Source organism: Garra rufa, chromosome 10 (genome assembly GCF_049309525.1).
Source record: "Garra rufa chromosome 10, GarRuf1.0, whole genome shotgun sequence".
NCBI classification, from domain to species: Eukaryota; Metazoa; Chordata; class Actinopteri; order Cypriniformes; family Cyprinidae; genus Garra; species Garra rufa.
In genome coordinates this window covers 46840469-46967100 of record NC_133370.1, presented here as the reverse complement: position 1 = coordinate 46967100, position 126632 = coordinate 46840469, and the positions used below count along the sequence as shown (strand labels likewise).

The following is a 126632-nucleotide window of genomic DNA, read 5'->3' as shown; positions in this document are numbered from 1 at the left end:
TGATTTTTACTTGTTTTTTTCTGAAACCAAGATAATAGTTTATACTTGTCTTGAAAATCTTTCCGATTTAAGAATTTTTAGATAGGAAGAAAAAGTAAGAAAATGCAGTGAATATGTTCTCTTAATCTAGATGTAAACACATGATGAGTTGTACTAGCAGCATTTCAAAGTTTGAAAACACTGCAAAAAATGCTTTTCTTGTTTCCAGCCAAAACATCTAAAAAATCTTGAATCAGGAAGGATTTTCTAGACAAGTAAAAATATTATCTTGTTTTTAGCAAAAACAAGTCAAAATTAAGTGAGTTTTTGCTTAAAACAAGCAAAATAATCTGCCAATGGGGTAAGAAAAAAAATCTTATTTCAAGCAGACAACTAGATTATTTTTCTTACCCCATTGGCAGATTATTTTACTTGTTTTAAGCAAAAACTCACCTAATTTTGACTTGTTTTTACTAAAAACAAGACACAAATTTTCACTTGTCTAGAAAATCCTTCCTGATTCAAGAATTTTTAGATATTCTGGCTGGAAACAAGACAAAAAATCTAAGTAAGAAAAGCAGTTTTTGCAGTGAATACAACTTCCATTCCACTTTTCTCCATTACTTTTTAATTTTAGCCTAAAACAGGCTTGAACAAATATGCTCTGAAAAACTAGAACATGGGGGCAAAAAAAAAAAATAGAAGACCGATGTTCTTTGTTACTATTTTTGTCATGTTTTCCAGTGCAAATGTCTGAAGATTGTTAAATCAAGATATGTTTATGACATAATATAAATCTAATTTTCTGTGGAATTTTAATTATGATTAAAACAAGAGCAAATATCTGCCAATGTAATTAAACGGGTTAATTAAAACAAGGTTTCATACCGCCCTGCCGCAAACATTATTACCTTATTTTTATATATATATATTTTTAAGACTTAATTTGCTTTTGCATCTCAAGTAACAATGTCTAGATTTAAGCAAGTCTATTTTTATGTTGGAAAACAAATATACTGAGGTCGACGTTTATTTTTTGCAATGCATGCAACATATATGACGCCGCAACTTTATGAGTTTATGACCCTTTAAGGCTTTAATTTGTGGAATGGCGAATTGAGACCTTCAAAAACCCTTGCGTTTTCTAACACACATTTGCTTTAAAGGAAAAGTGCTCAAATGGGTGGGTGAAGTGGGAGTGTCGCAGAAACACCGGGTGTGTCGCCTACTATAGGTGTGGACGCCATACAACTCCACACTTGCACAAGTAATAACAAGTTGCTGTCTAATACAGGGAGTCTGATCCACTCCTATCTCTGTTTTTTTTTTTTTTTTTTTTTTGGAAATGCGTCAGGTCTCAGTGGGCCCGGATGTCAGATAAGCCTGAATCTTATTAGACTCATAGGCACTGAACCAGCCTGGACATGAGGAGGAGGCTGAGGTGTGAGAGTAAATTCCAGTGAGGTGCTGTCATTATGGGCTGTACGGTCTGTAAACCCTGCACATGTCTTTCAACAGAGTGAGAACTCACAATCTTCTCAACTCACTGCTATTTTCCAGACAAACTGGCCAACAAATCTGCTTTGGCAGTTCAGCTCTATGGGTTGAGCCAAAGATTGAACACAGGGAATGATTTCACACTTACATTAGAAGTTTATCAGGCAAATATAAAATAGATGATGACAGAAGAGCATAACTTGTATTTTCCTGGAATTTCCCTTTAGTCTAAATTAAGTCGTAGTTCACCCAAAAATAAACACTGCAAAAAACACTTTTCTTACTTAGATTTTTTGTCTTGTTTCCAGACAAAATATCTAAAAATTCTTAAATCAAGAAGGATTTTCTAGCCGAGTAAAAACTATTGTCATGTTTTCAGAAAAAAGAAGTTAAAATTAAGTGCGTTTTTGCTTGAAACAAGCAAAATAATCTGCCAATGGGGTAAAATAAATGATATAGTTTTCTGCTTGAAATAAGATTATTTTTCTTAGATTGGCAGATTATTTTGCTTAAGCAAAAACTCACTTAATTTGAATTTATTTTTTCTGAAAACAAGACAATTTTTAGTTGTCTAGAAAATCCTTCTTGATTCAAGAATTTTTTGATATTTTGGCTGGAAACAAGACAAAAAAAGTAAGAAAAGCATTTTTGCAGTGTAGCTTTTTTTGTTTGCCCCCATGTTCTAGTTTTTCGGAGCAAAGATGTTCAAGCCTTTTTTAGGCTAAAATCAAAAAGTAATGGAGAAAAGTTGGAAGTTGTATTTTCAAACTTTGAAAAGCTTCTAATATAACTCATTGTGTGTTTCCTGGACATTTACATTAAGAGAACATATTCACTGCAAAAAATGCTTTTCTTACTCTTTCTTCTTATCTAAAACTTCTTAAACCAAGAAGGATTATCTAGACGAGTAAAAGTCAAAATTAAGTGAGTTTTTGCTTAGAACATGCAAAAAAAACTTATTTCAAACAGAAAACAAGATTATTTTTCTTACCCCATTGGCAGATTATTTTACTTGTTTCAAGCAAAAACGCACTTAATTTTGACTTTTTTTTCTGAAAATAAGACAATAATTGTTACTCATCTAGAAAATCCTTCTTGATTTAAGACTTTTTTGATATTTTGGCTGGAAACAAGGCAAAAAATCTAAGTAAGAAAAGCATTTTTTGTAGTGAAAAGTCAGCATCATCGAAACATCCAAACATAAGTTGCTGTTTCCCACTCACATTCTTCAAAATATCTACTTTTGTGTTCAACAGAAAAGCGCAAATTCATCCTGGTTTGGAGTGTGAATAAATTAAACAATTAAGTTGACAGAATCTTCATTTTTGGGTGAACTATGCATTTCCAACTCCAAGAACTGATGGCAAAGTACGACACATATATACTAGTAACAAAAAATTTCAGTAGTCAAAAACTGCTAAATAATCAAGATTTTTAGTTTTTCAAAACATAGTACGGATAATATCTAAAAAAAAAGGCTGAGATTTAGATTATTGCCACAAAGATTACACTCATGTTTAAGTTGGTCATGCAAATCGCTGCATCACTTTCAGAAAAAAAGGTACAGTGAAACCAAAATTTATTCAGACACCTTTAACATTTCTCACATCATCAGTGTTTATTTGCTATAGTTTAGAAAATGGTAATAAAATATGACAAATAATCAAGAGTTAATTCATCTTGATAATGTCAGATAACTTTGATAGAAAGGTATGTAACAAAATATGGTCAGGTCAACGTGTCAAACCCAATTTTTGGTCCCAAATTCCCAAATCAGTTTCACTGGTAGTCCACTGCATAAACATTTTTTGGGTATAATATGTCAAAGTTTACTTCATTTTGCTATCATAAATGAACTACGGTGTCCTGCACCCACTATTAAAAAAATATCAAAAATTATATCTGGTGTCTGAATAATCTTTGGCTCGACTGTACCATTTAGATACTATTATGTGCACATCAGGTATTAATATGTTATATTTAATCACTTTAAGGTACTAAAACACACCTATATTGGTAAACAATGTACAAAAGTGTCCTCTTTAAAAAGTAACAGCCACAATGACAGCTTTTGTACCGTTTTTTTCTGAAAGTGCACTGACCAACAGATAGTTACTAGCTTTGAAAGTGACTTTTCTAGCTTCTAGCAATACAATTAGTCTCTTTGTGTCCTTTTTTGCACACAAAACCGTGCATTGTGACAATTATGTAGTCTTGACAACATTACGGGTTGTAGATCATTAGATAAACCTCATCTTGCTGTTGCTATGAAACTATACAACGGGTTGACAGCTCAATAAGTTACTCATTATTTCGATTGTTTTGTTTTCATTAGATAGCTGGATTGTTTTTTATATTCATTTATATTTGCAATGAATGACTCATACATAAGGTTAGCTTTGAATAGACTTCCGTGCAAGAGAAGAGCAGGTGTGCTGTTTTGTGGCACAGAGACAGACCTTTTTCTGGTTGATCCATGCGATTGCATCCTGGAAGCTCTTGTTAGGATCCTCCCATGAGGCAACGGCAACTTCTGACCCGACGAGCCGAGTTGCTCCACCTCCACCAACGCCGCCGACGGATCTCCGGAGAGTGGTGCCTGTGATGGAGCTTCGAATATCTGAGTAAAAGGCGTGGCATTCTTCCAGACTGAAAGACAGAACGAGGATTAGACACTTTGCTTTCGATCTTTTATTACTGGCGTGTTTGTTCAACAACTGCCCTTTTATGTCCCATTAGTTGATTTGTATTAAATCTCGAGATTTCAACTTTTATTATCATCGACAGTAGTTAAAGCAGAAGTGATTTTTTTAGACTAATTTCAATCCACCGAGATAAAGTTTTTTAAATATCGTGTACTTGATTTTCAAATAGACAATCGTGTCAGTGACCCGCATGCTTGAGATATATTATGAGACGTATAAAAAAGCATTTTTTTAAATTGTGCAATATTTCCAATTTGTATATATTTTTAAATTTGTGCAAAAAATTTACAAATATTAGCTGTGAAATTAGCTTTCCCTTGTGAAAAAAGTGCATTAATGTGCACTAGCACTAGTGTTGTTATTTTTTTCATTTTTATTAGTTTTTGTTTTTAATCTGAATTGTTTTTATACATTTTTATTTCAGTTTTAGTTTTACATTTTTACTCGATCAAGTTAAAAAAGTAAACAAAAATAAGAAATGCTGCCTTCTCAACTACCTGAAATAAAAATATATATTTTATTTTATTAAGTTAAATGCATTTTTACTTATTAATTCAATTTGTTTTAGTTAAATATAATAACTTTGATTTACTGTGTTTGTACCTGCTGACTTCTAAAAAGTGCTTTTTGTAATCACTTTTTACTTTAAAGTACATTTTAAATCATTACGTCATTGTTTGCTGTGCTTTAAAGTACACTTATTTTGATTTGTTGACTAACATACTAAAGCACATGTAACATAATTATAATTTTAACTGTTTTTTAATGTACTGAATTGCAGTGATGGACAGTATTTCAAATACAAAATACTATTTTAAATTGAAATACATTTTGCTTTTAAATACATTTAATATTAGTATTTTTGTATTTTCGAAATACAAAATACTAAGATTAAATGTATTTAAATACAAACTAATATTTTGTATTACTTTTCATACCCATCCCTGCTTAATTACAACTTTATCATTACAAATGTGTAATTACACATGAGAAAGTTGATTATCTAAAACTCCACAATGCAGTTGAAGAAACACCCATTGCTGCTGAACAAATTTCACAATACATTTCTAGTTATTGACATTTTACTCATAGTGGGCAGGGCTGCTAAAGCGTGCATTATGTGACGGCAGCTTCCACTTATTCATGTGAAAACACACATTCACACACTGCAGGTACCTTCGAAGGACCATTTCATTGGATTGACCGGCATTGCGTAAATCCATGCCATATTTACTCATCTGCTCCATTATAGCCATTGCCGCATTCATGTTTTTGTCCACTTCGGCTGCTGGTCCCATCTGCAAAAAGATGACAGAGAAAAAAGTTAGGATCATGTGGAAAGCGGTGCATAAATCTTTGTCAAAGTGTTTGTAAACAGCACTTACAGTCTCTAGGATGTTCTGTGCTCGATTCAGGTAACCCATACAGTCTTGGTAAAGCATCTGAGCTCTTTTTTGAACAGAAATGGATGACACGCTAAAAAAAAAAAAAAAAGGCAAAATAAATAAATTAAAATACAATAGAATTGTTCAATTTTAACAGAGCATTATTTAAGCAGAGCAAATAGTTTTTTAATGTTTTGCTAAATAGATTTAACTGTGATTCACTTAAAAGACAGATACAGATTCTCAAATGGGAATAGTAATTGGCGTGTTGTGTTTAAAAACAAACAAGCCAGGCTACTTTATGAATTGCACTGCAAAAAATGCTTTTCTTACTTACTTTACTTACTAAATTCTTAAATCAAGAAGGATTTTCTAGACGAGTAAAATTTGTCTTGTTTTACGAAAAAAACAAGCTAAATAATCTGCCAATGGTGTAAGAAAAAGAATCGTGTTTTCTGTTTGAAATAAGATTTTTTTTTGCCTACCCCATTGGCAGATTATTTTGCTTGTTCTAAGCAAAAACTTAATTTTGCTTTATTTTAATTCTTGTTTTTTACTCGTCTAGAAAATCCTTCTTGATTTAGAATTTTTTAGATATTTTGACTAAAAACAAGACAAAAAATTCTAAGTTAGAAAAGCTTTTTTGCAGTGTACATCATGTACCAAACCATTACAATGCATGCATTGACCTCCAAAGTTGCACAACATAATAGCATTTTCTGATGTGTGACCACGTAACAAAAATGCACAATACATTCAAAGTCCATATGCACAACTGTCACATTTGCCACTGGCAATATAAAACATAGATGTAGACTCTTTCATTTTAAGTATCGACTTTCTTTCAGATGTTTTACTAAATGTAACCAAAAATAACAATTGTTGACATACAGTAAGTACACTAAAAAAAAAATGCTTTTCTTACTTAGACTTTTTGTCTTGTTTCCAGCCAAAATATCTAAAAATTCTTAAATCAAGAAGGATTTTCAAGACAAGTAAAAATTATTATCTTGTTTTCAGAAAAAAATAAGTTAAAATTAAGTGAGTTTTTGCTTAAAACAAGCAAAATAATCTGCCAATGGGGTAAGAAAAATTATCTTATTTCAAGCAGAAAACTAGATTATTTTGCTTAGCCCATTGGCAGTTTATTTGCTTTTTTTAAGCAGAAACTCACTTAATTTTAACTTTAACAAGATAATTTTTACTTGTCTTGATTTAAGAATTTTTAGATGTTTTGGCTGGAAAAGTAAGAAAAGCATTTTTGTAGTGTAACCGTAGAGAGTTCAATGGACTGACATGCATAGCTCAGATAAGATAATTTCCCCTAATTTTATTGCAGACTTGCTGAATAAAAATAAAAACTTGATAATTTATTAATGGAAACTTACCTCTGTCCTCCTCCTCCTCCTCCTCCGCCTCCTCCAAGTGAGTTTCTGGAGAAAGTGTGTACGGTGGTCTGCGCATAGCCATCATTGAAGTCCGACTGGTATCCATTTCCACTCATGTAGAACCCTGCTCCGTCATTCCTGGGTAAACTGTAGCCCACGGTGGTCAGATCGGGCCGGGAGTTGGATCTGCGGCCGATCTGGTGGAGCCTGGTCTGAGATCCGGACAAACTCATCTCTGTAGCGGACCGCAGCACCAATTCAGTGACCAGTCTCAATCAAAGAACCCAAAGGAAAGTTATAAAAGTCCTCCTGTTCTCCTCTGCTCTTGTTGCGCGTCTTTGCTTGTCGGTAACTGCGCAGATACTGGTCACTGTGCTCTGGATAGTTCCGGTTTTGCAGTTAGACCACACCTGCACATTCTCACTGCCTCGTCCGTCCGCCTAAGGAGAGTGTTCCCATAAGGTGCGGCTCATGAGGCGCGATATCAGTCATCGACACTTTCCCACGGAATTCTTTCATACGGTCAAATAAGTTTTTTTTTTTTTTTCCCTTAAAACATTTTTTCACTACTTGAACTTCAGCCAACAAGCTGCATATGCATTCCATCAAAAGCTGAGGACTTCCTGTGATTTTTCCTATTGTTGTCACTAAATTAGAACTAGATACAAAATATTGTTACAAAATAATACGTTTTTGTTCCTACTTGAAGCAAGCACTAACAAGCATTCTCAGAAATTAAAACTTTTTTTTTTACATGGTTATGTTTATTAATTACAATTGAAGTCAAAAGTTGACATACACCTTGCTGAATCTGCAAAATGTTAATTATTTTACTAAAATAAGAGGGATCATAAAATATGCATGTTATTTTTTATTTAGTACTGACCTGAATAAGATATTTCACATAAAAGACGTTTACATATAGTTTACATTTATAAATAATTTATAAAAATGTGATAGTTGTTCATGAGATCCTTGTTTGTCCTGAACACTTAAATCCTTCAGGTCCCACAAATTCTTTGGTTTTCCAGCTTTTTTGTGTGTTTGAACCCTTTCCAACAATGACTGTTTAATTTTGAGATCTATCTTTTAACACTGAGGACAACTGAGGGACTCATATGCAACTGTTACAGAAGGTTCAAACGCTCACTGATGCTTCAGAAGGAAATATGATAAATTAAAAACTTTTGGAATTTAAAAATCAGGGTAAATGTAACTTATTTTGTCTTCTGGGAAACATCTTTTGTAGCTTCTGAAGGGCGGTGCTAAATGAAAAAATATAATACTTAGGCAAAATAAGAAAAATGTACACATCTTCATTCTGTTCAAAAGTTTTAACCCCTGTGTTTCCTTCTGGACCATCAGTGAGTGTTTGAACCTTCTGTAATAGTTGCATATGAGTCCCTCAGTTGTCCTCAGTGTCAAAAGATGGATCTCAAAATCATACAGTCATTGTTGGGAGGGGTTCAAATACACAAAAATGCTGGCAAACCAAAGAATTTGTGAGACCTGAAGGACTTTACTAAAAAGCAGTGGGCAGTTTAACTGTTCACGACAAACAAGGGACTTATGAACAACTATCACTAAACAAAAAACAAAAAAAAACACAGCTGTGGATCATTCCAGTAACACACGGTATTAAGAATCAAGTGTATGTAAACTTTTGAACAGGGTCATTTTTATAACTTCAATTATTATTTTCTCTTGTGGACTAAACGTAAACATCTTTTATGTGAAATATCTTATTCAGGTCAGTACTAAATAAAAAATAACTTGCATTTTGTATGATCCCTCTTATTTTGCTAAACTAATTAACATTTTGAACATTCTGCAAGGTGAATGTAAACTTTTGGCTTCAACTGTATATGTTTATTTTTAATTAATTGGTTTCAAAAGCTAAAGATTGCAAATATATTTTATTTACTTATACAATTTTATAGTAAAATTGTATCAATCAATTACACGTGATTGCAGGGAATCAGAAAAAAGATAAAGCGCACCCTGTCTGACTCAAATGCACAGAATCAATCTGCGGAGGACTTTCCTCTGTGTGCGTGCTGTCCACAGGAGAGTGACACACCCACCTCACCCAGCCTCACACACCCTTCACAGTGATTACAGGGAGGTTCTTGACAGGTCAACTTGGAAAAAAGTGTAGTATGGTGGTAGTACAAAAAGTTTGTAATTGTCCATTAGCCTGTTTGACAAGTCAAAAGCACTACGCATAATGCCATATCACATTAATTTACCATTTAGTGTGGGAAAGTTAGGAAGAGATTTTAAATCTAATAGATTCAAAATGAGTCATAAAATGATTCCATATCTCAGCGTTTAAAACTATAATTATTCAAACCAGATTTTATTGCAACATAGCATGTGCGCGATACTACGTGCCAACTTGCGCAGTTAGATTTTTTAGCATTCTAGCCATGATTTTGATTTTGCAACACAGCAAGGCTCTTGCACAAGCTTATCTCAACCAACCAGTTTAGTTTTATTTTTTCACACCTGCTCATCAGGTGCAAACTTAAAAAAGCTGGAGATCTGAAATTTAAAATCTTGTTTCAAATCCTCAACACTCAACTAATGTAAAGTTTACAGTTGAAACAGTTAAATCAATCCAACCTCTGAAGGTCTAGCCCTTATAATTTTGCTTATAACCGGTTAATCATTAGCAAAAAAAAAAAAAAAAGCCTCTAGTTTTTTTTTTGTTTGTTTTTTGTTTTTTTAATAGAAATGACCAACTTAGTCTTGCTCACACCTTAAAATAAAGTAATTTTGTAATATTGTGAGTTGTTTTCTTGTGAATGCATGTCATGCTTAAAGTTAATTTAATATAATTTTTGGCATGGCTTCTGCTCCAGGCAAGATTAGCGAAATATAAGAATGTTATCTGTCTTGTATTTCTCTGATTTAGGTCCTACTTAGGGGACAAGGACAACTATGTGACATTGTGTACACTCCTCAAGGCGTCATGTAAAATGATGGTGTCCCCCAGGGCTCACTACTGGGCCCATTATTATTTAACCCATTTCAGCTATCTTGTGCAGTTGATCAGTATGTTGGTGTGCACAGACAGCATGAATGTGTGCATTTAAGTGAACTTTCTGCAACTAAATAAAGATAAGACAGAGAGCCCAGAGAGATAAGTAATATTTCTTATTACTTTGCTTTCTGTGCAAACCACCTTGAAAAAGTGCTATGTAAATACGTCTCTTCCAAATTAGTTTTACATTTTCCGAGTGCATTTTAAATCCTTTTTGAGAGAACGACATTGTGCGCATATTTTTTTGTGGCTGATTGCCGTCTGTGGCTGGGAACACTGTGTCTCTCTTAATCTTGTTTAACCAGAGTGGCACACACCTACAGACACACCAGTCAAGCCCTTAATAATTTTCCGAATTCATTTCTTTCAGTACAGTTAATTGTTACACTTCTAGAAAGAGCCTATGCATGAACAAACTTGCCTAAGTTATAAAATGTAGCGACTGAAAGACTGCCACACTTGAAAAGCATGACTAAACAAGAAAAGAACATCGCCCAAGCCTAAGATACCACACTTTACCTGATCAGGATATGACAAACAGTCAATATTAATAAAATATCTAAACACAAGACTAAAACACTCTATCTGCATATGTATATTTGTATGTGTGGGACTGGAAACTGGAAAACATACATACTGTTTAACTCTCTTTAAAATAGGAAATATTTTTATTATTATTTTGATTTGTTTAGTTTTTTTTTTTTTTTTTTAAGGGGTACTAGTGACAGTTCTGACCCTGCTTTTTATGATTTTGACAGTCTGTTTTTATTTTTCATTTAGCAAAAAATAACAAACTGGTTAAATATAGGCCTATTGTAATCTCAGAGGTTGTATTATTGTGTCTATTTTGTTTCTCTTTCTCTTTCTCTCTGTCTCATATACTGCTCACATGTCCTACACTCTCAGAAATAAAGGTGCAAAAGCTTTTCAAAAGGTACATTTTGGACGTATTAGGTACACTGTAAACAAAATCTGTAGAAATTACAGTATTACTGGCAGCTGGTTGCCAGTAACTTACTGTAGATTTTAATTTATGCTATTTACTGGCAACAGTTTGTTCAAAGTTAATTGAACATTAAACATTAACAAGTCTTTATCTTTACAGAATAAAACTAAAATAACAGCCTCATGCAAAGCATTCTGGGAACCAAAATCTGAAGGAAAAAAACAGAAAAAGGTTGATGAAGGTTTCTGGTTCCCAGAATGCTTTGCAGTAGGTTGTTATTTTATAGTTTTATTCTGTAAAGAAAAAGACTTGTTAATGTTTAATGTTCATTTAACTTTGAACAAACTGTTGCCAGTAAATAACATGAATTAAAAATCTACAGTAAGTTACTGGCAACCAGCTGCAGAACTACAGCAAATTTTTTACAGTGTACTCTTTAGGACAAACATGTACCTTTTAAACAGGTACTGGCCCAGTGACAGCATTTGTACCTTTATTTCTGAGAGTGTACACTAATGTGTGCATTGGTTAGCTATCAAGAATCTCGTCTTTAATATGCTGAGGAGTTGGAAAGTGGTTGTTGTTGAAAGTTTTGTTGATAATGGTGAAATAATAAAGTTCATGCATTTGTAAACAGTTTTTTTGTGTGTGTGGCTGGGTGTTTGCCCATTGTTGTAATTATTGTAGTTAATGTAAATATACTGTGACTCACCACTGAAGCTAGTGCTTGGGTGACAATTATTTTTTATATCATTATTATTATTATTATTATTTTTTTGGTTTCCTTAATGCGTTGCTGTTAGAGAACACTCTTAAAAATAAAGGTGCTTCTTCACAGCGATGCCATCGAAGAACCATTTAGTCAAAAGTTCAGTAAAGAACCATCTCTTTCTTACTTTTTTATAATCTGAAGAACCTTTTTTCGCCACAAAGAACATTTTATGAAACAGTAAGGATCTTTAGATGTTAAAGGCTCTTTATGGAACCATTTAGACAAAAAAGGTTCTTCCATGGCATCGTAAAACACCTTTACTTTTAAAAGTGTAGTTAACTCATGTTGGCCCAGGTAAAAAAAAAAAGGCACTTTTTTAAGTATACTTAGTACACTTCCATGATTTACTTAAAGTGCTCTGTTTTTGTGCACTAATTTTGTACTTAATATTCTAAAATTGATCCATTATGTACTTCTTAAGATAATCTAGAACATTTTAGTGTACTCAGCTGTGCTATTAAATAAATGGTTATCACTTGTAATTGAAACCATCTTTCATACACTTTTAAATATACTCATGCATATTAAAATATACAAATAATATAATAAATACATACAAAATGTATTTATAATGTATTTCCCACATATTTTTATGGATTAATTCATTTCAAATGTTTTGTGATTATGTTAACATTCCTTTTATATGATATACTTCACTACATGTTTGTGGTGTCTTTAAAATATACAAAGTATAAAAATAAAATAATACAATCAAGTACATTGTTACAATGTCATTAGTAGTACTTTTTCCACATTAGAAATATGTGACCCTGGACCACAAAACCAGTTCAATTTTTTAAAATAAGCTTTCCATTTATGTATGGTTTGTTAATATTTGGGTCGAGATACAACTATTTGAAAATCTGGAATCTGAGGGTGCCAAAAAAAAAAAAAAAAAAATCAAATTATTGAGAAAAAAAGTCTAAATTAAGTTCTTAGCTGTGCATATTATTAATCAAAATTTAAGTTTTGAAATATAAATTTACAAAATATCGTCATGGAACATGAACTTTACTAAATATCCTAATGTTTTTTGGCATAAAAGAAGAATTTATTATTTTGACCCATACAATGTTTTTTTTTTTTTTTTGCAATTGCTACAAATATACCAGTGCTACTTAAGACTGGTTTTGTGGTCCAGGATCACATATAGTCCTTTAATTACATGCTAAAAGTATACTTACTGTTAAATTGTGACTTTTTGGTACACATCTAAACACGTTCCAGAATTACACCTATTGTGTAGTCATTCATGTTTTTCATCACTAATAAATTAACTACTTGACTGTTAGAAATGGTACATTTTATTAAAATGACTCTAAATGTCATTCATGTGAATGCAAACACCCAGATTGAAAGGATAATTACCCTATTACACATAGATATAACAATGCAGCACTGGTATGGTATGTAATGTACAAACAAACAAACCGTTGCTCTTTCGTCAAAAAACGTTACATTTTTTGTGAAGTACAAAAAAATCCCATCACACACCACACATATCCAAATGAAGCTTAAGTAAATTTCTGCTGTATTTCTTATGAAAATCTAAATAGAACTTACTGATAGTATAAAAAAAAACACTGACATTTTATGTAAAGTGATCATAGCGCACTTTTAAGCAATGCAGTTATAAATTGTCTGGCTAGACTAACTTGCAAAGAAACAGGAGGCCCGCTGGACGCCCCTCAGGTGCTTCGTTCCAAGTCAAGGCTTGTCAGATGTACATCTACATGCCCCAGGCCCTGCCACCATGCAGATTGAACTGCCGTGACTTTACCATTACTAAAGCTAACTGGTAAGACAGGTTGGAGCACAGTCTTTGGGAAAGAACCCAAATCCTGCCTCTAAAGACAAACTGAAGAGTATGGCTGGAATAATAAATGGGAAGTGGAAGAGAAACTTTGTGGAGGTCAACTCTATCAAAGACATTCCACCAGATGTGCTGAATGTGTACCTGGAGGTAATGAGAGAAAATCAAATCGTTATGTAGGTACACAAAGGCAAACTTGTTGATAATGTCTCTCACCACTTCATTGCAGAATACCTGGAAGAACATGCAGGGAAGTTCCCTTTGTAGTGCACAGCAGGCAGAAATCCCTTTTTCAAACAATGCTGTGGAAACATTTCATTTCATGAAGTTTCTGGACAACATAAATGGATGACTTGGTTTCAGATTAAATACTGTGGATTGATTTCAGAAACTTCACTTGCAAAGATCTTTCTGCCTGCTTCAGATTGCCAAGACTTTCTGCAACAACTTCAGAACCTTCACTTATCCACCTTTTACTTCAAGGCAGAAATAAGCCTTTGGGTGGGACTTCCGGTTTATTATCCGCTGTAGGGAAATAACGAGAAAAATAACAACGTGCAGTAAACAGTAAAACAGTTTGGACTACAAGCCAATGTGTTTCTAAATAAGATAATACACACCAACTTGGTAAGACTCACCAATTTGCAATATTAAGCAGCAAAGTGAGCTGTTTTGTACACCTAAAAAGAGCAGGACACGGATGAGACCGGAAGCAAGACCCAAAAAATTTAAAAATGGCCACACAAAAATGTGGATAAAAGTGCATTTTTCTGTGTGTTCCAGACTACAATGATATTCCTGGTTTCAGGAGTTCAAGTTCAAGGCTGTTGAAACAGCCAACTCTTTTCTTCATTCTGCAAAATGGCCCATCACAACTTGTGGAATATGTCACTGGCACTGGACTCATCACTCAACCATGCAGAATGTAATTAGCACTTAACCACATGGTAACAAAGTTGTGGGAAAAAGCAAGCAGGCTCTAAGATCTACTCCCCCTTGTGGATCTCACAAGACCACTTCACCCCTGCCATAAACCCCCACCCATCTACACTCCAGCTATTGGACAATCTCAAACTTAAAGGGCTGTGAAACAAGATACCAATGGGTGATCCACACTAGAGGTCGACCGATATTGGTTTTTACCGATACCGATAGCTAGATTGGACCACACTGGCCGATACCGATTAATTAACCGATAGTTTTTGAAAATAGATACTGAACTAAAATACTGCTCTGCTAGTTTTAAAAAAGTAATAAACCATACTTTGTAAATTAATAAAAATATTAATTTTAATTATATATTGATCATTAAAGTTATTTCATAGTTCATTAATGTTAACAAAATAACACCCTAACAAGGAACAACACTTCTATTCTACAGCTTTCATCAATCTTAGTTGATGTTACAAATGGGCTCATTGTAAAGTGTTATTTCATATTAACAGTAGGGGTGGAAATCTTTACGTTTCAACAATATATAAAATTGCAGTTTCTATGCTTTTTGTTTGTTTATATTTGGAATCTCTGTATGTTAGTACTGCCTTATTAAAATTAAGATTCAATTTAATTACGATTTTCAATAACAACTAAATATAACCATGCATCACATTCTCAGTTTTCAATATTACTGCACATGGCTACATTTTATATACATTTTATATAATTTATTTTTGAGCAAAATTTACTTTATTTTTTATTATATAAGCAGGCTACTTTTAAACCAATTACTTATTTAAAATAAGTGTTCTTTAAGTATCCAAAAGTTAACAGACAATAGTTATTTTTTCCTTTCGTTTGATTATTACTGATGAGATCATTGACAGTGGCTGCTTTAACAGGCTGCATTCAAACGAATGCACAGATCTATTTCGATATATCAGATGCCCTGCTCTGAAAACATAACTGACTGTTTGTACATCAGTTTCGTATAAAAGTATTCGAAATGGCAAGTGCATTTAACCGCATCTGCAATCGAGCTTTTTAGGACGAACAAACACAAATTGCAAGTGAAAGTCTGTCAGTGCGCGAGTTTTGTGCATCTAATATACTGCATTACAAACGGCAGAAATGAAGGCACATGTAAAGTAAAAAACTGCGGATGGAAGCACGCACTGTCAAGCAATGCTCACGAGTCTCACAGTGCAAATTCTGTGCAATGAAGCCAGCCGCGTTTCAGGCGCTCACGCGTGCCATATGCTGGGAAAAACACAAGCTCCTTGAAGAGAGGGTTGCGATGCATTGGATGCAGCGCTGCGTTGCGCGGACAACTCGCAGGTATCTAACACACACACACATGATGCGTCGTGTAGTTCAAGCAGAAATCTAAAACAGTTTATTTAATCACCAAATGGGCAAATGTTTACTTCAAGAATGATCAAAAAAGCGGCAAAGATTAGTTTAAACAACAGATCAAACGGAAAGAGAAAGTACGATTTATATTGTTGTAGCCATTTAAGAAAATGTGTTATCTGTTTTACATTTATGTTTAAATATTATTTGTTTGTGTTTTGTTTCAGTTTAATCTGTTAAGTACGAAAGAAGTTTGTGTAATTTGTAAATGTCATAAAGGACGTGGTATGAATTGGACGGCAATACGCCGGGAGAATTGGAGAGGGTCAGACACAATTGTTGACCACTTCCACTTCCACTTCCATTTGTGGAAAATCCCTTTTTAAACGAATTTCGTTTTGTATAATTTTTATCTTAATTTTGAATACATATTTTTGTTGATCAGTTATTAAAATCAAGTAAGAACAAAGAAAATTGCATTGTGAAATAAAGTGCGTAACAAGATGCAAACCTACCATGCTTCTGCGGCCTGAAGAAAAGGCTAAAACATAAATTATAGCTCTATATGAAGCATACAGACTTTATTAGAGCTACAGAAATACGAATTTATCACTTAAATGCACAATCTTCCAGCAGGGTCAAGCCTTTATAAACATTAACAACAATTTGGGACAGATATGTAATGTAAAACTGTGAATGGCGCGCTGTGGCGCAGCAGGATAGGCTGAATGAACACGGTTTGCTTTCTCACATCAAGTCTTTAAATCTGCAATTTTGCTGGCTACAAATATGACCAACTGGATATAAATCAATGCAAATATATGGTAACAATCCTGACATTTAACATTGGTGTCTGACTTAACCTCTCATACTCTATGAGCCACTTCAGCAAAGAACACAATCCGGAGAAACTATCGGCATGGATTTTTGCCGATAACCGATAGTTCAGCCAATCAACTATCGGTGCCGATTAATCGGCAAAACCGATACATCGGTCGACCTCTAATCCACACAATGGTATCCTCTATGCGGTGGAGCCACTGGAGTCGGGCTTGATTCAAAAAAAGCATAAAGGATTGTCCCGAGAGGTAGCAAAGGGTCACATACCCATGACCCAAGCTGAAGCCCAGAGACTACCGCCGTGAGTCCTGTTCCATGTAACGCTCTCTTGGTAGGCAACGGATGCATTAAGGTGGGAGGATTAAAGGGGTCATATGATACTGTTTCTGGTTTTTTCTTTGTCTTGGGAGTGTTACAAACTGTTTGTAAATAAGATCTGTAAAGTTGCAAAGCTTAATGTACTTTCAGTGCGAAAGCGAAAGTATTTGCCTTCCAAACAGGGGCGTCGTAAGACCCTTTTTACTGGGGCACATGCAACATAGTTTAACCAAAGACTATGCACGCAGATACATATGCCTGCGCACGTCTGTGTATTTAACTGCAATGTGCATGTCACGCAGCCTTTCACACAGAAGTGCATGCAGTTGAGGTGGGCTATGAAAAAATTACGAAACCAGTGGTCGAACACGGCCTGGTACGCACCTATTCGCTTCAGTTTTAGCAGCACTGTGCCCTGCATTAATTGCCTTAAAAATAGTGAAAATCCTTATGTGAAGTATGATGAAGATGCTTAAATAAATGTGTTCATAAAGCATTAATGTATACATTTACTTATAGTGCTTGTTGCAGTGTAGGAATAATTGGTTACACAAGTTTGTATAGTTAATTGTGTTGTAAATGCAACTGGCTTTCAAACAAGAAAAGTGATATAAGTAATGGGGGGGGGGGGGGGGGCTGTGCCCCAGTAGAGATTTAGTACTAGCAACAACCCTGCTTCCAAATGAGGACTCAACTAGAAATCAGTGGTTAAGTTTATTTATAACACTCTTCAACGCAAATATTCTATTGGTTGCTGCGCATTTAATGGAGGACTGTTTCCTGAACCTGGGAGAGCAGTTTACAATGCCAGCCACAAAGAGTTAAAGCTATAAAGCTATGTTGCAAGGACAGTCTGCGCTTTTGACTGATGATCTGTAAATATGTTTTCATATATAAAGAATTCAGTACTGACTATTCAAACGGGAGTTTTGAGCAGTGCAAAGTAGTGCTTGTTGTTTCTCATTGTTTCTCGCAAATGCAGACATGGTGTTATGTTTACATGGCACGATGCAACGCAAGGCGTAAAAACACAGTATGAGTCATTATAATCAGTAGTTATGTCCCCACAGGATGCAACAAAGAGCTTGTTTATAATGGGTTTTATTGTTTCTGTCTTGTTGCGCTGAGAAACGGCATGGTAAGGGGCGTAACATTTACATTTAACATTTTTACATTTAAGCAACAACAGGTTTTATCTAAATTTCTTAAAATAATTCAATTGCAACGACACTTCAAATACACTTTGAGTGAATTTAACCTGTGGCAATGATTTGGAAAGCAACACGTCTAAATAAAAGACTATCATGCATATCAGAGCAAAAACCAAGCCCTGGGGTTACAAAAAAATCCTGTAGGGCTCAGAGACAGGATTGCATCAAGCCACACATCTGGGGAAGAGTTCAGAAAAAAAAAACTGCTGCACTGAGGGTTCACAGAAGCATGTAGTCTTTTTTACCCTTAATGGAAGAAGTTTGAAAAAAATAGGAATCTTCCTAGAGCTGGCCTCCTGGTCAAACTGAGCAATTGATGGAGAAGGGCCTTGGTTAGAGAGGTGACCAAGAACCTGATGTTCACTCTTGTTGAGTTACATGGTTATGTATGCAGATGGGAGAAGCTTACAGAAGGAGAAACATCACTTCAACACTCCACCGATCTGGGCTTTATGGTGGCGTTGCAAATCTCAATCCTCTCCTCAGTGCAGAAACATAAAAACACACTTGGAATTTGCAAAAAAATCACTTAAAGGACCTTCAGACTCTTGAGAAACAAGATGTTTGAAGGAAACCAGCTCTGCTCATCACGTCCAGAGTACCATCCCAAAAGTAAAGTGTGCTGGTAGCTGGGACTGTTTTTCAGTGGCAGGATTTGAGGGACTTGTCAGAGTAGAAGAAAAGCTCAATGCACCAAAATATTGAGATGGCCTTCATAAAAACCCATTCCAGAGCATTCAGAACCTCAGACTTGGCAGAAGGTTCACATTCCAACAGGACAATGACCCTAAGCACAAAGCAAGAGTGGCTTATAGACAACTCTGTGAATGTCCTCGAGTAGCCCAGTCACAGCCTGGACTTGAACCCAATCAAACATTTCCGGAGAAACCCATCCAAACTGACAGGGCTTGAGAGGTCAAGAGAAAGAATGGCAGACAATTGCCAAATGTAGATGTGCAAGTCTTATTGCATCATACCGAAAGGCTGTAAAGGTGCTTCAGCTAAGTACTGAGTTTTTTTAATAAATGTATGAAGTTGTGACAATTGTGTTTTTGCATTGTCATCATAGTGTATGGAGAGTAGATTGATGTGGAAAAAAAGTAAAACAGTTTAACATGAGGCAGCAACATAAAACCTGAAAAAAAGCACTGTACATGGGGCCTCAAACTATCTAAAAGGAAAATAAAATTTGACCTGCATTTAACTCAAAACCTAGGCAGTGCATAAGCAATTTTAGATTCACTTCCAGGTCAAGCTCTGCCGTCTCTTTGATTGTTGTCGCCAACTCCACTTCCTTACTTACATGTTTTCAACAGAGAAAGATTTTCCAGTCCTACCACCTCCCCCACTTTCCGTGTGATCTCAAAGGACCCTTGCCACTTGCAAGTATTGCAAGTTTTGTATAACTATTGGGACAATACGTTCACTCAGTCAGAGCTAAATTAACACTGATTAATTTGCTGTGTGGAGAACACTGCAAAACATGCTTTTCTTACTTAGATTTTTTGTTTTGTTTCCAGCCAAAATGTCAAAAGAGTTTTTGCTTAGAACAAGCTACCTAATCTGCCAATGAGGTTAAGCAAAAAAATCTTATTTCAAACAGAAAACAAGATTATTTTTCTCACCCCATTGGTAGATTATTTTACTTGTTTCAAGCAAAAACGCACTTAATTTTGACTTGGTTTTTTTTTCTGGAAAACAAGACATTTTACTAATCTAAAATCCTTCTCGATTTAAGAATTTTTAGATATTTTGGCTGGAAACAAGACAAAAAATCTAAGTAAGAAAAGCATTTTTGCAGTGTAATTTAGAGGTCAACTTTGGTAGAAACAAGGTCAGTCTTTTGTAAGGCTGGCTTGGTTTTCTGGCGAGACTGACCTTATCAGGAACTTTCACTTCGGAACTTCTACAGAAACAATACACAGTGCAATAAAACAATAAAGCCACAAACTTGCCAATAATCTCTGCTGACCCCTCCTGACCCACTCTCTCAGGGTCTCTGGTAAGAATAATTCTTGCCTTAAAAAAAAAAAAAAAAGATATGCTTTTTAAAATGGTCATGAAGTGACATATGTCTTCTTTTGGTCATACATTTTTACATGATACGAATTCGCAGTGCAGAGTTTACCAGACTTGAACTTGTGATGCAATGAATTTCACATGAGCTTGCATTTTCAGTCTCATGCACTCACATGCATACTGTATGAATGGAAGTCAGTAGACAAAATATGCACAAAACCAATCACCATGAGATGCCTAAAGATGCGTCAATGTGTCAGAATGTCGTCAATTGTGCTCTGATGTCATGCTGAAGTATTGCAAAACAAAGATTGCATAGTTGCTCTCCGCAAAAATGCACTGACTAAAGGTATGTTAGAATATGACTTGCTGACACAGCTTAAAACTCATTGGTTTAAACAATTGTGATGTTTTGTTTTATTTTAATAATGTGATATCATGTTTTACATTTATAATAATATTGACAATTACACACAGTGCAACCTCCGTAAGATATATATATAGTAAGATTTTTAATGTTTCTTATGCTCATCAAGTGAATATATTTTAAAATGTAATTAATTCCTGTGATACATTACTCCAGTCTTAAGTGTCACACAATCCTTCAGAAGTCATCTTAACGTGCTGATTTATTATCAATGTTGAAAACAATTGTGCTGCTTAATATTTTTTGGAACCTTTGATACCTTTTTCAGCATTCTTTGGTCAATAAAAGGTTAAAAAGAACAGCATTTATTTAAAATAGAACAATTTACACTACTGTTCAAAACTTTGGGGTCAGTAATTTTATATTCTTTATATCTCTTTTTTTTGAAAGAAATTAATACTTTTATTCACCAAGGATGTGTTAAATTAATAAAAAGTGATAGCATAGATTTACATTGTTGAATACAATGTAAATCTATGCTATCTATTTTGAATAAATACTGTTCTTTTTAACTTGTTATTCATCAAAGAATCCTAAAAAAAAGAATCACAGGTTACAAAAAAAATTTTTCAACATTGATAATTCTAATAAAACATTAGCATATTAGAATGAATTCTGAAGGATCATGTGAGACTTAAGACTGGACTAACAGCTGAAGAAAATTCAGCTTTGCATCACAGGAATAAATTAGCCTATTTGAAAGTATATTAAAAAAAACAAAAACAAAAAAAACATCATTTTATTTAGCAATATTACAATGCAGCCTTGATGAGCATAAGATACTTCTTTAAGAAACATTACAAGTCTTTGGGGGGGTAAGTTAAATATTGGATAATATCCAGTGCATCAGGGAAAAAGCTCATGAGCATGAATCAGATGATATCTGCCTGTCTGATCCACTACAAGAAGAATGGTTCATCTTGACTTCACTTATTTCACTCCTCCCTGATTGTATCGGCCTACTCCCGTCTACTGTCAAGGCGAGTCATTTGACATATCAGATGAGCCTGAGGGAAGGAAAGTGTACTGCCCCTTTTCCGCCCCTTAAAGGAAGATTACCCAAAAATGAAATTCTGTCATCATGTACTCACCCTCCACTTGTTCCAAGCCTGTTTCTTTTTTTCTGTTGAACACAAAAGAAGATATTTTAAAGAACGTCTGTAACCAAGCAGTTCACGGTAGCCATTGACTTCCACTGTATGGAAAAAGTACAATGGAAGTCAATAGCTGTTTGAACTGTTTTGGTTACCAACTTTCTTAAAAATATCTTCTTTTGTGCTCAGTTGAAGAAGTAAGAAACTCATACAGGTTTAGAAACAACTGGAGGGTGAGCAAATGATGACAGAAATACATTTTAGGGAAATATTTCTTAAGGCGAGACACTGCAGGTGAATAGGATTTTTAAAAAAAACTAGTAGTTATGATCTTACATTTTTGTAAACATTTTTTGTTAACAAGTGTTCTAAAATGTTAGGTTTAAATATGCAAATGAGACATTATTAATTAGTTAATGAATTTCTAGCACAAAAATCTAAACACTGGGCAATTTCAAAATCCTTGATAAATTTTTTGTACAAATTAAAGTCAAATGTTTTTACAGAGGGAATTTTCTGAGGGAATTCAGAAAACACTGAATACATTTTTTTTTTACAATTTTGGGGAGAATAAAATGTTGTATAAAATCAAGCTAATTATATATGAACAAATCCTTCTGTAAAAAAAAAAACCTTCAGGATATAGACAAAAATAAAAAAATATATCAAGTTTGGTGTGTGTACAGTAAGTGCTACTGAAGTGGAGATTTATGGCTCAGTGTCAGAGAAAAAAACTCATTTTGAGAAAACCTTTTTAAAAATATGCACTGTAATTGAAATCTATTGACACAACTAGACAAAGTGCCAAAAAAGAAACACTTAACAGTGTCTTTTGGATGTTTTTTTTTTACCACTAGTCTAAAAAAACACTTTATGAAAAACCAAAAAGCCCAAAAAGGCTTAACATGATTTCAGTCACTCTATATCCATCTTAGACATATATTTCAGTAATATGTAAGTAATAAAGATATTTTATAGATGTTGCTTAGGCCACCTTTACGTTTGACTTTTCATGCATGGATAGTGCATTATCCAGACATATGTTTATACAGTAACTGTTCCACAGAATATCACTTCCAGGTATTGCTAGGGATGGGTCACAAGGTGAGCCAACACCTCTCTTCTTTTTTTTTCCCACTGCTTCGAGTCGGGTGTGGCTGCTCAAATACCCCCATGTCTACACCTGCTGTGTTACCACTTGTTGTGTTTATGCATAAGCCTTTTTCGTGACAACACATTACTCACACTTGATTCTGACACACCCATAGCAGCTAATTCTCCAGCTTGTCTAAACTCCCTGGCAAAAGAACACAGAATGCAAAATGACATTTTTGATAGGCTTTGATTTGATTGATTGATTTATTATTTTTCTGGAGAAGTATCTGACAATCATAGCAAATTTTATTGTAGATAATAATAAGCACTTTCTTTCCAAGCGAGAGCGAGTTAGTGAGGAACTTGAAAGGGTCAAAGTACAAAATACATCTAGACAGTGTGACAAGGAAACATCTTTCAGATAGACCATTCTGTGATTTGGTCTGTCGCTTAGTCATCAAAACTTCACACATTCACACACTAGAAACTAACTCATCAGATACTACAACAGATGACGCACACCTAATGATTTCATCAACCAACAAAGACTAACCCATTTTCACTCTTACGCAATCACAAAAGACTGTAAAATCTTTAAGTGAATGCTGCTGTACTGTCACTATAGGCTATACAAACGTCAAAGATCAGAAGAGTTATTAACCATGGCTTTATCCACCTTATGTAACATTATTCACTTCTTTTTTTTAACTACTGTTGGATTCCACAACTGGAGAGGAAAAGATCTACATATAGCCTAATCTACACAAAAAACCTGACCAGACACTTTTTTTTTTCAACTTTTCAACTTTGAATTGTTGACTTTTGGGGTAAGTGGTCTTAAAAGAAACCTTTTGTTTCCATATTATCCATATTATATTATCTATTCAACATTAATACTTATTAGTATGTTAGACCCTATTCCATCTAAGCTTCTAAAAGAGGTGCTTCCAGAGGTCATAGATACTCTTATGAATATTATTAATTCATCATTGTCATTAGGATATGTCCCCAAAACATATAAACTGGCTGTCATTAAGCCTCTTGATCTTAAATCTCCCTTTTCTGTCAAAGATACTAGAAAATGCAGTATCCTCACAAGTATGTCCCTTCTTACAGAAAATGGTATCTGTGAAGATTTCCAGTCAGTATTTGGACCGAATCATAGCACTGAGACTGCTCTTATTAGAGTTACAAATGACCTACTCTTATGAGCCGATCGGTGTTGTATCTCTCTATTACTGCTACTGGATCTTAGCACTGCATTTGACACTATTGACCACAACATTCTTCATAGACTTGAATATTATGTTGGCATTAGTGGAAGTGCATTGGCATGGTTCAAATCATACTTATCTGACTATCAGTTGGTGGCAGTGAATGATGAGGTATCAAATAAATCACAAGTGCAGTATGGAGCACCCCAAGGCTCAGTACTAGGGCCATCACTTTTTATGCTTTACATGTTACCCATGTGATATCAGTAAACACGGTCTTAGCTTTTACTGTTATGCTGATGATACTCAGCTCTATATTTTTTTGTGGCCCGGCAAAACATGCCAATTTGAAAAACGAATGAAATGCATATAGTTAATACAAAAAAACTAGAGGACGAGTAACTTCTTACTGCTAATTTCTGAAAAAACAGAGGTGTTAATTGTTGGACTTAAAACCTGCATGTAATAACCTAAAACACTGTCTAATACTCTGTAGCTGCTCTGTCAATTCTTCGTCATCAGGAACCTAGGTGTGCTATTCGATAGCAATCTTTTGTAGGCACATTTATAGCATTTGCAAAAACGATTTCTGTCATCTAAAAAATATATAGAAATTACGACATAGCTCTTGATGTCAAATGCAGAATTGTTAATTCATGCATTCATGACCTCAAGGATAGATTATTGTAATGCTTTATTGGGCGGTTGTTCTGCACGCTTAATAAACAAACTCCAGCTGGTCCAAAATGCAGCAGCTAGAGTTCTTTCTAGAACCAGAAAGTATGACCATATTCGCCCGGTTCTGTCAGCACTGCACTGGCTCCCTATTAATGGTTTAACTCCTCAGTACTTGGGCGAGCTCTTCTCACATTATAGTCCCTCACGTCTGCTGCATTCTCAAAACTTGAAAATGCCTAGAATATCAAAATCAACTGCGGGCAGCAGATCATTTTCTTATTTAGCACCTAAACTCTGGAACAATCTACCTAACACTGTTTGAGAGGCAGGCTCACTCTGTCAGTTTAAATCTAGATTAAAGACACTCTTTAACCTGGCCTACACTTAACACATGAACACACTTCTATAATCCAAATCCTTTAAAGCAGGGGTCCCCAAACTAAGGCCCGGGGGCCGAATGCGGCCCACCCCCACATTTGGACCGGCCCTCTGAACAATGCCAGAGATATACTTTCAAAATGTAATTTTAAATATGTTTTACTTATATCATGTCGGTATTTGATAATAAAGGTTGGCTTTCAACCTAAGATTTCCCTTAGTTATTAACATAGCCTAATTATTAGTTAAATTCACCAACAGAAGGGTACATTGCCATAATGTGTCATCGCGATCGTTCCTTGACACTTCTGTGTGTGGTGGCTCTTGATGCCTTGACCCCAGCCTCAGTCCATTGCTTTTGAAGTTCACAAATTCTTGAATCGATTTTGCTTGACAAGCCTCTCAAGGCTGCGGTTCTCTCGGTTGGTTGTGCATCTTTTTCTTCCACACTTTTTTCTTCAACTCAACTTTTTGTTAACATGCTTGGATGCAGCACTCTGTGAACAGCCAGCTTCTTTGGCAATCAATGTTTGTGGCTAACCCTTCTTGTGAAGGGTGTCAATGATTGTCTTCTGGACAACTGTCAGATCAGCAGTCTTCCCCATGATTGTGTAACCTAGTGAACCAAACTGAGAGACCATTTTGACGGCTCAGGAAACCTTTGCAGTTGTTTTGAGTTGATTGGCATATTCACCATATTCTAATTTGTTGAGATAGCGAATTGGTGGGTTTTTGTTAAATGTGAGCCAAATCATCACAATTAAGAGAACCAAAGACTTAAACTAGTTCACTCTGTGTGCATTAAATGTATTTAATAGACAAGTTTTACAATTTGAGTTGAATTACTGAAATAAATGAACTTTTCCATGACATTCTAATTTACTGAGAAGCACCTGTATATCTTTTGAAAAGAAATGATCATCATCTGGTGCATAAAAAAATAATAAATTATTCTAACATTAAAAGGTATAATAAATACAGGTAAAATCATAATAAAATAATAATAATAATAATAATAATAGTCCAGCCCCTGGAATTTTCTTTTATAAACCGACCCGGCCCCCCATTAAAGAAAAGAAAATTATGTGGCCCGCTCAGAAAAAAGTTTGGGGACCCCTGCTTTAAAGGATTGTTAGGCTGCATTATTTAGGTCAACCGGAACCGGGAACACTTCCCATAACACCTGATGCACTCGAAGAATGGCATCCACGCTAATATTAGTCTGTTTTGTTCTTATTCCAAGGTCACTGTAGCCACCAGACCCAGCCCGGATGGTGGATCAACACCTAGAGACAACATCTACAGCCTTGAATGTCAGCAGAGACCACATAATCTATATGAGGCCCAGAGACGGATCATCAGTAAAGAACTCCTCACCTAGACGGCCACTGGTGCAAGACTATGGGAACCAGAAGAGTCCAAATCTGCCTTTGCTACAACTCCTGACACTCTTGTCTTATGTAATACTGTAAATTTTCTTTGACACAACTGTCAAAGCATTGTTAAAAGTGCTGATTTTAAATAAAGGTTTGAATGAAACCATTACAGACTAAATAAACAGTTATGGAGCACAAAACAATTCATTAAACAGCATATGGTAAAGATTAACAGGTAGTGTCATTAATCAATTGTCTAAAAGTGCAATTGTGTATTTAACACCCAATCTGACAACAAAGATCAGTCTTAATCAGATCATAAATCTTCATAAGTCTTGATAGCATTGTCTTGGTGTCTAGTTGGTTTTATTGTGTTCACTGATTTACCCAAGAGCAATTTAAAAAATTATATTGGAATTTAAATGAGAGTCAGAACCCACAAAAATATTTGGAATTATTTGATGAATTCGACAAAACCACAGCATAAAACAAGCATTTAGACTTTTAAATCAAAACTTTATGATTACTTTTTACTTTTTTTTGTAAGAACGTCCCGTGTGACAAATAGCAGCTGTTTTCTCTATACCACATTTGTCTTTTAAAGATGATTAAGTTTTACTGAAATGCTATTTAAAACTACAGTTATTATTATTATGAGACTACAATTTCTGACTGCAACTCCTAACACCACAAACTCCAAACTCAGCCCAGATCTTCAGACTCGTCTGACTTGAGTTGCTGTATCTTTTCTAACTGATTGGACTTATGGTTTTCCTAAAAAGGATGATTAAAACTGGAAAAAAATCCCACAGATTTACATTGACATCCAAGCAACTAGAATGTTAACTTGCTAATAATGCTAGAAACATGCTAGCAACTTGCTAATCATACCAACATGCTGGCAATGCTAAAATCATGCTAGCAACATTCTAATGTTAGAAACTTGCTAGAAAGATAATCATGCTAGCAACAAGCTAATAATTTGCTAATCATGCTAGAAACATGCTATCAAAATGTTAATCGTGCTAACATCAGGCTAGTAACATGGTAGCATGCTAATAATGTTAGAAAATGTAATCATACTAAGCACATGCTAACAACATGCTAATCATGTTAGAAACATGCTAGCAACATGTTAATCATGCCAGAAGCGTGCTAGCAACTTGCTAGTAACATGCTAATCAAGTTAGAAACACTAGTAATATGTCAATCATGCAAGTAACATAAAACATGCTATCTATCCATTTATCCATCCATCTGACAAACTGTATTGCCTTCAAAGCATTCAAGCTTTGGACTGAAAAACTTCTACAACTTCTAAAAACTTTTTTTAAACTTTTAAAAACTTTCTGATCAGGCTTTCTCAAGCCAATTTAAAGTTTGTCTTGGCAAACTGTTTTTTTTTTAATCTAGTTTAGATTATACTGTGTATGGCAAGCCGTTTTAGCCTAAAATATACTAATAACTGTCACTCGTCGTAATTGCATTTTTACTAGTAACAATTCAATTAGAGAGCTCTATAATTTAATTCCTACTAGCGACAATACCAAAAAGAGAGCTCACGAATTAAATTCTTATTAGTAACAATTCCAATTAGAGAGCTCTACGAATTAATTTTTACTAGTCATATGTCTCCATTGACTTCCATTGATTTTATTTACAGAGCTCTACAACTGAATTCTTACTAGTAACAATTACAATTAGAGAGGTCTCTAATTCAGTTTTTACTTGTAACAATTCCAGTTAGAGAGCTCTCTAATTGAATTATTGCTAGTAAAATGCGATTACAGTGCTCTATAATTCAATGTTTTACTAGTAAAAAAAAAAACACATTAAAGATATTGCAGAGCTCTGTGATTGAATTAAAGAGCTCTCTAATTCAGTTCTTACTAGTAAACCTAGTGAATTAGAGAGCTCTTTAATTGGAATTATTACTAGTAAAAATTGATTTAGAGAGCTCTCTAATTGGAATTCTTAGTAGTAAAAATTAATTTGTAGAGCTCTTTAATTGGACTTGTTACAATTAAGAATTGAATTAGAGAGCTCTGATTGAAATTTGTACTAGTAATAATTGAATTACAGAGCTGTCTTAATTGTTATTGCAACTAGTAAAAATAGATTTAGAAAGCTCTCTAATTGTAATTCTTAGTGGTAAAAATTATGTTGTAGAGCTCTGTAATTTAAAATGAATGGAAGTCAATGGAGACATATGACTAGTAAAAATTCATTTGTAGAGCTCTCTAATTGGAATTGTTACAAGTAAAAATAGATTTAGAGAGCTCTCTAATTGGCATTGTTACTAGTAGGAATTGAATTATAGAGCTCTCTAATTGAAATTGTTACTAGTAAAAATGCAATTACGATCAGTAACTCATAGTATATTTTAGGCTAAAACGGCTTGCCATACAGTGTCTGTCTTGTATCACATGGCTGCGTTTATGACTCATGGCTGGAATCAAAGGTTGAAGACTTTAATAAAAGGGTGTGACCAGCATCTCTCATAACAGGTGAACGTTCACACGTTCAGTGTAAACATAACAAAAGCAGAGATCATGATGTCAAGGTTACGGACATAAAGTAGCAAAACTGAGTAATGCTAATGGATGAGTAACTCAGTCCATCCTTGTGATCTAAATAAAATGAACAAACCAGCAAGTAAATAATACACTTCCTAATTTGACATCGAATGAGATTCTACTGGAGTAGGAGTCCCTCTTTCTCTTTCACTTTATCTGGATCATACTTGATTCTGAAAGGATTCTTTCATCTTCACAATTCTTGGCTAAGGATTTAAAAAAGTATTGCTATTTTTGTTTTCATGTCACGTGACTTTCGATTAGTGAATAAAGGAGCATACTGAATGTGAATACAAGTAAAAACATGTTCTCCGAGCAAACCTTAAGCACGTGTGTTACTCTTGGGACAAAAGGAGTCCAGCTGTTCAACCACTGCCTTCAAATTCTCAAGTTCGTTTGCTTCAAAGGTTTTCTCTCTTCCGGAAACACAACTACAATAAAGACAATTCCTGTAACACTACTGTTCACCACTAGATGGCAGGGTTAATCAAATAATGCTTGTCCACAAATATTAGTAGAGTTTTTGCTTCTAATATTCAATTAATCATATAATTACAAACCTACATAAACACATAAAAGACCAGCTGTGTATAGCCTACACTCATTACATGTAATCTGGATTGGGTAATCAGATTTAAGTACTTGTAATTAGATTAAATTACATTTTATTATGGATTACATGATTATATATTATTTACACAATTTACAACAAATTATTATTATTATATTAGGAAATCCGTAATTTTGAATTCATATGTTAAAGGTGGTCTGAATTTGATTGATTTTTAGCTCTCTAAACAGTAATTTATATAATTTATATAAATAAATTGGCTAAGACAATATCTTCAAAGCGCTTCATCTGTTTGGAAAAAAAATCCTCGATTTATTTTCTCTCATTTGGTGGTTTAGAATGTCTTTTAATGTGTAATTATAACATAAAAAACTTTCAATTAAACTTTCTGAATTTTACCAACAAGTACTTGCTCCCCAGAGTCTTATAAACACAACTTTTCTCCTCTGATCTTTTTTCACTTTTTTCCTTTTTTTTATTATAAATTGTAAATTTAATTATTAATTGTAAATGCCCACAGTACTTTCATCTGTAAATATTTTCCATCGTTTTAGTATGCAAATATAGTATACATATATATTGCATATATATATATATATATTGCAATTAACTATATTGCAAACATATAAAACACGACCAGCTGTCCATACACTCTCAGAAAAAAAGGTACAAAAGGTGTCAATGGGGCGTACTTTTGTACCTTATTTACCCCTCAGGGTGCATATTAGTACCTAAAAGCTTAGTACCTTAGCACCTTAATTGTACAAAATAGTAGGCTGCCTTTTGAAATGTTATTCCGTTCTAGTGACAGCTTTTGTACCTTTTTTCTACCTTTTTTAACATATAATACATTTTTGGTTGATTTTTATCACTAGACTTGATAAAGTATTGTCATTTAAATTGTCTTTATCCCTCTATGGTATGGAGTTGCCATATGGCAACAATTAATTTCTACTGATTTTCTTGCTATTCCAAAAAAAAAAAAAATACAATATGGAATATGGTAATTAAAAGGACCAGCCCTAAGGTAGTCAATGATGTGCTGTTTTTAGGTCAAATGACATTTGAATGTTTCTCCAAAACACTTTTCCCACCGTCACCCTCACATGGAGGACACCTGTTGATGTGCTCCAGAAATGGCTGTGATAAACTCATTTCTGAACATTTCTTCTCAAGGGGGATTTTTTGCATCATCTTCGGTTAGTAAATTACATATTTTTATTTACAAATCAACATTATCTAACATAGTTTTACTGCAAAATGAGAAAATATCAATGTTGCCATATGGGAACACTGTGCCACTACAGAAAAATAGGTATGTTGCCATATGGCACAGTGGAACTGAAGTAATGCATTTCCCCATTGGGATTTTTTATAGATAGTAACATCAGTAATTTGATTGCAGTTATTTATTTATTTGAAGTGTTTATTGTAGTATAGTTGTATTTATGCATGAATAAGAAAATTATTTATTCTTTTCAATAAATAGATACAGCAATATTTCACAGAAAGGGCAATACGGAGAGTGCAGATTTGGCTCTTCCATGTGATGTCAATCAAGATGAGTGTTTGTGCATGTGTATATGTGTCTGCATGTGTGTGTGACAGATTTCGATGGAAATTAGGATTGAATGCATCAATTTCTAAAAGGAAATGTGCATACGGTAGTTTAATAGAAAAACTAATTTTTGGCCATTTTCCCTTGTGGTACACTGTTGCCATATGGCGACGTTTTTCCTAAATACCTTCTTCTTCTTTTTTTTCAAAAATGTGTTTTGATTTGTATAATTGAAGCTATTTTATGTAATAAAAACTTATTTGAAACATAATGCGTACCATAGAGGGATATGCCAGTTTGGGCCGGTAGATGGCAGCAGTTGCTGTCAAAATGAAAACAGGTCTATTATCCTCACAATTATTTGATTAACCGATTATGAAACGTAAATCTTTAAAATATGCTTATTTAGTCTAAAACAAATCGCTAATCGAGTCATAAACAGAACCTGGTGGGGTTCTGAAGCTGAGCGCACTGTGACTAGAATCAATGCCATCCAATGAGTGTGTTGAAGGGGGACGTTCGGTCGAAGTTCCGCCCTCAGGACTGCTTGTTCGGTCCAAATCATCACTGGAGAGCCCATTGAGTGAATGCGAATTGAAATAACTAGGTTATTTGTGTCAGACGGAGAGATTCCTCAGCTCTTGAGTGGATTATGACGCACGTCTGAGTGTAATGTCACGCGCGGCGGGTCTGTGGGGCTGCGTGTACCGGGACAGGTGTGTTACCTGTGGCTGCGAATGGTGGAAATGGGCACGGATCAGCAACTTGCCGCTGAAACGAATTGCTCTCATTGAACGTCGTTGGTGTTTTCCGAGCAGAAGCGTGTTTGGATAGTGTAGCGGTCGGGGCCAAGCCGGCGACTTTTGTCTATTGATTAATCGCGAACAGTTTGTGACGCCTTTTAAACGGGTGAAGACACGCAAACCACTCCCTGAGCACTGGACGTAAAGCTCTCTTTTTTGCTTGTGTATCCAGTGTAAACGGGGGTTGTGTGGTTCTGACGCATTCCCGAACCGGGCTGCAGTCTGTGCGAGACGGTGATGGCCGTATCTCAGCTGGACACGGAGCCTCATCCACCGGAGAACGGCTTCGTCACCCCCGAAACTAATAAATCGCCCGATTTACTTTCGCAGATCGACGGCCGCGTTTTGCCTAACGTGGGCGGATTTGGCAGATTTCAGAAACAGCTGATCGTTTTAACATGGATCCCGGCCATTTTCATTGGCTTCAGCCAATTTTCGGACAATTTTCTCCTGGCTGAGCCTCAGCAGTGCGCTCAAATGCAGCCGAATAACAGCGAGCATTCGCCCAATGTGTCGACCCCGGCGTTTAGCGCCGTCAATAATGGAAGCAACGCCACTAATGCGTCTAAACAATGCATGTGCATGCCGTCAGGATGTGAGCTGCAAATTGGACTAGAGAAAAATGTAGTCACCAAGGTAGGTCTCCCTATGCATCTTACACTGAGTTTATGCTAGACAAGCATGCATGCTATTAACGCAATTTTTTTCATGAGAGCACCCACATGAATGCATGTGGAAAGGTGAGCTTGTTTACAAAGCATCTACGGGCCTAAAGGGAACAACTCTCCATACGCATAGGGGAAAGAATGGCATTGCTGACTGAGACGAATATGAGTCATCTGCATCAACAGCTGACAAGGTGCCAGCCATCACGGGGTGTCATGTCACTGGGTTCCCTCATGCTGACCAGATGACATAACTGCTCTTTAAAAAAACAACAGCATCCTTTTAACCATCTGCGTCCTGCCCTTTGGCCTCTATTAGTCTGTGTGTGCATTGTGCAATAGTGAATATGGGTCAACAAACTCTGAGGACTACTCTGTAATTCTGAGCAGCCTACAGAGATAGCAGAGAGCCACCGCAGGCCTTTTGAGTTTATCATATTAGTGTCACATTATGTCCTTCCCTGCTAATCTGGTAACTGAAGGCAGATTCGCTATTAATAACAGTTACGGTCAAGAAGCCGGTGGGTAGGCTTCGTCAAATGTGCTGTGAGACTCAAATCTGCAAACATATTTTTTAGATGCTCATATTTTGTGCAAGCTGTGAGGCAGGTTAAGTGCTACTTTATTACATGTTTGCATAAAATGTTTTCTTGTAAAACATTTGTAAAAATAAAAAGACCCACACATCCATAAACGGTGCACATAGCCTGCAATGAGAGTGAATCAGCAAACGTTACGAAAGCATCAATTTACCCATGGCTTTGCTGTTCTCTCTGAAAGGAAATCCTATAACTGTGTTGGCATGCCTTTTCAGCAAAGTGAGCAATCTTATTTATTTACTTATTGAAACTATGGTTCATCCATTTGCTGGTGCAATTTATGCTTGCTGCGTAAAAAGAAAAATAAGCTGGTTTCTTTTATATCAACTCTTATATTGAGTAAATGTAATGTACATCCTGTCGTTTTTAGGGTTTGTGTTTTGTACACTTATCCTGTTTTTTTAAACATCTGCTTGCTACATAAGGAAATCACTGGACATGGGACATTATTTGGGGCTGATGTGTCCCTGGACCACAAAACCAGTCATAAGGGTCTTTTGGTTTTAATTGAGATTTATATATCATCTGAATCAATAAGCTTTTCATTGATGTATGGTTTGTTAGAACAGTATTTGTCTGAGATACAGCTATTTGAAAATCTGCAATGTGAGGGTGCTCAAAAATCAAAATGCTAAGAAAATCACCTTTAAAGCTGTGCAAATGAAATTCTTAGCAATGCATATTACTAATAAAAAAATAAGTTTTTATATATGATACATGATCTTTACTTAATATCTTAATGATTTTTGGCATAAATTAAGCATATATAATTTTGACCCATTCTAAGTATTGTTGGCTATTGCTATACTATTTTTTGGGTTTTGTGGTCCAGAGTCACATTTTATTAGATCACTTGTTATAAACTCAAAACTACAAAATGATCACTGTTGAGTGGCTCCAGGAACAGGGTTGAGAACCATTGTAGGTTATGCAGACGTCATTGCCTTTTATGTTCAAGTCTGAAGTCTTGAGTAAATAATGACTGTTTAATCCTTTAAGTCAAACTCATTCAGGTAGGGGCACAGCACTAAACGCTAACACAAGTTTGCAGCCATTCAAAAGTTTCTTATGCTCACCAAGGCTGCCTTTATTTGATTACAAAAATACAGTAAAATGATAATATTGTAAAATATTATTAGTTTAAAATATCTGTTTTCTATTTGACTATGTGTTAAAATGTAGAATTTTTAGCACCATTACTGATCAAATATGCTGATTTGATGGTAATAAAACATTTCTGATTATCAATGTTGAAAACAGTTGTGCTGCTTAACATTTTGGTGGAAACTGTGAAGGAGTTCTACAAAAGGCCTCAAAGTTCATTCATTTCGTACCAGTTTAATGTTGTTTTAATTTGGTTTCAAACCTGTGTTGATATTGCGAGAACATTTATTTTGGTAACATTAAAAATTGTTTCACTGTTGATCAGTTTATTGCATCCTTGGTAAATAAAAGTCTTAAAATAAAAATTTTTACTGACCCCAAACTTTTGATGGGTGGTGTAAAATACGCCAATAAACCTGAGATAATAAAGTTGCGTAATATTTTGTTTAAATAATAATAAAAAAAATTAGAATAAAATAATCTACGCATCAAATACATTAAGTTCTTTGGTAACATCATCTAGTTACAAATTCAGTTCAGTGCCAACTTCACAGCCAGTTTCTTTATGTTCAGTGGATAAAGAATTAATTTCAGGTAGGGAACACTGACATAGTCTTTGCTGGAAAGGTCATCTGTCAACTTATGAAGTGAACCAATACCTTATAGATTCATGAACATGTCTCGTGTTTTACGGTCAACTAAGAGAACCAGAGACAAAAACCAGTCCATCTTAACCTTCTCAGACTTAAGAAGCTGAAATTCCTTCTGAAATGTCTTCAGCTAACATCTTTTTCTTCCAACTGAGGTTCATCCTGCTAAACATTTATCTTTATGGCTCTCGTTGCATTTATAACTGCAAGTAATACATAATAGTCACTACTTTTGTTTCTCATTAGAGTTTTCATTGTAGCTAATATAAATCTTGTTCATTTTGCTCAAAGTGAGTCTTTACTGTATTTGAGCCATCGTCTGCTGTAAAAGACACTCGCTGCTCCTCACAAAGTAATTATTTCAAACCTTGAGACATGTTTTCTCCAATGTGATCTTTAGGAAGTGGAGCTGTTTTTTGGCATCTACTTATTTTATTTAATTAATGCTGCAACTCATCGGATCCGTTGTTCGCATTGACCACAAATGTGTGATTTTCGTAGTGTTTTGCCTGCTTTAGCTCTAATTCAACCCATGCTTTGCATTTCTCGTGCATTTCATGGATAGCAACTGGTGAAAGATTAATGTGTGATGGCTTTTTGTCAAGAATTTCTATCAGTTTTTGGAAGTTGACTTAACTGGCTGAGTCTGTGATGCTGGCAGCATGATTTTGCATAAATGATCGCGTCGGTTATTTCCTTGAGCCGTTTTGAGCTCCTCTCATATGGCGTGACACTTGCAAATGGCAGAATGATCAATATTTGTACAGTTAGGTTAGGTTAGCTTGGCTTTGAGGTGTGCTTTTGTTTATTTTTGTTTGAGTTGTCATACGCTGATCATACACATTTGTGACCCAGGACCACAAAACCAGTCATAAGGGTCAATTTTTTGACATTGAGATTTATACCTCATTTGAAAGCTGAATAAATGAACAATATTTGGCTGAGAATCTAAATATTGAGAAAATCGCCTTTTACAGTTGTCCAAATAAAGTTCTTAGTAAGGCATATTACTAATCAAAAATTAACTTCCGATATATTTACGATACAAAATATCTTCATTGAACATGATCTTTACGTAATATCCTAATGATTTTTGGCATTAAATCGATAATTTTGACCCTCACAATGTATTTTTTATTTATTGTGACAAATATACTCATGCTACTTAAGACTGGTTTTGTGGTCCAGGGTCACATTTGTGGTAAGGTCTTGCAAATAACCCATATCATACCCAAAATCGTAATGATCCTACACTTTTAAAAAATAAAGGTGCTTCAAAAGGTTCTTTACAGCGGTGCCATAGAAAAACCATTTTTGATTCCACAAAGAACCATTCAGTCAAAGGTTCTTAAAAGAACCATATCCTTCCTAACTTTTTATAATCTGAAGAACCTTCTTTTGCCACAAAGAACCTTTTGTGAAACAGAAAGGTTCTTCAGATTCTTTATCGAACCATTTTAAGCAAAAAAGGTTATTCTAATCTACGCCATTGTGAAGCACCTTTATTTTTAAAGGTGTATCCTCTTTTCTGTATCCCAAACTGCTGATGTACAATTGCTTTTGGTGCCCTGTATTCGTATTTTCTGTTCTAATGCTTGCACATGTTGTAATGATTTGTACAGCTTAAACAGAAAGGTCAAATCTTGTGTGGGGTTAGTGCAATTAGATTCAAATTGGTAGAAATTTGGCATCATTCGCTATGGTAAACTGGTTTGCTTTAGTTATAAGCGCCTAAAGTACCATAGTACCATCATACAAAGATCAAAAGGGCTGCCTGAACCTCAAGTGCTTATGAATTCAGGATATCCTACCAAATTCACCCCAAGAGCAGAGTGCAAGATGTATCATTGGGTCAATAATAAAATAACTCTAGAAGAGTTTTACCATGCTGACTTTCAATACACTAAAGCACAGCAAGCGATCAGCAAACTCAGCAACCTCGGTGTGCATTTGTATATAATTAAATGCAGAACATTAAACTCTCGGCCGACCTCACAGTCAATCCTGGCACGTCCCTAACAAGAGGCAGGACTTCTGGGACAGATTGCTCAACTCCAGTTTTGACTTGTTTGGTCACAGTTTCAAATGTCACACTAGGTGAAAAGAAGCTGATAGCAATTATAACGCTTTGTTATCATTCAAACAAGCAAGCAACTCTACAAAGGAACAGCCCAGAATAAAAAAGTGGTTGTTTGAATGGTTGACTCTGTAGGCTTCTGTAGAATCAGTTGAGGATGTAGGAGAAGCCCCTGAAAAATAATCCTTGTTCTTCTTCTACTGTATGATCTCCTCAGACAGCCTCTGAAAGTCATTTTCCGTCGGGAGAGCCCTTTCAGATTTTGAGGACTATTCTAATTGCATTGGAGGCCCCACAGGCTTTCATTTTAATAAGATGTGGTAAAATGAATAGGGTTATCATCATCACTGGGAGATGTAGAGCTGCAGAGTCGTTCACATTTGGCTCTAATGTTGTATTCTGATGACAAGGTCAGGATCAGGCCTGAAAGGTTCTGATTCAATAGCAAGACTGTAAATAGGAAATAGTTGGGCTCATGAACCAATCATCTTGATGAATGGCACTCTAGGCATTTTGATGAAGCTGATTCATCTTGTTATGAACCATTTACAATGTCTTTATCAGTGTAGGATACAAATACTATAGGTACTGCAGCTGACCTACTGTACCTGAAGCTTTTTGTAACTTACTGAAATTAATAATGAACTGAGTGTAACATTCAAGTCATCCATAACTCACAAATGCATGTTAATCATTGTGTAATGGATGTTATGTGGAATATAAGGGACGACATTGCAAGGCAAAAACACTTTTTTCATGCACCTATCAAGTTTGAGATCTTGGTCTTTTGGGTGTTTTTTCAGACTAGTGAAAAGAAAACACCCAAAAGACACTGTGACGTGTTTCTTTTATAGCACTTTATCTATTTTCGTCAATGTATTTTAATTACAGTACATATTTTTACGTATTGTAGAGTATGTTGAAATGACAAGGGTATGTCGAAAATATTTTTATTGGCTCAAAATGATTTTTTTCCTCCTACACTGATGCATAAATCTCCACTTTAGTAGCACTGACACGCATCAAACTTTACATTTTTACTGCTGTCTTTATTCTGAAGGTTTTTACAGAGGGATTTGTCCATATATAATTTGCTTGATTTTATACATTTTATTCCCCCCGAAATAGTAAAAACTACATTTCTGTCTGTTATAAGTTTTTTTTCTGAATTATGGAGTGACAAAATGAGATACCCAAAACCCCTCTGTAAAACATTTGACTCGAATCTGTCAAAAAAATTAAACAAGAAATTTGAAACTGACTTTATCCAAATGTTACATTTTTGTACTAGAAATGTATGCGAATTAGTGCATATTTCATTTATCGGTGCCTCATTTGCATATTTAAAACATTTTACAAAACTTGTAATACAAAAAAATGTTTGCAATTATCAATTTAATCAATCAACTGGGCATGTAAGGTGGCAACTATTAGTTAAGTTTTTTTTTACCCTATTCACCTGCAGGCTCTCACCTTAAAAGTTGGACAATAAGAGCACAGATGCTGTCAGTATTGCCAAAATCAATTTTCTTGCTAAATTAGCAGCAGATGAAATTACTTCTAGCATGTTTCTTTTTAATTTTACTTATGTGACAGTAAGCACTGTGTGTCAACGCATTGTTCTAGTCACTGCATCTTGACTAGGTGTGTGTTTGTGTGTAAATACTGTAAAAGATCAAAAGTTGAGAACTCAAAAACATGATGCAACCAGCTGTAGGACTTTTTGAGATTAAAGAAGTTCACTTCTAGAACAAAAAATTACAGTTAATGTACTCACCCCCTTGTCATCCAAGATGTTCATGTCTTTCTTTCTTCAGTCATAAAGAACTTATGTTTTTATGAGGAAAACATTTGAGGATTTCTCTCCATATAGTGGACTTCTATGGTGCCCGCGAATTTGAACTTCCAAAATGCCGTTTAAATGCAGATTCAAAGGGCTCTAAACGATCCCAGCCGAAGAAGAATGGCCTATTCAGGTTCATAGCAGTTAGAGTATGTCAAAAACTCCCATCTCAATTCCTTTTTCAACTTCAAAATCACCCTATGTCGCAGTTTTACCTTTTTTTTTCTCTTTTGTAAAAGGGTGTTTGATCTTCTTTCTTTTCACGTTAATTTAGTAAAGACCAGGTCTGTATTTCTGCAGTGATGTAGGATGATTTTGAAGTTGGATAAGATGGGAAAATTAGATGAATACACAACATAAGACTGATTACCTCTTTCGCTAACTGTTGGTTGGTCACACTAGTTCTTCAGACAGTCTTAACATAGAGGCTAAGTTTATGCAACTGGTCTCTGGTCTTCAAGATGTTTTTTCTAGCATGCACAGATTTAGGGTATGTTCCCACTTGTAGTTCAGTTTGGTTTATTGGGAACTCCAGCTCCCCAGTACCAGCAGCACTCATGCAGCCCCAGACCATGATGCTACCACCACCATGCTAGACTGTAGGCAACACACAATTTTCTTGGTACTCCTCACCAGGGCATCACCACACATGGTGGACACCATCCGAGCCAAACAAGTTTATCTTATAGTCTCATCAGACCACAGGACATGGTTCCAGAAATTCATGCTCTTGGACAGGTTGTCTTCAGCAAACTGTTTGCTTCAGATGAGGCTTCCTTCTGGGACGACGCCTATGAAAACCAACTTGTTGCAGTGTGCGGCGTACTGACAAGCTGACCTTCTGCAACCTTTAAAGCAATGCTGGCAGCACTCATGCATCTGTTTTTTTTTTTTTTTTTTTGAAGCCAGGTTCTGCACCTGAACGAACGAACCTGCACAGAACGAGTGCTCAACTCAACCTCTGTATGACCCTGAAAACTGTAGTGTAACTCGGTTTCAGGGTGTTACTGAACCTCTAATAGCCTTGGCCATCTTTGTGGAGAGCAAAAAATCTAATTCTTAAATCTTCAGAAAGTTCTTTGCCATGAGATGCCATGTTGAACATCCAGTGGTCAATATGAGAGAATTGTATGTAAAGCAACTAATTTTACCTGCTCTGATACACACCATTGTATGGTCCTGTCAAGCAGACAAAAACAAACATGATGAATAGGACATGTGGCATTGCATGGTTAAACAACATACTGCTGTTATTACTCAGGGTGTACTCACTTTTGTTGCCAGCTATTTTGACAATAATGGCTACATGTTGAGTTAATTGTTTTAGAGGACAGTATATCTGCTATACAAGCTGCACATTGACTACTATAAAATATATCCAAGTTTCATTTCTATAGTATTGTCCCTTGAGAAGATATACTAAAATGGTTGCAAAAATGTGAAGGGTGCACTTACTTTTGTGAGATACTGGATATATACATGTATAATTTAGATGTACGTATACAATTGTATAATCAGGCTTCACAAACTCTGTATTCCAGAATTATATTTCTATATTCAGACTTTGTATTGAAACGTCATTACTTATTTTTAATTATTGTTTAAAAAGCTATTTTTTTAACAAAGGTTTTGTAAACTGTTTTTTTTCTTCACTAGCTGAATGAATGGATGGATAGATATGATTTTACTTACCAATAGTACTTAAAAAGTCACATTTATTGCTCGATATGATGTATCATACTTCCCTATTCGTAGTTCATATAGTCTTTAGTATGTTAAGCCTAAAACCTAACTCCTGAACTTGCTGAAATATAGAAAATACTCGTTTAAAAAGTAAAATATTAAGTGCTTATCCCTGCAAAGCTACAGTGCTATTAGGTGGATGTGTTGTGGCATAATCACTGATCTATAATGAACTATTGAATTGCTGATAATGTCATACTGCACCAGCATACTGGTAATCTCACAAACATTACTGTCTTAGTAGGAAATCAGTTAACATTACCCATCCAAAATGATATAGCTGAAATCTGTTAGAATAGAATATAGTGAATAGAATGATTGTGGTCATTGCACATTTGAAACGACAATGAAATTTGTTGTGCAGCTACTTATAATTATACATTACACATTCCCATGTGCATGTGTAAACTTCTCCTTTTTAAGTCACCATGCTGTATGGTGATTGTGAAAGTAATGAGGGAATGGTAATAGTGGGGCAGTGTTTTATAGTTTTCAGTTCAGTGTTTTCAAAGACAAAAGATGATAGGGGTGAGTTGCATCCTTCAGAATGCTGCTGGTTCTACGGAACTTCATATGTACCGTATCAACTGATATCTTTGCGTATTGTTCATTATCATAGATTTTCTGATGTATTTTAAAACACATTAATTGCAAACTGAGCATTTAATAATGCAGCTGTCAATGACTGTAATATGAGACAGATAGAGTGGGGTTTTTATTTGTTTGAGCTAGTGATGGACGTGGAAATGTGAGCTTTAGTATTCTGCAGACGCATTTGCACACACATCCACCCACACACGTCGTATTTACTCAGCTGTCCGGCCTGAAGTTGTTCAGGTCAACTCACTGTTTCTTTATCAGCTGGCGTGACTTGATCTTTTAGACGGAAACACGAGACGCTTATTCAGCGTCAGATTTTCATTCAGACTTATGAACTGGACTCAAATGACCTTAAAGAAGTGTTTGACAGAATACATACAGTCAAGCTCGAAATTATTCATACCCCTGGCAAATTCTGACTTAAAGTTACTTTTATCCAACCAGCAAGTTTTTTTTTTTTTGATTAGAAATGACACAGACGTCTCCCAGAAGAACATAAGACGATGTACAAGAGGCATCATTTTGGAAAAAATTATTACTCATCTTTTTTTTTTTTTTTTTTTTGAACAAAAAGTGGCATGTCCAAAATGATTCACACCCTTCTCAATAATCAATAGAAAAGCCTTCATTGGCTGTTACAGCAATCATACACTTCCTATAATTGCTGACCAGCTTGTTGCATGTCTCCACTGGTATTTTTGCCCATTCATCTTTAGCGATGAGCTCCAAGTCTTTCAGGTTGGAGGGTCTCCTTGCCATCACCCTGATCTTTAGCTCCTCCACAGATTCTCAATTGGATTTAAGTCAGGACTCTGGCTGGGCCACTGCAAAACCTTAATGTTTTTGTCTGCTAACCATTTCTTCACCAATTTTGCTGTGTGTTTTGGGTCGTTGTCGTGCTGAAATGTCCACTGGTGCCCAAGGCCAAGTGGGCTTTTGTGTGCTTCATCTGGAGAAGTGGTGTCCTCCTTGGTCTGCGTCCGTGGAGCCCAGCGGTGTTGGGTGTCCGTTGGACTGTCTGCCTTGAGATGTTGCCACCAGCAGAGCCCAGATTCATCAGGATGGCCTTGGTGGTGATCCTTGGATTCTTTTTTTACCTCTCTCACTATCCTCCTGGCCAGCACAGGTGTCACTTCTGGCTTCCGACCACGTCCTCTGAGATTGTTCACAGTGCGGAACGTCTTGTATTTTTTAATAATACTTTGCACTGTAGCTACTGGAACTTCAAAACATTTAGATATGGTTTTATAGGCCTTTCCTGACTTGTGAACAGCCCCAATGCGCAGCCGCAGGTCCTCAGTGAGCTCCTTTGTCTTAGCCATGACTGTCCACAAACCAACAGCAGAGAGCTTCTGTTTTTCACCTGTTGAGTTGATTAAAACAGCCGTTCCCAATGAATCAGGGTAATTAGGATGCTTTAGAACAGCTTGGACTATTTGGAATGGTATAGAACTTTAGATTTTCCCATAGACTGTGACAGTTTGCAAAGGGTATGAATAATTTTGGACATGCCACTTTTTGTTCAAATGTAAATAAAAGCTGAGAATTTTTTTTTTTTCACAGTGATACCTCTTGTACATTGTCTTATTATCTTTTGGGAGAAGCCTGTGTCATTTCTGGTCAAAAAAAAAAAAAACTTGCTGGTTGAATAAAAGTAACTTTTAAGTCAGAATTTGCCTACACCCAAATTATTTTGAGATTTTACTTACTGACTGACAGTTTAGAGTTGTACAGGTGTGACATCAGAACCTGTAAGACTAATTCACCAATGGTTCCTTTGAGATTTTCTAATAGGATTTTTCAATTTATGAGTAAATTAAAGCAATGTTCCCTCAGGATATTCTCATACAGATATGCTTACAACTATTATAATAATTGCTTAAGCTGGTAATGATTTCTTTGATTTAATGCAATTTAGCTAATGTTGGCCATGAATATTTATTTGCACGTTTACAGTAATTCATCTCACTAAATGCACTGTATGGTTTCTCATTGCACTATTGTACTATGCGATGTACTGTGGTGTAGTAACACGTCGTTACAAGCAAAAGACAATGGGCCTTTTTTGCTTTCTTTCTTGTTTCACCAGCAAATACAATTCACCCTTCACACAGTCTCTCTCTCTCTCTCTCTCTCTTCCTTTCTCTCTTTTCCTCATTGCTCTTTCTTTCTCCCGCTCTCTTGAAGACAGAGTTATGCATAACAAGGGCACACATTCCCAATCCCACATGCAGTGCACTGTCCACGTGCCTCAATGATCCCCTTATCTTTGTCTTTAAATAATACAGCAAGTAAAACTTGATTTTATTGTTGTCTTTTTATGTTTTTTGAAGAAATTATAAGTAGCTTTGCAAACAGTGTGGTTGTCAGAACATTACTACTGTTTGCAGTTGTGTACAGTGAGCATGTTTACAGCTTCCACAAATCTGTTTATTAAAATTCTATTTTACTAGTTTACATGCGAACTAATAAATCAGCAATGTAAGAAAACCATGTTCACAAGACAAGTTAGGTAATCTCCCAGTGGTGATGTCGAAACATGAGCATCTGTGTATTCCATGCAAGTATTCTATTTATTAGGTGAATTGTGCGGTTATATAAAGCTTTAAATACTCAAGAGAAGATGTGTAATGCATTGTCGTCTTATTACATAACATCATCTGTTAAAGAACATGCTTAGAAATGCATTGATTGTCAGGGTGTTGCTAAGTGGTTGCAAAGCTATTCTGGGTGGCATCAGAGCCATGCTATTTAAAACATTTTCCCGTAACTCTCTTATACTCGCAGGTTGTGAGACTAGGAATTGATCATAAGTCTAATATATATATATATATATATATATATATATATATATATATATGACACAGGCTTCTCCCAAAAGATAGTAAGACAATGTACAAAAAAAATATATTTCTCAGCTTTTATTTACATTTGAACAAAAAGTGGCATGTCCAAAATTATTCATACCCTTTGCAAACTGTCACAGTCTATGGGAACATCCAAAGTTCTATACCATTCCAAATAGTCCACGCTGTTCTAAAGCATCCTAATTACCCTGATTCATTGAGAACAGCTCAACAGGTGAAAAACAGAAGCTCTCTGCTGTTGGTTTGTGGACAGTCATGGCTAAGACAAAGGATGTGCGGCTGCGCATTGTGGCTGCTCAGGAAAGGGCTATAAGACCATATCTAAATGTTTTGAAGTTCCAGTGGCTACAGTGCAAAGTATCATTAAAAAAATACAAGATGTTCCGCACTGTGAAAAATCTCAGAGGACATGGTTGGAGGCCAAAAGTGACACCTGTGCTGGCCAGGAGGATAGTGAGAGAGGTAAGAATCCAAGGATCACCACCAAGGCCATCCTGATGAATCTGGGCTCTGCTGGTGGCAACATCTCAAGGCAGACAGTCCAACGGACACTGCACACCGCTGGGTTCCACGGACGCAGACCAAGGAGGACACCACTTCTCCAGATAAGGCACATGCTCATCTGGACAAAGAAGAAGACTTCTGGTCTTCTGTTTTATGGTCAGATGAAACAAAAATGAAAAAGGAGCAATACATCAAAATTCTCAACAACAACATCAGGTAGTCTGCAGAGAAACTTGGCCTTGGGCACCAGTGGACATTTCAGCGCGTCAACAACCCAAAACACACAGCAAAAGTGGTGAAGAAATGGTTAGCATTTTTTTAACGTTTTGCAGTGGCCCATCCAGAGTCCTGACTTAAATCCAATTGAGAATCTGTGGAGAGAGCCAAAGATCAGGGTGATGGCAAGGAGACTCTCCAACCTGAAAGAGTTGGAGCTCATCGCTAAAGATGAATGGGCAAAAATACCAGTGGAGACATGCAAAAAGCTGGTTAGCAATTATAGGAAGCGTTTGATTGCTGTAATAGCCAATAAAGGCTTTTCTATTGATTATTGAGAAAGGTATTAATTTTGGACATGTCACTTTTTGTTTAAATGTAAATAAAAGATGAGAAATATTTTTTTACACAATAATGCCTCTTGTACATCATCTTATAATCTTCTGGGAGACGTCTGTGTCATTTCTAATAAAAAAAAAACTTGCTTGTTGAATAAAAGTAACTAAGTCAGAATTTGCCAGGGGTATGAATAATTTCGGGCTTGACTATATATATATATCTATATCTATGTCTATATCTATACACATATTTACAGTTGTCAAAAGTTTACATGGGTTGTTGCTGTGACATGGCATTTTCACTGTCCCACAAAATGAATAAAATCAATATTGTCGGATGTCGTTATATAAAATGCAGTAAATCGTTAAACATTTATTTGTCCTACATGGACCTGTTGTTATAAAATCTGCAGTGTTGTTCAATTTTTTTTTTTTGAGCCAAATGTCAAAATTGTCCTGTGGTGTGAATGTCACTACAAACTTGTTACATTTTGTTGTCCTTTGGTGTGACACCCTGGAATTATATTTCTTAATTAAAAAACTGTATGTTAAACTACATAATCATGGAAAATTATGCAAATGTCTCTTGCTAACCGCTAATGACAGGTTAGCTCAGAATAGCATTAGGATGTGTCATTAATTGACACAAAAAACAGAAAATGTCACACCAGAGGACAGTGTCCCTTTAAAAAGCATTTTAAATAATGAAATAAGATTTTATTTAACTACTTTTTATTCTTTTTTTGATCATTTTCACTGCTCTTAAATGCAAGAATTACATTATAATTAAACTATTTTCTGATATTTGTTGCAGTTAAATCCGATTTGTTATATTAACCATAGTTTAACCATGATAATTGTAGTAAAATTACCATTGTCAATAATACAGAAGTGTGTACTTGGGGTCACAAAAACACATTAAAAGCAACATGTAAATGTTAGAAACATGCTAGCAGCATGCTAACCCTACTGAAAAAACAATAGAAACCATTACATAATTTATAATGGCTTTACTGGTTAAAATGGGAATTGTATTGGTTTTAATAGAAACTGAAATGGACACTGTTGGTCTCTACTGGTAATTATTCACCTTCTATTGGTGGCTTGTTAAACCACTAAATCCGAATGGAACATGTCCCAAAACACACTAAAGGAAACCATTTTTAAATGGTTTTAATGGTTAAAAGTTGATGGTTTGTAATGGAGACCATTAGAATTTCTGTGATTGGCTTTCATTGTTTTTTTTTCAGCAGGTAAGTCGTGCTAGTAAGGTGTTAAAACATGTTAGAAACATGTTAGCAACATGCTAACTCATGCTGTCATAGTGTTAAGACATGCTAGCATAGTGGTTAACATGTTAAATCATTCTAACATGGTAAAAGATGCTAGCAATGTGTTAAACCATGCTAAAATGCTAGTAATGTGTTAAATCATGCAAGGAACATGTTAAACATGCTAACAACTTGCCAAAATATGTTAGCAATGTTCAAAATCATGCTAGCAACACAATGACTCATCTTAAGCAATGTGCTAAAACATGTTAGTAACATTTTATTGTCTTTCTCTTGACCTTCTCAGAGTAAAATCTTCAAACTTAAAGCTTTTTATTATTTTAAACTTTCAGACATGGCTTTGTCAAGCTAACATCAAAGTTTGTCATCAAACTTTAATCATCTAGTTTTTTTTTTTTTTAAAGCCTGTTACATTTAGTCTTAAATGCATAACTCGGGTCTTTTACTACCCTCTCCCTCCTTCATTTTTTTTTTTTTCAAGTTTGGCATCAGCTTCCTTAGTATTTTTCAATCTATTCATTATGAACAATAAAACAAGAAACATCATAATAATAATAATAATAATAATATGTAAAAGAATGTATGTTTTCTGATAAGTTTTTTTGGTAAAAAGTGTATAGGGTCACTAGTGTAAGTATATTATTCGTGCACAAAAATATGTAAATATCTGACTAAATACATGCAATTCACCTTTAGTCCTCAAGGTTTGATAGACAATAATGACGTGATGTTTCACTCGTAATTATTGCAGGCATAAAACAAAAATATAATCAGCAAAATTTGAATTGGTTTGAATGACTTTACTGCAGAGCAATTACTGTATGCAATAAAACATAAATCGCTAAAGACCCAAATATGTAATAGTGATCAGTGTTGGGCACGTACCTTTAAAAAAGTAGTTAGTTATAGTTACTAGTTACTTCTCACAAATGGTAACTGAGTTATTATAAAAGTAACTTATTACCAGGCAAACTATTGCGTTACTTAAAAAAATCTAATTTAATATAACTATAAAATAAATATAAAACACTGTACACTAATCTACACTATTTTAATGTTGTTGTGGGACAACGTGAGAGACAACTATCAAATTCAACATATTATTATAAATATTATCATTACTATAGTGGAACAATAAAGCACAATAGATGGTTTAGAACTTTAAATATTTATTGCACAGACCACAAATCGTCAACAAATAAGTCTAAATATAAATTATGCTTCTGAAGAAATGTACCAAAAATAAACAAACAAACAAACAAAAATAATAATAATAAAAATATATACTGTAGTGCAAAAAACAAAAAAAAACAAACAAACAGTAGATTAGAATTACTTGTCACCGACGCAGAGAGACTCTTTTCTTCCTGGGCATAAGTTGCACGTTCCATAAACATTTTTGCCTTTTTTTCACCTCAGCGAGGGAAAAGTAGTGCTTATACTTTCAGTTTGCAAAAGCTACATTTGAACTTGTTTGACTTGCCATCGTTGTGACTCCTGGATGCTTGTGTGTGAACACCCGCACTACTCTGCCTCTGATTGGCAAACAATGGAAATTTACTCAATCTAAGCCAATCATCGCATTCTCAGTTCTCAGCAGATCCATATCTCTATGATCAGATGCTTTCTGAGCTGCTTTTTTTCTCACCACAGTCGTTTTTATCATGTTAGGCAAGGCAAGTTTATTTATATAGCACATTTCTCACACAATGGCAATTCAAAGTGCTGTACATAAAAGGAATTAAAATAATAAGAGCATAAAAATCATAAAAAATTAAAATAATAATCACAACAATAAAAACAGAGAATTTAAGAACATTTAAAAAATTTATTTTAAAATTAATTAGCACAGTAAAATGATTATACATAAAATAATGCAGTCTGTTCGGACGTAGCACAGTGCTCATTCAATAAATGCACAACTAAACAGGTGAGTTTTGAGTCTGCATTTAAAAGTGGCTAATGTATTAGCACATCTGATCTCTTCTGGAAGCTGGTTCCAACTGCGGCCGGCATAATAGCTAAAAGCGGATTCCCCTTGTTTTGTGTGAACCCTTGATATTACTAACTGACTCGATCCTAGTGATCTGAGTTGTCTGTTAGGTTTATATTCAGTGAGCATATCTGCAATGTATGTAGGTCCTAGGCCATTGAGTGCTTTATAAACAAGTAAAAGTACTTTAAAATCTATCCTAAACATAACTGGAAGCCAGTGTAAGGACCTGAGGACTGGTGTGATATGCTCTGATTTGTTGGTTCTAGTCAGAATCCTGGCAGCAGCGTTCTGTATGAGCTGCAGCTGTCTAATGGTCTTCTTGGGAAGGCCGGTGAGGAGACCATTGCAATAGTCCACCCTGCTTGTGATAAAGGCATGAACAAGTTCCTCCAAGTCTTGACAGGAAACAAAACATCTAATTCTTGCAATGTTTTTGAGATGATAGTATGCTGATTTAGTTACCGCTTTGACATGGCTACTGAAACTGAGGTCTGACTCCAGAATCACACCCAGATTCTTGACTTGATTTTTTGTTTTTTGACCCCTAGAGTCAAGGTACGCATTTACCTTATGGACTTCATCTTTGTTTCCAAATGCAATGACTTCTGTTTTCTCCTTGTTTAATTGAAGAAAGCTTTGGCACATCCAGCTGTTAATTTCATCAATGCATTTGCAAAGGGAGTCAATGGGGCTGTAGTCATTTGGCGATAAGGCTAATTATTGAGAGATGCAGCACATTTTTACTGTAAATATTCATTTAAACACAGCTTTCAGTGGCGTGGGCAGTGTTGGGATGTTTGCTAACAGTAGTAAACCACAGCTCAGGTGTTTCAAACTTCATTTTCCCTCCAAACAAAGAATGAAAATCTGTGCCTTTATGGCTCTGCAGCCAGTCCTCAATTAACTCACAGTGTGCCTTTATGTGCTTCCTCTTGTTGGCCTCTTCAGTGTGTTCTTCCCAGGGCAGCATCAGGCCCAGCATGATCACATCACTGTTTAAAGACAGAGCCATTTGGTCTGTTTCATCTCCTAGATAAAATGGAAATGTTATGCAGTGAGTGAAGTTATTTGAAAGCTTGTACTTTTAATGTGGTCCTGTGTGGTAGGCTGAAGTAGGGTCATAATCCGGCAGGGGTTTCAGATTTCGGCACCACGCTGGTCCATTACTTCGGATGATCGCAGACAGTCTCAGCCACCGGCACCACAGACTTTAGAGGAATTGAAACTCTTTCTGAACAGCTAAATATTTCCTGTTCTGGAGCACGGCATCTGCAGTGTTTTAGTTCACGCCAAAGTCATGCAAAAGTTTGTAATCATGGATTAATCTATGTTATATATGCAATGTATGAATGCAAGTACGTAATTGTCGAAAAACATCCTGTTTTTACTTTGTAACATTCACATAATGCCAAACATTCTTGTTAGAGTTTCCCACACAGTTGACATTATTTTGACATTTGTCATTTTTGTCCAATTAAATAAATAAATGAGATGACATTTATTTTAATTAGCCAATTATTTTCTGGAGACAAAATGCTATATATATCTCTTCTGTTTAGCAGTTCTGTTGATCCAAAATACAGCAAAATCAGTAATATTGTGAACAATTTTGACTATTTAAAATAACTGCTTTCCATTTTATTTTGAAATGTAATTTATTTCTGTGATCAAAACAATTTTTTTAGCATCATTACTACAGTTTTCATTGTCAGATGATCCTTCAGAAATCATTGTAATATGCTAATTTGCTGCTCAAGAAACATTTCTTATTAATATTTAAAACAGTTAAGTACATTTTTTCAGGATTTGTAACATTATAATCTATATATAAATATACACACACACACTAGAAATAATTTGTAACATAATAAAATAATGTTTTTATCACCACTTTTGATCAATTTAAAGCATCCTTGCTAAATAAAATTAAAAATTGTAAAGTAAAATGTAAAAATATTATTTAAAAATAAAAATATAACCCCCCCCCCCCCCAAAAAAAAAAATTATATATTTATATATATATATATATATATATATATATATATATATATATATATGTATGTATATGTGTATGTGTAACTTTCTATTCATCAAAGAAACCTGAAAAAATTCTACTCGGCTGTTTTAAACATAATATTTTTTTTTTTTGTGCAGCAAATCTGAATATGTGACCATGGACCACAAAACCAGTCATAAGGTTAAATTTGACAAAACTGAGATTTATATATCATATGCAAGCTCAATAAATAAGCTTTCTATTGATGTATGGTTTGTTAGGGTAGGACAATATTTGACCGAGATACAACTATTTGAAAATCTGGAATCTGAGGGTGCAAACAAATGAAAATCCTGAGAAAATCACCTTTAAAGTTGTCCAAATTAGGTTCTTTACAATGCATATTACAAATCAAAAATTACATTTTGATATATTTACAGTAAGAATTTTACAAATAATCTTCATGGAACATGATCTTTACTTAATTTCCTAATGATTTTTGGCATAAAAGAAAAATCAAAAATTTTGACCCATGCAATGTATTTTTGACTATTGCTACAAACATACCCCAGCGACTTAAGACTGGTTTTGTGGTCCAGGGTCACATATTAGAATAATTTCTGAAGGTAGTAATAATGCTAAAAAATCAGCTTTCAAATCACAGAAATATATTGCATTTTAAAATATATTAAAATAGAAAAAAGTTATTGTAAATAGTAGAAATATTTCAAAATGTTACTGTACTTTGGATCAAATAAAGACAGGATTGGTGAGCAGAAGAAACTTCTTTAAAAAAATCGTACTGTCCGAAAACTTTTGCCTGTTAGTATATATGTGATTTCTCTGTGGTTGTTAAGTAGTCTATGATATTTTTGTAATGTTAATGTTCATTTATTATCACAATGGTTAATATGCATAGCCTTTAGCATTACAAATACTATATTTCTGTCTCATGCGTCATCAGAATCCACATTGGATTGCAAACGATGGCAGAAACATTTTCTCGTGTTTGAAAGTGTTTTGTGCTGACAAAATGGTTTTAAATGTCCTAATGTATTAAAACAGTGGAAATGAGAATTGGTTGAATTGACATTTCTACAGTCTTGAATGATGCATTTTGGTGTCTGCATCCTGATCTCACTCTCGTGATATAATCGCGAGTCGCTTTCTTTCATTACACACACATGCACGCACATGCTGTCTGTGTGTGTGTGTGTGTTTCACTTCCTCTGCTTTCATTCTCATTTTGTTCTTTCCTTTGAACTATAAAGTAATAAATAGTGTTGGAGCGAGGGCTGTGTCTCTCACTGCTGGTCTGTTGCTAGGCAGAAACTATGCGGCAGTCTCTGTCTCTCTGCCTTTAATTTTCTCTCTGGCACTGATTCTCTTCTGCATGCCTTCCCTTTCCTCATTCACATAGCTGTGTGTCAAAACACCCAGGAAGTGTGGCTCTTCAAGCATGCAAATCTTCATATACTGTACTTGCATTCTCATGGGATATCACCCAATCAATCTCAGGCTCGGCCTTGTTCAAGGTCACTGTAATAAGTGTTTATGAACTGATGTCTCTCTGTGGCACCAGCTCTCAATTCAACTTTGTTTGAAGAGGTAGAGAGGTAGCCTGTTTTGTAATGTAAAAGCCCTTATTACTTCCCTTTACTTAAGCATGACAGGTAGTTTACACTAAAATATCATAATGACTGTAGTCATGTCTATGTTTACTACTGTAAAACCATAATCAGGGCGTTCCACTAATAGGGTACGTTGTTTCTTTATTTTTTCAGTAAACACTAAGTGCACATAAGATTTAAACATACTACATGCATGAAATCCTAGATTGAAACAGGGTCCTTAAAGAGGCCTGAAATCTTCTAAATTCAGTATCATATTGAAGGTCATAGGCCTTAAAGGGACAGTCCACCCAAAAATGACAATTCTGTCATTGTTTACTCGCCCTAATGTTGTTCCAAACCTCTATGAGTTTCTGTCTCCTCTTGAACACAAAAGAAGATATTGTGAAGAATGTTTGTAACCAAACAGTTGACAGTAGCCATTGAGTATTTTTTTCCCATACTATTAAAGGTAATGCTACCATCATCTGTTTGATTACTTAAAGGTGAGTAAAGGATGACCAAATATTAATTTTTGGCTCAACTATCCCTTTAAATACCTTAAATGGTACATTACAATTCTTAATAAGCGATTTTAAGTCATTATTAAACTTCAAAACCGATCATAATTAATAGAAGTTAGTTGCATGTTCAAAGTCAAAACATGCTGGTTTTGCCGTTCTGTAGCTTTGCAGTTTTGGAGGAGTTCCACATAAATGAATACTACTCATGAATGTTTTTGAATGAGCTAGGGATATTGTTTTTGATAAACTCTTAAAAGTAAAGGTGCTTTAAAAGGTTCTTCACAGCAATGCCGTAGAAGAACCATCTCTTTCTTACCCTTTTATAATCTGAAGAACCTTCTTTCGCAAGAACCTTTTGTGAAGCAGAAAAGTTCTTCAGATGTTAAAGGTTTTTAATGGAACCATTTAGACACAAAAGGTTATTCTATGGCGTTGTGAAGCACCTTTATTTTTAAGAGTGTAGGGCATACATCTCACAATAAAAGTCTATGTTTTATTCTGGCTTGATTAGAATTCAAGGTCCTGCATTGTGTGTAAGCTTTCTTTCAGTTATTATTGGTTATATAATAAATTGTATCTGGCATTTATTTCAACATAAACTCTGTCTGGGCCTCCCAGCCAATATATAGATTATGCAGTTATCGGGACAATAATCTGGCTATTGCTTTTCTTTAAACATTTATTATAGTATCAGCAGAATCTAGTATTGGTTGACCTCTGATATTGATACATTAGACCATAAACCAATTTCAAAAAGGATGCATATGGACCACAAAACCAGTCATAAGGGTCATTTTTTTAAGTTTTGTAAACAAGCTGTCCATTGATGTATGGTTTGTTAGGATAGGACAATATTTGACCAAACTACAACTATTTTGGAAATCTGAAATCTGAGGGTGCCAAAAAATCTAAATATTGAGAAAAAGTTGTCCAAATGTAGTTCTTAGCAATGCATATTACTAATGAAAAAGTAGGTTTTGATTCATTTACGGTGGGAAATGTACAAAATATCTTCATGGAACGTGATATCAACTTAATATCCTATTTATGGCTGATTTTGTGGTCCAGGGTCGCACATACCATATAAAACATGTCTTGAGTATTTTAAAATTGCTGTTCAGCTGTATTAAGTCAAATAATATTAAGTGCTAATTTAAATTCTGGAATGTGTGCTGCAGTCTTTAATTAAGTAAAATCTGAGATGCATGATTTATTTTATGAATGCAATTTTTATTCTTTTGGTCTTAAAAAAGGTAAAAAAAAAAAACGCTGTTGATACCCTGTGAAGGTTTTAATAGAAAAAGTCTGGTTTTGTACTAAGTATAGTATCTTGTTAGAAATTACCAAGGTAAAATTTTAGTTTTAAATCAAAGATATGTGACCCTGGACCACAAAAAGGGTTTTTTTTTTTTTGCAATTGAGATTTATACATCATCTGAATTTTCAACTATTTTTTGAAAATCTGGAATCTGAGGGTGGAAAAAAATCAAAATATTGAGAAAATCGCCGTTAAAGTTGACCAAATGAAGTTCTAAGCAATGCATATTACTAATCAAAAATTAAGTTGTGATGTATTTAAAGTAGGAAATTTGCTAAATATCTTCATGACACATGATTTTTACTTAACACCCTACTGATATTTGGCATGCAAGAAAAATCTACATATTTTTTTTATTAAGCCTGCATGCAATTATTTTTTTTTCTTCTGTTCTGTCACTACAAAATATTTATAAATGATAAGCTGAAACATGCTCATGTAAGCATAAGAAACGTCTTGCTTGATTTGCCTGATTAAATAATGGTGACAAACTACTGACTGGCTGTTGTCCTGTATGACCAGGTAATGTTTGTCAGCGAGGTCGGCAGCTGACATTGATCTGAGAGCGTGAGTGATACTGAAGCATGTGACGGGTGCGGCTCAATCATGACACAATAGAGGAAACCAGATCCTGTGCTAGTTTCAGTCTGTCTGTATTCAGCTGGGGAAACCCAGGAAACCTTAGAGCTCGTTTAGAAAACCTGATTAGACCACAATATAATACAATTCAACTAATAGATTGTATTTTGTACCTTTTTGTTCCTTTAAATGTGATGTACGTTCGATGCACATAAGTTTGGTCTGTTTTATCTGTTTGTACGTTCTGCTCTGGAAGCGTGTGTTCAGCATAGTAGATTACGTGATTTTTTTTTTTTTTTTTTTTTTTTTTGGCGTTTGTGCTCTGATAGCACATTGTTACAGCTTAAAAGTGCAAAAAGTGCAGATTTTACAGGGTTTGACCTATAGAGTGTTGATAGCCAGTGGTTTTCAGATAGAAAAGGGGAAATTGTGTAAAGCATGATTTTTTTTTTATAAACTGCTTTATAAGCATTATTTGAAAGAAACTTTATTTGATTATAAATCATTTTTAGAAATATTATATTCAAATGAGTGTCAGATATGATCATCAGGCTTTTGAGGAATATTTACTTGTTTATCTCTTAGTTATCACTGTATTGCATTGCATTTTAAAACTACAGCTTTGCTCTTTGATTAAACTAAGCATTGAAATATCATAATATGTGACCCTGGACCACAAAACCAGTCATAAAGGTCATTTTTTTTAAATTGAGATGTATACATCATCTGAAAGCTGAATAAATAAGCTTTTCAGTGATGTATGGTGGTTAGAATAGGACAATATTTGGCCGAGATACAAAAAAAAAAAAAATTAGAAAATCGCCTTTAAAGTTGTTCAAATGAAGTTCTTAGCAATGCATATTACTATATTACGTATATTATTAAGTTTTGATATATTTACGATAGGAAATTTACAAAATATATTCATGGAACACTTGATATCCTAATGATTTTTTGCATAAAAGAAAAATCGATAATTATGACCCATACTATGTATTTTTTGGCTATTGCTACAAATATAGCCATGCTACTTAAGACTGGTTTTGTGGTCCAAGGTCACATATTAGTATTTACAGAGTGGAGACTGATACTTATATAAGTAGTCTGTTATGAAAAGCACATTATTTTACATTACAAGCTATTTTCATCTTTTTTGGCCATATAAATAACATCGTCTGCACCAAATCTGGGCCTCTGAATAAAAGTGTTTGTCTTTCCTCCTCAAATGTGAGTTCACATTCTCAGTAAATGGGCCACAAACTCTTGATGTATCAAATAGGATACAAAACATAAAACACACATGGAGATTTTTGGAATATTTTGTTGAAGGGTTTAACCCTTCCATAAAAAAAAATCACAACAACAACAAATGGAATTTTTTTTTTTTTAATTTATTTATTTATTTTTTTTTGAAAAAAGGTACAAAAGCCGTCACTGGGGCAGTACCCGTTTAAAATGTACATTTTGTATCTTATTTACTCCACGATAAAACGATAGGTTGCACTTTTTACATTTTACAGGACGTGTACTTACATGTGCTTATAGTATACCTACCTAAGAAATTTCTGGTAATATAAGGTAGCTACATGGGATAGGATTAGGTTTAGGGGTAGGTTTAGGGTTATTACCTAGTTATTGTAATTACTGTAATAAGTACATATTATGTACATGAGGAACAGGACTGTAAAATGATAAGTACCACTTATTAGTACCTAAAGTGCACATGTTTGCACTTAAATGGTACTTACTGAAAGGATACTGCCCCAGAGACAGCTTTTGTACCTTTTTTTTCTGAGAGTGTACCTGTAACACCCTACCATCATTTTTCTATGATAAATGAAAATAACCATAACCACTTTGCTGAAATCACATGCTTGCCTTATCTTGGAAATATTCAAACAATATTCAAACACCATTATCAAACACTTCCTGTTGGGTTCATAATAGGTGACAAATACACCGGTGAAATTTCCCTTTTGTGTGATGCTGCATCCATATTGACAGAATAAAAGGTCAAACCCTGTAATCACTGTTGTTTGTTCAGTTTGGATGCTTTTCTTATTGGACACGCACAGCACAGGTTGTGGAGTTTTTAAAAAATGTCTTACATTTATACATCTGAAAGCTGAATAAATAAGTAGGGATGCACCGAAATTAAACTTCTTGGCCGAAGCGGAACAAAATTAAGCACTGGGCCAAAGGCCGATTACCAAACACGGTTTTTCATGTTTTTTTTTCCACATGTATTTTGCCCATTTTGTTCACCATTGCTTAAATCAAATAGCCAAAATGTGCTTTTTGCAGTTTTGTTTTGCTTTTCAAACCAAAAAAAATCTATTACAAAACTAAAAATATTTATTTAACACTGAATATTTTTAACATTCTTGTAGCCTTCCAACAAAGCACAATTTAACTTGAAATTTATAAGTTAGTAAAATAATATTCTTTGGCTATTTTAAGACCCCCTTTTTGAATCAGGCATGTGTTTTTAATGTACAAATAAATGCAGCCTTGCTGAGCAAAGGGGAATGTTATAATAAAGGTATTAATAAAGCTGTTATTATTTTTGTGTATTTTATTTTACAGAACAACAGTAAAAGTACAATGCTAACATTTATGAATGTTGACTTTTATTTTGGCGGAAACCCGCAAGAAGACCTCAGTACTACGTTTTGCTGACAGCAGCAGATTTATGAATGATTCTCATCAGGCAGATTTTCTGTCAGAATAAATGCAATTTGTGCGTGTATTAGACAAAATAACGTTCTGTAGTTTATTGACCAATAGTTTAAGTTCATTTTGCAATTTCAGTCATCATACAGTAACCAGCAACAACCAGCCCTTTCTCTGCTCATGGAAGACATGCGATGCGATACTAAACAGTCTCGTGCAGTCGGTGCTTGTAATGATTTTTGCATCTTTCTCGGACAGTTTTAAATGCTTCCACACTGCCCACATGTTTGCTGCATTAGTGTGCACCTCTATTTGATCGCATCTCATCATTGTTCGGTATCATTTATTCTGCCTTTTCGATTATTCAGCCGAACTTCGAAAGAGCTTTTTATGTCATTTTCAGCCAAATAATTTTGGTTGCCAAACATTTAGTGCATCTCTATAAATAAGCTTTCCATTGATGTATGGTTTGTTAGGATAGGACACTATTTGGCTGAGATACAACTATTTGAAAATCTGGAATCTAAGGGTGCAAAAAAATCTTAATATTGAGAAAATCACCTCTAAAGTTGACCAAATGAAGTTCTTAGCAATGCATATTGCTAATCAGAACTTAAGTTTTTATATATTTACGGTAGGAAACTTACAAAATATCTTCATTGAACATGATCTTTACCTAATATACTAATGATTTTTGCCATAAAAATCGATCATTTTGACCCATACAATGTATTGTTGGCTTTTGCTACAAATATACCCGTGCAACACTCTTAAAAATAAAGGTGCTTTAAACGGTTCTTCACAGCGATGCCACAGAAAACCCATTTTTGGTTCCACTAGGAGCCATTCAGTCAAAGGTTCTTTTAAAAAAAAAACATCTCTTTCTTACCTTTTTATAATCTGAAGAACCTTCTTTCGTCACAAAGAACCTTTTGTGAAACAAAAAGGTTCTTCAGACGTTAAAGGTTCTTTATGGAACCATTTAGACAAAAAAAAAAACATCTTCTATGGCATTGTGAAGCATCTTTATTTTTAATAGTGGTTTTGTGATCCTGGGGAGATGTCCAAAATGAGCAGTGCTGCGGAGACTCCAGAAACCAACTGAAAAAATCTGGTGTAGGAAAACAAATTAATGTGTGCCACCAATTGGCACATTTAATAGTTCTGTATTTTATTGTAATGACAGAAAAGGTTGAAATATGTGTGTTAAGGCCTCTCTCTCTCATCTTTTTGTCTCAACAGTGGAACTTAGTGGGTGACTCCGCCTGGGTAGTTCACATTGCCAAATTCTCTCTGTTGGTGGGCTCCATCTTTGGATACTTGGTGTTGGGAGTTCTGGCAGATTGGTGAGTAGCTCTAAAAATGTCTTGCTTTCACACACTTCTGAATCCAAACGAATCATGTCTGTCATTTTGAATTATTTCTCAACCGTGAGATGATTACTTTGTGGTCTTCTAAGGAAATGCAACACGAGTGTGTGCGTCAGGCCATAAATCCAGAACAGCTATGCACGGATGTTTGCTTTGGTGTTGCCACCCGTCAGTGTTGTTTTTGACAACCATCTTAGATTTAGTCTTAGTCTTAGTCTTTTGGACTAAAATGCTTCTTAGATTTAGTCAAATTTTAGTCACTTCTAAATGTGATAGTTTTAGTCCAATTTTAGTCGACGAAAAGTCAAAAAGGTTTTAGTCTAGTTTTAGTCAAAAAAAGGGAAAAATTAATTTTAACAAATTAATGTAGGTCAGTAAGTATTTTGCTGTTGGGTAGTGTCACTTATAAGTTCTGAAAATAGCAGATCTATAGTTCAACACAATGTGAGCTTCCGGATCGACTATTTTCACCAATAATTGCAATAATGAAGGAATGTTTTAGAACATAAAAGACAAACAAGGATGGAATGCTAAAACGGCTTGCCATACTAGTATAGCAAAGAGTATTTAATGCTAAAACGGCTTGCCATAGCGTCAGATACTTTTTAAGTTTTAATTGGCATGCACAATAAGCGGAAATGTCATGCATTTTAAACGTCTGACGGACCACCCACTAACATTTTCGTCTATTCTCGTCTCGTCAACGAAAACTCACACACGTCTCATCATGTTTTAGTCATCAACGAGCCATTTTTATCTCGTCATCGTCTCGTTATCGTCATGAAAAAAAGTGGCGTCAACGAAATGATTTCGTCATCGTTGACGAAAACAACACTGCCACCCGTCATAGTCCTCATGCCACCTTATGAATTATATTCTAGATCTGACTCTGCTGGGAATGTCTGTGTAGCTTGAGATCTCAAAAATCGTTTCAGGGACGTGGTGGTATGGATCAAATTTGCATTACTTGATCCCACTGATGCTCATAAATATAGCTAATGCCATGTGACTGAAACAGATGTTTGAGTGAAACATCAACATGCCCTCTAGCTTTCAACATGCGCATTACTCCGACACAGAAAGCCATTCTTGCAATTCATGACCCCTGGCCTATAAGGTATTTGATAGATGTAACATGAAACTTAAGTGAGTGATAATCGTGTGAGTGTGCTCTCTCTGAAGTGCGCTTGAGGCATGCAGCTGTGTTTGACGTGCGAACAGTGAAATGCTCTTGGATATCATAATGCTTGCATTATGCAAAATTAATGTAAATGCAGTCATCTTGCATGTCTTACATATCTTGTGAACAGAGGCAAAAATGCATCTGTAGTCTATTAGACAATCATTTAGACCTGCTGCTGTCTGTGTTTAAAGAAGTTTCTAATGCTCATCAAGGCTGCATTTATTTGATCCTTTAGAAATCATTCTAATATTCTGATTTATTATCAGTGCTGGAAACAGTTTAATGTTTTAGAGTTTAACATATTACAGTTTAATAATGCTTAATATTTTTGGAACCTGTGATACTTTTTTCAGGATTCTTTAAATAAAAAGATAAAAAGAATAGCATTTATTTAAAGTAGAATCAAACAGGAATAATTCAGAGAAAAGTAAAATCACCTACTGCTCTTTTTTGGAAATATTTTAGATACTTTAAGCACTCTTTGTTTATTGCTTTTGTTTCCTTGTTGCATTTATTTGATCAGAAATGCAGAAAAAATGTGATATTGTGAAATATTATTATGATGAAAAAAAACACTTTTCTATTTTAATATACATTAAAATCTAATTTATTTCTGTGATCAAAGCTGAATTTTCAGCATCATTACTGCAGTATTCAGAGTCACATGATCCTTCAGAAATCTTTCTAATATTCTGATTTATTATCAATGTTGGAAACGGTTAAATATTTTACAGTTTAATATATTACGTTTAATAATGATTAATATTTTTTTGGAACCTGCAATACTTTTTTTTTCAGGATTCTTAAAAGAAGAAGGATTCTTAAAAAAGAACCGCATTTATTTACAATAGATATATATATATATAAATGATGTACACTACCGATGAAAAGTTTTTTTTTTTGAAAGACATGAATACTTTTATTCAGCAAGGATTTGTTAAACTGTTAAAAAGTGAAAAACTATACTGTTAGAAAAAAATAGTTTGAATAAATGCTGTTCTTTTAACATTTTTATTCATCAGAGAATCCTGAAAAATTATCACAGCTTCTAAAAAAATATTTGGTAGACAACATTTGGTTTCCAAAATATTGATAATTCTAATAATAAATCAGCATTTTAGAACGATTTCTGAAGGATCATGTGACACTGAAGACCGGCGTAATGGCTGATGAAAATGTAGTTTTGTATCACAGGAATAAATTATATTTAAAAGTATATTAAAATAGAAACTATTATTTTATATTGAGAAAACATTTTGCAATATTACTGTGTTTTTTCTGTATTTTTGATCAAATAAATGCAGCCTCGATGAGCAGAGAAGCGTTGTCTATCTATACACTGCCGTTCAAAAGTTTGCCATCAGTAATATTTTTGATGTTTTTTAAAGTAGTCTTTTGTGCTCATCAAGGCTGCATTTTAACTGTAATATTGTAAAATATATTTGCAATTTAAAATAGTTTTTTTTCTATTTTAATATACTTTTAAATGTAATTTATTCCTGTTGCAAAGCTGGATTTTCAGCATCATTACTGCAGTATTCAGTGTCACATGATCCTTCAGAAATCATTCTAATATGCAGATTTATTATCATTGTTGGAAACAGTTGTGCTGCTTAATATTTTTCTTTATTTATTTTTTTGTTTGGAACCTGTGATACTTTTTTTTTAGGATTCTTTGATAAATAAAATGTTTAAAAGAACAGCGTTTATATAAAATAGAAATCTTTTGTATTTTTTGTTTCTTTCTTTGTTTGAAAGAAATTTATACTTTTATTTGGCAAGTAAATGCTGTTCTTTTTTTTTCTTTTTATTCAAAGAATCCTGAAAAAAGTATCAGTTTCCAAAAAAATGTTTTATTATGGATAATTAATCAGCATATTAGAATTATTTGTGAAGGATCATGTGACACTGAAGACTGAAAATTCAGCTTTACATTACAGAACTAAATTATATTTGAATGTATATAAAAATAAAAAACAGTTATTTTAAATTGCAATAATATTTCAAAATGTTTTTTTTCCCTGTATTTTTGATCAAATAAATGGAATTTTGAGCATAAGAGACTTCTTTATAAAACTGATGTTGATGTTGTTGAATCAAACTCGATGTGTCATATACATAAGGGTCAAAGCTGAAAAAGGGTTTAAACATAGAAACAATAAGTGTAATACTGCTTTAAATTGTTTTTGTTTTTCCCCAAAAATATAAAAACCTTTTCTCTTTAGTTTAATTGCATTTTTGTTTTTGTTTTGTGGAGCAAAAAATAAATACCATACATTTTTTCTCTAATTTACAGAAGACACCCACTAAAATGTCATTCAGCGGAACAATCTTGTCAGGCATATTTACAACAAAAATCAATTTATGACACATTAAAAGACAAATTACTTTCACCCCAAATACTAATTAGTTGTAATTCTGCATTTTTAAGATATGCCACTATCCTAGATTTTGTCAGGACAAATTTCTCACTAATCTAAAACACAATAAAATGTAATATGCTCCCTTATTCTTTTATATATTTTAATATGCACAAGTCAGAATAAGCATGCTGTTTGAATCTTTACATAAATATTGTGTGTCCAACATTATTTCAACCAAATTTTTGACATTTTATTCTGCAAAAACTTTTGAAATCTTAAAAGTAGACACTTTACTTACATTTAATGTGCCTTCTATGGACCAAAAATCACTTTTGTTAATGTACATCTTAATGCTTTGACCCATAAATATATCTTTTACACAGAACTAGAATATAAATATATAGCATCATATATTTTTGTCCAGAATGCTGTATGACTTTTCCACAGAAAAAAAAGTTGTGCAGAAAGCCCTCGTATAAAAATGTTTGGGAGTGGTTTCTGCAAATTACTAACCTCGGTCACAGAAGTTTTTTTTTTTTTTTTTTTTTTTTTGAGAAATTCTCTTATGCGTATGGATACAAATAAACCACTCAATTATTACTGAACGAGTCCTATTGTTTGTGCCGAGCACAATGTGCTTTGTGTGGAGAGGCTTTGGCTGCCGAGAGCGTGAAATGGTCAAGTCAATTCTCCTATTCAGCATATGTCATGTTTATAATATTACTGGGCCTGTGCAGTTCATAATAAGGTTAATGCATTTCAGTTACAGCATTTTTGTAAATCGGTCGTTCTCCTTTAGTGATCTGAAAAAGAAAAAAGATCACAGCTTTAGAAAAACAAATCATTTTTTGGGTGAACGGTTTAAGGACTTGTTTGATTCTGAGTTGAGAACCACTGATATAGACCATTTTGTAAATTGTCCTTTTTTGTCTTTTCTATCATTTAGGGTTGGAAGGCACCCGGTCCTGATCCTGTCTGTCATCTTTATGTTAATTTTCGGCATGACGGTGGCCTTCTCCGTCAACGTCCCGATGTTCAGCACCCTGCGCTTCTTTGAGGGATTTTGCTTAGCAGGAATCACTCTATCGCTCTACGCACTGAGTAAGTCAAATGTCTGATATTAAACCGCTTTATTAAGAGCTCTGTTCCAGCATTATCCTTCATTATCCATGCAATATTTCACTATTACAGCTGTAAAGTTTGTTTCAAGGGAATGCAAATAAAAAAATATGAACACATCCTAATTAAATATACAAAATAATACACATATTACACCATTTATAAAATGCTGTAAGATGTTGAAGTAGTGTTGCACGATAATCCGGTACTAAAAAGGTATTGCGAACCCTGCTTTAAAAAAATGGTAAGATTTCGGTACACTTTTTGAATTTCTCAGTTTGCTTAAAACCACGTGGAGTTCAGAGTATATATTTCTCCACATTAATTTCACACTTGTCTAGTACAAATATGTCATTTTGTTTCATAATTACAGTGAATAGGTTTTTCGTAATTTACCTCAAAAGCAAGGAAGTGAACTGTTACAATATTCCTCGTAAGTGGGGTACATCGTAACATCTGAGGGGCACGTTGTAACATTACCATATGACAGCTTCAAATGTTATCTGGAATTCTGGATAAATAAAAAAAAAAAAATACAGAAATTATAAAATTTTTATCAATAAAATAAAATTACTTTTGGGAAAAAAAAACAAAAACATTTTCATATCATATACAAATATACAAACAGAAACATAAATGCAGCAACCCGTTCAAATAAAAGTTCAGTTTAACTTGACAGAAATATCACTTAATGGAGTGATAGCACTACTACTACTATTAAAAATATTGTTAAAACAATATTAAGGAATATTTAGCAGAATTTTTTTTTACCGCAATTTATTTACATGAAATTTTTAAACACAAGACTGTATTTCTGAAAAAAAAAAAACAATAAATAATTCTTTATAAAATCAAATTAAGCTTTATAAATTAGCTTTTGATTATTAAAATGCAATGAAACTATTGAAATTAAATGCATAAAATGAATAAAAACACATTCACGGAATTGTATCAAAATAAAACTGAATTTGAGAAAATAATAAAATGTAGTTTATTCGGCCTTAAAATGTAACTTTGTTAAACTTTTGAGAAATTGCTGTTAAATTGTGGACATTTCATGATTTCAATTAATTAGACATGCTTTTTGATTCATATTTTTTTCATGTAACCGTTAAAATAGAGTCTATAAAAATTCAAAACGGAAAAAACAGAATCCAAAAAACTAAAAAGAGTTTTGAAAAGTTTAGGAATTTAGGAATAAAACTAATTTCATAGGGCCCTATTTATTTTATTTATGTCTTAGTTTTATTGTATTTGCCTTTTAGTTTGTTGCTTGCATCTATGTTCTTATTATTAATACCAAAGATATAATAATAAATGATTAAAAAAATGGACTATATCATGATATTAATTATTATTGTGAAATAAAACGACTATATCATGAAATAAAATTTGGCTTTATGCTTTTAGCTCTTATCAACTATATATATATATATTAGGGGTGGGCATAGATTAATTTTTTTAATCTAGATTAATCTAGATTAAATCTTGGAATTAATCTAGATTAATCTAGATTTAAAATGGCTAATTTGAATTCTGCTGAAGGCATTCAGAATATGTGTGCTACCCAAATAATGACTTAAAGTCTTTGAGAATGGATCATAAAGCTCATAAAGCTGTTCTATGATCATTTGTTGATGAAAATAAATTATGTTCAATTAGATGTACTTGTGTTTACTAACTAACTAACAATGAAATTATTTTTTCTACCTATTAGATTGTGTTTTTTTAACGTCAACACCTACCCAGCCCATTACATGTTACACCGTACTTTTATTTTGACAGGTTGCCTTGAAGTTTCTGTATCATACAGTATGATATGATGCTAGGTTTCTCAAATGAAACGGTAAAAGTGACACTCACAGCAGTTTGGGAGATTGAGTTTATCTGTTCATGTGAGATGAAAATGCCAAAAATTACCGGGAGCGTCACGTGTGTTTCAGTATGCGTGTAGTAAAAGCTCGTCTCCATCATTCATACATACAGCTAGGCAAACGGAACATATCGGATTCATATTACAACGGTCTTTTTGCATTTCAGTTTTCACATACACTAGTCCATATCGCGATTTGAATTAAGTGACTGACCAACATTTGATTTATGAATCCAAAAAACGACGAATTTACGTGGCATTTCGCTATAGTAGATTCGGTTTTTATGAATGGAGGACTACGTGATCCCGTCTGTGTTTTGGCGGAGGAGACGTAAACGCGCGAACATATTCTATAGTCTTCGGTATACATCCGCGTTAAACTATCAAGGTGAAGGTCATCATAGCTTGCGTAGTTTAGACCCAGCTCCCAACCCAATTTTGAGAATAGATTAACGGCGATATTTTTTTTATCGCGCGATAAGAGTTTCACGTTAACGCAGCACGTTAACGCCGATAACGGCCCACCACTAATATATATATATATATATATATATATATATATATATCATTTTTTTTTTTTTTTAAGGGTGATGAAATGCTTTATTTAATATAGATTAAAAAAATATATAATCTCCATTTGGATCATCTATTATTCATTTACTTTACCTGTTGTTCTACATTTTTGTTTTAGTATCCGTTCAGTAGTAGTATTCAGATATTTGAGCCAGGTATTGAATCAGAGTCTAAATTTTGGTATCATGACAACTCAAACTAACTTTAAACTTTAAAGTAACATTTAGCAATAATAACCTGTATTTGCATATCGGCATTACAGTTCACCACTTGATGCAATTGCTTGAGTCTCATCATGATGTGGGTCATGTTAGGGAAGCATGAAAAAGGCTCAGGGTGTTAATGTGTACAAAACACCGGGTTTGTGGATGGAGAAAGAGAAGTGCTGTAATGCAGCATTTCATCCTGATCTTGCTTGGTGAAAGTCACATGATGCTAAACTCAGTGGTGTTTCTCTGAATGTTTTTCATAAGAACGTCATTGCTGCTCTATAGAGGAAAGGCCAAGGATGTTGTTTTGATGTTGTTCTGGACTGTGTTGGATTGTGGGATCACTGAAACACAATAACAACTCACTCATTTACTCAACTCCAGTCTGAATGTGCTACAGCTGATAACAGTGTTTACGTTTGCTCCTATACCTAATAATGTTAAAGTGCTTAAATTACAGTAGATATACTATATGCTAAACTCTTATTTATCAATTTATTAGCCGGTTTTTGAGGAAATTTGAGGTTGTTGGCATTGGGTGATGGTCATTCCTACTCATTTTCAGTTCCCCCTGGTATTGATTCCCAAATCTACCCACAGCCTTGTCAATAAGTAATACATATTTCCTTATTTCAGTGTTTTTATTCACTAGGTACTTATTGTGTTTGTTTGATTTCATTTGAGTATTTGTGTGGACATTTCTGCCTCATTTGCTATCATTTATTTATTTTGTATACAGTATATACCAGCGTTATAGTTTTATGTCACTAGATTTTGTTATCAGCCAATTAACTTTGTATGAGAAACAAAGTCACTGAATGATTTTTTTAATCATCTTTTGGATGAACTGTCTTTATATGTTTGTCTGTTGGCCTCATTGATTTGTTTCGTTTGACTTTTTTTTGGCATTTATACTGTCATGCTGGGCTAAAAACAAGCTGAATTGGATCATTTTGACAACCCAGCTGTGGGTCAGAAATTAACCAAAAATGGATTGGAAATAAAATCCCCTACAGAATGACTACATTAACCTGATATAATCAACAGTATTAACCAAAAAGTAAATTTCTTGTTAAGCAAGAACACCTGGAAATGGTCAAAAATGTTGCCAAAAGTTAGTACTTTTTCAACGTTGGTTCTAGAAGTATTTGTAATTTTCCCCATAGGATTTTTTTGAAGTCTTTGTTCATTAACCAATTGCAAAAATTGCATAAAATGCATGTTGTTTATACAAATATTTAATTTCAATGGCATTGGCAGGCTGTGCCAATTACGTCACTTGTGAAGTTGGAGGAGCTCAAAAGCCCTTTTGGTGCACTTTGTTCGCTGTGACTCTCTGATGGGTGGAATTTTCTGAACAGCATTATGGGTAATGTAGTTTTCCACCACTAATTCCACTATTACAGGAAAAGTTCACATTCAAAATAAAAAAAAAATAAGATAATTTACTCACCCCTTTGTCATCCAAGATGTTCATGCCTTTCTTTCCTGATTCAATAAGAATTAGTTTTTTTTTTTTTTTTTTTGAGGAAACCATTTTAGGAATTATATAGTGGACTTCAATGGTGCCCCAAGTTTGAACTTCCAAAATGCAGTTTAAATGGAGCTTCAAAGGGCTGTAAATGATCCCAGTCGAGGAAGAAGGGTCTTATTTAGCGAAACGATTGGTCATTTTCTGAATACATTGAATACAACTTATATGCGTTTTTACCTCAAACACTCGTTTTGTCTAGCTCTGCGATGCGCAAGCGTAGGTTGAAAAACTCCCATCTCGTTTTCTTCTCCAACTTTAAAATCGCCCTACATTGCCGCAGTACCAACCAGTGTTTACAAAGTGAAAATGTAAAGAAGATCAAATGCCCTTTACAAAAAGGGGGTACAACAGCAATGTAGGATGATTTTAAAGTTGGAGAACAAAAGTGATGGGAGTTTTTCTGTATTGACCCGGATCGCACAGAGTTCGCATGTGCATCGCAGAGAATAGACAAGACGAGCATTTGAGGTTAAAAAGTATATAAATAGTCAATTTGTTTAGAAAACGACCGATCGTTTCACTAGATAAGACCCTTCTTCTTCGGCTGGGATCATTTAGAGCCCTTTGAAGCTGCATTTAAGCTGCATTTTGGAAGCTCAAACTTTGGAGCACCACTGAAGTCCACTATATGGAGAGAAATCCCGAAATGTTTTTCTCAAGAAACATAATTTCTATACGAATGAAGAAAGAAGACACACATCTTGAATGACGAGGGGGTGAGTAAATTTTTAGAAAATTTTTGTTCTGGAAGTGAACTTCTCCTTTAAACTTGATTATTTAACAAATAAGTTGAATTGATGCAAAGAGAGTGCATATACCATCAATAAACAACCTCAGAGCTCACAACAGATCTGCCTTTATCAGTTATGTTCCTGTGGAGAAAATAATGTTTTCACTTTTGGAACCCAACTTTTACACTCTCTATATCGAATAGTAGTAGAATACATTGGAGTCAGTTTCTCTCTCCTTTCCACTTTGATTAGTTTTCATGTATTTCCACACATATTCATGTCATTAAACGATTGGTTCACTTCCAGAAGAAAAATGTACTAATAATGTACTCACGCCCTTGTCATCCAAGATGTTCATGTCTTTCTTTCTTCAGTCGTAAAGAAATAGTTTTTTGAGGAAAACATTTCAGGATTTTTCTTCATATAATGGATATGTATGGTGCCTGTGAGTTTGGACTTGCAAAATGCAGTTTAAATGCGGCTTAAAAGGGCTCTAAACAATCCCAGCCGAGGAAGAAGGGTCTTATCTAGTGAAACGATTGGCTTTAATGCTATGAACATGGATGGCAAAGTGCTCTCATGCTCTATTTCTTGTCTGAATCTCAACCCAACACTGTTGGATTAGTGATTATGAGTTATTATCAGCCCAAATTGGGTTAATTCAACCCAGTTTTCTTACCCAACAGTCTCAACCCAGTGACTAGGTTGAAAAACTCACCCAGCCTTATAAGCAGCGTCTAGCTGAACGTGTATGATTTGTGTCTCTCACATAAAGGTCTTGCCCTCAGAATGTCACAGAGGCTAATTGTGGTCTCTCAACTCTATCGTACTGTCTTCTCTGTTTGTTCCAGTCATTCAGATGGATTACCCACAGACTAACGGTGACCTTCTACACGCTTAACAGTGTAGACATTTTCTGATGAGTGATAATCCTCTTTTGATGATCATAACCACTGCAATGGCCCTTCCAGTAATAGGGTTTGCCAGCAATGCCTCACCTGATTGTCTGATGGCCTCGGGAGGCTTTAACTCCATGTTGTAATTGCCTTACAATGGGTGCGGTAGGTCTTAATTTCCTTAATTTTCTCCACCCAATTTACCTTGAAAAACCTCCCCAGCACTCCCAATAATACACCCAGCCTGGACTATAGGTGTGCGTTAGACATTTCCTATTTTTTGATATGCTGTGTGTTTATATTTCTCAATGTTATTCCCATTTAAAGGAGAAGTTCACTTCCAGAACAAAAATTTACAGATAATGTACTCACCCCCTTGTCATCCAAGATGTTCATGTCTTTCTTTCTTCAGCCGTAAAGAAATTGTTTTTTGAGGAAAACATTTACATTTATTAATTTAGCCGACATTTATTCATTTAGCCAACGCTTTTATCCAAAGCGACTTACAATTGGGAATACAACAAGTGATTCATCCTAAGGAGGCAGATCAACATAGGAAGTGCTCAAAAATACCATATATCAGGCGTTGTTAAAAGAGTGCAGGCTAGAAGGAGAAGATCAAGAAAGAGAGGAAAAACAGGCTAGAAGGGAGGATCAAGAAGAGAGGAGAATTTTTTTTTTTTTTTTTATTTATTTTTTATTGAGTCACATAGTGTCGAAAAAGATGGGTTTTCAGCAGTCGTTTGAAAGCTGTTAAGGAGTCTGCATTCCGGATAGGGGTGGGAAGATCATTCCACCAGGCAGGGACATTGAACGAGAATGTTCTGGACAGTGATTTAATACCTCTCTGTGGTGGTACAATGAGGCGTCTTTCACTAGAGGATCTCAGTCTTCTGGAAGGAGTGTAGATGTGTAGTAGTGAATGGAGGTAGGCAGGTGATGATCCGGTGGCTGTCCTATATGCCAGCATCAGTGTCTTGAATTTGATGCGTGCTGTAACCGGTAGCCAGTGCAGTGATATGAAGAGAGGTGTGACATGGGCCTTTTTGGGCTCATTGAAGACCAGTCGTGCTGCTGCATTCTGAATCATTTGTAGAGGCCTGATTGTACATGCTGGAAGACCAGCTAAAAGAGCATTGCAGTAGTCCAGCCTGGAAATGACCAGGGCCTGGACGAGGAGTTGTGCAGCATGCTCTGTTAGGAAGGGCCTGATCTTTCTGATGTTGTACAATGCAAACCTGCAAGATCGAGCAGTTTTAGCTATGTGGTCTTTAAAAGTCAGTTGGTCGTCAAAGATTACACCCAGATTTCTGGCTGAAGTCGATGGGGTAATTGTTGATTAACCTAACTGGATGGAGAAGTCATGCTGTAGAGATGGAGTGGCAGGAAAGATAAGGAGTTCCGTCTTTGCTAGATTGAGCTGTAGATGGTGTTCCTTCATCCATGCAGAGATATCCGCCAGGCAACCTGAGATCCGTGCAGCTACCGATGGATCGTCTGGTTTGAATGAAAGATAGAGTTGTGTGTCATCAGCATAGCAATGGTAGGAGAAGCCATGTGCCTGTATGATGGGGCCCAGAGATGTAGTGTATATGGAGAAGAGGAGAGGTCCAAGAACTGATCCCTGAGGAACCCCAGTGACTAGTTGATGAGTTTTGGATACCTCCCCTCCCCAGGCCACTCTGAAAGACCTACCAGAGAGGTAGGATTTGAACCAGTGAAGTGAAGTCCCTGTGATGCCCAGCATTGAGAGGGTAGACAGAAGGATCTGGTGATTCACCGTGTCAAATGCTGCAGATAGGTCCAGCAAGATGAGTACTGATGATTTGGACTCAGCTTTTGCCGTCCGCAAGGCTTCAGTGACAGACAGTAGCGCAGTCTCAGTTGAATGGCCGCTTCTGAACCCTGATTGGTTAGAGTCCAGTAGATTGTTCTGTGAGAGGAATAAGGATAGCTGGTTGAAAACAGCCCGTTCCAGTGTTTTTGCTATGAATGGAAGGAGCGAGACAGGTCTGTAGTTGTCTATGAGTGAAGAGTTAAGTGTAGGTTTTTTGAGCAGTGGGGTTACCCGGGCCTGCTTAAATGTAGTGGGAAAAGTGCCTGTGAGAAGAGATGTGTTGATGTGTGTGAGCGCCGGTAGGATTGTAGGAGAGATTGCTTGGAGAAGGTGTGTGGGGATAGGATCTAAAGGACATGTCGTCGGATGGCTGGAGAGGAAAAATTTGGTTACTTCTGCCTCCGAGTAAGGACAGAAGGAGAAGAGAGGAGTTCCAGCCGTGAGTGTGGTCAATTTTAGTTCCTGTATGTGTGGAGCTGAGAACTTATTATTGATCGATGTAGTTTTGTCTGTAAAAAATGTGGCGAAGTCATCAGCTGTTATAGAAGTTGTGAGAGGTGGTGGAGGGGGACAAAGCAGTGTATTAAATGTTTTGAAAAGGTTGCGTGCGTCTGGAGAATTGTTGATCCTGTTGTTGAAGTATGAAGATTTGGCTGTATGTACTTGGGTAGAGAAAGATGAGAGCATAGACCGATACATACTGAGGTCGGATGGATCTTTAGATTTGTGCCATTTTCTCTCGGCTGCCCTAAGTTTGGAGCGATGCTCACGAAGAACATCGGATAACCAAGGGGTTGTCAGAGCAGGTCGTGCTGGCCTGGATGAGAGAGGGCATATAACATCTAGACAGGAGGTAAGAGTGGAGCATAAGGTGTCAGTTGCTGTATTAGTGTCCAGGGATGAGAAGTGAGTAGGAGAGGGAAGGGAGGAGGATACTAAAGAAAAAAGATGGGAGGGTGAGAGAGAGCGTAGGTTTCTTCTAAAAGTAACAGGTAGGGGGGATGGGGGTGCACAAGTAGCAAGATGTAGGTCAAATGTAATGAAGAAGTGGTCAGAGATGTGTAGGGGTTTGACCGCAATGTTGTCTGAAATACAATTTCGCATGTAAATGAGATCAAGTTGGTTGCCAGACTTATGAGTGTATGTAGTGATAACGCGTTGTAGATCAAATGAAGCTAGAAGTGAATGGAAGTCAGCAGCATAGGGTTTGTCAAGGTGAATGTTGAGGTCCCCAAAGACTAGAAGTGGGCTGCCATCCTCTGGAAAAGAGGACAGCAGCCCATCCAGCTCTTCTAAGAAGATGCCAAGTTGAGTAGGAGGGCGGTAGATTACCACAATGTGGAGTTCTATAGGAGATGTTACAGTGATTGTATGAGATTCGAATGAACTATAATTGCATAGAGGAGAATGGGTTGAGTATTTCCAGTTGTTAGAAATAAGAAGTCCCGTCCCCCCGCCCCTTCCAGTGTGACGAGGGGTGTGAGAGAAGGAAAAGTTATTAGAAAGAGCAGCTGGGGTTGCAGAGTCTTCTGGACGAATCCAGGTCTCAGTCAAACCTAGAATGCTCAGACCAGATTGCACAGAAAATGCTGAAATGAAGTCAGCTTTGTTGACAGCTGACTGACAGTTCCAGAGTCCAACCGTGAAAGAGAAAGGTTCAGTGGAAGAGGTGTCGATAGGACGCAGGTTAGAAATATTGCGTCGACGTGTGCATGTGATATTAGTGCGGTGTGTAGAGACCACCGGAATGAGTTGGAAACACATGATAAAGGAGGATAGAAAGAAGAGTGAGATAAAGGAAGGGAGTACTTAAGTGCGTTGTCGGTGTCGTTGCTCGGTTAAGTCGCGCAGGAAAAGTCGCAGGTCTTTACTCTCGTCGGTCTTCACGCGAGGAGGCTGAACGCTTCCGCTGACGCTTCAGCGTCAGCTGGTCTGACGCAGTTAAATAGACAACCAAACAGTGCTTCACTGATAAAAGCTAGGGACGCCTCCTAGGCTCAGTCAGCCGCAAATGTATCGCCCGCACGCAAAATGGCTCAATCGAAACTCAAAAAGCAACAGCTTCGCACTTGTAATAGCTCCAGAAGGGAACGATATGAAATAACAAAAGCTTCCCTTGGCCGTACGCTCAGTTATCAATTTTAATGATTGCAATAAAAACTAGAATTTAAAGCAAAAACAAACGCAGGACAAATACCAGAAGAACACTCCTTTTCTAACAGTGAATAGATGTAAATAAAACAAACGAATATCTAAATAGAACAACAGAGTGCTTTAAGAAGCAGCTCAAAATTAATATTAACGAATAAGTAAGTAAATAGAAACGACAGAGTGCGTTTAGAAGCAGCTCAAAATTAATATTAACGAATAAGTAAGTAAATAGAAACGACAGAGTGCTTAAGGGAACAGCAGCTTAAAATTAATACTTAGGAATAAGTAATTAAACAGAAACGACAAAGTGCTTTTAGCGGCAACTCTAAGTAACGATTTCCTATCGAAATGGTATTAAAGTAGACACTTACGCGCCGTCGTTCTTTCTCGTCTGAGGACTGAACTCACTTTCCCGGATTTTTCTCCATATAATGGACTTCTGTGGTGCCCCGAGTTTGAACTTCCAAAATGCAGTTTAAATGCGGTTTCAAACAATCCCAAATGCAGTTCCCCTACAGAATGACCACATTAACAATATAATCAATAGTAATAACTAAAAAGTTAAAAAAATAAAATTAAAAAAAGCTAAAATTGATTGTTAAGCAAGAACGCCTGGAAATGGTCAGAAATGTTGGCAAAAGTTAGTACCCACCTATATTTTCAACATTGGTTCCAGAAGCACACTCTTAAAAAATAAAGGAGCTTTAAAAGGTTCTTCAAGCGATGCCATAGATTAGAAGAACCTTCTTTCACCACAAAGAACCATTCAGTCAAAGGTTCTTTAAAGAACCATCTATTTCTTTCTTTTTTATAATCTGAAGAACCTTCTTTCACCACAAAGAGCCTTTTGTGAAACAGAAAGGTACTTCAGATGTTAAAGGTTCTTTATGGAACCATTTAGACGAAGAAGGTTCTTCTATGGCATCGTGAAGCACCTTTATTTTTTAAGAGTGTTTTTTATATTTTTTTACCTATAGGATTTTTGTCTTTGTTTTAGTCTTTGTTCATGAACCAATTGCAATGCATATTTATACAAATTTAATTTCAATAGCATAGAGAGGCTGTGTCAATTACGTAATTTGTGTAGCCCTTTTGATGCACTTTGTTTACTGTGACTCTTTGATTGGTGGAATATTCTGAATAGCATTATGGGTAATGTAGTTTTTCACTACTAATTCCACTATTAAAGGAGAAGTTCACTTCCACAATAAAAATTTTCAGATAATGTACTCACCCCCTTTATCATCCAAGATGTGTATGTCTGTCTGTCTTCAGCTGTAAAGAAATTATGTTTTTTGAGGAAAACATTTCAGGATTTTTCTCCATATAATTGACTCATGTGGTGCCCCAAGTTTGAACTTCCAAAATTAAGTTTAAATGCGGTTTCAAACGATCCCAAAAGCGGTTGTAAACGATCCTAGACGAGGAAGACAGTTAGGGTAAGTCTAAAAACTGTTATTGTATTTTATCCCTCAAAATCATTTTAAAATCAACCTACATCGCTACAGAAGTACCGACCCAGTCTTTGCAAAGTGAACATGCAAGAAAGATCAGACACCCTCAACAAAAAAGGTAAAACAGCAATGTAGGATGATTTTGAAGTTGAGGGAGAACATGAGATGGGAGTTTTTCAACATACCCTAACTGTATTAAACCGTAAAAAGAACAAGACAAGACGAGCATTTGAGGTTAAAAAATAAATAAATTGTTTTTTGCTTTTTTTAATGAAAATAACTTGATCATTTTTTCGCTAGATAAGACTCTTCTTCCTCAGCTGGGATCACTTAGAGCCCTTTGAAGCTGCATTTAAACTGCATTTTGGAAGTTCGAACCTAAAGTACCATTAAAGTCCACTATATGGAGCAAAATACTGAAATGTCTTCCTCAAAAAACCTAATTTCTTTACGACTGAAGAAAGAAAGACATGAGTATCTTGGATGACAAGGGGGTGATTACATTATCTGTAATGTTTTGTTCTGGAAGTGATCTTCTCCTTTAATTTATAATGGGATCATTTTGCCAAAAATTTAAATTCTGTCAACATTTATTTGAGTATTTATTTTTTTCTTCTGTTAAAAGCATAAGAAGATATTTTGAAGAATGTTTAACGGTAAGTTGACGGTAGCCATTGACTTCCATTGTATGGCAAAAAAAAAAATACTATGGAAGTCAATGGCTACTGTAAACTTTAAAAGGTGTGGAACAACTTGAGAATGAGTAAATGATGACCGAAATTTCATTTTTGGGTGAACTATATCTATATAGGTTAAATTAGTGTAAATAACACATAGAAATGTGTATGAAAATATAATCAGGCTTCCCTTTTCCTACAACAAAAAGGAGCAGTTGCTGTCAAACTCCAAACAGCACGATAAAGTCTCATAGAAGTAGTCCATATGACTTGCGTGTAAGTCTTCTGCAGTCATATGATAACTTTGTGTGATCATTTGTTATTCACTGATAATCACCTTCCTCCAGTGCTTGTATATTGCTATTCAAACTTGGTGGGTGAAGAGAAGCCTCACCATTGGTTGTTAAAGTGGGGGCTGTTGCTATGCAAATTTCTTACTGGGCTAAAGCCCTGACGAACCCAACCTGGAGCTAGATGTCACTGCATTAGACTGGAACAAGATGAAATACTGGAGATACAGATGAAAAGTAGAAACTTCCTCTCTCAACAAAACTTTACAATTTAAAAGTGAACTGTTTAATATATAGAGTCAAATGTAGCCCTTTATAGGTTCTTCCACCGTCTCTGTGGTACTTTCCAAACGACTCTGAGAGGTCTAACCGCAGAGGTCTATAATGGCTGGATAAAGCTACCCATTAGCATTTCCATTCATCTTAGTGAAAGTATGCTGTTTGCATACTGACATATTTGCACATGGTAAATTTTTAATTCAGTAACCTGAATGTAAAATGTGACTAATGACTCTAGAGTCATTTTCAGTCAAAGGTTCTTTACAGAACCATCTCTTACTTTCATTTTTATAATCTGAAGGACCATCTTCGCAAAAAGAGCCTTTTGTGAAACAGAAAGGTTCTTCAGATGTTAAAGGGTCTCTATGAAACCATTTAGACACAAATGGTTCTTCTATGGCATTGTGAAGCACTTTTATTTTTAAGAGTGTACTTAATAAAAACAATAAAATGTGTCATCCCCTGCAAAATTCAAGCATTTTTGTTTAAATGAAAGATTGCAGAAATTAGTACAGCTTTGATTAAATTCAAGAAACGGGAAATATTCTAGTATATGTAAACTTATATTTTTAAGTTTACACTGATAAAAAATATTGTGTGGTGACACAAATTATACAGAAAAACCAATGCAATTTCTACATGAAAAAAATTAAGGCAAGAAATAGAATTCATGCTTGCAGAAATTAAAGCGTAAATATCAGCGTTATAAAATTAAATAAAACCTACTCAACTTTTGAGTTCTGTCCGGTGTTCCGTCATGTTTCATCATGCACTGGACGAAACATGCACTTTTTTTTGCTGTTTTCCAGCTGTATTTACACTGCTTTAGCATTGCTTTTGTTCTTAGGTTTAGTAACTTGCGATTTTGTGACATCTGGAGTTTATTTTCTACTCAAAATTACAAATTCATACTCAAAAATAATCCACAGAATGTTACCGTTGTTGTGTATTGTGTACAAACTATTGAAGTCTCTGTGTTCGGGTGATATGGTGTCTATATGATATCTATTGTATTATTTACTTAGATGTTTCTGAGTAACACATGCACTTAAAAAGTCATGGTTTAATCCAGTGCTGTATTGAGTAAAATCAAAGAATTGTTGAAAGTAAGCTTTGACTAAGTAAAAAAATACTCAAAGTTTTATAGGCCAAGCTAAAGTTAATGGTTTTCTTTGTTAATTTACTTATGCAAGTAGATTTTACTCGACAACAACAGGTAAGTTCAACAGAGCAACAAGTTATTTTTTTCAGTGCACTGCTCTGATGCTTTTTAGCATCGAGTGAACAAATCGACAACAAACTGTCACGTATCCTGTTTACCTCCTGTAGCACAACCTCCTCAAATGCTCTAATCATTAATGGGGAGTGTTGCTTGGCTTATCCCTACAAAATCCCCCACAGTTGCCTTCATACTTAAACACTCCAGGATTTCCTCTGCAAAGATTGTATAGAGTCATTGTCATGTTGAAAAAAATGCCCAACAATCATTCAGTTAATATGGAGCTTGGAAAAGTCTAAATGTGTTTCTTGTGCTTTGGCTACTGTAGATACTTTGTGTGTGTGGACGACAAGCATGCATTTTGCACTGCAGGTTGCGTCTCATTGCAGGAGATAAAATGGTCATTCTTCTCATAGCTTTTGTCTGCTCTAAGACACTTGCTTGGTATTTCTCCTGCTATTTCTTAATCAGGAAATTAGAGTTTTTTTTGAAGGACCTTACCGCAAGGTTATTCTTTTTGAATTTCTGTACTTTTGCTGCTACACTCTTAAAAGTAAAGGTTCTTCACAGCGATGCCATAGAAGAACCATTTAGTTGAACTGAACAGTAAGCCAAATTAAAAAATTGCTATTATTTGCTGCTATTATTGCAACTCCTTTTACTGCACCATTACTGAACAAATCCTTAGTAAACAATGCAATTATTCTGGGATAGGCTTATTTACAGCTATTCAATGCTAAATTAAGCATGACTGGAACTGGGGACATTAAATGACTAACTCAGTATGTCAAAGAAACAAGAAATGATTTGGTGAGTTGGAATGACTGTGATGCATTGATGGTAGCCATTGCTGGGGACTAATTAACTGAAAATAATGACAACATGTTTCAGTAATTTGCTGTGATGTCATAATTGTCCACATTCATACTATACTTCTATGCTATACTAGCAATGTTGCTGGTTGAATGTTAGGTCGTATTATGTGCTCATTTTCATTGGGCAAGGCAGCATGATTTCAACCTCCTAAGCGTTTTATTTTTAAAGGATCATCGGATGCCCATCTTCCACAAGTTCATAGGATTCTTTAGGGTCTTAATGAAACGTCTCTAATATACTTTGATTAAAAATTCTCAATAGTAGTGTAAAAAACACCCTTTTACCTTGTTAAAATCAGCTCTGCAAAATTTTCAGCTCATTTTAAGACAAGGCCCCTTTAAATGCCACTGAGCTCTGCTTGCCCCGCCCCTCTCTGGGATTATGTTTACTTTAGCCGCATTTAGCCACGTTTATCGGCGAAACTTGCCAACAAGCACATTATTAAGAAAGGCCATTTGCAAAGATGCATAAAAAAAAAACCCTTCTACTCACTTCTGCAGTGGGTGAAGCTGCATCACGAATGATTCACACGAACATAGATGCATATGTAGATCGGTATTGGCGCTTTCCATTTAAAAACTAAAGTAACATTAATCCTCTGCGTCTTCAGCGGCTCAGATGTCGGTAGTAAACGACTACTGCTAAGTACATTATTACATCCAACAACAGAACACCTCAATCGCTCAATTAGAGTCTACTTCTGCACCTGAGTCACACAGTGAGGATCATATTCGACTGTTTGAGCTTGGTGAGGGCGGGTCTAAGGTAAAACGCTGTCAATCAAATGTGTTTCGTCACAACGACAAGAAGCTAAAAATGTTCTGATTTTAAAAAGGGGATATTACTTTTAAAGATTGTAAAAATACCACTGGGTGGATTTTTATCATTGTAGTGTTGTGTACACAAACTACCAACACACATTCATGTTCAAACAACATTTGACACCTTAAATTGAAATTAAGCTGAAAATATAAGTGCGGTCAAATAATGAATTGTATGGTGTTGGCAGTTTCAAACAGTCTGTCATTGTCTGGGGAGAGCGGGGCACAACCTAACACTTTTTGAATTTCGCGGTTTATGTAAATCCACTTTGGGTTCAGAGTACAATTTTTATCCACATTATTTTCACACTTGTCTAGTACAAATATATCGCTTTGTTTCATATTTACAGTGTATACGTTTTTCGTTATTTACCTTAAAAGAAAGGAAGTGAAATGTGACAACATGCCCCGTAGGTGGAGTACATTGTAACATCTGAGGGGCACGTTGTAACACGACCATATGACAGCTTAAAATGTTATCTGATCGAATGAAATAAATATACACAACAAACTAAAATATTTTGTCAGTAAAATACACGTGTTAACTTTTTCAAATGAAGTAAGGATGTTTTTTTTTTTAAATAAAAATGATCTAATTCTGGAGTTTGACAATGAACACATCGCAACAATGCTTTGAACGGCCCTGATCACAACACACAGCTGTACAGTAGTTCAAAACAATGTGGACAAATAGATGAAACACATTTAGACATTCAGAAAAACACTCCCGTCCCTCCACACACAGCTCTCATAGAACAAGACACACATAAACAAGCCAAACTGCTTTACATTTCATGAAATAATAACTTCTGATCATTAAACATTGATTGTCAGCCTTTATTCATCTGTTTCTTGTGGTTTCTTATTAAAATCCTTAGAAGTAAATAGTTAAATTGCCCCGCTAATGTCATAGAATAGCATAGTTTAATAACAGCGGGGCATATTGTCACACAGTGTTACAATGTTCCCCATCTGCGCCACTGGAATATAATACTGTTTAGTGTCTTCTGCTGGTTTTCCAAGCATTAATAAACTATCTAAACTGATATATAACAAATTGTAGATTAAAATAATAGCAGTTTTGTCTAATTTAAAATGAATGCTAAAAACTGAAATGAAAAGTTGACTTCAGCCAGAAATGTACTTTTACTATGGTAAAATAAATATTCAGCGATATCTTCAAAATGCTTTTGAATTTTGGCGCTCTTTTTTTTCTCTGCATAGTGTTGCTATGGCAACTAGTAAACACCGTAAATTTGGTTATGCTAGTATGTGTGGAAATATTATACCACGTGTGTTACAACTAACCCCGCGTTAGGTTGTGCCCCGCTCACCCCTGCATTATGCCACATTATTAGTGAAACGCATATACCTTTATCCAGCCATGTTTCAGTGAAAAGCATATTTCCATGCTAATTTGCACTTGCAAGATTGCTGCTTGTTCTGCAAGTACACAATATGTGTGAAAAAAATATGGAACTTTATAGCCACCAGTTTGTTTTCCATAGTTTTTCAAAATATAATCTTTTGTGTTCAATTTAAGAATGAGACTCATACAGGTTAAGAACAATTTGAAGGTGACCAAATGATTTGGGTGAGCTATCCCGTATAAAGCAGTTACAAAGCAGTTAAACATTAATTCGTCTAAATTCCCACTGAGCAGCTCATAACTCAGACAGCTGAGACATCCGGAGACTAAGAGCACATCAAAACAGGAATACTGAACTCCTAGACAGGATGAGACAGTTGATCTACATCCGTATTGAGAATCTAACGGGAACACTACAGGTCAAGGCAAGAGTAGAGCTTCAGCTCTTCAACTACACCCACAGAATGAACATGCAAGCAAGAATTCTCTCAGACTAGAGAAACAAGACCGGGCTAGATCAACTGGAACAGGCTGGAGCTGGACCAATTTGAGGAATGATTCACCAAACAACTGAGAATGAGATGAGAATATAAAAGAGAGAAATGATTGCTGGAGAACAAGGACAGGTGGGAATAATTAAGGTCAGGGCGGCCGTGAGTCATCTCGGGGTTCATGTCCAGCTCAGACTGAAAAACAAAACACAGGCAAGTGCTAAAAAAAACTGCGTAAGGCACATGGACGGAAACACAGGGAGCCAATCTTGCCTTGACAACAACATTCTGTATTTCCGCTTCGTTATGAAATGATGGTACAGTGCATGAATATTCAATGAGTCTGGAAGACATGGCTTATCAGCCATCCCTACTCAAGTAGCTTCATTTTTTTTATTCATAACTGTTATTCATAATAGTTAGGTTTTACTGCAACCACTGAGTTTAGAGAATTCTAGAGTTCATAGAATAGAATAAAATTAATTGCAGAGCTAGACAAGATAAGTATTTAAGGCGAGACACTGCAGGTGAATAGGGTAAAAAAAATTACCTAATAGTTATCACCTTACTCACCCAGTTGATTGATTAGTTTGATTAAAACTTTTGTATTACAAGTTTTCTAAAATGTTAGGCTTCAATATGCAAATAAGGCATTATTTTATGAAATATGCGCTAATTTGCATACATTTCTAGTACAAACATCTAAACACCGGATGAAGTCCGTTTCAAATTTCTTGTTTTATTTTACTTCATGGGCATCTCTTTTTGTCACTCCATAATTCAGAAAATACTTAGAACAAACAGAAAACACTATATTTTCACAATTTTGGGGGGAATAAAATGTTGTATATAATCAAGTCAATTGTATATGAACAAATCCCTCTGTAAAAACCTTCAGGATATAGACAGGAATAAAAATGTAAAGTTTGGTGTGTGTAAGTGCTACTAAAGTGGAGGTTTATGGCTCAGCGTAGGAGAAAAAACTCATTTTGAGAAAACGGCCTTTAAAAATATACATTGTAATTGAAATCTATTGACACAAATAGATAAAGTGCTATAAAAGAAACACTTAACAGTGTTTTTCGGATGTTTTCTTTCCAGTAGTCTGAAGAAACACTTTATGAAAAAGCAAAAAGCCCAAAATCTCAAACTTGACAGGTGCATGAAAAAACAGTGTTTTTGCCTGCAGTGTCTCCCCTTAAGGTTAAAAAAGTATAGAAATTATTTTTTTTAGAAAATAACAGATCGTTTCACTAGATAAGACCCCTTTTCATCATCTGGGATCATTTAAAGCCATTTGAAGCTGCATTTAAACTGCATTTTGGAAGTTCAAACTACTGGGCACCATAGGAGTCCAATATGGAGCAAGATGGATGGACTTTTTTTCTTCATTAAAATTTCTTCATTAAGATTTTAGCTGAAACTGTGGGCCTTGGTGATTCATAAAATGCAATTCAACAGCTGCTGTCTCTTTGAAAGTCAAAAAAAGCATATCAAACAACACAGAATTAATACCCGTGGCTCTTGATAATATATTTAGGTCTTATGAAGTGAAACGTTCAGTCTGTGCAAGAAAGTGAACATTATTTAAAACATTAGAGCCTCAGACAAACAGGGAAATCTGATTATTTTCCACAAAATGTGAAATATCAAAAATTATATCTGGTGTCCTCAGGACATTTGTGTAATATATGCAGGAAGACATATAAACATTGATGTTTTCTCATGTAAATCGTACGATTTCCTATTAATTCAGTAGAATGTGTGCGAATAACAGGGAATAGCAATATAGTGGTGATATATGAGCAATCCAGTTTTGTAGATCAGTGGTAGCAACACTTATGTTCGGCCTATGAACATCATGTAGCATAATTAATACCCATGAGCCTTGAGTAAGACTTACAACAGCTTGCAGACTGCAGCCATAAATGTCAGGCTGTGCTATTCATAGACGTTTTGCTGTTAATACTTTAATAACATTAGAAAATCTTATGTAATGCTTAACAGATCATTAGCAGCATGTGGCTTGAATGTTTGATTATGATTAACAATGTCATATTTATATTTAAATGTTCACTACTGATCTTTGTTAATGCCTAAGAGTTACTGTAAAGTGTTATTATGCATCATAATATCCCAGGATACCAGGATCAATCACAAACTTGATTATTTGCGGTGCCCCAGACGACTGCTAGCTGTTTTTCACACACTAGTGTTTAATTTCTCTCATCCTTGGAAACTTTAGCTATTGAGTGTACGGACTCAATCGTGTGTGCACATGGAAGGAGCTTACAATGCACTGTACAGTGTCCTGATATTCATAATGAGGTGCCCTAGATAATAACTCTATGGCTAGGGTCAGTGACAGTTTGAATAGTTGACGATAGCCATTATGGGATTAGATTAGCAAACACAGACGCTCATGAAATACTCATGTCTGTGCTCTTTGAAGACATTTCAAGGCAGTTTTTTCTATAGATTAACTCACACCATTATCCTTGCTGTAAACCTACTGTAGACTCCTGTATAGGATTTTGAGCTTCTCCTGGAAATTACTGGCCTTTTAATTTTGTAGTTCAGTTGGTATTGTGCATATTGCATATTCTTAGAGAGTACACATCTTTAGTTAAAAAATGAGTTTTTAGAGCATCTTTGTGCTCACAGTTGATTGGTTCAGTATTTATTTATGAAACGTGATCGAGAAGGTAACCTGTATTGGAGCAAGCCAGCCATGCAGCATTTGTTGTTACAGCAGTGCATACTGGAAAAGTTCTTTGTTATACCAACAATCCATATTTGTCTCCAAATAAACTCAGTAAACTGGCTAGCTGGTTAAAACTGCTTTTTGAGTCCTTTTTTTTTAAACAAACATCTCTATTGATGACAAATGTTCAAATCTAAAAATTAAACATTTACATTTGCATTGCAATCATTTGTTTTCTATATATTTGATCGTGGACGATTGTGCCTCCGTCTCAATATATACTTTACAATACGACATGCATTCCCTCACGGGACACTGCACTTATTCATATTCACAATCACAAAAGTACACTATTTGCATGTGCTTTTAAAGCCTTGTTGGTTAGTTTTTATTTTTTTTATTTGGTTCGCTTGCTGTCCTGGCATGCACTTCGTGAGTACACCTGAAGCACACTTGCTAAAAGTCTGATTACTGGATTAAGCTGTTTTTACATCTGATTCGCTCATACTGCCAAAACCACGCAAGGATTACATATAAACACATTTGGTTATGTCTAAAGTGAAAGTAAATAGTTGAAAGAAAAACGGATGCATGCCTGTATATTAGATGCATGCAGCTCTTAAAGCGACAGAAATAAACATGCAGCCAATTGTCATTAAATTAACAGTTAACCCCAGAAAAATTCTTGTGCTGAACACAAAAGAAGATATTTTAAAGAATGTGGAAAACGGTAAAAATAAATCAAGTACTATGGATGTACCCGTTTGGTTACTCACATTGTTTAAAATAAGTTTTATGTTCAACCGAAGAAAGAAACTAATTCAAGAGTGCTTTAGAGTCACTTGCTTTAATAAGAGTCAATGTATAATTTATGTTTATAGTGTATATAGTGTTTTATTTGTATATTTGTTCATTCCGTTTCTTAAATACTACTGCTAAATACACCTACTGCACCTGAAAATTAAAGCACTGTTTGTCTTATTTGTATATTATGTGTATTTGCAACATAGAACTTATCTTTGTTCTTATTTTTTAATAAAGATAAAAATGACAAAGATGTTTATCTTCGCCCACTTTGGCCTAAACATCTGCCATTCTTTTTATTTTATATTTTGTTACCTTGAGGTTTTGGTTTTAAAATAGAGAAATTAGTTTAGCTGTACTGCTTCAAACCAACATGACAAAGAATTGTGATAAAATCGTGATATTTCTGAAAAAAAAAAAAAACTTGATATTTTTGCCATATAGCCCAACTCTTACCCTCAGGCCATCCAAGATGTAGCTGACTTTTTTTTTTTTTTTTTTTTTTCAGTAGAACAATAAATATTTTAGCTGAAACTGTAGCTGCATTTCCATCACCCTTTAAATTGAGCAGATTAAAATTGTGGATTGAAAATGCGCCTAAAGGAAATGCATCAACTGTGTTAAAACTCCCATATATCACAAAAAAAGTTATTATGCTCACATGAGGTGGTTTTTCAGGCAATTCGAAAAAGGAATATTTCGCAAAACTGCAATGGAAATTTCTTTTTCACATTTACAGGTCACATGGCACCTACTGAGTCTTCATAAAAATGTAATTCAATGGCTGCCGTCACCTTTGACAGTCAAAAAAAGCATATCAGACGACAACAAAATTAATTTGGTCTTATGAAGTGAAACAGTCAGCCTGAGCAAGAAACTGAACATTATTTGCAACATTATAAAACTTTCTTTCAGACAGTTTGTTTCAATTAACTGATTCAATTCATTAGTTTATTTGTGTAATCACACAATTACGTCACGAAACGTTAATTTGGCCCTTTCATTCAAGTGCTGGCTTCATGTATGTGCATATCAGTTGCTTACTGGTCTTTGGTCCGAGTCAATCCGTTTCCTCAGTTTAGTGACTGGTGGAAGAACTGGATCAGAATCAGTTGTTTCATAACAGGATCTGATATGCCACTATTTTGGCTATTTCAAGTCTGACTTTCAGACATCTGAATATGAGTTTTGATTGAGTAACTTGTAGATCTGTGCTGCTCAAACCACAAACAGTAGATTTAGTGACATGATTCAACTACTTCACCAAAAAGAACCAGTTTAAAAGAATGATTCATTTGTGAACCAGACATAACTATGTACTTTTTTTGTCTGTCTGTCTTTCTTGCTCTCAAATCTTCAGCTCTGTTGTAATCAGAGCTGTGCAGTCAGTGTTTTGTATGCTGACTGGAGTAAAGTTCAGCGGTTGTGCTGAGATCTGTATTCTTCAGAGTTGCATCAACAGCTGTTTACAGTATCTGTTACCTTTGACCCAGACCACCACATCTAACACCACCTGCATTTCACTAGCCAGTGTTGCCAGATTGGGTTGATGTTTTCCAGCCCAAAAACTCATCAAAACCTGCCCACTTCATCAAAAACCAGCCCAAAATTTTAACTGCCAAAATAATGAGACAGAATTGCATTGATAAGGACCATTTTTATCTATGATGACAAAATAAAATAAAGATCACAGGAATATAAATCAAAACAGGGAAAATGCATTCAAGGGAGTCAGAAAATATGCTTATTAAAGAAATTAACCGGTGACTTCAACCCTAGGAAAAACACATTTATCATGTTCAAGTCTACAGTAAACATAAGTGTAAGATATTTACAGTGCCTTGCGGAATTATTCATACCCCTTCATTTTTTCACATTTTGTTATGTTGCTGCCTTATGTTAAACTACTTTAAAAAATAGGTTTCTAACATTTGTGCAAATTTATTAAAAATAAAAAACTGAAAAGATCCCGTTGCATAAGTATTCATACCCTTTTCTGGGACACTCGAAATTTAGCTCAGGAGCATTCATATTGCTTCTAGATGTTACTACACTTGGAGTGGAGTTAAACTGTGGTGAATTCATTTGAATGAGTCTGATTTAGAAAGGCACACACCTCTCAGAAAAGGTCTAACAGCTGAAAATGCATATCAGAGCAAAAACCAAGTCCTGAGGTCAAGATAACTGCCTGTAGTCAGTGACAGACTTACGTTAAGGCGATGATCTAGAGAAGAGTTCAGAAAAAAATCTGCTGCATTGAAGGTTGACAAGCGTTATCCATAATGGAAGATGATTGGAACAACTAGGACTCTAGAAAATGTCTGCCAGCCCCCATCCAAGCTGACAGAGTTTGAGAGCTGAAAAGATGAGGCAAAGAATGGCAGATAATTGCCAAATGCAGATGTGCAAAGCTTGTCACATCAGACCCAAAAAGACTTGAGGCTGTAAAGGTGCTTCAACTATGTACTGAGTTAAGGGTATGAATACTTATGCAATGTACTTATTTCAGTGTTTTATTTTTAATGAATTTTAAAAAAAAAATTGCAAATCTGTTTTTTGCGTTGTCATTATTATGGTGTATGGAGTGTAAATTTTACAAATGTGAAAAAAATGAAGGGGTGTGAATAATTTCGCAAGGCAAGACTTTGCCATCGCAATCACTTAAATAAAATCAATGAATGAATGAATATAGAGCTGCACATTCAAAATCTTGCCCGTTATAGCACCAAAACCCTGTCACTCAGGAGTCATCACATCTTAGCAACATAAAAGATGGTAAATTGATTGACAGGTCTCTGTTGTTAAGGAAAAATGAGATGAGGACTGCACTACACATTATTTTACTGTGATACTCTGAACTGTAACATATTAAAATAACATGACTAAGATAAAAGCAAAGCTGATTGTTTTGTTTTTTTAGTCTACCCGCCCAATGCGTTATTCTCCGGTCCAAGCCGATCAAAAGAAGCCCAATTGGGCGGCAACCCACCCAATCTGGCAACACTGTCACTAGCAGGCCCAGGTGTGACATTGCAGTTTTTCTACTCTCTCCTTCTCCCATTGAAACACTGTTAAAATGTTATAAATCTGCTTACCGATGCCAACCGCTTCACTTATCAGTTCATGCATTCCCTGGCAATCAGACTCATGGCCACAGCAATACTAGTGTTATTCTCTACTGTTTGACAAAAATAAAATCAGTATCCCTCATGCATTCCATGCCACAGAATGCGAGCGGTCCTGGCATGGAATGCATTTGAATATGTGACATAATGGCAGAAAGCCATGAGTGACTCATGTGACAGGGAAGGTCATCATGTCAGCCTCAGGCTCAAACAGACAAACAACTCTGATTCCTCACGGCGCCCTCTTCTGGTCAACAGAAAACCAGTCGTTACGATATTCATCCATGGACTCTTCATACATCAACATGGTTTGGATTAGAGGTATTTGTAGTCATTAGCTCTATCACAACAATAAAACTCTATTGCATGTCCTCATTTAGCAGGTTAAGAGTGTGTGAGGCGCTGCTGAGCTGTGGGAACGTGGGGGATTTAAATCAGATGGGTTAAGAAGCTCAAGGTTCTCACTCTCTCTTTTTGGCTTTGTTCCAAAACCTAGTAAGCAGCCTTCGTAGGCAGCATTTTGTAGGCGTGAATTTTTCCGAAAGGAAGAGAAATGAGGTTTCACTTGAGGCATATATTAGGGTTTTTAAATGATCAAAAATACAGTAAAACAATAATACTGTGAAACAATTTGAAATAACTGGTTTCTATTCGAATATATTTAAAAATGATTTTGCACAAAGTACTCAAACTTGTAGCTCTTTCTGACAGTTTATTAGTCTCTGCCCACTGATTCAGTGATTTTTTTTATATCTCATACTGTATGTGGACCCTGGACCACAAAACCAGTCTTAAAAATACATTGTATGGGTCAAAATGATACATTTTTCTTTTATGCCAAAAATGATTAGGTTATTAAGGTCGTATTCCATGAAGATATTTTGTACATTTCCTACCGTAAATATATCAAAACTTAAGTTTTGATTAGTAATATGCATTGCTAAGAACTTTTTGCACCCTCAGATTCTAGATTTATTTAAATAGTTGTATCTTGACCAAATATTGTCCTACCCTAGCCAACCATAAATCAATGGAAAGCGTATTTATTCAGCTTTCATTCATTTCAATTTCAAATAATTGACCCTTATGACTGGTTTTGTGGTCCAGAGTCACACATGGTTGCAGTGAGTGCATTGGTTACTGATTTCTGTTATTTTATTGAGCTTTATTGGTTACACATTTATTTATAGCAGTTTTGATTTCCCACCCCCAGTGAATAATACTCATGGCATACACACTTACCCCTTTACAAAATTACACATTTCCAAGAGTGATGTTAAATCAGTGAGCTTCCTTCACTCTCAATAAATCACAGTTTGTGACCGGACTTTAACATAAACATAAATTAATATCAATGCCATTGATGCACAAACCTGCTATTTATTCTGTCACATACACATGCTATGTGGCAAGCAATTATTAATTTATTTCCTAGTTTTTCTTTTTTGCGTTTGCATCCTTTGTAGATTACATTAAGCCATCTGCTTTATAGTCAGACTTTCCATAAACCTGTTTTATTTTCACAAAATGGTATGCCTTCACTAGAAGCAAAAATGCAACCATTACAGTTTTTCTTTCTTTTTCGCACTGAAAGTGGTACTCGAGGCTCACTCAGTGAAACCATTAACTCCTCTACCAAATCCTCTTACCAAATCTGCAAAACCACAAGCACATTATCTGCTTTAGCCTCGGTTTGCAAAAACAAAACAAACTGTTTGCAGAACACTTAAGCACGGTTCTCTACATTAGATAAACTATTCAAAAAGAGCAGCTCTTGTATTTTGCTTGAAAACACAATCTGTTCACTTAGAAATAAGTTTTATAAACAGATTTCTAAAAGTATTTCAGTTATACTCATACAACACTGCCATAGAAAAAGGTGTTCGGTAAAGTCATATAATGTAAATGCATCACTTTTCCACATTGACATCTATTCAAATTGTTCATATTTCAGGTATTTTAAGTTTAATTCTCCTAACCGACTTTCAGCTTGGCAAAGCAGTTCATTTCACATTCAAAATGGACCACAACTACCAAAACACTTTATTCAGGTCTCAAATAAACTCATTCTTCCAGAACACTAGCAAAGGTTGACAGCCGACAAACACACTTTGTCACCCACAAAACAATGAGCTAAAAAACACTAACAACATGTAGCATTACACAGTGTTTTCTTGTGTAAAACAAGGACACATCTCATGATGCAGAATTCGTCAATATTTTATGTCACTTATTTATTTTTATTTTTTTGCACTAAGTAATTCCAAAATACAAGAATTTGTACACACACCATCCACTGATACAGATACAATAGTAATGCTAATCTACTCGCATTTTTAGATTTGAAATATGTTTCAATACAATATTGCTGTTGAATTTTGCTGTCTTATTCAGTTTTGCATTATGTTATTGTTTTGAACATAAGTTTAACAGTTTTGAAAACAGTATGTAAGCACGTGCAAAATGTCCTGTACGTACACAGATTTTTGTCAGTTGTTGTGTCTGAGTGAGAAAAGAATTCATGAAATTTGAGAGATGCAGTCATTGAATGCATTTTGTGCCAAAACAATGGTAATTGATCCTCAGTTTAGCCCACATAGACTTCTATTGTGCTCACTGTGTGAAGAGTTTTGCAAAAGTGACCTAAGTATTGAGAAATGTGTCCTAGCGTCTGTAAAAAACTGTAATATACTTGTATGTGACATTCAAAGCTGCTGCTAAAAAAAAAAAAAAAAAAAAAAAAAAAACGCAGTTTCACTGTTGTTATATCAATATATCTTTTGTTACATGATTTTTTTTGTGAAATGTTTGGCTTGAAAAAAAATGTGATTGTGCCTTAACTTTTATTTTAAAGGGATGGTTCGGAGTAGATTTGACTTCATTGCTATGCACTCCGAAGCCCATGTAAATACCCCATCTGAAGTTTTTTTTTTACCTTAGTCAAACATTGAGGGAGATATCAGAGTTTTTCGAATGGCCGTACATGGTACATGTGATGTATCTCGTAAATTGCACCACTAAACGTTCACGTAATCTTACCAAACTTCTACAGTAGTGTAAATAGGGTATAAGCTTTTATAAGCTTTTATCCCAGTACTTATGTTATTATATTATATATTATATTAAATGTCTGTAACAAAGAAATAATGATGATTATGTGGTTAAAAAGACTGTTTGTGTTGCTTTCTGAAACAGAAGTAAGAATGCAGATTTGAATGTCTTCAATAACTTTCACATGGTAAGCGTCAGTGGAGCGTGTGAAACAGTTGTAATAGACACCGCTGAATCCTTGTCAATCGTGAATAAGATCGCATGGGATTTTTGAATAGAGATAGTGATATTTTAAGGAGTAGTCATGCAGCTCTAATGGAAACACTGCAAAATGTTTTGCCAATTGCCATGATATCGTCACGTTCTCGCCAGACCAGTCAGACCCATATCGTCACATCCCTAATGATGACCATTCAAAAATTGGGAAAAAAGCACTTTTTACGTTTTTCTCCAAAGTTCGCATGCTTGTAACTTAAGAGGTATTAAAGATATTTTAATGCCCTTTAACATATTGGGTCCTTTTGGCATCTTTATTTTTAATACCTTGAGATTTGGTTCCAGACATATTGGAACTCCAGTATAGCTCCAGACGTAAATCGGTAAAGTGTACACATTTTCAGTGGTCAAAAACCAAATGTAGGTCCATTTAAGTACATTTTAAAGATTTACTCCTGGAGCCATATTGAAATTCCAATATCTCTAGAATGAAAGCTCTTAGGGCATTAAAAATAAAGATGCCAAAAGGAACGTTTATTAAGACCTAATATCTAAAAGGGCATTCAAATATTGTTAATACTTTTTGAGTTACAGACACGCAAACTTTGGAGAAAAACTTGAAAAGTGCTGTTTCCCCATTTTTGAATGGTCACCATTGGCACACAATGCAACAAAGCTTGCTAAAGTCAACAGATTTTACTAATATAACAACCAATCTCTGTGTAAAAATAACATTATGGTGCTGCCATCTTTCTGAAATCATCTTTAACCACCTGTAACTTGACTCTGAATCTAAGGTGAAAATTGTGATTTTGACCTCCCTCTACAAAATACTGGATGACTCAGTAATTATTCATCCATGACATTTAATATTTTGGCTTTCATCACTGTACATGTCTGTCTTTCCTCAGAATAAATATTAGCAAACTCAAAAATTTGAAAAAATGTAGTTGATTTGACACTATATTAATTCTTGACGTTTTGAAAAAATTCTATTTCCTAAGTGAAATGCTATTTTTACAGCTAGATTTTGGATGCTCTGATGTGTTAGTAATACAGTCCCTGCTCTTTATCATGTAGCTGAAAAAGCAGAGTGGTTTCCCTGTCAGCTTCTGGACGGCGATTTCAGCCTGAGCTCTGTCTTTGAACACAGAGAATGATTCAGTTCCTTTGGGAAGTGCTGCTCATTGATATTCTAGGCTTTTCTGAAGGATTGTGCAGTCGTTGTGTTCACGCCGGAGTCCTGTCACCTTGGAAAGCTCAAACCCAGATCGTTCACCCGTGTCGGGCCCCGCTGTATGTTCTGCGGTTTTGCCATCATTTGATATTGCAGTACTAGTCTGTCACTGAAGACCACCCGCGCTGTCTGCCATGTGCTTCTGCGTTATGAATACTAATGAGTCAGTGAATTAATTGCAGACAGATGACAGGACAGACGCCTTTGAGTTAGGCACATGCATGAATGACATCTTTCGAAAGTCCCATATGTGAATAAAAAAACTCTAAACAGTATCTGTTGAACATTAAAAACAGAAAAAGACTGAACCAATACTAATAAACAGTCTTTTAAAAGCTTAAATAATGTGACTCTGGAGCACAAAACCAGTCTTAAGTAGCACTGGTATATTTGTAGCAATAGCCAACAATACATAGTATGGGTTAAAATGATTGATTTTTCTTTTATGCCAAAAACCGTTAAGATTAATTAAGTATAGATCATGTTGCAAGAAGATATTTTGTTAATTTCCTATTGTAAAAATATCTAAACTTATTTTTTGATTAGTAAGATGCATTGCAAACCATACATCAATTGAAAGGGTATTTATGATGTGTATATATCTCTTTTTTTATTGACCCTTGTGACTGGTTTTGTGGTCCAAGGTCACACATTACATTTGTATATAAAAAGTTAATGTATAAAATCTTTTAATGTGCATTAAAAATTTTTTAAATTGGGATCTTGTGATTAATGCAAGAATGTATTCTATTGTAAATATATCAAAACTTAATTTTTGATTAGTAATATGCATTGCTAAGAACTTAATTTTGACAACTTTAAAGGTGATTTTCTCAATATTTAGATTTTATGCACCCTTAGATTCTACATTTTTCAAATTGTTGTATCTCAGCCAAATATTGTCCTATGCTAACAAACCATATATCAATGGAAAGCTTATTTATGATGTATAAATCTCAATTTCAAAAAACTATGACCCTTATGACTGTTTTTTTGGTCCAGGGTCACATATAACATTTGTATATAAAAAGTTTATGTATAAAATATTTGAATGTACATAATTTTTTTTTTTTTTAAATTGGGATCTTGTGATAATGCAAGAATATATTCTGTTGTAAATATATTGAAACTTAATTTTTTAATAAGTAATATGCATTGCTAAGAACTTCATTTGGGCAACTTTAAAGGCGATTTTCTCAATATTTTTTTATTTTTTTTTATTTATTTTTTAGCACCCTCAGATTCCAGATTTTCAAATAGTTGTATCTCAGTCAAATATTGTCCTATCTTGACAAACCATACATCAATGGAAAGCTTATGATGTATAAATCTCAATTTTTATGACTTTTTTTTTTTGGGGGGGTCCAGGTTCAAATAACATTTGTATATAAAAAGTTTTTTAATGTACATACATTTCAATCAAAACTTAATTTTTGATTAGTAATATGCATCGGTAAGAACTTCATTTGGACAACTTTAAAGGCGATTTTCTCAATATTTTTTTATTTTTTTTTATTTTTTTTTTTAGCACCCTCAGATTCCAGATTTTCAAATAGTTGTATCTTGGCCAAATATTGTCCTATCCTGACAAACCATACATCAATGGGAAGCTTATTTTTTCAGCTTTCAGATGATGTATAAATCTCACTTAAAAAAAAAAAATTACCCTTATGACTGGTTTTGTGGTCCAGGGTCACATATAAAATTTGTATATAAAAAGTTTGTGTATAAAATCTTTTAATGTACATAATTTTTTTTTTAAAATTGGGATCTTGTGACAAGAATGTATTCTATTGTAAATATATAAAAACTTAATGTTTGATTAGTAATATGCATTGCTAAGAAGTTCATTTGGACAACTTGGACGGATTCAAATATAAAAAGAAGGATGATGGTACAGTTAACAAGTACAAGCCTGGGCGACAGCCCCTCTGCAACTGGAGTGGTTAGCCAAGCTTAGGCCCGGTTCTACTGGGGTAGACGGTGCTATATAGCCTACCCTCAAACGAAAGCAAAGCAATTGAAGATCTGACAAACAATCCAAAGTTGTTCATCTCCTGACTAAGTGTAGACGCGATGTAAATAAAATATTCATTGTGTAGTTTACAAAGCTTTATTGATTATAACGGAACGTTGTGAGATCTCTATGAACTAGATTTGTGACGCTTTTAGTGTTAATAAAGGGAGCGCGCTTTGCTATTTGATACTTTCGTTTTTCTTATGTTTTGGGAATTACATCTGTACACCGTACAATTACGTTCATTCTCAAAAGAGCGGTGACTGACACAGTGACAGAGTGGAGAGTGGAAGATACATAAAGCCGCTTTGCAGGTCATCGAGGCACCAGCTCAATCATTTGCATTTTTTCAGTGGAAGCAATTTCAAATTATCCGTCATTTTTGCTCACAAAGGAAAAAGTAATACACCAAAAAACGTTGCAGTTTTATAAAATAAAGAAAACAAAAATGATGCGCTTTCTGTCGTCTTGTTCTTGAATAGGAGTGCTTAACAAAAATAAAGCTAAATGCATGCCTCACAGACATGATAAACATATCTATAGAAAGCTTTAAATTATTACTTAACGAAATAAAACAAATCGAAAACAAAAACTTGTTTAATATGTAATCCTTAACGATACATTTCTCTCTCAAGACGCGTCCAAAAATTAGATTGCAGGATCTTTGCGACATTGATTCACATTGACTCACAGTGAATACACTTTATTAATAAATAATTCAGATATGTCCTTACTCTTTCCCCGACACATTTATTATTTATTTTTGCCGGCATTTTGTGGCAAGTTTCAGCCTACTGCATGGGATTGAACGTGGATCTCTTCCAGTTGCGCCATCCGAGCCGTTGTCGAAAGTAAAGGCGAAAGTCTTGTGTTGTTTCCACCAGCGCGACATAATTGATGGATGTCTAAAATATAAAAAATAAGGAGTAGCCTAAAACAGGCCCGATGCGGGCCCTGACATAATATGAAAATACGAAAATTATGTATCTGTGTCCTGTTATTTATATTTTGGTATGCATTTCAGACAAAAAAAAATGTTAGGATTCAGGTGTCGTTGCAAATAGTGATTAATCATGATTAATCCACTGAAAAGTCTGATTAATCTGATTAAAAATTTTAATCATTTGACAGCCCTAATATATATATATATATATATATATATATATATATTATGGCATGCCGTTCAGGAAATAATTATATTTATAATGCAAAGTTTGAATATATGGAATGAAAGTCTGAAAAAATGTGTCATTATCCCACTACAACACCAGTTTATAAAAGCTAGTTTACATTATCTGTAGAAATCACTCTTAATTGATGCAGTTATTAAGAGCTGTCTGTTAACTGACTCCTGTTGGATGTGTTTTCTTGTCTGCAGGGATAGAGCTGTGTCTGCCAGGATGGCGTTTCTCCATGACCATGGTGGCAAACTTCGTGGTGCTGGCGGGGCAGTTGCTCATGCCGGGACTGGCGGTGCTCTGTCGCGACTGGCAGATTCTGCAAATTGTTGTTATCTGCCCTCTCTTACTCATTCTGTCCTATATCTGGTGAGTAACTGTGCCATGGCTATTCAAGAATATGTTTGTGTTTGGCTGTTCTTAAAACCGAAATTTGTCTTGTTTGCAGTGACCGTGAGTTTACAGTTTAAAGTGCACTCAAGATTTCAGCTGCTGATAAAAAGGCACACTGTTTCCACACTGTATTACGCAGCATAATCGTTTTCAGCTGTGCAGATCATGCAGAAAGTTGTTTACCAATCAAATAAGCACATCAGATGGATTATATAACACAAGGCTTTTATAGTAGTCTGGAGTAATGACTGCTGAGAATGGGCTTTGCATCACAGATAAATTTAAAATGACCAAAAATAGAATACTTCAACCAATAATAATCCTAAATTTAATTACATTTTTTTACTGAAAAGCCAACGTTTTCGGTACTGAACCATTGTGAGAATCCACTATTTACCATCAAGCATGGTTAATATATTCTATAAACGAAATAGTCCAAAATTAGGTTAGCATAATAATGCAAGAAAAGTAAAAATAAAACAGCTTTATAAAACTTCTGAATAGAGACTTTTCATTCTCATCTTATGTCACTATGCGAATTAACTTTTATGATTTTATGATCAGATCACTATTATCAAGTAACTAGTAAAATAATGCATTGCTTTTACATTTACAAGAAAATACCAGAGTTGCTTTTTCACTTAAGTAACAAGTTACTTTGTTTTTCCATTTATTGTCTGACCTCTGTCCTGTGTTCACTTTTGGTTGCCAAAAATCTAACTATTGGCTTTTCTGTTATTAAAAATAGATAAGCAAGCCCAGCCCAGGTGACAAAAAGTAACATAATGCATTACTTTTCACAAAAAGTAACTAATGCATTTAGTTACTTTTTTTTTTATGGAGTAACGCAATATTGTAATGCATTACTTTTAAAAGTTACTTTTCTCAACACTGCTAACTAATGGTAGATATAATAAGATGAATGCTCTGACAATAAGATGTATGACATAAATCATAGAATAAGAAGGTTTTACAGTAATTTCACATCTATACATGATAAAATTGTTTTACCAGGTGGCGTTTAGGTCATTCTTACACATAGTAATTTATGGAAAAGTGCACTATCATGCCTTCCTCTCAAACTACTATGAATGAATAATTATTTTATATTACATTCTTGTATTATCTCAAGATCCCAATTAAAACATTTTCAAGTGCATTAAAAGATTAACTACATAAACCTTTATATACAATGCTATATGTGACCTTGGACCACAAAACCAGTCATAAAGTTCTTTTGTTGAGATTTATACATTATCTGCTTTAATAGACTCTTAATAAGCTTTCCATTGATGTATGGGTTTGTTAGGATAGGACAATATTTGAAAATCTGGAATCTGATGGTGCAAAAAAATCTAAATATTGATAAAATCACCTGTAAACTTGTTCAAATGAAGCTTTTAGCAATATATATCACTTATCAAAAGTTTTATATAATTACGGAAGGAAATTAAATTTTACATAATAAATATTGAGCAAATCGCCTTTGAAGTTGTCCAAATGAAGTTCTAAGCAATGCGTATTACTAATCAAAAATTAAGTTCTTAATCGATTTTAAGCGATTAATCGATTTAAAATGAAAGTTTATGTTTGCATACTATGTGTGTGTACTGCGTATATTTATCATGCAAATATAAATACACACACGTACATGTATATATTAAGGAAAAATGTTAGATTTATATGTTAAATATTTATATTTATTAGGGCTGGGAAACGATTAATCGCGATTAATCGCATCCAAAATAAAAGTTTATGATTGCATACTGTATGTGTGTGTACTGTGTGTATATATAATGTATGTATAAATACACACACAAACATGTATATTAAAGAAAACTGAAAATAAAAATTAAATTAAAATAAATAAAACATTTATAATTCTATATATAATCTAAATTAAATACAAATATAACTATCCACACATATAAGTATTTTTTAAAGGCTTTACATGTATGTGTGTGTATTTATATATACATAATAAATATACACAGTAAACACACATTTAGTATGTTAACATAAACTTTTATTTTGGATGCGATTAATCGCGATTAATCGTGTCCCAGCCCTAATATTTATATATAATATAAATATATACAAGTGTTTACATACAATACATACAAATAATTTTTAAAAATATATACATGTGTGTATTTATCGATTAATCAAACAATTAATCGTGACTAATTGTTCTGCAGCTCTAAACGAAATAAGTTGCACAAATAACAAAAAAGTACATAAATACTACATAAAAATCACTACATATTACACTACAATACATTCTGGTGAAACGTTTGTCTATTTACATTACAAACTTTATTCTTTAAACTTGTATCAATTTTGTAACAGTTGCGTTCACTGTTTTTAGTTCTTTACTAAGCAGCTTTCAATGGTAATGCTTTTTTTTCTGCTAAGTGTTTGTCCCATAATAGATTAGTCAAAATAGATATGATATGATATTGTAAAATATATCTGCATTTCATTTCATCAGGATTTTCCCGGAGTCTCTGCGCTGGCTGCTTGCAACGCAGCAGTACAATCGCTCCAAATGGATCATGGAGCGCGTCGCCAAAAAGAACAACATCAATCTGGAGGAGGACGCAGAGGAGATCATGACAGGTATGCAACCAAAGTGAAACGAACACTGGACTTTTATAAGGTCCATAATGTGAAAAAATGTGATCAGGTTTAGAACTAGTGATCCCAACAGCTTACAGCTCCAATATAATAACCATCTGCTTAAGATAAGATATAAAATGTGAAAAATGCATGATGGAAAAACATCTGAATCAAATTGCAAAACACCATTTACCAATCAGAGAAAACAATTGCAACCGACCTCCCATGAATATGAAACATAAATGAATCCATGTAGGATTCTTTCTAGATTTAGACACTCCCATGCTGTTACCACTTTAAATTCTATGGCCGAGTCATTCAGCTCATGTTTAATTTGCCAAATAATTTTAAAATGTTTTAGGCCATTCAAAGAAATAGAAAAGGTAGACAGATGACTCTATGTCTTATTTTTCTGAAATGAGACTGCGAGTGGATGGCCTTGTTTGCATTGCAATAAACATCTACGCTGCAAAAAAATGCTTTTCTTAGTGAGATTTTTTGTCCAAAATATCTACAAATTCTTAAATCAAGAAGGATTTTCTAGACGAGTAAAAAGTATTTTCATGTTTTCAGAAAAAACAAGCGAGTTTTGGCTTAGAACAAGCAAAATAATCTGCCAATGCGGTAAGCAAAAAAAAAAAAATCTAATTTCAAACAGAAAACAAGGTTATTGTTCTTACCCCATTGGCAGATTATTTTGCTTGTTTCCAGCAAAAACACACTTGATTTTGATTTGTTTTGAAGAATTTGTAGATATTTGGGCTGGAAACAAGACAAAAAAATCCAAGTAAAGAAATGCATTTTTGCAGTGTATTTCTACGCATAACATATACTTTATACACTGCAAAAAATGCTTTTCTTACTTAGATTTTTTGTCTTGTTTCCAGCCACAATATCTGAAAATTCTTAAATCAAGAAGGATTTTCTAGACGAGTAAAAATTATTTTCTTGTTTTAAGAAAAAACAAGCCAAAATTAAGTGATTTTTTGCTTAGAAAAAGCAACATAATCTGCCAATGGGGTAAGAAAAAAAATCTTATTTCAAACAGAAAACAAGATTATTTTTCTTACCCCATTGGCAGATTATTTTGCCTGTTTCAAGCAAAAACACCCTTAATTTTGACTTTTTTTCTGAAAACAAGACAATCATTTTTACTCGTCTAGAAAATGCTTCTTGTTTTAAGAATTTTTAGATATTTTGGCTGGAAACAAGACAACAAATCTAAGTAAGAAAAGCATTTTTTGCAGTGTAAGACAATGGCTTGAAAGGCACTTGTTGAATGCATTGCTTCTCTTATTGGAGAAAAATAAGTTGCCCAATTGCCTGTAGGCTGCACAAATTAGTATAAATTAAACTGGATTTTTTAAATCATTATATAATAATAGCGAGATTCCCTGTGATTCTCGGCGAAGTGCGAAGACTTGACAATTGTTAACACATAGGCCTTTTATGCCTAACTAATTCACCATTATTTACATTCTCCCTCATGTTGTTCAACACTGGTATGACTTCTGTGAAACACGAAACCGGTTTTGCTAATCAGATGTATATCCCGTATCTACAATTTACAAGACCTGAGTCACTGTCAGACGGAGACGTGCGCAACCTAAAGTCAACCTTTAGTCATGTTCTTGACTCTAGCTGCAGGCAATGCAAACATTTCAGGAGCAAAGTGCCCTACAATGGCAAAACCTAGTAACTGCACCTTGATTTTTGTCATAAAGCATGTGAAAGCTGCAACCACTGATTGCATTATTTGTCCAACTCTCAACACTTCAAAACAGTTTTGGTTAAATGAGTGCATCATTTAACTTTTTATAAAAACGAGTGGCATGCAAAGTCAGCATTAAATAAAAATGTACCCTATTTGTTTTCGTAATGCATGTTAATGGTCTTATTTGTATGCAGTTAAATTCATGCATATTTTAAGTGATATGACCTTATTGTCTTTGATCGAAATGTCATTACTTGATCTTCCTGTGACATTTGCCAGACCATGGTACAGCTAAGCCAATTTCACTCAGTGCTTATGTTTTTATGGTCTTATAAGCAACAATGAATAAAACCGTCACAGTAAGGTAGTAAACTTCCTTCTCATGCCTGCTTTTAAGGCGTTAGAGCACATTAATGCATATCCTGTGAGATACTGGCCTGTTAAGCGTGTTTGATCCATGCATTGGTAATAATTGATCATTGATATAAAGTATTATGCACAGCTGCAATTGCAATTTATATAATAAACGCTTTCTCCTCAAGAATGTGGAATTTGAATGTGAAAAAACAAACTTCTTGTCAAAATGATCACAGTCAATGTAATTCCGTTTGTTATCCCATACACCTACAGTGATTTTTTTCTCAAATGTTTAAGCTGTTTGTTTCTCTTTGTTTTCTGCATTGATTTTAGAGCTGAACCAAGCCTTGCCAAAGCAATCCAAGAAGACGTGCATTGTGAAGATGGTTGGCACAAGGAACCTGTGGAAGAATATAGTAGTGCTCTGCGTCAACTCGTAAATATCTTTATATTATGCATCTGTCGTGACTGCGAGATAGGAGGTTTATTAATTATTAAAAACATTCTTCTGATATTAAAGAGGCAGTTTGCCCAAAAATGTAAGTTCTGCCATTTGTTCACCCTCATTTCCAAAACCAAAACTTGGAAAAAGGTCATAAAGGCATCATAAAATGATTTCTTATGAACCGAGCTATTTAATTAAGGTCTTGTAAAGAGATATGCTTTATATGATAAACACCCTTCATTAACTCTTTTAATGCATTCGAGTCTGTTTAAGCCCAGAAAAGACACATACAAAATAAAAAAATAAAAAATTAAATGCACATTATTTTTGCAGGTTTAGCTTTGCTTCGTTTCTTATTCGGGTCATTTTGGACCCGTGTATGTATGGTGTACCATTAGGTGTAAAAAATACTTTCTGTAAAATTATATATTAAGTTTTATTAGTCTAAAAAACTATCACTATTGCAAATTCATTTTTTCTTCTTTTTTTTTTTTTTTTGGTGTTGACCCAAAAAAGTAAGTTCTGCCATCACCCTCAATTTTAAAACCAAAACTTAGAAAATCTAAAAAGGTCATAAAGGCATTATAAAATGATTCCTTATGAACTGAGCTATTGAATTAAAGTACTTTATACGATAAAAAGTTTTTATTAACCCTCTTAATGCAGTCAGGCCGGTTTTGGCCCAGAAAAGACAAAATTTCTTAAAAAAAAAAATAATTGCATAGCTTTTAGCAAGGGGAAAAAACGTATATACTAAGATCCTAAAAATACACATTATGTATTTGTTTAGATTTAAAAAAAAAAAATTGATTATAAAAAAAAAGCTTTGTGAAGCTTTGTTTCATGTTCGGGTAATTTTGGACAGATTTCGGTGTACTATTAAGTGTCAAAAATACTTAAATTATCTATGAAGTTTTATTAGGGTAAAAAAAAAAACCTGCTATTGCATCTTATTATTATTTTGTTTTTGGTGCGTTTCAGGTTAGGGATAGCCTATATATGACCGAAATCTTATTTTACTCTATGAGAAATATCCTTTTTACGATAGCTATTTTTATTTTAGCTTATTTTTTTGTTGTCAAAAGTAGGAACAAAGAAGCAAATTACCATCAAGATACAATACAAAAGAACAAAAATACAAATTAAATAAACTTTTTTCAGCTACAGAAGCATTAAATGTTGTAAGAAATATTACAAAAAATATAGTGTATAACTAAAACACTGCATAGTATGAACCAAATATGAATTGATTCTTATTAAAGCTACAAAAGTGAAGAGCAGTGAGTGATTTTCTCTTTTTCTTTGATTGTTTTTAGTAAAAACAAGTCAGAATTAGGTGAGTTTTTGCTTAAAACAAGCAAAATAATCTGCCAATTGGGTAAGAAAAATAATCTAGTTGTCTGCTTGAAATATGTTTTTTTCTTACCCCATTGGCAGATTATTTTGCTTGTTTTAAGCAAAAACTCACTTAATTTTGACTTGTTTTTACTAAAAACAAGATATAAATTTTTACGTGTCTAGAAAATCCTTCCTGATTCAAGATTTTTTAGATGTTTTGGCTGGAAAACAAGACAAAAAATCTACGTAAGAAAAGCATTTTTTTGCAGTGTGTGTCTTTTCTTCGCTCAGAGTTGCTCTTAGATTGGTCCTGAATCACGCTTAAGCTAAGACTCCTAGCTAAATTAGGAGCTTTTTGAGAGGATTCTTAGAAGCATTATGCATTGTGAGGGTTAATTCTTTACTTGTGTTTTGAAGATGAAGTCTTTTAGGTTTGGAAAGGCATGAGGGTGTGTAAATGATGGCAGAATCATTCGAGGGTGAACTGTTCCTTAACTCTGTCATCCATAAACCTCTCTTTGTCTTTCAGACTGACAGGTTACGGCATACACCACTGCTTTGCACGCAGCCTGACGGAGGACCCGATGAACAACATGTTCCCTAATTTCTATGCCAAATACTACATCATGGGGGGCATTGCTGTGGTATCATGCGTGGCGCTCTGCCCTGCCGTGGGCGTGATGGGCCGACGAGGAGGACTCCTCATGTTCATGATCATCACAGCCCTGGCGTCTCTCCTTCAGCTCGGCCTGCTAAACTGTGAGAGAACGCACAAAACACGAAGCGCTAGCACTGAACGACCCTTCGTGAGGGCTTACACCGAATCAAACGCAATCACTGTCAAGGGGAAACAGCATGAAAACCATGAGCTGAAGTAGGGGTGGGCGATTTGGCAAAAATATCATATCACGATTTTGTACAGAAATATCACGATTCTTCGTCATGTTTTCTGAGCAGTACAGCCAAACTAATTTGCCTATTTTAAAACCAAAGCCTTACAAGGTGACAAAATATAAAAGAAAAAGAATGGCAGATGTTTAGTTGGCGAAGATAAAAATATTTGTCATTTTTATCTTATTAAAAAATAATGACAAAGATAGGTTACGTGTTACAAATACACATAATATACCAATAAAACAAATTTCTCAGGTACAATTGGTGTATTTAGTAGTAGCATTTAAGAAATGGAATTAACAAATATAAAAAGAAAACACTATATACACTTTAAACATGAATTATACATTAACTCTTATTAAAGCAACTGTGTTAAAGTGAGTGATTTTCCTTTGACTGCAAAAAATGCTTTTCTTACTTAGATTTTTTTGTCTTGTTTCCAGCCAAAATATCTCAAAATTCTCGAATCAGGAAGGATTTTCTAGACAAGTAAAAATTTGTGTCTTGTTTTTAGTAAAAACAAGTCAAAATTAGGTGAGTTTTTGTTTAAAACAAGCAAAATAATCTGCCAATGGGGTAAGAAAAATAATCTAGTTGTCTGCTTGAAATAAGATTATTTTTCTTACCCCATTAAAAAAACTCACTTAATTTTGACTTGTTTTTACTAAAAACAAGATCATTTTTACTTGTCTAGAAAATCCTTCCTGATTCAAGATTTTTTTGATATTTTGGCTGGAAACGAGACAAAATCCAAGTAAGAAAAGCATTTTTTGCAGTGTTGTGTTTTGTTTCTTATTAGCCTACCGTCGCCCAAAAATGACAATTCTGTCTTCATTTACTATATTTACTAAACATAAAACATATTGAACATAAAACTTATTTTGAAGAATGTAGGTAATCAAACGGTTGCTGGTCTCCAGTTACTTCCATAGTATTTGATTTATTTTTTCCCACTATCAAAGTCAGTGGGGACCAGCTACTGTACTGTTATCCACATTCTTCTTTTGTGTTCAGCACTAGAAAAAAAAAAAGAATGCATCTAATATACAAGCGCATATCTGTTTTTCTCTCAACTGATTCTCTCATTGTGTGTTTTTGACGGTATTAGCGAACCAGACAAAGATAGCTTAGTCCAGTAATCAGCCGCTGTTTGACAGGTTTTCAGCACAAAATAACATTATTTAACCGGCAAGACTTTAAAGCACATGCAAATGTACTTTTGTAAATGCGAATAAGTGCAGTGTCCCATGAGTGAATGTATGTCGTGTTGTACATACATCTTAAATCTAGAAGGATTTTCTAGACAAGTAAAAATTATTGTCTTGTTTTTAGTAAAAACAAGTCAAAATTAGGTGAGTTTTTGCTTAGAACAAGCAAAATAATCTGCCAATTGGGTAAGAAAAATAATCTTATTTCAAGCAGACAACTAGATTATTTTTCTTACCTCATTGGCAGATTATTTTGCTTGTTCTAAGCAAAAACTCACTTAATTTTGACGTATTTTTTCTAAAAACACGACAATTTTTACTTGCCTAGAAAATCCTTCCTGATTTAAGAATATTTAGATATTTTGGCTTGAAACAAAACAAAAAATCTAAGTAAGAAAAGCATTTTTTGCAGTGTACATTAAGACGCACGATGTAGCACGATATTACGATATTTTTTCATAAGCAGATCGTGGAGACATTTGAATCATTTACAATCAAAAGTCGTCACATTGCACACCCCTAAGCTGAAGATGGATGTTTTACCTGCTAAAAAGTCCACCAAAGTTTTGCTAATGTTGATATTTTAGCAGCCTTCAAACCTTCGTGTATCAAATTTGACACAGTCAGCTTTATAGGGTTAAGCAGGTCACTCACTATTACGTCTGTCTGGTGTGCATGTAAACACTGTGAATGCATCACAAGGTCAAAAGCTGATCATTGATTTGCATGCCATGCACATTACTACAGCACTTTAATATCCCGAGAGGACAGGAATAAGGACACTGATGCTCACATGATGAGCAGCATGGGGCTGTAGTATGTCTGTAGTGAGTTTATACTACACACATGCATTGTTTATAGAATACACCTTTATAATAGTCGCTATTTACAGTAAGTTCTTCATCAACTATAGTACCTGCTTTGACAGTATGTGATTTTGGACACAGAAAAGCTGAGCAGGTTTATCATTAGGAATTTTTGCTTTGGAAATGCCTCCCTTGACAGTTCAAATTTCTTTTTAGTACTAATAAGCTGGTAAACCAGTTCTAGCCTGCCAGACGTAATATATTAAAGGTTTTTCAATTAAATCTAAAAAAAAACTTTAGTCAAGCACAGAGAAACAAACATAAACACATGATGGAAGGGTTAAATTGGATTTCATCCCTGATTAAGTTTACATTTTAAAAGCACACATGTATGTATTTTATTACTAGCAATGAGTAGCAAACTACTTAAGTTTCTCATTTGTTGTTGGTTTGTTTTTTTCCCCCCACTATGTGATCTGTCCGTGATGAATGCAGTGTTGGGGAAGTACAGTGTTCACCTCAATATTGGTAAAGTATAAACACTCTTTCTAACTAATTCTTCCAATGTTAAAATATCACCTATGCTAGTTTAATAGGCACTTTCAGTGAACTAAAAATAAGGTTTATTTCACTGTGGTGCAAAATAATCAAGTGGCAGACAATAAAATCAGAAGCTATTTGCACACAAGGACACCATATATATCCATTATATATGTGCCTTTAGGCACATCATTTACACTTTTAAAACATTTCATTTATTTTTGACATTAATCTAGTGTGTGAAATTCTGATACATCCATGGCAGTGTTTACATTACTAGTCAGTTTTTGAACATTAAGATGTTTAATGTTTTTTAAAGAAGTCTCTTCTGCTCACCAAGCCTGCATTTATTTGATCCAGAGTACAGCAAAAACAGTAAAATTGTGAAATATTTTTTGCTATTTAAAATAACTGCTTTCTATTGGAATACATTTTAAAATGTAATTTATTCCTGTGATTTCAAAGCTGATTTTTCAGCATCATTACTTCAGTCTTCAGTCACATGATCCTTCAGAAATCATTCTAGTATTTTGATTGGCTTCTCAAAAAACATTTATTATTATTTTAATGTTGAAAAGTATAAAAAGTAGATTTTTTTCATGAATAGAAAGTTTAGAAGAACAGCATTTTTCATCGCTTTTGATCAATTTAAAAGCATCCTTGATAAATAAAAGTATTAATTTCCGTAATATCTCTAAGCTTTTGAATGGTATACTGTTTAATGTTTCAAAAGCTTTTTATTTCAGATAAATGCTGATCTTTGGATCTTACTATTCACCAAAGAAACTCAGCTGTTTTAAATATTGGTAATAATAATAAAAATGTTTCTTGAGCAGCAAATCAGCATATTAGAATGATTTCTGAAGGATCATGTGACACTGAAGACTGGAGTAATGATGCTAAAAAAGAAATAACTTCAAATAGAAAACCAGCTATTTTAAACAGTAAAAATATTTCACAATTTTACAGTTTTTGCTGTACTTCAGATCAAATATATGCAGCCTTGGTGAGCAGAAGAAACATTTTTAAAAAACATGAAAAATCCTTTGACCGGTAGTGTACATACGTTAGGTAGAATAGAACACTTAAGATGCTTTTTCTGTGTTGCACATGCTATTTTTGTATTTTGTATTTGGTTGGCAGAAGATGCCTATGATCCTTTGGCCTTAATGTTTAATTTTAGGAGGATTCTACATCCTTCTGTTCACATATATCTACTCTAGTAGTTTAAATGATCCTGACCCCACAGGAGGTTTTTAATAGGGCAGCTGTGTTTTGTCTGCCTCATCAGCTTGCGATGATTGTGCTTTTCTCAAACTCCAAGAACTCTATGTTCTCGTCTTCACACAGACAGGGAACCTTCAGGATTTTTTTACATTGCATTTCCATATTTTCCTACTTGAAAACTATGACCTGCATGAATTGTGTAAATCCGTTAAAGGGAAATGTTGCATTTTCATGTACATTTCTAATCATTTATTTCATGCACGGCTAGTGAAGTGTCCAACGGCATTGCACAAGCTTGTGATGCCATCTAGTGACTATATGCAGAACACCCTTAGCATGTCAGCCAGGGTCCACAATGAACACACATGAACATCTATAGTGTATTTTATTAGTATATATGTTTTTATTTTACTGTACAATAGTATTGTTACTATAGTAATATACAATACATTGTATGGGTCAAAAGGATACATTTTTCTTTTATGCCAAATATCTTTAGGATATTAAGTAAAGATCATGTTCCATGAGGCTATTTTGTAAATTTCCTACTGCAAATATATCGAAACTTAATTTTTGATTGGTAATATGCATTGCTAAGAACTTCATTTGGACAACTTTAAAGGCATTTTCTTAATATTTAGATTCCAGATTTTCAAATATTGTCCTATTGTAAAAAAAAAAAAAAAAAAAAAAAAAAAGGTCATTTATTCAGCTTTCAAAAAAAAAAAAAAAAGTACTCTTAAGATTGGTTTTGTGGTCCAGGGACACAATTATTATTATCATTGTTGTTGATGATGTTGTCGTTATTACTAAATACTCATTTATAGTTTACAGTACAAAAGTATTACTGAAACAGTAATACATTTCTGTATTGATTTGTTTAATTTTTATTATTTAAATGTTAAAAATCATCAGATCTTTGTCTGAAAAGCTAAACTTTATTTTGGACATTTATTTGGACAATCCGAAACAAAATCAATGAAGAAGAAAAAAATAGCAGAATCGTCATCAGTCTGTTGATGGAGCTTTGGAAGTGATTTCTGTTATGCTTCAATGTACTTAATTTGACATTTGAATTTATTTTTGTTTGCTTTTGCCAGTTTGTATGGGCTTGTGTAATGGAGTATTAAAAAACAAATAAAAAAATTACTTTCCATTATAATTTTTCAATTTTTCCCCCTTTTAGAAATATTTCGGTAAATATAGAAAGCTTTTTTTATGAGCTAAACACCATTTTAATATTGTGCTGCTTATGCGTTTTCCTTCTCGTGGAAAAAATAATAAATGACTCACCATGTTGTCTTTCTCACTTGCAGCAGAAGGCTATGGGGCGCTGAACACCAACTTTTCAAAGGCTTTCTCCATCATTGGCATGTTCTCCTCCCACGCTGTCAGCAACCTAAGCATCTTTTTTTGTGCTGAAATCACCCCTACTGTGATTAGGTGAGTCAAGCCACATGGGCAACCTTTGAAGGGTTAGTGCACCCAAAAATGAAAATTAGCCCATTATTTACTCACCCTCCAGGCATCCTAGGTTTACATGACTTCCTTCTTTCAGACGAATCCAATTGGTGTTATATTCAAAATTAGCCTGGCATTTGCAAGCTTTAGAATTTTTGAAGCTGAAGGAGAAAAAAGGATGGTTTTTCGACATACCCTAACTGTCTTGAACTGGAAAAAAATCAGTTCAGGTGACAATATGAGAATTTGAGATTTAAAAATATATTAACTGTAATTTTATTTTATTTTTTTTTAAAGATAATTTCGCTAGATAAGACCCTTCTTCCTCGGCTGGGATCGTTTGAAGGCGCATTAAAACTGCTTTTTGTATGTATAAACTCGGGGGCACCATAGAAGTTTACTATACGGAGAAAAATCCTAAAATGTTTTCCTCAAAAAAACATTTCTTTGACTGAAGTAAGAAAGACCTTGGTTGGATCTTGGTTTGTAATCTGTTTTGTCTTGTCACTGTCACTTTGTTGCACTGTGGAGCTGCTGTCACTAAAACAAATTCCTAGTATGTGTAAACATACCTGGCAATAAAGCTCATTCTGATTCTGATTCTGATTCTGATCTTGGTTGACGAGGGGGTGAGTACATTATCTGTAATTTTTTGTTCTGGAAGTGAACATATCCTTTAATATAACTGATTGCACTCGTCTAAAAGAAAGAAGTCATATACACTTCATCTACAAATAATGTGTCAAAGGTCCTCAAAAAGGTCAAATGGCTTTCTTGTTTGTATCGTAACGAGTATGTATATTTGCATTCAATCCAAAAACATATCCCCAATCTGGGCGTGGCCTATTGCTTATTTTCTTCAACGGTAAATGTGCCTAAAAACCTTTTAAAATTTCAACATCTTTTCCCTTTTCCTGTGTGCTGTCTAGGGGTGGCGGTCTAGGCCTCGTCCTAGCCAGCGCTGGTTTCGGCATGCTGACGGCACCCATCATGGAGCTGCATAACCAGAAAGGCTATTTTCTCCATCATATCATTTTCGCCTGCTGCACTCTTATATGCATCATTTGCATCTTACTGCTGCCAGAGACTCGCAATCGACCGCTACCAGAAACCTTAGCAGACGGCGAAAGCTACACCCGCCAACCGTTACTGCCGCCTCGCAAACCAGGTGAGCAACGCCTTCTGCTGACCAAGTCTGAGAGCCGCGAGTACGCGAGGGTAGGTGACACGCCTCTGCACGAAGCAGCCGCCACAGTGGTTTCCACTATGGATTCCACAGCCTCATCCGCCATCGATCTTCAGATGCTCATTGACGCCCCCGTCCAGCAAGCGACCGGCCAAGCGCAGCAATTCAGTATGAAGACATTGACCTCCACTCAAGAGCAATCTGCATCCGTGCCGGAAACCCCTGCCTCCTCCGTAGAGGATCCTCTCCTTGCCTCTATTCCAAACACTTCTACCCCAATCGCTATTAATTACATTCAGACACCCAAAACCCAATCTCCATCTGTTCTGCCTTCTTCACCTGTGGAATCTCCTTTGATCGCTGAGTCTCCCACTTCTTCCGATCTCCAAACGTCTTCGCTTTTAGATATAGGTACGCCAGCTGTTGAATTCCCCTCGCCAGTTGCTAATGATATCAATATCCTAACCGAAGCGGGCTCTACAGGTCCTGCCCCAAGCGTTCCTCTCTGCGCAGTGAACTTGTCCGATCCTTCCGTTGAACCCATTCATCCGCCTTTAAACGAAATTCCTCCTTCGTCCCCAGTAGACTCTCCCGTTGTACCCTCATCTCCAACAGAACTGTCTGATCAAGTTAATGCCATCCCGGCTCAATCCTTTTCTTCACCCATAGATCCCGGCACTCCGTTGTTACATTTAGTCGACCAACCTGCGATTAACTCCATAGATTCTGGCCCTCCTTCACCAGCCGTATTGGAGCCAACCTTGAGTAATGGTACTACTCTTCTTGCCACTGTGGGTTCGACTGCACCTCATGCCACAACCACTGACTCTGTTACAGCATCCAGCCACCCGCTTATGACAAACTTGACTGTTTCCTCACCTATTGACTCAGGTACGCCTACAGACATTGATTTGCCCATCACAGACACCAACACTGCCAATGGGGACTCGTCTTCATGACGGACACGTGTGACTTGGTGGGCGGCCTTATTATCAATTCTTGTCGTGGAGGCTCATGCCAGGCATTGTTAGAAGTATTTTAATTTCCCAGCAGCCATGATCCAAGAATGGCAATGCAAGGAGAAGGTATAAAAGGATTTGACTGAAAGGGAACAACCGTAAGGGTCAATGCTCAAAGACTTACACAGCCTTCTTAGGGGCCGTTCAGACAGAATGCGTTTTTTCATTCCAGTGCGCTATTATCCATTGTTTTTCACGCTAGACGGACGCATATGACTGTTGCGTTCACATCTTTTGCAGTGTTTCGCACATGAGCGCCGTGTTTTTAAAAGAATTTTAAATTTAACACAGCTCTGCTCATCAATGTCAGTTCTGAACAACGGATCAATCAGAAGACCCTGGAGGCGGGGCAAGCTTTGTGAGTGTTTGTTGACAGTATCAAGTTGGCATGCCAACTGTTTTATTTGATGAAAATACTTTTTTTTTTGTAATCATTCATGAGTGGGGCGTTTCGCATTTTTAAGATGCATTCTGTGCGAACGGCCTCTTACTATGGTGCCAGTAACTGCTTTTTGGGCAGCTAGATCCAAATTTCTATGTGTTGAGCTTGGAACACTAAGACTAATTGTGAGAAGTTCCCACTCGAGTCACTCCTGAATCGTGTAGTCTAGTAATTAGGCTTACTTGATGGTAATTAACAACCTGTTTGATCAAATTAGTCAAATGTGATTAATTCTGAATTATTTGACTGTAATTAAGCCTAATAAATTTCGCAATATTCAAGTGGGAAATACAGCATCTGTGAAGTCCAGTATCAAAGGGAATTTCTCAAAAGCCCAACACTGTATATTTAACACTGGGAATGTTTGCCAATGTGTCTTGAAGCGGAAGGCAAATACCTCTGAATTAGGTGTCAAAGACGCACCGGTTTCTGTGTTCAAAAGAATAAGTGAATAATAACTGGATGTAAAATAGATACTACACAGAGACTGCTCAAAATGGTATTTGTGTGGTATGTTTTATTAAGCTAATGTTTTTTTTAAGCTAATCACTAGATACTGGTGGAGGAAAAATCATTGTACTTCATGGCTGTGTGTGACCACAATGCACTCAATCAAGTGTATGCAACTGATGTATTGTGAATGTGAAAACTTTTGTAATTTATGCTATTGTGGTACTGATGTACAGTGGTACTGACTGCTTAAACAAAAAAAAGAAAAAAAAGAAAAAAGATTTTAGGTTACTCTGTCTGTATCAATGAGTGTACGCCCATTGGTATTTTGTTACCATGTCTGTGGCACTTTATCGTTCACAGTGAAAAAAAGCATGTGAACATGAAAAAAAAATGAAACTTTTAATGAACGACGTCGAAGTTATGAGAACAAATAATAATTTGAGGAACGACTACAGTTGTCATCTTTCATTTGTGGTACATTTATACCCACAGCAATAATGTGCGACCCATGCCATGAGTTTAAAACATTTCAGATTTTTATTAGAATACTAATATTTAATACTAATTTTTAATTGCTAAAAATATCCCCAGTGGGTGTGCTTATTCTCAAGTTTGGCTAAAACAATTCATTACGGATTTGTACTTGGCACCAAACCTAAAGAATGTTGTTGTTTTATTCTTCAATGACTGTGGCATATTCTTAATCATTCCAGCTAATATTTAGTTTCTTTTTATCTTCAATAAAAAGTATTATTGCCCTGAAGTATGTCAAATTTGTAGAAAGATTTCAGATTATTTGTCATTTAAATCATGTCTTTTGTATTTTGAGTTTTCCAAGGACGGGGCATTTCTTCTCAAATATATCACAGCCTTATTTTACTGTATCTGGTGACCTCCTTAGCTTTTTCTACTGTAGTTTTGTTGTTAGATTTGATATATACACATTCTGCGTTACAATGAGTCGTTCATTTTCAAGCATGTTACAGCAAAAGAACAGTCTCTAAAGAAAAATCACACTTTTCCATTTGCAATTGCAATGTTAGCATGATTTGGCTTTGAGATCTGTTTGAAAAAAATATAAAGACTCTCATTTCTAAGTCCCTAGCAAGAGGGATTTAGCCATTCAGTGAAACTGATTTCCTAACCAAGAATTTGTGGGAAAAGATAAAGCCAGAAAAATACTGACGTGAATGTTTGGTCATTGCATGCTTAACATGAGCTCTTCTAGTGTTGCTCTCGATAATATTCATGAGAGCACTAGTTTTACCTTCGAGGCTTGTGCCATTGAACACCATTCAAACGTATAAAACTTGCTCAGCAAGATTATCCAAGCTTTTGATTTACCATGAGAATAGCTGATCTGAATGAAAAAGAAAAGAAAAAAAAACTCACCTGAAGACTACTGTCTGCTATAATGCTTCTTACCGCAGTGCTGAGAAACAAGCCCAAACTTGAAATCCAATCTGAAATGTATCGAGAGTGTAATTCAAAACAAAACAACAACATGAGATTTATCTGCATAGCTACAATTAATGGTGTTCATTTACTTGAAGGTTTTGGGTCAAACCCTCCTGTGTAGAATCAAATCTTTGGTCAAATCTAGCTCACTTTTTCACTTTTTGAGGTCAATTGGATCACAAACAGCATTCTTTCCTGCATTTTACACAGGTTATACGCCATAGTTCAAAGTTTTAACACTTAAGAATACACATAAGAAAATCTATAGTGATTACTCTTCCATGGGCAAGACCTATTATACCAAACTCTTACACAAAAGTCACCTGAATGTGAACAATAAGCCATGTTTTCAGGTAGAAACATTTGACAAGTCAGTTTTATGCATTGCATGCAAAGGTTGACTGTCAATATGAGTGAATAGTGCAGTGTTTAACATGAAATGACTGAGGTGCACTTCACATTTGAACCACATCAAGCTGACCTCTTTTAAAGTTAGTAAACTGATCTGTCCCTGGAGTGATCTAGAAAAAATGAATGTTAGATAGGCAATGCAAACTCTTCCAAATTTACATTTTTGGTATCTTGAGTATATCTCATGTACTTGAAAAGGGTATTTAATACAGGTATTCCCTCAGAATGTAAGCTCCAAAAGGATGAATGTCAAAAAAATTGATTGTTTTTGGGTTTAATGTACATTTTTTAACATTAATAATGCACATGTATATAAGTCATATGTGTCGTAATATACGTTATTGAATAAAATATATTTATTGATATATGTATTGATCATCTATTGATGTTGGCTGATAAAATGCAGTTTACAGAATATACAGTGCAATGCAAATTTATATACAGTAGTCAACATTTTAAGCGGATCAAAAAAGTTCATCAGTTTTCCTAAGACAAGAATGGGTATTATTTTGGTTTTAGGACAAGTTTGATGAAAGGTTTTGAGCCACTTTGAATGTTAACTACTATTTACAGTCAAACCAAAATGTATTCAGACACCTTCATCGTTTCTCACATTATCACTAGAGTTTAAAAAAAGTAATAAAACATGAAAAGAACTCAAGAGTTAAACTGTGTCTGAACAAATTCATCTTGATAATGTCAGATAACTTGGATAAGGTAACAAAACATGGTCAGGTCAAAGTGTCAAATCCAATTTTTGGTCCCAAATTTGTATACATTTTACTGTATGTAAATTTTTGGGTATAATATGTCAGTTTATTTTATTCTGCTGTCACCACTTACATAAATGAACTATAGAGTCCTGCACCCACTAGTGAAGAAATATCAAAAATGGTATCTGGAGTCTGAGATGAATAAGCAGTTAAATGTATGTCCAATTGATTTACACAGCCGTTGTCATTGCAGGGCTATAACCAACATAATTAGAAATGGCCTGGTCTGCCTCAGCCGTCTAAAAGCATTTGTCAATCTCAAAATGACTGAGACAGACAATCAAATACGATTCCTGTTCACAGAGGCTGAACATGATTTCCAGGGTGATACTGCAGTGTTAACAGGAAGAGGGTGTGAATGTGATGCAAATGCCAGAATATTTTATCTTTGACAAGTGTTACTGATAGAAATGTTAAGGGGAGACACTGCAGGCAAAAACGTTGTTTTTCAAGTTTGAGATTTTGAGCTCTTTGGTTTTCCATAGTGTTTTTTCAGACTAGTGGAGAGAAAACATTGAAAAGACATTGTTTCTTTTATAGCACTTTATCTATTTGTGTCAAGAGATTTCAATTACAATGCAAATTTGTAAAGGCCGTCTTCTCAAAATGAGTTTTTTCTTCTAGACTGAGCCATAGATCTTACACACACCAAACTTTACATTCTTATTCCTGTCTATATCCTGAAGGCTTTTACAGAGGGTTTTGTTCGTATATGATTTGCTTGATTTTATACATTTCATTCCCCAAAAAATTTTAAAAAATATAGTGTTTCCTGTCTGTTTTGTCTGAATTATCTCATGACCATATAATATTCCCAAAATTCCCTGTGTAAAAACTTTTTACTCTGTCACAAAAATAAATAAACAAGAATTTTGAATCTGACTTTATCCATTGTTTAGATTTTTGTACTAGAAATGTATCATTAAATAATGCCTTATTTGCATATTTAAACATAACATTTAAGAAAACTTGCAATACAAATTTTTTTTTGCAATTATCAATGTAATCAATCAACTGAGTAAGTAACGTGATAACTATTGGTAAAAAATTTTACCCTATTCACCTGCAGTGTCTCGCCTTAAACAACCAACAGTAGTTTTCAGTAATGCAAAACACTGTCAAATTTTGTCATTTTGAATGGAAAGTACAGGTATAATTTATGAGATTCATGTAATTCCTAACCAAATGTGATGAGACAAGAAACATAAACAGCCGTTTTCAACATATTAGGCAGATGATAGAGTAAATGCGTGCTTATTTAAAAAAAAAAAAAAAAAAAAAAGTAAAAATTATATATATTTTCTTTTTATTAAATTACTTTAAATGTATAATTATTTTTCATTTATTTAAAAAAATTATATATATATATATATATATATATATATATATATATATATATATATATAATATAAACTCTATTAATTTTTTACATTTTTCAAATCCCATGTTTAGCCTTTTGATTAATCATTGTGTAGACTATTGTTTGTCAGCTGTTGATCAATAGGACTGAGAAGAAATAGATACGTTTTCTCAAGTTTCTTGTGAAGCACTGTGTGAACTACTGTAGGTGATCATGAGGAAGTCTAACAAAACAGATCAAATCCATTAATCATAGATACAGGATCATTATAAATAGAAGATATGTTTTACGTCACACATACCTTTTGTCAGAGTAGTGCCTTATTTAACTTCTGACAGGAATGAAAACAAGGCTGCGACTAAAGTACAAATGTGTTCAATAGATTGTACTGTTGTTTAACAACCGGCTGATTCTTCAGCTGACAAAACGTCCTTTCGAAAGAAAGAAAAAAAGATCAGTAGATGAAAAAAATCCATAAAATAGTTTTAAAAGTTGATTTGATCTAGGACCTTTATCCTGTGTGCACCATTTTAAAAACTGTAAGTGTCCCTCATAGCCTTGGTTTAATCAACATTAAATAAAACCTAATTAAGCTCTATTCACACAATGTAATATAACTGTAATAATATAATATAAATATGCCAATTAAAATCACTGCAAGTTACCTGCATGATATACTCTGGGAAAAACATTATAAATGATAAAATTCGTCCTACAGAAAGGATCAAATGCTGATCAAATAATCATCTGAAAAGTTTACATCTGCCAGTTCGTATGTTAAGTGATGCTGTTACAGGTGATATTAATTACATTAAGGCGAATTTTAATCGGTTTAGATTTATCATATCTTTTGTTCACACAGCATTTATAGTCCATATCTTCTACACTGTAAAACGTTTTCACCAGATTTAACTTAAAAACCTTAGTTAAGCAGCTGCCTTAAGTTTTTAAGTTATATCAGCTTAAAACTACAAGCCATTCTAACTTATTACAATAAAAACGAGTTGATTTAACTTAACCTTTTAATTTAACTTAAGTTTTTAAGTTGAAACTGGTGAAAACTTTTTAGTGTACGAGGATTTATATAAGCTTTATCAGCTTCACAGGTAACAGCAAAAGAGTTGAATTGTTTCAAAAAGTGTTTAGACTCACATTACCTACTCACTGCCACAGACGATCTATTAATCAAACTCATTATGTTGGAAACTTACTCTGTGTAAAATTAAAAGTATTAGTTTTCTACACTAATAACAGAACCTTCATGCCATTTTTCAAAACTCGAGACACAAAAGTCAAAACAGTGTTCAAAACCTTGCATATTGCGTTCTTTAAAGAAGCCTTGCTTTTGCAAATGCAAGGCTTCTTTAAAGAACGCAATATTTTGATTCAAGAAAGAAGAAAAAACAATACAGTATACTGTAAACTGTGTACCCTGCTGAAAAAAAAAAAAAAAGCTAAAACCAGCCTGGGCTGGTTGGCTGGTCTTAGCTGGTTTAAGCTGGAAGTAGTCCCCAAAAAAATTGTAAAAAATATAGTGTTTCCTGTCTGTTTTTTTCTGAATTATCTCATGACGAAATGAGATTCCCAAAATTCCCTGTGTAAAAACTTTTTATCTGTCAAAAAAAAAAAAAAAAAAAAAAAACGAGAATTTTGAATCTGATTTTATCCAGTTTTTAGATTTTTGTACTAGAAATGTATGCAAGTTAGTGCATACTTCATTAAATAATGCCTCATTTGCATATTTAAACATTACATAACATTTAAGAAAACTTGTAATACAAAAAATGTTTGCAATTATCAATGTAATCAATCAACTGGGTAGGTAAGGTGATAACTATTAGTACATTTTTTTTTACCCTATTCACCTGCAGTGTCTCACCTTAAACAACCAACAGTAATATTCAGTAATGCAAAACACTGTCAAATTTTGTCATTTTGAATGGAAAGTACAGGTATAATTTATGGGATTCATGTAATTCCTAACCAAATGTGATGAGACAAGAAACATAAACAGCCGTTTTCAACATATTAGGCAGATGATAAAGAGTAAATGCGTGCTTATTTAAAAAAAAAGTAAAAATGATATATATTTTCTTAAAAAAATTAAACAAGAATTTTGAATCTGACTTTATCCAGTTTTTAGATTTTTGTACTAGAAATGTATGCAAGTTAGTGCATACTTCATTAAATAATGCCTTATTTGCATATTTAAACATAACATTTAAGAAAACTTGTAATACAAAAAATGTTTGCAATTATCAATGTAATCAATCAACTGGGTAGGTAAGGTGATAACTATTAGTACATTTTTTTACATTTTTTGACCAGGCTGGATAAGTGGCCAAGACCCCTCTAAAACCAAGTATGACCAGCTAAAACCTGCCAACCAGCCTAGGCTGGTTTTAGCTGTTTTTTCACCAGGGTAGCCATTAACTCATTAAAACCACAAAAGCAATTACGTAAAAGTGACATAATGCATGCAGTAATGTTGAGTATGAAAATGTGTTCTGTAAAAGAGATACATGGGACCATAGAAACCATATCTGATAAAGAATGAAATATGACATCCATAGATAGTATAGTCCATCTGGGTCATATTCTGTGGTAATGCTTCAAGAGTAATGCAACAGTTACTTATCATTTTCAGCAGTTGTATCAATTGATAGATCTTTGTAATGAAATGAATACACAATCAACTCAGATGTAATGGGTGAGTTGCATTTTGAAATAGTACTTTGCTGTTGTGTCATTTTGAACAGGTGATTTTAGTTCAATGAACAAATGATCTTTGGCTTATATGTATTGTATCCAAGCATTTTGATCATTGGTTGTGTCTTATGTGTCTAGAGTTTTGAAGAATTATTTGAAGGTTTTGTTATTAGTGCAAAAACGATTGTAAAAAAATGTCATTAAAAGAATTTACACTACAAACATCTGGTTTAAGGTTTGATTTGCAATCATGTTAATGATAATTAGATGACAAAACCGGTAGGTCTTAGCAAGTTTCCTGGTTTCAAAAGACAACATCAAACTTTTCACACTGAATGTCTTCAGTTTGTAGCAGCCAAACAACATTAATCTATAGCCTATAATAAACTACTGTATGTAATTTCAAGATGTAATCCCTGTTAAAAAAAAACTGCTAAAACCAGCCTAGCAGTGGTGTAGCAAGTCAGCCCCAGACCCATATACAAAAAAAAAAAAAAATGTATGGGCCCCCCAATTATTATAAGCTTAGCTCGGTTAGCTTGTTGATTTTTCTTAAGTAAATAACATTACGTGAGTATTCACAAGATGTTTTATTTACGGTATAAATGCTCGGAAATATTATTTCACATGTTCAAGTCCATTCATTATTTGTAGCACCCAAATCTCAGCCTTTAAATTCTGTCAATTTTATGATAAAATACAAATAATAAATGTGTTTTTAACCCTCTTTCGATAACTATATTATTATAAACAAACAAACGTCAAAACATCTTGTGGATAAGTCATAATAATCGTAACATAACATTTAGCCTACCTCAGAAAAGCCAACAAGCCTATAACTTTGCCAACATTGTTTTATTTTTTCTCAAAAATCAGTTCAAGTATACGTTTTTATTACTGTTTTTCATGGTAAATGTGAAGACGGTATTTTCACATAAACTTTACGCAATATAACATGATTTTATTACATTAATTATTTTGTGTTATTTTTTGTGAGGCACTCCTCAAGACAGAGATGGCAGAAAGTGCCTGTTTGTTTTCTTTAGCTATTTTACGAATAACTTTTTGTTAATATTGTGAAAGCACACAAATAAAAGTAGATCTTCTGCAGTTCCGAATGATGTATTACTCTTACCTTTATGAGCAAAAATGATGGCGTATTTTAAGTTCCCACTGTTCCACTTCCACTGATTGCGCTGGTGCCTCCATGCCCTGCAAAGCACGCTTTAGCGACCACTCTCTGCACAAACGATTTATCGTTACATTTATCTAGGTTAAATGTTTAAATTAATATGTGACCCTGGACCACAAAACCAGTCATAAGGTTAAATTTGACAAAACTGAGATTTATACATCATATGAAAGCTCAATAAGCTTTCTATTGATGTATGTTTTATTAGGATAGGACAATATTTGACTGAGATACATCTATTTGAAATCAGAAATCTGAGGATGCAAAAAAATCTAAAAGACTGAGAAAATCACCTTTAAAGTTGTCCAAATTAGGTTCTTAACAATGCATATTACAAAACCAAAAATTACATTTTGATAGGTTTACAGTAGGAATTTTACAAAAAATCTTCATGGAACATGAACTTTACTTAATTTCTTAATGATTTTTGGCATAAAAGAAAAATCAAAAATTTTGACCCATACAATGTATTTTTGGCTATTGCTACAAATATACCGCAGCGACTTAAGACTGGTTTTGTGGTCCAGGGTCACATATTGTGAAAAACATCAATGCATTTATGTCTATAGCTTTTATTTTAGGCGGCTAAATTGATCAAACATGCTCTCTTGGTCGTTACTTAAAAAACTAAATCTTGCTGGTCTTGGCAGGTTTAAGTAGCTGGTTTTCCCTGGTGAAAAAAACAGCTAAAACCAGCCAAGGCTGGTTGGCTGGTTTTAGCTGGTCATAGCTGGAAGGCAGACTGGTTTTAGAGGGGTTTTGGCCACTTTTCCAGCCTGGCCAGGCTGGTCTTAACTGAGCAGGCTGGGAAACCACCAGCTAAAACCAGCCTGACCAGGCTGAGAGACCAGCTTAAACCAGCTAAGACCAGCTAACCAGCCTAGGCTGGTATTAGCTGTTTTTTTCAGCAGGGTTAGCTGGTCTTTAGCTGAAAAAGTGTCCAAAACCCCTCTAAAGCTATAGCTATCGCCAGCTAAAACCAGCCAACCAGCCTAGTCTGGTTTTAGCTGTTTTTATAACCAGGGATTTTGTCAAAATATATAATTGCTAGTTATGCAACAGAAATTACCTATAGTTTACATTTCAAATGTTTAATTGAATAATTCCATTTTACTTTTGTTTTGTTTCATCACCTCAAAATGTGGTGGTTTGACTTTTGGAGAATAATGGAGAACAAAATAGCTAATTTAGAGCAATCGATTTAAAACCCTTCCCAGAATATTTAATAAAGGCCACAACTAGCACTAAATTATCTACGGTAAATCGGCAGGCTAACCACTAGCCTAAAGGCTAAGGGTAGGCTAGCTACAGTTGTTATTATTAGTGATAAAAGCTATGATTAATTACATATTACCTTGACTTTTTTATGTTCATTTCTTTATTTGAGTGTCTAGATGTTGTAAACGCCTCACAGTCGCAATATAGAGTCTCGCTGCCCTCTGCAGGAAAGAACTGCGAGTTACGTTAAATAAATACGTTTTCGTGTTGAATGTTGGAGTAGAAACAAAACTAGAATTACAACTAACTTAAAAATCAAATTAATCAACATTTTGTAACGGATGTGTATGTTTAGTGGCGTTTTCACCTGAACGCAGAGTCAGCATTATCCAGCGCTTGAGCGCGTCCCCGCGTCAGTGTGACGGAAGGACACGCGATGCTGCAGCACTTCCACTGCATCAAACCCGCGACTCCTGATTGGCTGCCGGAGAGAGCTCGTGCACGAGCTTACTGAGGAGATCAGTGATAGAGAGGCAGAGCCGCATCAGCTGCAGTGACACACGCCGCATCCTTTCCTATCAACCAGCACAATGAGGGAGATTGTACACATCCAGGCCGGACAGTGCGGAAACCAGATTGGTGCCAAGGTAAGATTATATACATATCACATAAGTTTTAGTAGATGTGGAAGCAGTATTTTCCTTTTCTTGTAAAAGAATGAAAAGAAGTGTTTTTGTCAATCACTTTGCTATAAATTGCAAGAAAATCCTATAAGTGAGTGTGTTTTATGTGGCATTGTTGTGAATGGGTGTGGTAGAGGTCTGCAGTGGCTCTGTGCAGCATTCAGCGTTCAAGGAAAAACTGCAGTATCATTGAACAGCTTAACAAATGTGAATAGACATGACGTATTCAGCATTCACTTGTAAGCCATTTTGTGCATTGCAGTTTTGGGAGGTGATCAGTGATGAACACGGTATCGACCCCACTGGCAGTTATCAAGGTGACAGTGAACTGCAGCTGGAGAGGATAAGTGTTTATTACAATGAGGCATCTGGTAAGCATTGCAATACTTTTTTTTTTTTAGATGTACAGCATGCATTTATTAGGTCGTAGGGTGCTGATGGTCGGTTTTGCCAGCTCTGCTCCCCTGACTATAGACCGCAGCTGTCAGTTATTGACTATTACAGAGGCGAGGCCCATCTGACCTCCTTCTTATAGGCTACATTATAGATTTTCAGTTTCACATTGGTTTAGGTTTCACCCGGCTTAATTACTGCCCATCTTCTTTTGCTTAAAAGATGACAAATTTGACATGCCGTTCTGTGGTTTTAAACATCAGTCATAGGGTTATGTGAATGCATTACTAAAACATTGTGGGATATTAGCACAATCATTCAGCGATACTCAGATTTGTCTTTGTTTCCAAAGAAAACCCTTTATCTGTAGCTGCTTTTGTCCTCAAAAGGGTGGAGCAGGGCAGGGAAGATGGATGATGCTGCACTTATTTAAAGAGGGTCAGCATGTGCTATACAGACATGGTACCAAAGTAGCAGGGGAATTAAATGATGCATATATATATTTTTTTTAGATTGGATGTTTCAACTTTTTTCAACTTATTTTATTTCACAGGAAACAAATTTGTCCCTCGTGCCATCCTGGTGGACCTTGAGCCTGGCACCATGGACTCGGTCCGCTCTGGCCCATTTGGACAAATCTTCAGGCCAGATAACTTTGTGTTTGGTATGTTTATTAACAAATATTAATTCCATTATTAATCCTAATGCAACTCAGGATTGGGGTCAATTTAGGAATGAACTCAACAATTCCAATTCAAAGAAAGAAATGGAATTGGAATTCAACAACAATTACAGGAAACAGAGTTGGAATTGAATTGGAATTACAGGAAGAGGAATTCAATATAGGGAAATTACACTGAATTCCATTTATTGCTGTTTCTGAGCATTTATTTGTGATTGCATTTAGAGACATACATTTGAACTTTATGTCATAAATTACTTGGTATTTGTAAAGCATCATAAATAGAGTTGATCAAATGCAAGTAAATAAAAATGAGAACTGTACATTATGAATTAATAATTGAATGACAGTGGTGATAAGTTTCTGGATGTACTATACATTCAATATATGATTACCACATAATATATGTCTCAGCTCAGTCATGTTCATTCATGTATTTCATTCAATTTTTTATTGCATCGAATTATCATTTCCTGAAATTTGGCATGTGAAATGATCATGCTTAACATACTGAACATACAGTACTTTGTATTTCTTTTATAAGTTTGTTGTTTATGTGATTTACAATATTTAATGTACTATAAACTATTAAGCAAATCAAGTCAAATTATTTTATTTAGCAACTCAAGTGGAATTTAGTGGAATTTATTTGATTTCAATTCTGTTTCCTGACATTCCAATTCAATTCCAATTCCATTTCCTCTCAGCTGCATGCAATTCCAATTCCATTCCTGGAAGTGAATTGGAATTTACATTCATTCTCAATTCAATTCATGATCATGAATGGCCCCAACCCTAATACAAACACAACAGACTGAAGCCTTCAAACTATACATCTCCTTCCTTCACCATTTATGAAATAATCAATTGGGCCTAAAGATGCTGAGAGTGATGCAAAACACCATAAAAGCAGCCAATACAATTTATGTGCAATATTCCATATCTTCTAAAGCTGTAAAATAGCATGAGATGAGAATCGAATTTGCTTGTTATTAACTGAAAATCAATCATGCTTGCATTCGATCCCAATATTACACACGTGTAAGCAAGAAAAACAAAAACTAAACAAAAAGCGCTGATCTAATCACCAATCCCAACAGAGTAGGTGACGTCAGATTATTCATCAGCAGTATACCACTGCCTGAGGTATTTCACATTTTGTTTCCCACCTGAAGAAAGAAAGAACGAAACCAAACTTTTCCATTGGTATATTACCAAATTTACTCAAGATGAAGCAGACCTGATGCATGTTCAAACTTGGTTTAAGTTGACATGCCAATTTTAAATGAAATTTGAGAACTTGGTGGAAGAGAAAACTGTGATCTAATTCTAAATAGTGACCTACATTTCCATCTATTTCTCACAGCTAGATCACATCGTCTGGACTACTTTTATGCTGCTGTTTTTTTGTCATAGCTCAACAGCCCACATGAAAATCTGTACTCTGTAGAATATTTTGTGTTCCACAGAGAGCAATGTCAAATAGCAACTAGAGCAACACTAGGGGTAGTAAATGATGACTTTTTGGGGGGGGGTCATAAATTTTTGAGTCAACTATTGCAGTGTTTTCCATCCACGACCCCTTCTGGAGGCACACCAGCACTATGCATTTTGGATGTCTCCATTATCTGACTCACAAGCTGATAAGTGGAATCGGGCTTGGGCTGTATCCAAAATCACCCCTATACACTTATTCAGTATTCCCTACATTAGGCCACCAATACAGATCACTTGAAGGAGTGAATGAAATCGAGTGAGCGAAGTCAGACACTGAGTGCACTAGAAGGACTGCCGCTTTTGCATAGTTTGCGCTTGCCGTTTAAAATCATTTGAAACTGGCAAACAGGCAGCTCCGGTAGTAAGATTAAAGAATTTATTTTATACTCTTATCAAAGAAATTATGCATAAACCCTAGTTAAACAATTTAATTAACAATGAATATATACCTGTGTTATATAACGCTGTACGCCATGGATGAGCGCTTTGTAAAATGAATGAATAATTCAGCTGCAAGCGCCATCTTCTGGCGAGATGCAGAAATTCATTTGGCGCACAACTCTCACAGAGCATTATCGGTATCCTCTAGCGGTTGAGTGTGAACCAGTTGTTTGTGGTGCATTGTGGGATTGAATGAGAACACAAAATGTCCACACTAGGGGGCAATTTCAGATATAGCCTTGTAGTTTTGATGGGCCTCCAGGAACAGGCATGGGAGACACTAAACCAGGGATCTCCAACCCTGATCACGGAGGATTACCGTCCTGTAGACTTCAGCTCCAACCTGTTCCAACACACCTGCCTGCAATGGTCAAGCAACCCTGAACACCTTGTTAGCTGGTACAGGTGTGTTTGTTTGAGGTTGGGGCTAAAATCTGCAGGAAGGTAACTCTCCAGGAGCACGGTTGGAGACCCTTGCTGTAGAACCGTGGTTCTCAATCCTAGTTCTGGGAAACCCCCCAACACTGCACATTTTTGACACCTCTCTTATCTGACACACACATTTATGCACTTGGGGTCTTGAGTAATGAGCTGAAAAGTTGAATCAGGGGTGTTTGATTAGGGAGAACATCTAAAATATGCAGAATTGGGGATTCTCCAAGACCAGGACTGAGAACCACTGCTGTAAAACAGAGGTCTCAAACTCAATTCCTGGAGGGCCGCTTCTCAACACAGTTTGACTCCAACCAGCTCCAACTCACACCTGCTTGGAAGTTTCTAATAATCCTGAAGATCTTGATTACCTGGATCAGGTGTGTTTGATTTTGGTGTGTTTGAGCTGTGGCCCTCTACGAATTTGAGGAGTTTGAGACTACTACTGTAGAAAATTTTATGTTCCACAACTGTCCTGAAAAGTTCAGCTCAAACCCCAATTAAATACACCTGAACCAGCTAATCAAGCTCTTACTAAGCTAAACTCTATAGGACAGTGGCCCTCCAGGACTGAGTTTGGACACTCCGCTTTAGAACAACACCTGGTTGTAAATTACAATATTTGGTTCAACCAACCCAACCGTGCACACTTAGAATGTGTCTCCCTTATCTGCCTCATTCATTTTAGGTTTTGGAGCAGGGAAATTTTTTTAACTTTTTTCAAATCAAACACACCTTGATTCCACTCATCAGCTTGTTAATCGAGACTCCACAACAGGGCTGGGCAACTTCGGATCTAGAGGGCCATAGTCCTGCAGAGATTAGCTCCAACCCTAATAAAACACACCTGCCTGTAGCTTTCTAATGACCTTTAAGAGATTATCTTGTTCAGGTGTTTGAGCTGTGGTCCTCCAGGACCGAAGTTGCCTAGCCCTTTTTTTTTTGAAGTTTGAAAATTTGTAGTTTTGATGTGCCTCAACGAACATTGTTGGGAAACACTAAACCAGGGATCTCCAACCCTGCTCCTGGAGGGGTACCATCTTGCAGACTGCTCCAACACACCTGCCTGTAATTATCAAGCAACCCTGAACACCTTGGTACAGGTGTGTTTTGTGGGTGTTGGAACCAAAATCTGCAGGAAGGTAACTCCAGGAGCAGGCTTGGAGTGCTCCAAATAAAACTAACCCAACTAACTAGCTGGACTTGTTAATTTTAATCAAGTTCTGTGTTTAAACGGGGACACATGGGCTTTCTTTCAGGTCAAAGCGGAGCTGGGAATAATTGGGCCAAAGGCCACTACACTGAGGGAGCAGAGCTAGTGGACTCAGTTCTGGATGTGGTACGGAAGGAGTCCGAGAACTGTGACTGCCTGCAGGGCTTCCAGCTCACACACTCCCTGGGCGGAGGCACCGGGTCTGGTATGGGCACCCTCCTCATCAGCAAGATCCGTGAGGAGTACCCTGACCGTATCATGAACACTTTCAGCGTCATGCCTTCCCCCAAAGTGTCGGACACAGTGGTGGAGCCCTACAATGCCACACTCTCCGTGCACCAACTGGTGGAGAACACTGACGAGACCTTCTGCATCGACAACGAAGCACTCTACGACATTTGCTTTCGCACACTTAAGCTCACAACTCCTACTTACGGCGACTTGAACCACCTTGTTTCGGCAACCATGAGCGGAGTCACCACCTGCCTGCGATTCCCAGGTCAGCTTAATGCCGACCTCCGCAAGCTGGCAGTCAACATGGTGCCCTTCCCTCGCCTCCACTTCTTCATGCCCGGATTTGCGCCCCTGACAAGTCGTGGTAGCCAGCAATACCGTGCTCTCTCAGTTCCAGAGCTAACGCAGCAGATGTTTGATGCCAAGAACATGATGGCAGCCTGCGACCCACGCCACGGCCGCTACCTCACCGTGGCAGCCATCTTCCGTGGCCGCATGTCCATGAAGGAGGTGGACGAGCAGATGCTGAATGTCCAGAACAAGAACAGCAGCTACTTTGTGGAATGGATCCCAAACAACGTCAAGACCGCAGTCTGTGACATCCCACCACGTGGGCTCAAGATGTCCGCCACGTTCATCGGCAACAGCACAGCCATTCAAGAGCTGTTCCGCAGGATTTCAGAGCAGTTCACCGCCATGTTCAGACGCAAGGCTTTCCTGCACTGGTACACTGGCGAGGGAATGGATGAGATGGAGTTCACAGAGGCAGAAAGCAACATGAATGACCTGGTCTCGGAGTACCAGCAGTACCAAGACGCCACCGCTGACGAAACGGGCGAGTATGAGGAAGACGATCTTGATGATGAGGAGGATGCACGCCATTAAGACACAGCTGATAGATGTAGTTTTCAAAATCATTGCTTTTAGTTGATCTGAAAATTTCCATAGTAATGCAAACAGTGCCGCTACGCCATAATTCAAAGGGTGCTACTGTGTTTAATTGAGGTTTAGGAAA

At 35.1% G+C, this 126632-nt stretch overlaps 2 protein-coding genes across 2 annotated transcripts in view; both read left to right on the top strand.

Moving 5' to 3' along the window:
* The first annotated feature begins 31991 nt into the window (after positions 1–31991).
* Positions 31992–110215, top strand: slc22a23 (solute carrier family 22 member 23). Its single transcript, XM_073849482.1, has 10 exons — positions 31992–32614; positions 58415–58518; positions 63035–63189; positions 95020–95188; positions 97704–97831; positions 100236–100338; positions 102215–102444; positions 105089–105121; positions 107677–107803; positions 108751–110215. The coding sequence occupies exons 1-10, from the start codon at positions 32216–32218 to the stop codon at positions 109964–109966; spliced, it is 2664 nt and encodes an 887-aa protein (XP_073705583.1). The 5' UTR covers positions 31992–32215; the 3' UTR covers positions 109967–110215.
* A 10329-nt stretch (positions 110216–120544) lies between these two features.
* The window catches only part of tubb2 (tubulin, beta 2A class IIa), a 6132-nt gene continuing 44 nt past the window's right edge, over positions 120545–126632 (top strand). The window contains exons 1-4 of the mRNA XM_073848331.1: positions 120545–120689; positions 120988–121096; positions 121672–121782; positions 125430–126632. The exon at positions 125430–126632 is cut by the window's right edge and continues 44 nt beyond it. Coding sequence (XP_073704432.1) covers positions 120633–120689; positions 120988–121096; positions 121672–121782; positions 125430–126502 — 1350 coding nt within the window. The 5' untranslated portion in view covers positions 120545–120632 and the 3' untranslated portion in view covers positions 126503–126632. The remainder of the gene's footprint in view (positions 120690–120987; positions 121097–121671; positions 121783–125429) is intronic.

What these genes read in the sequence shown, in the direction of transcription:
- slc22a23 (XM_073849482.1), top strand. Translation starts at nt 32,216, where the DNA reads ATGGCCGTATCTCAGCTGGACACGGAGCCTCATCCACCGGAGAACGGC. An exon ending in AGAAAAATGTAGTCACCAAG is followed by an intron (nt 32,615 to 58,414) that starts GTAGGTCTCCCT and finishes TTGTCTCAACAG; the next exon opens with TGGAACTTAGTGGGTGACTC. An exon ending in TCAGCTCGGCCTGCTAAACT is followed by an intron (nt 102,445 to 105,088) that starts GTGAGAGAACGC and finishes TGATGAATGCAG; the next exon opens with TGTTGGGGAAGTACAGTGTT.